General features: G+C 45.1%; 1 protein-coding gene across 1 annotated transcript; it reads left to right on the forward strand.

Moving 5' to 3' along the window:
- Positions 1-14,090: 14,090 nt before the first annotated feature.
- OCEL1 (occludin/ELL domain containing 1) lies at positions 14,091-120,045 on the forward strand. The gene is made up of 6 exons (XM_069648810.1): positions 14,091-14,246; positions 18,172-19,430; positions 24,084-24,268; positions 34,107-34,278; positions 99,930-99,980; positions 104,743-120,045. The coding sequence occupies exons 2-6, from the start codon at positions 18,396-18,398 to the stop codon at positions 104,860-104,862; spliced, it is 1,563 nt and encodes a 520-aa protein (XP_069504911.1). The 5' UTR covers positions 14,091-14,246; positions 18,172-18,395; the 3' UTR covers positions 104,863-120,045.
- The last annotated feature ends 24,134 nt before the right edge of the window (positions 120,046-144,179 follow it).

Consider the following 144,179-nt stretch of genomic DNA (forward strand, 5'->3'; position numbering starts at 1 on the left):
TTGCTCCAAATCAACCAACCGGCTTGAATCACAACTCGTCGCAAAGAGAAGACCTGCAAACAATACTTCTTTTGTCATGCACTCACCCTCTAGCACAGGATCTCAGTGTCGGCTCGGAATACCAGACACATTTCTCCAATTTCGCAAATCTCTCAAAACATGGCTCTTTCAACAACACCTAACCATGGACTGACTCTAATGGACGCTCATACCGACACACAGCACTCACAGTACTGAGCTACTGTTAATGGATGACAGCCCAAATGCTGGCTATCGGCACTCTGAGCAATGCGCCGCTGCTCTCGAGCTAGGTCTGCACTTAAAACAATAAAAGAAAAAAAAACAGAATAGTCTGCTCTAAATCTGGATCAGTGACAACTCAAGTGCTGTGTTAATTCTCCAAGTCCAGACTCTTTTCACTCTCATAAAGTCTAGAAGCCAGTGCAGGGAAATCATGATAGACTTAAGCCTTCCCATGGACCCTAGTCTCCAAGATGCTGCTGTGGTGGTGGGATGGATTGTTACCAGTAAGCAATCTAGGCAGTACTTCCAGAGTTCCCTTCCTTGACCCAGTCCTCACTTTTGAAGCATAGCAAAGAAGAACTGACCAATGGCTCAGAGAATGTAAATGAACACCATTGAAACAATAAAATGTAATGCACGAAAATGAAAGTGTTATTAGCTCTCTGATGTAAAGGACACCAAATAATCACTTGGATACAAAGAAAAAACTCAAAACCTGTAGGTTTCTGAGTCAGTACACGGCAGGCAATGGGACAAATTGATTAATGGGGGTTATACTAGCAAACTTTATATCTTATATTTGATTTTTAATTTTATTAGGGCCTTTAATGCCAACACCACAGCTCAAATTAGGACTAACCAGGATGGATCTCTTAGTGAGCAGATTGATACAGATCATAAGCTGTAGCAGGGTTGCACGTTGGCCCCGATTTGTGACATCTATGTAGCTGATTTGGACAAGGTTTTAAAGACTTGTAATAATGATGCTCTCAGCGTACGACAACAGCCTGTAGCATGGTTGTCCTATGTGGATGATACTGTGATACTTGGCCAAATTACAATTGGGCTACAACACAGCCTTAATGCTTTGGAACAATACGCTGCAAAACTTGGTTTGATCATAAATTTTAATAAAAACAAAAGTCATGATCATCAAACCTACAAGGAAGAAAATGAGTACATCTATTAACTAATTATGTCCCTATTCATGTGGTGTCTAGTTATGTTTATCTTGAGGTCACTATTTGTAATACCCTTAATTCTCTGGCACTGTCAAATGTTCTTATCACAAAATCTCAATTTAAATGTAATGCAGACAGATCTTTTATATAGCAAAAAAAACAGTGGTTTTTCCATCATAGGACTTTTACAAATATACAAAACACGTATTGTACTGAGCATTATATATGGACTTGAGTATTTACTAGCAAAGAAACGTCCTGGTTAAGAACCTTGGAAGGGATGTTATGGTGAAGGCTCTGGGCGGCCCAAATCGGTACCTGTTGATGAATTAGATCTCATTACTGTACTACCCAAGAAATTATTTTTGCTTGTATAATGTGTTTAAAAGTATTAGAGGACCGAAATAATTGTAGTTCTATGCATTCCTATTTTGCAAATATGTTTCAGTGTCCCTCATTTGACCCTAAATTCAAGGGTGGATAAAATATATACATTCTTCAAAGATATAGGATACACAGTACATCTCTCTGAAAATGTTGGTTTGAAGTGTAGAGAGATTAAAGAAAAGGCTGCTATTTGGGACTGAAACAATCAAATGACTATGGTATCTGGGAAGTAAGTTATTCACAATATATAATGTAAAGCATTCCGATTGACGGCCCCTGCAGCTATATTAACAAATTGCAAAATACAAAGGTGAGCCGCTTTATCATGTTGCTCAGACTTGGCCAACTCCCTACCATCTTTGGAATGGGTGCTTGGACAAATATTCTGCCTGTTGAACGGTTATGTCGATTGTGCAATGTAGAAGTAGAAAAATCCACAGCATTTACTGACGGATTGTAGCATTCTCATAGATACATAAGAACAGGGTTATTAGAAGCTCTAGTACGACTTGCGATATTCGCACACTCATCAATTTTGAGGACGTATTTCTGCTGGTGAAAATTTGGTTATGAACTTGACTTTTTATCATATTTGACGAAAGATTTTTAAACGCAGCGAGCAAAATATATAATTGTATGTTAATGATCTGCTATTCAATGATGCTGATATTTTTACATATGATGGTGATTTTACATACCGATGTTTGCTTGTAGTAACCCTCATCTGTTACCCCCCTGACCCTTTTCTACATACCTGAGGCCTCCCTCTTTCTTTTTGTTTTTGCCTCTACAGTTGCTGTACTTCTGCACAGCAATTTAGAGCATTGGCCCAGGCTCTCTCTCCATTCGGCTGAACCGAGTTACAGTGCAAGAATCCTAATATACTGGGAAAGTAGCCCCACGGATTCCCCCCTGTCCCTAATGTGTCTGAACGGTGAGTGATCTGTGTATTTGTGACAGCAGTCCACTAATTTAGGTATTCCTTAGAAATTGTCCAACAGAGTACTACTTGTATAAAACATGTCCCATTTCTCTCTTCCCCCTTTAGGGTGAAACTACTACACTATACTATTCCTACCCTGAGGAAGGCCCTTACTGTTGATGCACGTTTGGCACGCCGAAACGTGTTATCCATGTGTTTTGTTCCCCTTTTGATTGAAAGTACTACGAGAACAAGTCTATGATTTCTCCTACGCGTTGGCAGATAACCACACAAACTTAGTCAATTGAATAATTTCTCTTTTTACCTATCAGGGTAATTTTTAACACAGCCTGGTAGTACCTATGTTGTACAAATAATTTGCATCCTGCTAGAATAATTTCAGGAATCCAAGTCATTTAAATTATCCAAATTGCTCTTTGATGAATATATTGTACTTTGTGAAAATATGTATATATAATGAATGTTATGTTTTATGTTATTTCTTCTTTCCAATACTTTCATTTAACTTTTGTGAAAATTTTGAATAACCAAAAAAATGTGTTCCGAATAATAAATCTATTTTCTGTACTCGTTTGACTTATTTCTTTGGTTTACCCTTTGTGACTTTCTCTGAAAGCATATTCTTTGCATTATTATGGAGATTTAACCTAAATAATTGACAGAAATCTGGACTGTCAACAGCGTGGGTACCTCTTTTGGTTCCGTTTAAGAGGTGATTTTACATACTGCAGTGCAATATTTTGTCTTATGAGAACAATTGTATTTTAATTGTATTGTTTGTTGGTGTTAAAAATTTATATTTAACCAATAAAATACATTATAAAAAATAAAAATATGGCAGGCGATTTGGTACAACAAAGTATACAGAGCTGACGATGTGGGTGCCATGTAAATGAGCATCAAATGTATTCTTCGAGACCCTACCCAGGAACCTGCCACCACTTTTAAGAACCTGCCCTGAATCCTCCCTCATGTATCCCTGGATCCTACAGGGAAAAAGTAGGATGGAGGCCAAAGCACTAGTGGTCCTGATTCCTTTGCTTAGGCACAGTGCAAAGGACTTCCTGTACTTCAGGGCCAGGCCACAAGTCATGAAAAGACTCTGAGGTCTGTGGAAAGTAGCACTTTTCCAAATAGAAAATACATGTGAAAGGCTATCCTGACATTTACAAAATTGCATGTGTCCTTCGAAGGGGAAGCAGGCAATAGGGAAAAAAGAAGGAAGCATAATGTTCAGTGAACTATGAAAGATCAAAGGAACTTTTCTTTAAAAGCTGGCTCAGATCGCGAAACCAGCCGTTTAGGATGAGCCATCAGGAAGGGATCTGTACATTGAAGCGTGACACGGTCATCGATCTTACCAGCTAAAGTGATTGCTGCCAAGAAAGCAGAAAAAAGAAAACAAGTTCATCTTGACAGTCACTTCAGGTTTAATTGGATGGTTTTGAAGGGCCTAAAGGGACTATAGATGCTCCAAAACTGGTAACACTTTTCTAAAGGAGGAGGGAGTAAGGTGGACAGTTTTAGGTAATCTGTCCGCCAAAAGCTCTCCCTCCTTAACTCCTTATAATGGTTCTCAAGAATCCCTCATAGCAACCTATTTAATGCTTAGAAAAGAAACAGCAAGACCTGAGGCAAAAGTAGGCTGAAAATTCTGGAGTATGTTCGGAATCCCATAACAAAAAGGATGGGTATCCCTAACATTACCCCAATGCTGATATTTTTTCCAGGGTCTTGCAAACCTTTTCAGGTAAGAAGCGTTTGGGAGTTCTGAACAGCTACAACTATTTATCTTAAGAGAATCTGCCTCTGAAGGCCCTCCCTCTCAACCTCCGGATTGACCGTTTCTAGCTGGAGACTGGCTGATCCCCAGCAGATCAAGAATCCGCAATGGGGGAAGAGGCAGCTTCAAAACTGCAGCAACTGCCATCCGCATTGATAGTATACACCAGTCAATCAATTACCGGGACGGGACCACCAAATTCCTACTACCACACTGCCGCGCGATCTTGACAAGAACCTTCAGAGAAGGAGGAAAAACAGGGAGTATCCCCCACCTATACTAATCCCAAATCTTGCTGCCTAGGGCGCAAGAACCTCATGAAAGGTTTCAGGAGGGACTTCTCCAAAAATTCAAAGATGTGAGGTTCCACTTTCTCTGGCATATCTGTGGAATTACTAGGCTGGAAAGAGATTCATTGAGATGACGGGCATAGAGTTATAGCTTAGTGCCTGCATGTGTGTGTGGGTATGGTGGGGTGAGTGGAACACTGGGTGCTTGCAGGGTTTTAGAGTGTATAGGGTGTTCTGGTATGAGTCGGTTCGGGACTGTGTCTGAAGAGGAAGGTATCCGTGGGGGCTTTATATCTCCAGCTTGTCTTTATATCAATAAACAGTTGGAGAGCCTTACCAGTGTGGTGTGGATCATGTTTACGTATTAATCACATGTTCTTCTTTACGGGGCTCGTGAACACTGCACATTCCTCAGATATGGACTGCTGACCATGGCTGCAGCTGTTCATCACTCGGGAGCTCTAATGAATATAAAAACCAAGCGACAGCCTGGATCTGGTGCCAGCTTGGCGTTTGTTATATGGCACTGCTGTATTGTTGCACAGGCTTTTGATCTACAGAGTACCCTTGAAATAACGCTCAGGGGGCTTTCTAAGCTATACACACACTCAACAGCTCCTTCTAACAGGACGAACTGTTTTGCTTTCCTTTTCTCCAGACCATTTTCCCTGCACTGTCTTGGAGTCAATTGAAGCTCCCTTGACTCATGCTGCTTGTATTAGTCCACTGTTGAAGGTTTTCAGGACTGATCATCAATACCAGCCCTACCTTGTAGAATCCTGAACCGGAAGGGACTTGTTAAAATCCTGTGGTTCTGCATCTCCATATGGCATGCAATTGACATAACTGGCAATCATTGCCTGATCACTCATTCTTTGTACCTGAACAAATCTGTATGGAGTCTGAAACAATGTCCCAATGATTTTGAGGTCTTGTATCGGGAGAGGATCTAATTTCATCATATTTGGTACAAACCTGTGCACACACCTGCTACTGCCTCTCGGCCAACTACTGGATTGAAGATTGCAGCAGTCAGTCATCTAGATTAGGAAAGTGAGCCATCCGTTGACTGTGGAGAACAGCCACCACTGGAGTCAGAACATTGGTGAAGATCATTGGGGTTGCCTTCAGGCCAAAAGGGGCGATGACAAATTGGAAAGACAATACCTGACAGGTGATTCTAACATGTTCCGGTTTGATCCATACTTGCCTGTTTAAAGCTGGTCTGTTAAATAAGCAGGAGCACTCATCCTATAGCGCAGAATGTTGGGTTTTGTTCTATGGCGAGGGCAGAGCCTGGTGTTGTAGTTTAGTGGTCTAAAAAGAGTTAACACACACAGCTCATTTGGTGGAGAATGTATTTCAGGGACATCATCGTAGCCACATGCGACTGACTCATTTGCATTATATATGTGTTTGATGATGCATATTGCATGACTCCACATTCAGGGATGATGCAAAATCCCCCTGTGATAGAAGAGAATGATTTGCTGCTCAAACTCCATTTTGAAATGGATTGTTCTGACAAATGGATTGGTCTTCTTTAAATCGAGCACCAGTTGATAGGGCTCCTTATATCTGATGAACCACAAAGATGCGTAAGAGGGCCCTTCTGCGAATGGTTACATGGGACCAGATCATGGCTTTCTTGTTATCAAGATCGTAGTTCACTTGCAACATGTTTGAACTCCTCGCTGGTGCAGGTTCCTTGGGGATTTAGGGAAATTAGAAATGTAACCTGTCTGGGGGATCTTTCAATGGCCATTGGTCAGAAATGGAGTACCTTCTAGTTGGCTGCTCAGAAGCTGCTCTCATTCCTCTGGGCTTTAAATGCCAGCCATTGGTCATTGGGTATTGAATTCTGATTCGATGTAAAAACGGGAGCCTGCTTGCAGGAATCCCTGCTGACTTGGTCTTCCTTTTAGGATCTACGCAGACCATACACTCAATCCTACAGTTGATCATCATACAGCTTGGCGCCCTGAAAAGTGATCTTCAGTCCTACTTTTACTTTTTACTGTGTCTGATGATTGATCTCTAACAACCATGTGGTGGCTAACCGTGAAGCCCCCATGGTCACGGCAGAGGATATAACTCCGTCAACAGCGGGATCTGAAATCAGTTGTACCTGTTTGTGAATCACTTCCAACCGGGCCGTACAGTCCATTGCCCCATCTATGGCCCTGTAAATATTCTGAAAGTCTTTCAAGAGTGCCTGTGTGGTGAAGAACGCGTTCATGCCAGTTGTCCGAGAAAGGTCATCCCTGGCATAACTCAATGGTGCGGCTTCTGCCTTTTTATCCACTTTATCTCTAAGAATGGATTCATCTCCCAGTGCGGATAGTCTCCTTGTCAGGGTTGCTAGGGGAGAATGCATTCAGATATTCTGTGGAGGGGACTCAGTTTCTACCACCTGGGTATAAAGCTTAGACTGATGAAGGAAATCTAGTGAAACCAAGGTTGCACGAGCCGATGATACAGCCTCATGCGTGACTCAAGCGATTGACCCAGCTATTGAGACAACAAGGTTTTGCCAAAGGTTCTTTATCCCAGTAATATTTCCAGCGTGGCTCCTTGGCTGACTCGTCCCCTTTTGCATGAGAAGACGCTCCTGCATCCCTGGAGAATGAAGAAGATGAAGTATCTTTTCCTTCTTCAATATGGCCCCCAGGCATCCCTTGTAGCCTCCTTAAAAATCTCCCTGATTCTATCTCCCTAAAAACAGGCAAAAAATCCCAACTAAAAATAGGAAGTAAATATATTCCCAGTTAAACATAGTAAACAATGGATGCATCAGATTTGGCTGCTTGATTTCACTCACATATCCATCGATATGCTCTGATCAATGGTATCAGCAGAGCAGTGTCACAGGAAGGGGCTCTAACATTATTATTGCCTGATCTGAACAGATCAGGCAATAGTAATGTTAGAGCCCCTTCCTGTGTACAATATATATTGTAATTGCCTCTGGAACATGATACCAATGTAGAGCAGACTGGACCACTCAGGAAAGGAAATCCCGCCAGTTGCTGATGGTTCTGCTGAACTCTGCTTCTGTTTTGTCGCCACAGGCATACTGTTGCCTCTAAACATCCCAGCTCTTCTTCTAGACCATCTCCCTGTAATCCCCTGGCTAGGCCCCTTATGTAAATCACTCCTCTGTTGTTGTCTAGCTAGGCTCGCACCTCATAAATCCAATACATACAACTAGTGCAACAAAATAAGGATACAAAAAGATAGCTGTTTTAGAGTTTAAATATTAATTTTTGCTCACTGAAAAAAGCCATTAGTAATCAGAATTGCCTTTTTAATCCCTGTTAGGGAAGATTTCACTTTATGCAACTTTCCCGCCATATTCTATGGACCCCCAAACTTTTTGCTTTTATTTTTGAATCTGTCCTGCCTTCAGTTTCACTTTTCTGGCCCTTTGCTCATTTGTTATGGGGAAACTAATAAAGGTTCCCTTTTGTCTTTTACTTTTTACCTGTTTGGGTACATTTTTAAACAGAGAACCCCACATTGACAATGCAGTGCAGTGAGGATAATTGTGTATCACCCTAGTCTTTTACACTGGGGATTTTTGGTTACTTTTATATCTGCCTAAAAACAAGCTGGTGGCAGAAGTTAAATTGTTGCAATACTTTTAGTGTGTTCATTCGCGATTACCGCTTCTGAATACTAAACGTGGCTAGTGTCCTAAAATGTCTGTGCTATGAGCATTTTTGGTTGCTCTTTGGCCATATTCTTTTTTGACCTTTATCCTGCCATCTCAGGTCAGAAAATCCCTAATATGATTTTTGGTTACGTTTGTATGTGCCTAAAAACAAGCTGGTGGCAGAAGTTACATTTTTGCAATACTTTTAGTGTGTTAATTCGCGGTTACCGCTTCTGAATACTAAACGTGGCTAGTGCCCTAAAATGTCTGTGCTATGAGCATTTTTGGTTGCTCTTTGGCCATATTCTTTTTTTACCTTCTTCCTGCCTTCTCAGGTCAGAAAATCCCTAATATGAACATGCATTTGCCAGGGGAAGCTGCTGTGTTCATGGGCTAGTCCATGCCATTTGTGTGAAGACCCAGGAAGTGGGTGGGACTATCTGGTCCCACTCCACATCTGTGGTTCCAGAAGGTCTGGCGTGCATGCATGAGTGAAACACATAGTGGTCTTTGATTGGACCACTGCTGGCTGTGAATTGTGTAGATACTTACCATTGGTGGGCTTGGACTTGCCTCCAGCCAGGATTTGGGATAGGAAGAGGACTCCTGCAGCCATTTCTGCAGATCAGCATTAGAGCCAAGTATCCACTTGGAGGCCTCCTAGCCACTGACAACACCCACATCCACCAATATGTTGAGGGCACATAGCTATACCTCAAGATCAACTCCATAAAAGACATCCACAGGCTCAAAACCTGCCTCTCGCTGATCCAGTCTTGGATGTCCAGTGCATACTTGAAGCTCAATCCCTCCAAGAACGAATTTCTACTCCTCACCAAGAACACCGAGCACCTAGACATACAGAACTGGCTATCAACCATAAGCCCTGTAGGCTTCACACCCAAACTCACCTCCTGTGCCAAGTGTCTCTGGTTCCACATCGCCAAACAACTCTCCTTCAAGACACACATAGCTAAGAAAACTTTGACAGCTTGGCATCATCTCTCTATACCTACGGAAAGTCAAGCCCTTCCTCCCTCCAGACAGCTTTAAATCCACTGTTCAAACACTGGTCCTATCCCACCTGGAAGGGTGCAATGGCCTCCTCGAAGGCCTCCCGTTGTCTTCCCTTGTGCCCCTGAGAAGTGTCCTACACACGGCTGCATGCCTCATCAAGGGTCTATGCAGATATGACCCCATCATCCCGGCCCTCATTGACCTTCACTGGCTGCCAATGCATGCATGAATCACCTTCAAGTCTTGCTGCATCATCTATAGGGCAGTTACGTCACCCAGCTGCCTTGCGAAGAAACTGCATCTCCAGCAGGCAGCACACCACCAGAAGCCAGGACACGTGCAGACTTAAAACCACTGGTGCGAAAAGGTAAGGATCAGAAAACAAGCCTTCTTTTCCTATGCCACAAGACAATGGAACCTCCTCCCCATCATCATCAGACTTGCACTCGCTCTCCTACAATTCAGAAAAGAACTCCAGATCCACCTCTTCAAGGAGTCTCTCCTGCTCAACACCTAGGTCAGCACATCCTCCCCCTGCGCCACCTGACTCACTGGATACCATCCGCCCCTCCCCTCCCTGCCACCCTGTAGAGATCTACCCCTCCTCTGTACCCCTGTGTATCCTACCCGCCGCTGTATTTCTGTTCTGTTGGTATCTCTGAAATGCGTTCCGTTATGCATCTGTACTGATGTATACATCTGTAAAGTGATCCATTGCTTCTCGAAACTAGGTCCATGCTCAATAAATACCATAATAATAATGACAATAATAATAATACCCTGTGCAGAAGAGCAGACGACCGAAGATCTGTGGATAACTCTTCAAGAGGCGTGGTGACTCTTCTGGCATTTGGCTCGCTGAAGCCCTGCTGGACTAACTGATCTGAGAAGACCCTCTGTGGTGCTTCAACCCTTGGGCTGGTGGGACCAATCAGTCTTGATGCGTTCTCAAGATCCAGCTATCGGGAGCCCTTGGAATCATCCCTGGGCCACCCAGCAGACCGACCAGCTCCCATTTGGGCTCCCTCGCCAGAAGCATTGCCGTTGCACCTTTTCGTCCAGAACTTCAGTGGTCACCAGCTCATGCTACAAGTCACCTTTCTGACAAGTTCCAGCTTCCCAGCATCAAGAAATCCTGCCCTGGAAGGTCTATCATTCGATCGGGACCGGAGAGACGCCAGGTGTCACCCATGTGCTCTGCCTGTTGCTGGAACCTGCTTTCCTCCGTCTGGTAGAGTGTCCTGAATAGGCCTGCATTGGTGCCTGCTTCATTTCTTCATCAAAAAGGATTGCATTCAGCTCTTGTACCTGTCCGGAATCACCTCTGCACCTCCTGGGTATCTTCTACTGGATCCAATGGTGGGAAGCCTACCTGTAGCGACTCCCAGTTGACCTGCTTAGTCACTTGGGAAAATCACAGTCAGGGTGGTAAGCATCCACAATACAAACAACCGCCCCTGTCTCCTCTATAGTAAACCTTAGAATAAACTTTGGTTTATTGCATTCCATCTCTTTTTGTTCATTTGTTCTAAAAACTGATGTAAAGAATCATAGAATAGTCTTACTTACTTGTAACATTAAATAACAAGATACAGGTTCTTTATAGATAAATCTCCCTATGCTAATTATAGTCTGATGATCTCTTTTTCAAATGTTTTCTAGTCAAACTCAAAATAGGCTGAAAGAGTGTATTGTGGCCTGACCTGTTGGGACAAATGCAAAAATTACAACTATGGCAATCACACCCCTATTGCACCACCTGATAAACGCCTCAAACAGAATACATAATCTTTTATACATAATAATAATACCACTGCCAAAACATGTTGAAATCAGTTTGTGATTGACAAACGTCTTTGTGCGATGGTTTGCAAGTGTTTTAAAATATAGAGTGACCGTGCCCACCGGCCAGTGGGCACGGCCATACCATGACCGAATGCCATGGATAGTGGTCTGGTAGTGTTCTAAGAATCTATGCAATATTAAAACCCTTACTTGAAATTCAATGAAAAAACACTAGTTGCAGGGATGTTAGGTGAGATCTCAAAGCAACAAAACCCCTGAAATTCACATAAAGACACCTTAACTTTGCGTTCCCTGTTGCGCAGCCTATGACCCCGATGATGACATCACAGATGATATCCCTGATGACATCAGTGGTGACCTCACTAATGACATGATCTATGACAGCACTGATAGCATCACGGATAGCATCACCAATGACATCACTGGTGACATTGTTAATAGCATCATGACATCAATGATTATTTAACTAATTGCATCAGACATAAGATCACTCTACGTACTGCCCCTGGGTGGTAGCAGTGCACGGTATAAATCAACATAACATATTTAGACCACCCTTATGTTTCTACAAATGTGATATTAGCATTTTAGAATAGTTCATAACAATGAGTACATTGTTTCAAACAGTAAACAGCTACACGTGCATCATATCACTACTACTTGTGAAGCTCCTTTGTAGTACGCTGGTAAAAGATATCTGAATTATAAATTGCACACTGCTTAGAATGTTCCTGTGTGCGCAAAATATATCTAAGACTTGTTCACTATAATATACTCTGCATATACATTTACAAAAAATTTGTATAAATGAATAGAAAGCGACACGTTGAACCATAATTATTTACGTTTTAAAACAAACATAAATAAATACTCAATTGTTTTATTGTGAGACAAACATGTCCACATATCATTTTATAAATTAGATGGGAAGTGCCTTAAAACAAGGAACAACTCTGTATCAGGATATATTTGAAGAATGTTCATACATGGGTATTGAAAAAAGGGATTATTACCCTAATTCTTTATATGTACAGAAAATAAATGAGTTTTAAAATTCAACATTTGCTTGAAAACATGTGCATAGATGTATATTTCTTTCTGTGCATCTTTGCTAAGTAATTAACATCTTTAAATTGGAATAAAACACGTACTGTACAATGTTAAAATAATCTAAATAGTATCCAATTTTTTAATGCATTGACTTGTTGTATGTCATTAGTGATGTCACCAGTGATGTTATCAGTGATTTCAACCATCCTGTCATCATTGTGGTCATAAGCTGCGCAACAGGGTGTGCAAATTTAAGGTGGTTTTACTGAATTTCAGGGGTTTTGTTGCGTTAAGTTCTCACCTTAACGTCCCCGCAACAAAAGTTTTTTCCACAGATTTCCCTTGCCTCCCTCCCCCTAACCCTCACGTACATGCTTTATTTATCCTTCTCGGGAGCAGACGCGCTGGGCTAGCTTCTGTCCGACACATCATGGAAAGGGAGAAGGGATGAAGTGTATTCCCTTCTCCTGTTCCATGGCGCCCATTTTGTTTGTTTACTTTTTTTTAAAACTAGTTTCAATGGATGCCATGGAAAGGGAGAACAAATTTTGTTTTCCCTTCCTTGGAGGCCATTTTTTAAATGGTTTAAATGTTTCCATTTGCAAAACGCTGGAGCATCTAGCAACTGGAGAAAGTTGCTTTTAGTACCCCGGATGCTTTTAGTACCCCGCTTTAGCTGGCGGCTGTAACTGTAAGCCCTGGGGCATTACCTAAGGTTGGTAATGCCACCCACCCCCCTGGCTCAGGGCTTATTGCTTATATAAAAGTCACAGTGGGTACTGTCCTGCTTACATTCTACATGCTATGTGTTGTCCTGCGTAGATTAAGAGCCAGAGGCAAAAGGGTACTCCTAAAGGCCCTGAAATTACCGCTTGCCAGCAGTAAGTTAAAAGCAAATAGCGCACCTTGTTCAAAGACACACAACTATCCCACTGTGTAAATGTGGTCCTGCAAACAGTGCAAGACATGTAAACCTACAAATGAATGGAGGGTGCATGTCATCAACTTGGATAGTATCATTCATTCCAGTTGTTGTAACATCAGCCAGCTGACAACTAAATTATGGGGTGTCACCACCCAGACGAAAGATCCCCCTTATTTATATAAAGCCATTGCGAACTCAAAACATCATGACACTGTTGGCTTAAATTAAAAGTGTGATTCAGCAGAAGACTGTAGAGCCAGCAGCAACCAGGCAGACACGGAGTGACATTGGAATATATGATCTATTCCTGGGGTTATGCTTGATGTGACCCACCAGTTGTTTTGGACTTCAACTCCCATGATCCTTAGGCAGCATATTCAGTGATGGAGGTGCATGGGAGTTGCAGTCCAAAACATCTGGAGGGCCACATAATGAGTAACCATGCGAGGCCCAAGAGAACATGAAAACCGTAACACCGAGCTACAAACCCACGATGAAGTGGTTTCGAAACAGCTCGGGCTCTAACCTAGACCTACCGTATGTGGGAATTACTATCGCTCTTCATCTGTCCAGAAATTAATAATGGCAATCAAGTCTATAGGGGTCCCAAGCAAACATAAAGAAAAAGTTCGAACTAGTACAACATTATGCCTTCGGTGAAAGAAGAGAAGAAAAAAGAAAGACAATGGGATGCTAGAAATAGAACGGGCAAACAGAAGAAATAAGAGAAGGGAAGAAAGAGAGAAAGAGAGAAAGAAAGAAAGAAAGAAAGAAAGAAAGAAAGAAAGAAAGAAAGAAAGAAAGAAAGAAAGAAAGAAAGAAAGAAAGAAAGAAAGAAAGAAAGAAAGAAAGAAAGAAAGAAAGAAATTATTCGTTTACTCTCCCCCGAAACGACACTGCCTATCACCGTCGGTACCCGCTTGTTAATGCACGGTTAATATTTAACGCACGTTATATATTAGCACAAGATAGTCGCCTCAGAAGCAGGCGCGAGTGGGCGGGCAGAGGCCGCTGCACACCGTTCCCGGAGAGTCGGCCGTCGGCATTGGTCATTCCACTACGGGTCGCCTGAAGGTTCACCTGCACCCACTGGGATGCCAGAGCCGACGGGGCCAGATAAACCAAATCGTTCGCATTAGTTCTTAGGTCTGTCCAAGAGGAACCTCACACAACGGCACTGTCGAGGTAACGTTAAGAGAGAGCGTGTGTGTGTGTGTGAGAGAGAGAGAAAAAGTGAGAGTGCGAGAGAGAATTGGTCAGTGTGTGTTTATGTGCCTGCAAAAATGCAATATTAGGGAATGCTAACTGCTTCACCAACAATAGGACACCAGAGGGCGTAATAAAGGCTCGAAAAACAGAAAAGCTAGGTCCAGAGCCAGGAAAGTGCGCGCGAAGGCACCAAAGTGGCATTTTGTGCGAGGTGGTATCTGTGCTGGCAGCCATCCTGAGATTGCAAGGACCCTGGGTTTTCCTTGGACTTAGACCGTGAACTACTAATCATTAATATATTTTCTGAACATCCACACATGAAGATTTCTACTGGCAATTGAAATTTCCACTTTTAACATATGTGTTTAAAATAGGGCGGTCTAAGGGCGCCTCCATTTCAGACATAAGAGAAATGAAGCAAAGTGAGATTAACTGATTGGCCCAGGATCTCACAGTTTATCCAACTGGGGAAGCCAGGATTAGACGACAGATCTTTCTTCCATTCTCGATGGGCACATCGTTTCTAGGCACCCCCCCCCCATACAAATATGTTGAAACCCTCCTCACCCCCCACCCCCAGGTGCGTGAGAGGGCTGTGTGCAAAGTTCTGCAAATTAACTGCAAACTGGGGCGCAATCCACGTTCTCTCTCGGGTAAAGCAGCAGAAAGACAAAGGAGCTCATTTTATTAAAATCGGAAATTGCACTGGAGGGGATCCTGGACACCTGCACTTAAGTGCAAAAGGCCCCTTGGTGCAAATGTGTACAATTCCAAAATGGAGTGGGATTCTAAAGAGTAAAACACAGACAAATCTGCCTTTGCGCTCCGCTTGTTCTCTTCTTCTTGGGAAACGTGTACATTCCTCTCACAATTGTGGTAGGCATGTTTAATTGATCATTAGTTGTGTTTCCCTATGTGTTATGGTCTATTCTTGTTAGAAAGTTTTGTGGAAGGTTTTTATATTTAAACCAAACTACAAATTAAACAAAATAAAGTTTCATTGATCTCTAGGCTAACCGCCTGCTTTGACCAGGTGGTAAATTCAGGTGGATTCATAGCAATTCATTGCATTACTGCGGTAATGCTGTCGGATGTATGAGATGGGGTGTCAAAGCTAGCAGCGATGCTAAGTCCGGTCCGCCTTACCAATACGCCTACCAGCTCCATTGAAATCTCCCAAGTCGGTAAAAGTGGTGAGAAAAGCGGAGGTAACCATTACTGACACTATTACTGGCACTCGTTACCAATCCAGGGGGGGTTGGAAAATGGCCCCTAACACATTTTTAAACAACCCTTCCTTACCCAAGCCCCAAATGCCGACTCATTCAGATCACATTGTTACCGATTCCAACATAAAAATGAAGCCGTTTTACTCCAGTGCCATTGCTGTTGCATAACGCTTTTTTGGTTTTATCTGGTTGGGAGAATAGCTCGTGGGGCAACGTGTTTGTATTGGCTGCAAGACAGCGCAGAGCAACACAGGTTCAAATCCCGGTCACGCGCTTCGAAACTTGTCTCTGGTATTAAATGCGGTGTAAAATATGATTTATTTAAATTTATAGAGCGCACTACAGCCCGCAGGCATCGAGGCGCTATATCAAAGCTTAAGAAGGCTTGATTAAGGGTTACAAAGAAGCCGCCCATGAGTACTTGTTTACAGTTCAGTGTAAATGTTTCCACAGTATCACAGAGTACATGTTGATGCTGTCAGACAAAGAGGTTAGTTTTGATGGCTTTGCGAAAGGCTGAGTGAGATTCAATGATCCTGATGTGAGGAGGTAGGGAGTTCCAGAGTAGGGGGGCAACGGTGGGGAAGCTAGAGCCACCCGCCCGGGCTTTATAAGTTCTGGAAAACAGGAGGTTGGAGTAGGGAGATCTGGACGGTCTGCGTGATTTGTCATTTCAGAAAGCTCACTACACATTTAAGGGTGTACATCAACGCACTTTACATGTATAACTTACAGATGAATGAAATACACCCGATTCACAAAAGGAAACCGACGTGGCAGCGCCTTGATGCCCCCGGTCTGTGTGAGCGCTTTCAAAATGCAAATAAATAAAGAAAGTACACATTACTCAAATGTTTGTGACTCTGCCCTGCCAGTGTATGAAGGCGTGAACAAAGTGGGACACAGGACGGAGACAAAATAAAGCCAACCATATAAGAACTAGGTGACTTCATTAACCTCGAGGGGCAAGTGCTTCAAACTAAAGAGGAATGCTGTACACAATGACACAATGACATTGTTCCATTGTTGTGCAGCATTGCACAGAGTGGTAGGGGGAGGAGGTCAGGTAGGGAGGACGAAGGGGCGAGAAGAACTTCCTTTTAAGCCAGTAGCTGAGGCTCAAGCCGAGCTTTGAAGAGCTCTGCAGTGAGACTGGCTTTGATTGTGATTGGCAGTGGGCTTCAATGGAGCAGAGCGAGTCGGGAGAAAGAGCAGGAACGAGAGGGGCACAGGGAGGGCATGTGGCAGTGAGGTTGAGAGGAGAGGGTGAGTGGGCAGAGATGTACTTATCCATGCACTGATGAGAAAGACCATTGATAGCGTTCTTACGGTTCGCTTTTTTCCTTTATTCACTTTTGCATAAAAATGTCCTTTGAAAGTATTGCGGGCAAACATAAACTGATGCCCATAGAGTTAAAGGGCATACTCAACCAGTTCACTGTTTTATTAACAGGTTTCAATGTATTTTTGATGTTCTTTCAATGTTAGCTGTTTTTTTAAAACATTTCTTTTTCACGATGAGGTGTGTATTGACATATTTTAATCAACACCCTTTAAAAAAATGTTCATCCAGGGCTCTCACGTTGCACCATTTCATGTTTGACGCTCATCCACCTCTACTCTTTGCATTCTGGTACTTGTAGTCCAGCATTTACAATGGAAAATAAACCTAGAATGCAAAGAAAAGAAAGAATGATACTAGATGAGTTACTCCTAGCCGTTCGGGCTGGACTGCCATTTTTGGAGTGGGCCCAACTCTGAATTGCATATCGTCTTTGCCCTTTTGTAGTAGCATGGCAGGCTAAAAATCGATGGTCTGGAGGGTTGGCCAAAGAAATGCGAGATATTAAAAGTAATTTAAAACCTTCCAGCTATCAGGCTCCCGTTTTGATCCTGATGGTAGCTGCGATTGACATCCTAAAGGAAAAAGGCCTCCCATTCAGAGACATCAAGGTAAGCGATGCAATTACTGGAGTGACATTAAAAAGTGAGATGTCTCTTAAGGTGTCACATGGCGATAGTAGCTGCCTTTACTGCGGTGAGATTTCTATGGGAGTGCCATCACAGAGGCCACCATTGATTGCATGGGAGAGAGAAAGAAAGAAACAAATAGTATTTATTTATTTTTGAAGCGCTCACACAGCCTGCGGGCATCAACGCACTGTTACAGGAATTGTTTGTTTTTTAGTTGCATAATTGTTTTTTGTCTTGGTTGCGTATTTAAAACGCGCTTAAATACCCAGAGGTGTCTAAGCGCGGACCCGAGGATCGTACCTGTGTTGCTTCATGTGGTTTTGTTTCCAAGGCGAGCACGTGGCCGCTGAGCTATCCTCCCGAGGACTATTGAGAAAGCAAATGGATTATATAAAACAAACAGTCATGGAAAACAAAGATAATGCGGCAACAAAATAAGCAATAGTGCTGTAAAAATCCACCAAACTAGCTAGGTGACAAAATGATCCTCAAACAAGGAGCTCTGCTTTCTGGTAAGAACTTTGTTAATTCTGATGTATTTTTTTTTCAGCCAAACATTTTATTAGAGATATTCATAGCAAAACACATTGACATCAGCATAGCATAAAGCACCTAGAGATTCACATTGGAGCATGAATTCAATGCATTGGTGAAATGAAATAATCTCCAGGCCATCACTCCTTTGTGTTTTCTCCTAGATCCCTGGCTCCGGCTTCCATCTTCTCAACGTTCGTGGCGTATGTTCAGATCAATTACGATTCTCACCCGTGGCCCGGGCAGGCTGAAATATGGCTGTGTGATTTGGCAGAACATGCAAAGCGGGTTTGGATGCTGTCATGACCTCCATCGAAACACGGAACGACCCCACATCTGATGGTTCAACCAGTGAGTAACCAAGGGGGCATATCCAGCACCCACAGCAATGTGGCCATCACAAATCTGGCGTAAGGCCTTCGGCCGGCAGGGCAACTCCAGTGCTTCCTTTGACTACCATGAGACATCTGCCAATGAACCTGTACGGAAAACTCCCAGAGACGCACCCCCACACCTTAAACCCATCCATCGTTTCATCCCCTCATCCTGGAAGAGCTTTTTCCATAGACACAAAGAGGAGCCAGAAGAATTAATGTGGTCCAGATATTCTACCAAAGGTGCACAATGTTCCCCACCAGCCAGCCCCTTACTTGGACCAGGGAAAGCCAACTCAGAGATTCAGAGCACTTCAGACAGTGAGTGCAAAGATCCTTCATGGACGGCTGGTTCAGATTCTGACGAGAAAGCGGAAACCTGCCTGTCCAGCTCTGCCTGTGACTCTCGCGAGAGGAGAAGTCGGATGTCCTTGAGTTATGGAGAGAAGGTGGAAGCCTACACTGCAAAATACTCCTACATGAAATCTTGGCCCGGCTTGCTGAGAATTTTGGCTGGGGCCCAGCTTCTGCTCGGTGGCTTGGTCTTCGCTTGTGTCTGTGCCTACATCCAAAAGGACTACCAGTGGTACAATCTGTTTGGCACCCAGATTCAGACTAGCTATTTTGGAATGGGTGGCGGGTACAAGTACTATGGACCTATGACCCCTTTTGTGATGGTGGTCGCAGGGCTTGCATGGATCGTCACAGTCATCCTGCTGGGCTTGGGCGTGACAATGTACTACAGGACTATTCTCCTGGACTCTGATTGGTGGCCGCTCACTGAGTTTATCTTCAACATCATCATGTTCCTTCTCTACATGGCGGCTGGCATCACATATGTCAACGATATCAATCGTGGGGGGATGTGTTACTCTATTTTTTCGAACAATCCTCTCATTGTTGCCTTCTGCCGAGTGGAAGGTGGCCAGATAGCGGCCATTGCCTTCCTATTCCTCAACATGGTTCTGTACCTCGTCAGCTCCATGGTGTGCTTACAAATGTGGAGGCATGAGAGGGCACGGAAGCAAAGGGAGGCGTTAGAAAGCCAGGTAAGTCTGCTCTTGGAACACAGTAGAAATTGTACAGAATGAACCACCCATTTTGGTTAATGGGCTCAGGAGAAGGCCAAACAGAGACTGAAACCTGTAAACCCTACTCAGAGGCGCCCCAATAAGGATAACACTATGATACACCTGTGCCAACATTTTGAGTGCCCCTCTACTGAGAATGAACAAGACCAAATAATCTGTTCAATGGGATGGTCCGCATTCTGGAGGGATTACAATAATCTTTTAGCTCTCCCGGCCTTACCAGAAGAGAAATATAAAGGTTCATATCAGTCTGGTCCATCCCATGAATAGAGTCCAACACAGACATGCTAGGCTTCTGTATTTGACTAGTTCGGCTTCATCATTGAGATGTGGTAGTGGGGCTATGCCTCTCCAGGTGCAGAGACTAAGGGGCCGTGTCTGGATCACTCTTACTAACTTAAGGTGAATCCCCAAATGTTCCAACATTTGGAAAAACTGTGAGAGTCCCTATCCTGAGAGCAAACAATAACAAAATCCCTTCTCTATGGGTTGGTGCCAACTCAGAAGGTTGTAAAATAACATTTTAGCTCACCTATTTTCCCATGTTATTTCTTAGTGGAGTGGTTCTCACATTTTTGGCAAACATCTGGAACACCTACCCTATACTCAGTGCTAGTACAGGCAGGACAACTTGCTAGATTACCTGCACACATCCAGCATTTGAACAGGCAAGGGCGAGTTCTGAGGGTTTATGGTCTTTCCATCGAGATGTTTCCATCGAAACCCTTCCCAACGAAAATTTTCCGTCGATTATTTTTTTTTGTTGCATCAAATGCATTTTTTTCCTTTTTTTGCATTTTTTGGGGGGTCCGCCCCCAAGCCCCTGTTTTGTACCCTTAGAACCCTACCCCAACAAAAAATAACCCTTTACCCCATCCATATATGCATTCGATGCAAAAAATGTGCATTTGATGCAAAAAAAATTGATGCAAATTTTTCATTGGAAAGGGTTTCGATGGAAACCCTTTCGATGGAAAGACCAGAAACCGTGCTGAGTTGAGGGGTGGGCCATCTAAGCAGGCCACAGTACAAACACACATATCCCTGAGTAAAATAACCATTACAGAGCGTGGACACATTTTTCCTGGACATAGGGATTCATTAGAAAGGGTAGAGAGCTGGTATACATTCTCCAGACCTATTTGTGGGATTCCATAGCCAGGGCAGAGAGCTGGTGTAAATTCTCTAGACCTATTTGCGGGATTCCATAGGCAGGGCAGAGAGCGGGTATACATTCTCTAAACCTATTTGTGATATGGCAGACTCACTGCCGAAGAACCTATTCTGGGCACAGAGACAAATAGGCAGGACACATCGCTAGAACATGGGCTCGTGGGTACATTAGGCTGGGCACATTTCAGGGCTGAAGAGGCAGCGCTGGGTGCTAAAACACCTACCTTGTGCTCATGGATGGGACATACAGTTCAGAGAGCTGGAACACCAGCCAGGCACTCAATTGGAAGTGACAGCACAGAGCACTGGAACCATACACTGGGCACAGCCCAGGAACATATATGTTGAGGCACTGAGCGCAGCATCACATACCATGGGCTCAAACAGCTACACTAGGCTCAAAAGTGAAACTGACAGGGCAGAGTACTGAGACACTTACCTATGACACAGAAGTGAGTGGAAGAAATGAACACTTACCATGCCCTCAGTAGTGTACATCCTAGTAAGGCGACATGCTGAGACACACAACCTTTGTTAAAACACATTGGGCCTCATTACGACCCAGGCGGTAAGGGGTTTACGGCAGCGTAAACAGCGCCGACCCTTACCGCCTGAGTACGAGGTCCCTTAGCGCCATGGCGGATTTAACACCTGCAGCAGGTGTTAAAATCCATGGCGCTAAGGGACCATGTTGTTAATTACGCCACCGTAATTTACGGTGGCGTAATTAACGCCTTCCCCACTCCCATTATGCCCTATGGGGGCAAAAATGGGAATGGGGAAGGGTAAATGGGGATTGGGGACTTACCGCCCCGCCAAGGTCGGAATGGGGCGGTAAGTCCGCCATCCACCATGGCGGAGTTGGGAACTTAGCGGCATGGACCATGGTGCTAATAGCGCCATGGTCCTCCGCCAAGGTCGTAATGAGGCCCATACTCCCAGCTTAAAAGTGGAACATCTGGGTATTTTCGACTGCTCTATTGGTTTTGCACATGAGCATCTCTAAGCTGATCGATTCATTAATTGTAACACACTCAATACCAGAGACCAGTTTCTAAGCAGAAGACCGGGATTCGAGTTTTGCTCTGTGTTGTCTTGCTTCCATGACAAACGCGTTACTCCCGAGCTATCCTCCCAGGCTGGATGCATCTCTCTTTCTAGTGCCGCGCACTTGTGAAGTGCCATCATCCTGGCTCATCTTCCCCTCCCCCTGTTCTCCTAACTCCAGTTCTTGGCAGAAACATTTACACAATAATTTTCTCAGAGACAATAATAACACTGCCACTCGGCCTCGGTTAAGTAACACTGCAACACATTTTTTTAGTAAACAGGGACAAATGAGTGAGAAAAGCTATTTGTCCTGTCAACAAGTCCATGGCGACCATATTGATGACCAATTGCCTCCAAGCAATGGGGTGCAGGGATCAAAATGATATTGAAATTGATCAGTTGATAAGCAAGAGCGAACACTTGCTCCTGTCTATAGGATATCGCCCAGTGAGCAGGAGCTACCTCTGCAGGACATTATGGACCTCATTATGGGCATGGTGGGAACAGTAAAAGCAAGTGGTATTTTAAAAGCCTCCTATTTTTTTAAACTACCACCTACTTATGAGATGGGATTGCAGAGGATAAGCACAGCAAGGGGTAAACATGTATTGTTTTTACCATTGCAGTACTAAGTTCCCACATGCAGTAAATATCCCACAAAATCCCAACTTGAAATTAGCTAATATTTTAAAAATAGAGGGCATTTAAAATAAGGGAACCTTCCTAACCCAGTCCATAAAACGTATGCCGTTAAAAAACAAATGAAGGTATATTTGCTCAGGATCATACCTAGGATCAAAACCTGATTTGGGAGTATTGTTAATCCCCAAAAAGCACCCATGGCGACTTGATGATCATGCTGCATAATGTTGCACACTTTCAGAAATATGATTAAGACGCACAAGTATGGGCATCCCAAATGCCAACAAAGGTTTATTGTCGACAGGCTCCCGTGAAGCCCAGATATCGGCCGGCAGTCTGTAACTCTGGCTTTGTAAAACTTGAGGTGTTTCAAACCTTCTCCCTTCGGACTGCCGTGCTGGAGTGGTTACTTCACCTGTCCTGCTGGCTTTCCTGGATTACTGCTATGGGATCTATCTGGGACAATGACTTTATCGGATACAGCTACTGCAGGTGCTTCAGAATTCAGCATCTAGGTTGGCTTTAAATGCCCCTTGACTTACTCCTTCTGCACTTGCTGCTTGTAAAGTCAAGAGTGGAGTTTAAGACTGTATCACTCATCGGGCCCTTCACAACACTATCAGAGAGCTCGGCATGGCGGCCGTTCTTTTTCGGTTCTTGCCCCGACTCAGTGGAACAAGCTGCCGGCCTCACTGCGTGATATTCGAGACTATTACCAATTCCCCAAAGTCTTGAAAACCCATAATTTCTAACACACTTGTGCTGTGGTTCTACTCCTGACTGTTTGCCCCTTTTTGCGCCTAGATGCTTTTGTGCCTTAATTGGCGCTCTATAAATGTACTACAATGCAATATGGCACCATGTGTTTTGGATTCAAAAGTAGCTCCGGGTGGTAATCTGCGGTACGTGAACCAGCGTCTTATAAGCTTCAGGTAGGAGGATCCTGGCTATCGGTTCCCGGAGTTGGCGTACCAGCGACATGGGCCCTTGATTGGCAATACTGACTCAGCCCAAATCCCCCATGCATGGAAGGGCGAACTTGCAGAACCTTCCCGCTCACCCCGCATAGCACGGCACCCCCTGGTTTGCCCGGGGAGAGAATTCAAGGCTCCACACTCAGCGGGGTAAAGTTAATGTCATGGGCTGACAGTGCACCACTAATTCATATCTATGATTAGCAACATCTTCGCCAGCCAATGACATCTAAAGTATCTGCCCTACCATCCTGGAACAACTCCCACCGCCACGTCCCCCTCCCACCGGCGCTGGATGGCAGCAACTTAGAAGGGATGGGTGCAATCCTTTTGAACAGATTCACATTGGCCTCACTTATTCCTGCAGTGCTCAGGGCATCTGCATGGAGCCCCAACTGCACATGTTCCTTGATAATGCCCAAAGACCTTTATAGCAGATAATGGCAAAGAGTGCGCACAACTGAACAGAAGAACAGTCATTTCATTTACATTGATAGAAAAGTCCCTTTCCGGAAACCACTCCTCAGTGGAAGTCATTTGCTTTCTTTAGTTGTGTGTGCCAAGACTGTTCCTATTTTATTTCCATGAAGGGAATGTAATTAGAAGCCAAGTCCTACACTAGAAGTACAAGAACCATTTCTCAAACACTTTCCCCATATCCACGCAGCTGTCTAGACACCTAGCAGAGGTAGAGCAATTTTGATGTTCTGATGCGCAAGGTTCAATGTGGTATTTTTTTACTCTAACATCTCCTACTTTTCTCCCCATACAGGAGCCTATTCTAATGCAAGATAAGCCGAAACACATCGCCTTCAAGGATGAAGTGGCTGCATCAGGAGGCTTTCAGGGTAAAGTCACCAAAAGCATACACTTTTCAGAGGCTGCCCAGGGAGTGCTAAATCAACCTGTGCCCACCGGACACATTCCGAAGCCCCATGTCATGCCAGACTATGTCTTGTAAGTGTTTCTCCTTTCCAAAGAGTTCCATAGGGTGAAGGGGCTTGTAGGAGGTGGTGGGTTCCCTCCATGAATAATTCATGCTTGGCCCTTGTGCCTTCGTTGCCAAGTCCGATCATTACAAAATGTCTTGCTATGTCAGGAGTTCCGGAAGACTTTGCCCTTTCACATATTTTGTGGTTCTGGTGAAAAGAAATGAGCCTGACATGAACTATAGAACCTTAAACCTTACTTTGTATGCAGGTCACCACACTTTGTGTGGCCAAACATTTTTGCGTGTAGACGTTTTGACTGAATTAATATCCCCAAAATGAATTTACATTTCTTAAAACTTCCACGTGGTTTTCGACATTGCGAATATGAACCCCTTTCTGCGATTTCCCGACTTAGACACAATTTCCTGCTTCCAACCAGCTCTCCACTTCTCCTACCTGATTTCCCTGTCGCACCTACTGCCCACCCCCTCTTTGTGGTGCGTAAGCACACCCACCTCCACTCCACTGGCTAAGTCCTTTGTCTATTTGTATTTGTATTTATTGTGTTTATATAGCACTTTACGCCAAAGCACTTTACAATTTAACAACAAGAATACATAGAAAATGATAACAGTAGAAGCAAATTACAAAACATGAATCAAACCAGAAAAAACAGTATATGGAACAATTTGCCTTAGAGGATAAACAAGAAATGGGGGGGGGTGAAGAAAGGGAAGGAAGAGGGAGAAGGAAGGGGGAATAGAGTGAGGAAGCAAGAGGAGGGGAGGAAACGTAAAGGGGAAAGGGGCAGGTAAAGAGAAGTATGTGAGGTAAACTAGAGGGGAGAGAAAGAAAGGTGAAAGGCGGATAAGAGTGTCAGGGTGGGCAATGGAGAAGGAGTGATTTCAAGGAAGCACGGAAGGCGGAGTAGGTGGGGATGGGGCAGATAGAAGGAGGTAGGGAGTTCCAGTGTAGGGGGGCAAGGAGCTGAAAGGAGCGAAATGAGAAGAGGCACATGGGGGTGGGGGTACCGAAAGTAGGAAGAGATCGGCAAATCAGAGGGAGCGGGAGGGAGTGTAGAATGAAAGAAGAGAGGAGAGATATGGGGGAGCAAGGTCATGGAGAGATTTAAAGACAAGACAGAGGAAGTGAAATTTAAGTTGGGACTGAAAGGGAACCCAGCCAAGGTAAGAGAGCGAGTTGGAGATGGAGCTGTGAGGAGAGAGAAGACTGAGGGTACGGATAGCAGAGTGGTAGAGGGATTTGAGGGGGGCGAGGTGGGAAGCAGGGAAACAGAAGAGGAGAGAAGAGCAATAGAAAAGATGAGGGAGGAGATGAAAAGCCTGGTAGCATGGAAAGTGAGAGAAGAGCAGACTTTACGAATATTGAAAAGGCGGTAGCGACATGCATGAGAGGTAAGAGAAATATGGTGGGTAACAGAGAGGGAGGAGTCAAAGTGTATGCCTAGATTACGAGCATGGGTAGAGATGGGAAGATTAGAGGGGGGAAAATTAATAGAAGGAGGGGGGAGAGAGGAGGAAGCGTGTTGGAGGGAAATAATAATACTTCAGTCTTATCAGTATTGAGAGAGAGATAGTGGGATGACATCCAGTTTTAATGGCAGTAAGACAGGAAGAGAGATTAAGGTGGAGGTCAGGAGTGAAGGAAGAGAAGGAAAGGAAAAGCTGGGTGTCATCGGCGTAGAAATGGTGAGAAATTCCAAAGGAAGAGATGATAGGGGCGAGAAGGGAGGTGTAAAGAGAGAATAAAAAAGGTCAGAGAACAGAGCCTTGGGGAACAACGTAGTCCAAGGGGAGAGTAGGGGAGGTACGACCACCCCAGGAGACAGCAAAAGAGTGGTGAGAGAGGTAAGAGGAGAGCCAGTTGAGAACGGAGCCTTTGAAACCAATGGAGGAAAGAGTATTGAGAAGTAAGGGGTGATCGACGGTATCAAAGGCAGTAGAGAGGTCATGGAGGATGAGGACTGAGTTTTGCTTTGAGTAGTGAACGGAGAGGAGTGAGTTAAGAACGTAAGTGAGAGCGGTCAAAGAGGAGTGTTTGGGGCGGAAGCCAGATTGAGAGGGGGGAAGGAGAGAAAGGTTAGTGACGAAAGCATATAGCTGAGAATAGACTAGGCGTTCAAGTATTTTAGAGAGAAAAGGAAGAAGTGACATTGGGCGGAAGTTGGATGCAAGAAGGGGATTGGCAGAATGTTTCTATTTCTTTTCAGGCAGGGCTGCATCCCAGAAGGGATAGATGCAGTATTATGCTTCTTAAAGGTTTCAGGCAAGCCTCTCTTTGACTATCCCCTAACCCTGGACAAGCGGTGCACCAGCGCACGTGAGGGTAAGGTATTCCGGGAGGGATAGTAAGTGGATGTCGGAGGGAAAGAATAGCTAGGTTTTTAGCTTGTAACTGTACAAGTAAGTTTTACAGACCTGGACTGTTCTGTGTGTTTATACTGAGGGTCTTTGGTTCAGGTTCTGAAGCCCCTTTTGGTCCTATTATGTATTTATGAGTTTCATCAGGACGGGAAAGTGGGGAGGCAGAGGAAGGGGAAGTGTGAATTAGAGAGGATTCATCTGGAAGAAACCCAGCAGTAAAATAAAATGTTTAATCAAAGAAACAAAAATATTACTAATTTAAACACATAGGGGGTCAGTTGCACTAGATCAGATGAATTGAACTCCACTATATGTGTCACAGAGAAAGAGAAATTATTGACCCTAACTTTGCCGCAAAACTCACTGATGCCATAGCTAACCTTTCCACAAATCAAAATAACATAATTATTCTGGGAGGCTTCAACACCTTGCTCGAAAGAGAAATAAAACCACAACAAACTCCCTCAGTTCCCGTCTGGAAACTCTTCATCTCAAACAAATAGTGAACAGACCCACTACAGATCGGGACACGCACTAGAAGCAATTTTCTGCAGGGATGCACTTTTGCCCGCCATCAATCATATGGAGCAACCATAATATGAACCTTTTCCTGTCAAAATCCTGAGCTGCATGATGCCAACAAACACAAAACTCCTGGCGACAAACAAAAGAAACTGGAAAACACTTGACCATGAAACCTTAATACAACTATTAGAAACTAAACGAAATGACACCAGACACATTTGAAGAGAACCTTGGCACCTATATTACATACGCGTTAGACCAACTAACACCCTTAAAACTCTTCAAACCCAAACTGAGAAAAGTCATTACAAGATGATTCACAGAGGAACTGAGCGATTTCAACAACAAAAAACCTGTGAACTAAAAAAGCAATGGATGAAGCACTACAACCAGATGAATAAAATCAACTAACAGCATAAATTAGGCTATACAAATCGACAGTCCTGATAGCCAAGAAAGCAAAATATACTGCGAGAATCAGATTGGCAACAAATCCACAAAAAGAAAGGTTAAGATTCATCAAGGACTTGAAAAAACAACTTCATGCAACAATAGGCTCATACGCTTGCAAACCTTAAGCAACTGCGCAATGGCGCACCTAAGAGCACAAATATAAGCAATACAACAGGCCGTTGATGCATCCTGCAGCACCACACACTTTCCTGGAAACCAGCATCCCAACAATCAACACAACACTCAAATGATTTGAACCAATAAGCAAGGAAATCTATGACAAACTTAAAGATACCAACATGTCCCAGGGACCGATGCCCACCAGATATCTACAAAAAGCAACTCACCCACAAAACACCAGCCCTATACATCTGACTGCTAATAAATCTATCCCTAAATACAGACATAGTACCACAATAATCATACATCAAACCTATCCTAAAATATGAGATGGGAAATAGAGATGAACCTACTAACTACAGACCCATATCAAACCGACCATTCCCATCGAAATCTTGGAGAACCATGTGTACAAAGAACTACTCAATCATTTAGAAAGAAATTTAATACTTGACCAATCCCAGGTTAGCTTCAGATCCATGGGAGGAACAGAATCAGAGCTCCTCTCTATAAGGGACCACCTAAAAATTAACACGGACAACAACACCCAACTAGCCCTCATACTACTAAACATATCAGCTGCCTTCGATAAGATCAAACACGCAAATCTAATGAATAGATTGAAGGAATACAGTATTCATAGCTCTGCACTGCAATGTCTAAAATCCTTCCTCACCGACCGAACTGAAATAACCTATATTTCACCATTTACATCAAACACCAAAAAATATCACCTGCCACCTACCACCAGGATCAAGCCAGTCCCACTCCTTTTCAACATTTATATGACCCCCCTAATAAAGCTCATGCAAACCCATGGATTGGCAGTCTACAACTACGCAGTAAAATACATAAACACATCTCTAAATACTGGCCCCTGACCCGATTATGTCTTCAGGATGAGCCAGTCCCCAGATTTGCTTACAGACGTGGCAAGAATTTAAGGGATTATCTTGTCCACTCCAGATTGGTTAAGGCAGCCCCCAGACTTGGGCTTTGGAACCTGAGGAGTACAGTGGGTCATTTTGCATGTGGGAATTGCACAGCCTGCAAATTCACGAGAAAAACCAAAGACTTTGTGGTAAATGGAAGGCCATGGACTCTTCGCAATCTAACCAACTGCAAGAGTAAGCAAGTTGTGTATGTCATAGAGTGCCGTTGTGGCCTCAGATATGTGGGCCAGACAATGCGTGCCGCTCACATCAGAATCTACGAACACCGTTCCAGAATTCGGCGCAAAATCTTGACCGCACCTCTGGTAAGCCACTATGTCGAATTCCACCACTCAGCTGATGACATCACTTGGTGGATTGTGGACATAGTGGGGAATTCCTCAAATGCTCTCATGAGCCTGCTATCCAAAGAAGCCCGTTGGATCCACCGTCTTGACTCTTTCTACAATGGCCTAAATGAGGAATTTGTACCTCCGATATGATCCCTCCCTTTACGTACCGTGCACATGGGGATACCACCAAGCCATGCCCTCAGCCCTTAGTGTGCTCCTAGGTACCACTTCTTGGCCCCACTTGGTTGGCCCACATTGATGATGACAATGGGCTCTACCAAGTCCGGTATGTATTTGGGTTTACTTTACTCTATTTTTACACCACTTGCTGTGCACCTTCGCATACTCTGCTGTGACCTACCTCCTCCGGCAGATGCCCGTGCTAGCCATCGTTCCCTTCTCCCCTTCTGCAGCCCCGACCGGCATCCCCCCTTTGTTTGGATTGACTCATCACTGCCGTTGTTGGGCGTGCACGCAGCATTTTGCAGCTCGGACACTTTGACTATTTTTCACTTTGTGGAGTTCCCTCTTGCCGTTGGAATGCAGATATGTTGCCTTCTGCTGCTTGGGCTGGCCTCCCCCTCCTTTATTCATTCCTACGACTCCTCTTCACTTGTACCATTAGCCATCCACACTTCATAAACCTTTCTTACTCTGGCTAACATGTTGCTCCGGAACAGCTACCTTACGCTGCTCCCCTTACGAGCATTTTGTTACGAGCATTTCATTGTAAGCACACGTTGCTCCCCTTATGAGTACTCTGTTACGAGCTTTTTGTTGTAACTCCCATTAGTCTGGTTCCTATCCATGGAAGGCGACCTACCTTCTTTTTCATTGGTTACCAGCCCCGGTAGCTGCTCCAATGAGTGCTTTGTGTCTGATCTGGACACCAGTTACACCCCCGCTCCCTCTTTGCCTGGAGCTAGGTTGCCACGGCAACCCCCCCATGACCTAACAGCCAGCATAATCACTTGCAGCTGCACGCTCCCCGTAGCCTCTCGTGGAACGTCTTTTCCAGCATGACGCAGCAGATTTTCTCCCGCTGCCCGCTCATTTCTTCCAGGCATTTACCCAAGACGAGCAGCCGCCGTCTTGAGCTTCCGTAGGTAAGCTTTTTTGCACACGCGCTTATTCTCCCCTCTTACAATTCAGAGTCCCTGCACTCTAGGTGTGGCCAGCCATCGTGCATTAACATCTTTCTTTTTACATAAGCAAATGGCGAATTTCCGTACTATTTTTTTGCATTCTTGCTATGTATTCCCTACAGGACAATGTATGCTGCTGTTTATTTGGCTCAAGTAAATTAGATCCATCTCAGACAGCCCCACATCTAGTGAAGTTACATTTCCATAACTTCATCCAGGTATGATGTTCCATTTTTCACTTCACTTTTTGCAGGAGTGTGCACTTTGGTCCAATTTCCATGTCATTCACAACCGCCACCTCCACTTCTGGTTTTGTGTGATGGCCTCCCTAGGCCTGTTTAACATCTGTAATTATGTTCGCCGTTTCCTCGCTTTAATATGATTTAAATATGATTTATTCATTTTGAAAGGGGCCACTCTCTTCTTTTAATCTGGCACACCCACTCTTAGCCAGCACTCATTAGCATACTCTAACCTAATATGTTGATGTCATTATGCAGGAATTTCCTTGCTGCCCTTCCTTTTGACCCACTACCTGGTCCTCTTCCCTTGCTTCCTCAGCTGCTGTACTCTCTGAACAGCAAGGCAGAGCACCGACACTGGTCATTTGTTTGGCCTCAGAATTGTTTTTGAGACCATCGCTAGCCACTGCTAGAACCCTAATAATTCGGGAAGACAGCACCATGGATCCCCCCTGTCCCCAATGTATACACATGGTGAGTGATCTGTGTTTTTTTTACTTAAACCAGCAGTTCTTTTACTAAGCTATACTTTAGAACCTGTCCAATAGAATATTTTTGGCATAAACTATGTTCCACCCTTCTGTGCCCTCTTTAGGGAGAAACTAATCCTACTACACCACTCCTGCCCTGAGGAAGGCTTCAACAACCGATGCCCATTTAGCATGCCGAAACTTGTTATCTATGTGTGTTGTTCCCTACCTGTCTTGGAACCTTTTTGGGAACGTATTTACGATCTCCCCCTACCCGTTGGCAGATAACTATAAAAATTACTTGATTGACTAATATCTTTCTGTACTTATCAGGGTAATTTTTGAAACACCCTGGTATTCTTGACTCTGTCAATTAAGTTGTTGAAATTTACCCTAACTGCTTTTAATGAATACATTTCGTTTTGTGAATTTATGTATATATTGCGAATGCTTTGTTGAATACTGTTCTCCCCTCTTTTCAATTCTTTTCAGTTCTGTTCAATATTTGTATGCAAATTTTGTTAAAAGTGATTTGATTCTAAAATGCGTTTAGTTTATTAAATTTCTGTATTCTAAAATGCGTTTAGTTTATTACATTTCTGTACTCTATGACTTCTTCTTTGTTTTTTTTATGTGACTTTTGTTAGCACATTCCTTTTGCATTACTCTGGAGATATAATTGAAATAATTGACAGAAATCAGGACTGTCCTTAGCGTGGGTGCCTTGGTTGGTTCTGCTTTATAAATACAACTACACAGTTGACACCCAGCTCATCTTCAAGATAACTAATGACAGCGACCCCGACAACACCCTCAATAAATGCCTCACCAACAAACACTTGGATGGTAAACAACAATCTCAAACTAAACCCTCCCATAACAGAAATAATGATCTGCCCCCGATAAAACAGTCTAACACAGACATCCCTCACCTGGCCCCAAGCATGGGAACCCAACCAGAGACGTCAACAGTAATAACAAATCTGGGAATCCTCATGGACAACGGTCTCCCTTTGGAACCACAAGTCATCACAATAGCAGAAAAAGGTGTCTACCTCCTGCAATAAATGAAGAGGGATCCTCCCCTACCTCAATTTCGCACACAGAACCCTTGCAATCATCTCCCTGGTATTATCTAGGATAGACCTTGTAAATAGCCTCTACCTAGGAATGTCCGAATGCCACAACAAAAAACTACAGCGCAACCAAAATACTGCAGCAAGACTATACCTGAGACTAAATAGTAGAGACCATATCACACTGCCCCTAAGAAGTATACACTAAGTAAAGAAACAACTTCAAAGCCCTATGCATTGCAGATAAATCATTACAAAGACAAGGAAACACATTTCTCCACTCAAAAATCTGCTGATACCAACCGAGAGGAGACTTAATATCTAGCGCAAACCTTCAAATAGAAACAAGACACTACGAGAGAAGAACATTCAGAGGAACATTCTCTTATCTGAAAGCCAAACTATAGAACTTGATCCTGAAGGAAATAAGAACAACGGAAGACGACCTAACTATCATAAAATTACTAAAAACCTGGCTATTCAACTTGCTGAGATAAACATATACCAACTATACAACAACCAACCTCGTGAACGAACCACCTAACCCATATAATGCCGCTGCTACAAACCATAAGCCGGAAACAAGGGATGAATACAGAATGAAAAACAATAACAGAGCTACAAATACCCAGAGAATATCCAAAATCTACTAACCACTTCTTTCTTCCACACAACCCACACATCCCACCTACAACACAAATCCAGAGGTCTAGTGAATCAACTCACCAATGCACACAAACCGCGCATCACTCTCTAACCAAGCTACAAACCCAATAACCTCTGGAAAGAAACAACTCAAACACTGGACACGGTCCTTCCGGATACAACAAACCCCAGTGCACAAAACAAAATACACCCAGAAACCTAACACACACAGATGCCCGTTCATTTTGGTTCTACACGCATCGATAGATTGGCACAACATCAACTGCATTCCTCACTAGCTAACTCAACCCACTTTTCTTTACAGAGCCACATGCGTGTCTGGAGACCAATAAAATGGCAGCGCTAGGCGTTATAAATCAATTTAACATATTTTCTAACCTGAGCCATATAGTAAAGACAAACCCACCCTGGTTTTTTCCCTCTGATGCTGGTTGGTGTGGTAATGAGTCACCAGAATACCAGCGGATCCCAGGTTCCCACGCTTTCCACTGCCTCTGCGGGTAGGAATGATAATGGCAGCCACCATGTACGTGCATGGTGGCCATCATTAAAATGACTCCTTATGCATGCTACTTGCTTTTTCTGTTTTATTAAGCAGCTGTTAAACCATAGGCCTTTACTTCTGGCAACCATATTAAAATAAAATACGGACAGACAAGTGGTCTTTTTCCCCGCACGATTATAGAAACGCACAGTGCATAGTTTCTGCTCCGTACTCCACTCCTTCAGGGCAATTCTGATCGAAATGGTAGAGATGGGGGAAAAAAACACAGATGAGCTAATTTTTCGAAGTCCCCGGAGCATAAATGAAGGATCTAATGACAGGCGTAACAGAGATAGGCGGTAAAACAGCCTGTTTTACCGCCTCCATTCACAGTCTGGACGATTTTAATTGTTTTTGTAGGCAGAGGGTGGGGGCATAATGAGAGTTATGTTTCTGCCTCCCATACTCCCTCCGCCTTCAAAAAGAACGAGGTTTTCTCCCCAGCATGGGATGTTCATGCTGGCGTGAAACCAAACATTACCATGAAACTGCCTGCTTTTTGCATCAGCAAAAACCAGGCAGTTTCTGCAGGAAATTATTGTAAATGCTTCTTAACATGCATGCATGGCAGGCGGTGTTTACTCTATTCGCACCGAATATAGAAGTGTAAAGGGGCTCCTGCCGTCTCTTTACACTTCTCATTTGCAAATGATGACAACTGCCCAGAGGGGACCTGTTTGCGGGTAAGTTCAAACATAAACGGTCCCCTCCGGGCAATTTATGTTTTAAACAAAATGAGCTCCAGAGAGAGCCGGCCATTAATTTTAAAGGCCCATCGGCCTTTGCCCTTCAGCTTTTGCACTTGAACTCCCTAGTCCACGGATCTAGTCACATTTCCACAAACCGAAACAAATCTGTAGCCTGTTTATGGCCACAGAGTCAATCTGCAAACCTTTGGTGGCACATAGATGCCTTGAATGCTTAAATAATGTGCGTTTTTGTATTTCCGGTAGAAAATATCCCAAGATCTCCTGCATGGAGGAAAGAGAGAGGTACAAGGCAGTATTTAATGACCAGCACTCTGAGTATAAGGAACTGTATGCTGAGGTACGGGCCACTCTACAGAAGTTTAAAGAACTGGGCAGTATGATGGAGAAACTACCCCAACAGACAGGCAATGCTAAGGTCAGTACCCACACAGCCTACACGTACATCATGAGTTACGCTTAGATTGTAAATTGTGTCTGCATGCCATTCTGCAATTAATGTGCTGAGGTAGAGGTGTGAGGAGGTAATATCTTGATAACGTATTGATAAGCACTATTACTCCAAGTGCTGCTATTCCTCCACCGAGTACACCTCATTATTAAGCACTGGGCTGAGGAAGAGGGAGGAAAGCGGGGATGATGGATTTTTGGAGTCTGCGGCATCCTCCATTCTAATGCAGCCCCCTCCATCCCAATAACTCCTCAGAGTCTGCATTGCAAGGCACTCAGGTCCTTCACATGCCTCAGCCATTTCAGTAAACCATGGTCGACTGGGGCCAGTCATTTCAATGAGGCGGGCCCTTTGAGTAGCCTGTAAAGCTGTTCGAAATGTGAGGCTATTAAGGGCATGTGCCTCAGCAACCAAACAGAGCAGGATACATCAAAGCATGGACGATAGCGCTACTTCTTCAAGAACCAGGAGACCTGCGCTACGAATGCCAGCGCCCTGACATCCCAGCTCTGGGCGCTCAGTGCACCCCTTCCTGTCCATGCAGAGCTAATATCAAAAGAGAGAGGGTTCTCTCGGTCAATTTCTTACTTCTACCAACATTTCACTGTTATGCCATTTCTTGCTCTCTGTACTCCCTTCATTAATGTTGTCCTGTCATCACTCCTTCCCCATCTCTGTCATTTCCCCCCGCCCCCACTCACCATTTGGCCACTCAATCGTTTCTTTGCCTGCTCTCACCCCTAAAATATGCTGATTTCCTTTTTTAATCTCTCTGTGAAGCTTCTCATGTCTTTCCTTCTCCACCCGCTATACCAGGACACCATGTTCTGCTCTCCACCTCCCCGCAGGTTTTCACAGTCTGTTATTCCCTCCTCGCCCATCTTTTCAGCTTCCCATCTTTTCCCTGCTACACTGACACACAACATCCTGTTGGTCCCAGGCGTGCCAAACTCCAGGCCTCGAAGGCCACAAACATGTTCTGTTTGCACGATATGCCACAAAAAATGTTCATGACCTAAGTAAAAGTGCGTGTACATTTATCTCAGAAATATTAATGGGGAATAGACAGAAAATCCAACATGTTTACGGCCCTCGGGGCCTGAAGGTCCATACCCACGCATGCCATGGCCACCACTGTGCAAGCCCTGTCCCTAGGATATCATGAAACATGACGATCAACTTAGTCCCGACACGCCTTCCTCGAACAGAGGTCCAACATGTCTGCCAACATGTCTGCCAATTTATGTTCTTCAATCAGGGGTCCCAGGCAGCTTCCCTCATTCTCCGGTGAAGGGAAGGCCTTGTCACCTGTCTCTTCCATTGTGACAAATCGAACCTGCTTCTTTATATCGTCAATATCCTAGAGTTTCAGGGATCAATCATTAAAGTCTTATACCAGTTATGGGGAAATATCCACCTCTTGGTGCAATAAACCATACCGCCTTGATGCAAAAAACATCCATTCTCCTGCACTTGAAGAAGGCTACTGTGTGAGAGTGAGTAAGTGCAGATTCTATGTGTGGGTAGATCTGGTTCCTACTGCTGGCTCACAGTTAGCTTATGGGATAGCCTTTCATGTCCTACATTGATGGGGGGTGAGGTATGAGCGGGTAATGCATGTAGTCCTGTAATCTTGAATGAGGACCAGAGCTCGTGATTTTATTGTTGCAAGAGTTGTGATCTTGCCATATCACATGGAAAGTCGGCGGGTGAATTTTCTAACTCGGGGGGGGGGGTCTATATCTCGGAGGAAGAGGGGGGGGGAAGGGGTGTAAATATTTCCAAGTAATGAGTGCAAGCCACCAAGTGTAGTGGGGTAACCCAAGTAAGTCAAAGAGTGCTTGAAAGGGTTCTCATCCAACATGAGAATATGTTTACAGTAATGAATGAAAATGGTGCGTTTAACAGTATAAACACACAAGTAGGGAAAACCAAGACTAATCAATGCGCTAGCAGGCTTGATGTATAAATAGCTCAACGTTGCATGAAACTTAAATGGGGTATCGGGCTCTTCCCTAGCCTAGCTCCCCACGTCTGAAAATTGAAAAAAATTCCTTTACGTTTCAAATGCGCTCAATCCAACATATGGCGTGGTGCGGTCCAATTTATAATGAAAACAGTAATCTAAACCATAGACATATAGGTAATTTATCTTTATTCTAATGTTATCAACCTATTAAACATTAACCTAATAAAATCGAATGAACCTTGAGAGGACACGTGTTTCGAATAGTAATTCTCTTCTTCAGGGCTCTATTCACTTTCTATGGTCAACAATAAAAATCTGCAAACGCTAGTCTCATTGTGATGTTAGTATACATTGTGAGCGATAATCATATTCTAGACACAAAATGTTCATGATAGTGTCACTTCTTAAGCGAATACTGCCACACACCTTATTTGATATTTTTTAATTTTTTTATTTATTGATTTAGTTAAAATATAGCAACCTTTCAATATAAAATGTACCCACATTAAAATTCACATTTCTTATACATTTGAGATATCGACAAACAAGTTTATGTGTTGAGAAGATCAGCAGTCCATAATATTACTGATGAAATCAAAATTTTTGGAAGTATTAATGGAAAAAATACAAAAGGTAAATAATATGTTGAAGTAATGAGAGGACGACACATACACAAAAGAAAAAAACAACAGGAAAAAAATGATTACAGTACTCATGGTTATATTAACAATATTCCTTGACAAAAATACTTGAAGTGACATGCTGCCCAATAAATAAAATAGGTGACATGTTGTTCAGCACCCGGACCTAGGCGTCAATCAAGGGCACGGTGCAACTAATGAGCACGATTGCCGAGATAGATCCGTTTATGGTCAAAAGTAAAAGCAGTTGATCAACTTCCAGGTGTCCCCGATTTATTCGTTCTGCCTGTTGAGTCTGGGCAATGTTGCCCCTAGGAGAACACAACGCACCGAGTTTTAGGTACTAGTACCCTAGGCTCTGAGTAAAAGGGGCGCATGTACACTGTACCCTTAGTTCTTTAGCAAAAGGGGCAGAAAGCTCACTTTGCGCCTTAGAGATCATTCCAGTGTTTTCGTTTCAGACTGTACATTAAAAATGAGAGCGGGTGCAGTGGCAATGGTGCTGTAGCTGATTGGCCTTTAAATCATGTATATACACTGCGCTGTGGGCAATACAGACATTTTGTGCAGTATTAAGGATCCACATCCCAAGTGCCGTGAACGGTTAGTGACCAGTCCTACAGTAGAGAGCTGCAAAGGAAGCTCAGTAGGTTGAGTGACTGTTGCCAGTGGCACAACGGCCATTGAGCAGACCGGGCTTTAGCGCTCCCCGTACCCCATACATTTTGGGTGATGTTGAATTGACCTAGCTAACTACAGAACCGTGGCAGGACAGCACCAGACACAGACAATAAACAGTGCTTGTAGCTGCACTTTTAACAAATGACCGGTAGTTTTTAATGTAAAGCGTCTCATTGTTAGCACCCGCATTTGGATGCCTACATTTTTAGGCAATTGAAATCGTGATGGGGTGTTAGTGCTTGCATGTCAGGTAAGTGACTAGCAGGGCCCCGGGGCAAGCAATAGCTCATTCTCACAGCAGTTCTTAAGTGTGTGTTTCAGCATTGGAGAGTATTAACAGTTTGTAACATTTAAGCTGCACTAGAATAGTCTCATTAGAATATGTAAAGAAGTTTGATGCACCTGCGCAAGTAAGTGCGTCCTTCCGCCGCAGTCTCTAAAATAGCCCCTCTCACAACATTTGAAGGGTTAGCCTCCCCCAGCCCCCGAAATGTTTGCCTAGTTGCACACCTGACTGTAATATATTCACAGTAGCCTGCATATCCTTGGGGGAGGGGGTGTTCCAGTTTTGTCTGTAGAAGTGTGATTTGAAATGTACAATTTGGCCCACAGGCAGGGTCAAACTCAGTTGCCTCTTCGGGACCACAGGCAGGGTCAAACTCAGTTGCCTCTTCGGGACCACAGGCAGGGTCAAACTCAGTTGCCTCTTCAAATTCAATAGAGGGCATTTCTGTCCCCGTAGGGATAATCAAAAATGACTTCCCGCGGCTGGTACTACTACATATGAAAAAAATACGTTTAGTATGAGAGGGCCTAGGTTTAATATCCAAGAAAACAGCGCTCACAGAAATCTTTGAAGTCCATTCAAAGGAAACACTGGCAGGAAGACAATTGAATGGACTATTCCTGGAACTTATCCAGCGCCACTTCCTGCTTGTGGAGCCCGAGAGGGAGTGAACGCTTCCGAGTTCAGCAAAGTGACTTCTGAGTCTGTGGCACTCAGGAGAAGGTAGATGGCCTGACCCCGAGGAAAGGGGCCCTGTGTGGTGAGGTCCCTTTAAGCCGCCTCGCATGTGTGACGTCAGGGTGTAGGTCGAATAAATGGGGCATCACACCACGTACAGCTCAGTGCAAGACGTGTCTCTGGTTTTCTGTTGCCTCACGTTCCCTGAGGCCTTCCTTCCTCACAATATTGGCAGTAGAGGTGGTCGATGGGAGGAGAGAAGTATCTCTGTTCATTGTCGGACAAAGCGGTGTGTCCCCGACATGCTGTTTGTGTTGGCGCCCACGTGGTGTGCTGCTCGCTCCGGCAAGTGCTGCAGTGCACCATGCTGCGAACTACGCAGTGAGTAGAGCTCTGGCTTCATTGGGCACACGTTGGACTGCCCTCCTGCTTCCCTGAGGTTGCGGCTCCATCCAGGAGTGCTTGTGCTGGCAGTGTGCAAATCAACTGCATGGAAGAACTGTAATACAAAAAGAAAGAGAAATGTGAGCAAAGAGCCTCAAGAGCCTCTGCACGGCTGATGATGCAGGAGTGCCCCCAGTACCTGCCCAACCTCCAAAAGAGCATGGCTCTCCGGCCCCTTTGGTAGAGTTTGATGTGTCTGGTGTCCCATCCAGCCTGGGTCCATTATGGAATTTATGGTTAGAGAGATTAGAAATGCACTTTGATACTTTAGGTGAAATCACTGAGCATGCCATGAGGTCGACACTGCTTTACTCTGCTGGTTCTGCAGTGCACAACATTTTTAAAACATTGTGTCCTGCGGCTAACTCATATGGTGCTGCCAAGACTCAGCTAAGTGAATATTTTACCCCATGGTGAATCTCGATTATGAACGATCTGTGATGTGTTCAGCAAAACAAAAGGAGGATGAATCGTTAGATGCGTTTCATGGCAGACTGAGACACTTGGCCTTTTCATGTGCAAGGAACAATGAAGACGCGGCTGTTTGTCAACAGCTGGTACAGGGCTTTTCGTCTAGCAAGATGAGAAGACGCGTTTTGAGAGAGCCTAGCATCACATTGGCCCACTTCCTCGAGTTGGGCCAGTCCCATGAGTTGGCAGAGGTACTGCCATCTAAAAAGCACGCGGCCATGGAAACTATTGAACTAGAGGGGGCGTGTGCCATTGGCAGACCACAATTGTGGAGGCCCGTCAAGAAAACCACGTGGCCTTAAAAAGCAAAAGGGCCTGAAGTACCGCCATCAGGGGTGTTGCTAGGTCTTGAAAAGATCAGGGGCTACGCTAATGGAGGGAAGGTTGGGACTCGGGGCTAGCAAATCTTTTGGTTGTACCCCCTGAGATTCTATCCGGGGCTACAATCAAAAGACCCAGGGCTATAGCCCCCTAGGCCCCCCCTAGCAACGCCTCTGACCGCCATCATACCTGCAGTGCGGATATGACTTGCTGCATTCCGTTGAATGCCCAGTGAAGGGATACATATCCGGTAGGTGTGGTATTGTCAATAATTTCACAAGGGTATGCCGAGCTCCTGTGCCAGCCACACCATCTCGAGGGCCAGCTAGACTGCATCCGCCTGCCGCAAGGCAAAACCCCAAAGTAGCGCAAGTCGAAACTGCTGCAGACCAAACAGAGTATCTGCCTGAAGACGATGATGAGGAAGAGGTGTTCTTCATATCGAGTGTGCGGGAAATCAACAAGAAGAGGAAAGGCCAGCCCAGATGCATTGTGAGTCTCAATGGGACCGAAGTCCCTGTTCTAATTGGCACGGGAACATTGGTCAATGTAATGGCCCAGTCACACTATGTCACCCTAGATGGGCCCCCAACCCTGGGCAATTCCATTCTGCAAATATTCACATTCGGTGGCAAGTCGCGCCTGCTTCTAGAAGGGATGTTCAGATCGTAAGTGAGGCATGAGGGGAAGAATATAAAGGCAAGGTTTCTTGTCACGAAGGTCAGTGGGGACACGCATTTGAGCTGTGCAGCAGCAGAAGCCCTAGAGATAGTGAATTTCGCTTTTGGTGTGTATCAGGAGGACTCTGAGACGCTGGTAGAGAAGTTTGCAGATGTATTTTCAAGGATTAGAAAACTAAAAGATGAACCCATCCGTCTAAACATAGATGAGTCGGTGCAACCAGTTGCTTTGAAACACCGGAGGTTCCCATTCCACCTAAGGAAACTAGTGGAGAGAGAACTTGACAACCTTGTTCATTTGGACATGATATCGCCAGTGGACAGTCCCACACCCTGGTTTTCCCCCATTGTGGTGGCTGGGGTGCATCAGTTAGTCCTGCATACGCAGTGTCGGTCTATCATGACCTTTGCCACACATCAGGGTCTGTACTGCTATAAGAGGCTCAGTTGTGGGGTCTCCCATGTGGCTGAGGTCTTTCAAAACGCAGTGAGAGGTGCACTGACTGGTATCCCTGGTACTCTAAACATTAGTGACGACATTTTGGTTTTTGCAAGGACCGAGGGGGAGCATCTGCAAAGGTTGGAGAAGGTGAAAGAGCGCATTCGCTCCCTTGAACTTACACTTCACAAGGAAAAATGAGATTTATTTTAAAAAAGGCTTGAGTTTTTGGGGTTTATGTTCCAGAAAGAGGCCTCTCAGCCGTCCCAGCCAAAGTCGCAGACATTCAAGAAAATAAACCCCTGGAAAATGTCTCGGAGGTCCGACGCATTTTAGGAATGGTAACCTATTATGGGCAATTTATTAGAGATCTTGCCACGCCTGCTGAGCCGTTGTGGAGCCTAACGAAAAAGGACACCCTGTGGAAATGGACCCCGCTTGAGCAGTCTGCGTTTAAAGGAATTAATACTGCACTCACAGCTGACAGTACAATGGTGTACTTCGACCCGGATAAATCCTCAGAAGTGGTTGTGGATGCGAGCCCGTTTGGACTGGAGGCTGTGCACACTCAGTCGGACAAAAACACTAATGTGAGGCCAGTGGCATTTGCTAACAGAGCATAGTCTGCAGCTGAACAGCATCACTCGCAGATTGAGTGAAAGGCAATGGTAGTGCTTTGAGGTTTCAGGCACTTACATTTATATATCTATGGGTGGCCTGAAATGGTAATCACTAACCATACGCCGTTAGTTCCGATCGTGGCTGGATCCTCGTCCAAACCACTGAGGAGGATCGCGAAATGGATGTTGGTGCTACTGGAACCCAATATAAGCCTGATTTATTGCCCAGGGAATGACAATGCTGCAGACTATTTGTCAAGGCACTCCTCCCGAGTTGACCCCAGACCAGGATGAGGTTGAGATGGAGGATTTCATATGTCTGCTCACTGAGGCTGTAATGCCAAACTATATGTCAGTGGAGGAACTAAAAGAGGTCTCTGAGAGGGATGATTGTTTATGAATTCTATGGGATGCTGTCACCAACGGTGACTGGAGATGGGGTTTGGCGAGCTTAGACAAGTGAACGAACGCTGCCCACAAGGCACTAGGACAGCTTTGGAGGGTCCATAGTCAACCCACGTTTACTGATGATGGACTGGTATTGAGGGCATCACAGATGCTCATCCCTTCCAATCTCATCTCCCGAGTGGTTGAGTTGGCCCTCCAAGGACACAAGGGGTCAGCTAAAACTAAGCCTCAGTTATGCATGAAAGTGTGATTCCTGGGGCTGGAAGAGAGTGTAGCTGATTTTGTTAAAAGTTTCATCTGGTGCCATGTGTCTGGCTCCGCACAGAGAGAACAAGGATTGATTCTGTGCCATAGAGCTGTAAGCTGTGGGAAATAGTGCATGTGGATTTCATGCCCACCGGTAGAGACACACACTTTCTGGTAGCGATTGACCAATGGTAAAGATATCCTGAGGTCAAGTTCATCCTCTCTATGCCCTTGTCAGATGTGCTCCTGGCATTGGAGAAGATATGTGCTTCACATGGCCTGTTGAAGGAGGTGTGTTTCGACAATGGGTCTCCATTCTCCATTCTAAAGCTAAGGTTTTGCTGCATTCCTGCAGGAATGGGGAATTTGGCATAGGAAGATAATGCCAGTGTGGCCAAGAGCGAACACCGAGGCCGAGCAGTTTATGAGAACAGTGAATAAAGACTTCAGAATTACCCACGTCCAGGGATCATGCCTCAGAAGGGCATTGTACCAATTTCTGTGAGAATTTCGCACCACACTGCATTGCTCTACCAGAGTTGCCAAAGTAGAGGCTTTGTTTAACAGATGTCCCGAGGGTTAATACCAGACTAGAACCAAGGATTCCAGGAGAGATTGACAATCAGGAAGCAGCCGAAGACCGGAGAGAGAGAACTGAGTATAAGAATGCCAGGAGAGGCCGCCGGGACTATGATCTAGCATTGGGTGACACGTTGCTGTTCAGATGCCATCATCCAGAAAGCAAGTTGTCCCTGACATATGATCCTTGACCACTTGAGTTCGTAGATGTCAAACGGTGAATGGTCATGGCATCCAGTGGTCGTAACACTGTTAGTAGCAAAAAGATGGGAACGGAGGTCCCCATGCAAGTAATGCATGACTCACACTCCTCTGAGGTTGAAAGGATGGAGGAGGAGGATCCTGAGTTTCCTGGCAGTGAAGATGAGTGGTTTCCTGAAGAATCAAGGACTCCAGAACCAACCGTAAACCTGAGTCCAGACCTAACTGAATGGAGAAGATATCCTCAGAGAGAGTCGAGAAGGCAGCCGGCACGGTTCCAGGACTATGTAGTAAATGTGTGTTCTCTTTATGTGCCAAAGTGTTGTGGCCAATGTCAGTTGAGTTCAAAGTAAACATTATTGGTTTTAACTATATGGAAAAGCAGTAGTGTGGTGAGGTCCCTTTATGTGGCCTGGCGTGTGTGACATCAGGCCGTAGTTTGAATAAATGGGGCACATGCCACACACAGTTCAGTGCACAAGCGGAGCCCGAAGCTGCTTTACAATACCCTGTGAAATTCTGTTTATCTCATGGCCAGCATTAACCTGGACAACATTAGTTCACAGACAAGTCGACTTCCAGTCCCACTTGCATGCTCCTACTTTGAGCCACGCCTGTTTCTCCTCAGTCCACGGCTATAGCCCTAAATCAGAGAACGTGTCAACCTCTTTCAGCCTTAGAGAGTTCTCCGGGAAATAAATAATACTGTGTTTCTCTAGTCCCGCAGAACACGTGACTTGCAAATTAAAGGGGATTATTTGGAAAGCAATTAAAACCCTCTTTTGCTAGAAGCAATCATCCGGAAACCCGTGCCTATTATGACCGGAAGCACTGAAGTGCTGGTGCTCGAAGGTGGCACAGCACGCCTGAGGAAAAAAACAGCAAAATGTGTCCCCACAGATAATGTTATGTTATGTTATGTTACTTTGCATTTATATAGCGCCTTATGTACCATTGGTATGGTCTGAAGGCGCTGGTAGGTTGAACGCCCTTACGAACCAAAGTTCAAGTCAGTAGAGAGAGTAGAGAGAGTCAAAGGTGCGTGTGAGCACCGGATATGTGTGCATCTGGTGTGACATTCGTGTAATAGCTGCTTCTTAGCGGTAGGTGTGGTGGTTGAGAGGTCAAGAGTATGTGTTCGTTCTGGCAGGATTCATCCAGACCGATTGTGGCTGCGTTAGGCCTGAGGAGAAAGCCTGGCTGGAGGGGGGGTGTAACCAGCAGTGTTTAGTTAGAGTGATAGGGAGTATGAGGCAGATGTTGGAATGAGAACAGCTATACCGAATTGTGTCATATTATCGCTGTGTTCTATTTAAGTGGTGGTGTAAAGAAGAGAGTAAGTGTGGAGATGTGAATATGGTGGTTTACTTTAAGTGCTTGAGACCGCGCCCACTCACTCGTTCCATCCATATGCTTCACCCGTTCCATCCACACACTTCACCCGTTCCATCCACACACTTCACCCGTTTCATCCATACACTACACCCGTTCCATCCACACACTTCACCCGTTCCATCCAGATACTTCACGCATTTCATCTACATACTACACTCTTTCCGTCCACATACTTCACCCATTCACCCGTTCCATACACGTTCCTCACCCGTTCCATCCACATACTTCACCCGTTACGTCCAAATGGCACAGTGACATTATTAGGGACGCTGTCAAATTCTGCTATGCCAGAGTGGTGTTGTTATATACACTTCTAGAATCAACTTTGTACCGAGAGGATATTAGGCACACTTCTAAAATCAGCCAAGGCACGCTAATAGGCACACTTCTAAGTACAACCAGGGCATGCTATCAGGCACACTTTTAAATTCAACCAAGGCATGCTATTAGGCACACTTCTAACTTCAACTTTGCACAGAGAGGATATTAGGCGGACTTCTAAATTCAACCAAGGCACGCTAATAGGCACACTTCTAAAGTCAACCAGGCCATGTTGATAGGCACACTTCTAAAATCCACTTTGCACAGAGAGGGTATTAGGCACAATTCTAAATTCAACTTTACACAGAGAGGCTATTAGGCACAATTCTAAATTCAATCAGGGCACGCTATTAGGCACACTCCTATATGCAATTAGACTACAGATGGAAGGGATTACAACGGTTTAGCTTTCGGCGGATGAGTGGTAGGGTAGTATGGCGTGAAGTAATTGCTTCAGTCCCCGCCCTTGTCACACTTACTTATTGTTGGCTTCTTGCTTCTCCTGCGGATACCTGAAGATACGGTCTGGAGCCGTCTCATTGGAGCCGTCCTTTGCCTTGAGGTCCTTAGCCGCTGGGGCTGCACGGGCAGAGGGCTGACCTGGGAGGGTCAGTAATGGCTTGGGTGAAATGGTCGTTGGTCCAATCCGGGCAAGGAAGGTGGGTCGGAAGGTGGGAGGGAGTGTGCCAGGAAGTGGAGAGAGGCGAGGGTTGGGGGCGGGAAACCAGGGAGATCAGGGGATGCAGGATGGGTTCATGCAAGTAAAACACACAGTTTAGAGTGCACTGGAGGGCTAACTAAATGGAGGCGGGGGTGGGGGGTGGGAGGGAACCAGGAAGGGATCTGAGCGGGCATGGGGACTTCACAGGCCACTGGAGGCCAAATTTCACTAAAAATGGGGTCGGATGGCAGGGATTTCGTGGGCACTCACCTTAATTCCCCAGGAGGAAAGAGGGGACCGAGGCCTGCACGAGTCATGACTCGAGGGCTAGAGGAGAGGCAGCCAATCATGGTGCAGTGTGCGTGGTGGGAGGCTGGAGGGAGGGGGGACCAGGAAGGGGATCTGAGCGGGCACGGGGGGCTTCACAGGCCACTGGAAGCCAAATTTCACTAAAAATGGGGTTGGATGGCAAGGATTGCTTGGGCACTCACCTTAATTCCCCAGGAGGAAAGAGGGGACCGAGGCCTGCACGAGTCAGTAGACTCCAGGGCTAAAGGAGAGGCAGCCAATCACAGTGCGGTGGGCAGGGTGGGAGGCGGGATGGAGAGAGAACCAGGAAGGGGATCTGAGCGGGCACCGGGGGCTTCACAGGCCACTGGAGGCCAAATTTCACTAAAAATGGGGTCGGATGGCAGGGATTGCGTGGGCACTCACCTTAATTCCCCAGGAGGAAAGAGGAGACCGAGGCCTGCACGAGTCACTAAACTCGAGGGCTAAAGGAGAGGCAGCCAATCACGGTGCAGTGGGCGGGGTGGGAGGCGGGAGGGAGAGGGAACCAGGAAGGGGATCTGAGCGGGCACGGGGGGCTTCACAGGCCAATGGAGGCCAAACTTTACTAAAAATTGGGTCAGATGGCAGGGATTGCATGGGCACTCACCTTAATTCCCCAGGAGGAAAGAGGGGACCGAGGCCTGCACGAGTCACTAGACTCCAGGGCTAAATGAGAGGCAGCCAATCATGGTGCGGTGGGCGGGGTGGGAGGGAACCAGGAAGGGGATCTGAACGGGCACGGGGGGCTTCACAGGTCACTGCATGCCACATTTCACTAAAAATGGGGTCGGATGGCAGGGACTTCGTGGGCACTCACCTTAATTCCCCAGGAACAAAGAGGGGACCGAGGCCTGCACGAGTCACTAGACTCCAGGCCTAAAGGAGAGGCAGCCAATCACGGTGCAGTGGGCGGGGTGGGAGGCGGGAGGGAGAGGGAACCAGGAAGGGGATCTGAGCAGGCACGGGGGGCTTCACAGGCCACTGGAGGCCAAATTTCACTAAAAATGGGGTCGGATGGCTGGGATTGCGTGGGCAATCACCTTAATTCCCCAGGAGGAAAGAGGGGACCGAGGCCTGCATGAGTCACTAGACTCGAGGACTAAAGGAGAGGCAGCCAATCAAGGTGCAGTGGGCGGGGTGAGAGGCTGGAGGGAGGGGGAACCAGGAAGGGGATCTGAGCAGGCACGGGGGGCTTCACAGGCCACTGGAGGCCAAATTTTACTAAAAATGGGGTTGGATGGCAAGGATTGCGTGGGCACTCACCTTAATTCCCCAGGAGGAAAGAGGAGACCGAGGCCTGCACGAGTCACTAGACTCCAGGGCTAAAGGAGAGGCAGCCAATCACGGTGCAGTGGGCGGGGTGGGAGGGGGGAGGGAGAGGGAACCAGGAAGGGGATCTGAACGGGCACGGGGGGCTTCACAGGCCACTGGAGGCCAAATTTCACTAAAAATGGGGTCGGATGGCAGGGATTGCGTGGGCACTCACCTTAATTCCCCAGGAGGAAAGGGGGGACCGAGGCCTGCATGAGTCACTAGACTCGAGGTCTAAAGGAGAGGCAGCCAATCACGGTGCAGTGGGCGCGGTGGGAGGCGGGAGGGAGAGGGAACCAGGAAGGGGATCTGAGCGGGCACGGGGGGCTTCACAGGCCACTGGAGGCCAAATTTCACTAAAAATGGGGTCGGATGGCAGGGATTGCGTGGGCACTCACCTTAATTCCCCAGGAGGAAAGAGGGGACCGAGGCCTGCACGAGTCACTAGACTCCAGGGCTAAAGGAGAGGCAGGCAATCACGGTGCAGTGGGCGGGGTGGGAGGCGGGAGGGAGAGGGAATCAGGAAGGGGACCTGAGCGGGCACGGGGGGCTTCACAGGCCACTGGAGGCCAAATTTCACAAAAAATGGGGTCAGATGGCAGGGATTGTGTGGGCACTCACCTTAATTTCCCAGGAGGAAAGAGGGGACCGAGGCCTGCACGAGTCACTAGACTCGAGGGCTAAAGGAGAGGCAGCCAATCGACTCGAGGGCTAAAGGAGAGGCAGCCAATCACGGTGCAGTGGGCGGGCTGGGATGCGGGAGGGAGAGGGAACCAGGAAGGGGATCTGAGCGGGCACGGGGGGCTTCACAAGCCACTGGAGGCCAAATTTCACTAAAAATGGGGTCGGATGGCAGGGATTACGTGGGCATCCACCTTAATTCCCCAGGAGGAAAGAGGGGACCGAGGCCTGCACGAGTCACTAGACTCCAGGGCTAAAGGAGAGGCAGCCAATCACCCCGGTGGGCGGGGTGGGAGGCGGGAGGGAGAGGGAACCAGGAAGGGGATCTGAGCGGGCACGGGGGGCTTCACAGGCCACTGGAGGCCAAATTTCATTAAAAATTGGGTCAGATGGCAGGGATTGCGTGGGCACTCACCTTAATTCCCCAGGAGGAAAGAGGGGACCGAGGCCTGCACGAGTCACTAGACTCCAGGGCTAAAGGAGAGGCAGCCAATCACGGTGCGGTGGGCGGGGTGGGAGGGAACCAGGAAGGGGATCTGAGCGGGCACGGGGAGCTTCACAGGTCACTGAATGCCAAATTTCACTAAAAATGGGGTCGGATGGCAGGGATTGCGTGGGCACTCACCTTAATTCCCCAGGAGGAAAGAGGGGACCGAGGCCTGCACGAGTCACTAGACTCCAGGGCTAAAGGAGAGGCAGACAATCACGGTGCGGTGGGCAGGGTAGGAGGTGGGAGGGAGAGGGAACTAGAAGGGGATCTGAGCGGGCACGGGGGGCTTCGCAGGCCACTGGAGGCCAAATTTCACTAAAAATGGGGTCGGATGGTAGGTATTGCGTGGGCACTCACCTTAATTCCCCAGGAGGTAATGGTCTAAAGGTAATGCAGTAACCACCTAGTGCCAAAGCACAGGGCCGCTGCAGGGTTTGGTGAGTCCCCCTGGCTATTCTTTGCACTGCACCAGCGGCTCTGCAACTAGGAGACATGAAAACTCTCCCTTTAGTGTACCTGTGGAGATCATAGATATGTTGATGAGGCCCTCTGGACTGGGCTAAGCTAAAATCTTGGTGTTGGTCCCTTGCACTTACCATCAAAAAGATTTGTAGAGTAAATCTGGAGACTGAACACACTGAAAATCTCACAAAGATCATGTACTAATAAGTGGTAACCCCTCAGAGCCAATGCAATACTAAATGCTGTGGCACATTTGAAAAGATTTATCTGGTAACATAGCTCAAAGGTTTAAATGGTCACTGCTTCGATCTACGTGTGATCGTCAGGTCACGAGTTTAAATCCTAGCAAGATCTACACAACCTTTTTGCCTTGTGAGGTAGACAAATGACTGTTCATTTCAGCTGATAATAATATGAGTGTTTTATACAAAGTACTTTAGTGAAAGCGCAATATAGGCAATGGATTATTATACAATGCTAAATATTAGCATCAGGCTCAGAATAATGTCATAGGGCCTCATTACACGGCAGGCGGTAAGGGTTTACCGGTACGAGTATTTTACCGGTACCGGTAAACCCTTACCGCCTTACTACGAGGTCCCTTTGCGGGTTGGAGAATTTAACGCCTGCTTTTTGCAGGCGTTAAAAACCAACCCGCAAAGGGACCAGGGAGCTAATTACGGTACCGCAATTTGCGGTGCCGTAATTAGCACCTTCCCCATTCCCATTATGCCCTATGGGGCAAAAATGGGAATGGGGAAGGGCAATGGGGGAAGGGGGAATTACCGCCCCACCAACCTTGGAATAGGGCGGTAATTCCCCTTTCCACCAAGGCGGTGCCGGTATTTTACCGGCATGGACCAAGGTGCCAGTAGCACCTTGGTCCACCGCCGTCTGTGTAATGAGGCCCATAGTCTTAAATTAGTGTCTCTTTAAGTGTGATTTCTGTGAAAACTCATATTCAACTTCAGACATGTGTGTATTAAAAATAATATCCAAGTGTTTCTTTGTTTTCTTGAGATATGTGTGAATCTTATTTTATATGGGCATGTCAGAAGCTGAATGGGACTGGGTTATATATGCATTGGCAGTGAGAGCCTTCACACAGCTTAATGGGAACAAAAGATCATAGAGATTTTAATCTCTACATTGATTGTATTACAGGGCTTGCGGTAGTGGCCCTGTAGTTATGGATAAGTTGCTTAACCCATCGGAAATGCACCTTTTGGGCGGCTTATAACTTAGCCCACCCTGGACGAATCCTTACAAAACATTGCCAAACAAGTACATGGTCCCGTCAAGGGGAGGCAAAGTTGTAGGGGGGTCGCTAAATTACAGTTTTTTCCATAGATGCAATGGAAAAAAAATGTGATCATGTCTACAGCCCAACCCACTGGACGAATGTTCACCAAATTTGCGGCAGGAGCAGTGTTTTAGTCCTGAAAGCATGCTTTTGTAAATTTGCTTTAAATCAGTCCAATAGTTCTTTTTAAAAGGGCCCAAAAGTAGATTACAAAAATGTAGTGATATCTGTGTTCGGTCCGCAGACTCACTTCCCTGTATGGTCTGCGGACGGGCTTCCGATTGGCCTAGAGGGCAACGTGATGTCAGCGGACATTGGACACGCACACTGATTGGATGGTGAAAAGCATGAAGTGCGTCTGATTTTTGGAAACGCCCACCATGTTGGATTCGCGGACAGCCACCGGTGTCCGCGAACGTCACAGTAAAAACATTAAAAAAACACAACATTACACTTGTCAAACTTATCAAACAATCTCTGGCGAGGTGAGGGGTGATGAGGATGCGATGGTATATGGCTGTAAAAAGCCCAAAAACTGGTGTATTTTATCCCCGAAGTCTGCAAACAGTCCGGATGTTCGGGGCAGTCCTGTGATGTTCGAGAACACTTCAGATGTTCGGGGACATCTATGCCTATTTCTGTATTACAGGGTTGGTGAAAAACAGGTTTTGGATGGCTTATAACTTTAGCGCCGCTCAATGAAACTGCATGACATTTTGGAAGTTTATTTTAGCCCTGATTCTGAATGGTTTTAGAAAGTATGGCGCTGGCTTGTCAAGGGGGAACAAAATTAGAGGGGGGCTCCAAAATATTGTAAAGGCTTATAAATGTGGTGCCATTTGACGAATCTGCACAAAATTCAGCAAAACGATTTTGAATCGAGATATAAATGTTTTTACAAAGATTGGTGGGATTCTGTCAAGAGGGGACAAAATTAGAGGGGGTCCCAAAATATTGTAAAGGCTTATAAATGTGGTGCCATTTGACGAATCTACACAAAAGTTTGCAAAAAGATTTTAGATCTCGATATACATGCTTTTGTAAAGTTTGGTGGGATTTTGTCAAGAGGGGGCTAAATTAGAGGGGGCTCTCAACATTTTTAGATGGCTTATAACTTTGTTGCCATTTGACGAATGTGGACAAAGGTTTTCAGAAAAAAAATGTCAGTGAATTTTATAGGTTTTTATTAGTGCAACTTAGCCATAACGTCCCTTTAACAAAGTTTTTTTTAGTGAAAATATATATATATCTACTTACACTGAAAAATCCTTTGTTACGGTACAGTTAGGTTGTGCAGATTTAACGCAACAAAACCCTTGAAATTCAGCGGGTGTGGGATGTCATGACCAGTTTAACTCTGCACACTCCCATTGATGCGCCCCATAATGCCATGTTCCCAATAATGCCATTTTGTATGTCATTGTGAATCCCTTCTCTTATAATATGTATGTGCTAATGAGTTAAGCGCTTGTCATGCCTTGCCACATCTGCTGAATTTCAACGGTTTTGCTGTGTTAAATCTGCACAACTTAACTTCACCTTAACTAAGGTTTTTTCAGTGAATTTCAAGGGTTTTGTTTTACCATCGTTTTTTTACACTCCACTAGCCATGGCCTCTGGCTTTCACCCGTGTCCACTGTACATGTTCTCCCAGTATGTTTCTTTTGGATGCACTATGTGGCCACAGCTTCGGACCTGGCCAGTGGGCATGCGGCCATGCCCATGGTATCTTTTAAAACACAACCTTTCTTTCTCGCTCAATAGCAATGGCCTTCGCCCATGACCATTGGCCCTGGCCTTCGGCCGTGGTCCCTTTATATGTTGCACCAATAGTTTTCTTCAAGTCCCATTAGCCATGTCCTTTCATCATGGCCACTTTACATATTGCTCCAATAGGTTTCCTAAACAGGCCCACTAGTCATGGCCTTCGGCTGTGGCCACATCACTAGGTTTCTTTAAAAAACGACACTAGCCATGGCCAGTGGCTACAGCCTTCCATGTGGTCACTTGACATGTTGCCCCAATTTGTTGGGACCCACTAGCCATGGCCTTTGGCCATGTCCACTTTTCATATTGCACCATTTGGTTCCTTAAAGTAACCGAGTAGCCATAACCTTCAGCCACAACCATTACCCCCACCTCACTGTAAATGTAACATACCACTTTTTATGGTTTTTAATCTCATTTTTGTAAGTCTCTCTTTAAAAAAAACACCTTTTCCTATAACTGCGGTTAGTATAGCCTCGATAATAGTAATCTATTACAAATAATCCCGGTTAACTGTAAAATAACCCTGATTATCCATAACATAACCCTGGTCATTTGTGTGACAAGATTTCATTCCATATCATGTTTTCTACTATAACCCTGGTTATTCCCACTATAACCGTGGTTATGCGAAAACGTCAGACCTCTGAACTTGGTTCCCAGCTCCCCAACCGCAAACCTCCAATGTCATATGGTGTCCTCCTTCCCCCTTCTCACCTTTAGCCTGATGCCATTTCTTCCTTTTTCCTCCTCCAAATGGCATGTTTTCCACTTTTCCTTTTCGGCTAACCCCGGTTATCTCATGCACCAAAAAGCAAATGGCGGCTTTTTAATTTCTGCTGCCAATCTGCTGCAAAACTCCATGGGAGATACAGCTATAATTTTGGAAGAAGGGGGGCACCCCCGTCTCCATCACATATCGTAACAACTACTGGACAGAGTTAACCCAGACCCCTCACGGAACTTGAGCCGTGTTTTGGGCCCAAGTTGATTCGTACATGGTCCAATTATGTCCAGCGGATTTTGCTGTGCGCTGCGCATACATTTTGACTTTTTCTCTATGGGGAAATGAGAAGCAGACCAAAAACAGATTTTTTTTTGCTTTCTTATAACTTTTTTATTTTTTAATGAATCTTTCGTAACATTTCCAGTCTGGGGGGCCCATGACTAGCTTTTTGTTTACAAAATATCAGCCAAATCCATCATGCAAGTCAAACGTTATTAACAATTATATTTTTGAGTTTCCTATGGAACTTGACACTCAACTTAGCTATAGTGCAGCGACCGTCGCACTATAATACACCTACAGGTGGTGTCTCAGACAGGAATAAGGAGAGAGATCATGAAGAACGTAGGCTGTCAAGGTCGCTCAAGAAAGCTGCAGAGAGTCCAGGTGGCTGGGAGGAGATCTCTGTGTGCACTGCACAGCTGAGAAAGGGGCACAATTGGAGCTGCAGCCACGCTTCTTTTGAAGCCAGCCTACACCCTGCTATCGTGCTGCTGGAGGGTGTTATGAGGTGTTTATGGGGAAGAAAGTGGGCACCAGTCCGATGGCACTAGCAAGTTGGCACCTAGCTTTGAATGTTTCCGTGCTAAAGCGCAGCTACATTGAGAGGTTGATGGACATTGCAGGCAAGGGATTGACAATAGGGCCCCATATGAGGCCCCTGCCTGCGTGAGGCCTGCAGCGCTTTGTGTCCCCTGCCCCTCCATGACCCCGTGAAGACCCTGCCGACGTAGGGTGACAAAACGTCAGGCAAGATGACACCCTGAGGCAAGAAGCAGTGTTGGCAGACACAAGTCACACTGACTCATACACCCAGCTCGCAAGAGTCAAACTGTGCCATTATAACAACGTTTGTGTATTCTAACTCTGTCGGTTGAAACCTGTCACAAATATTTTCATGTATAGGTGGGGAGGCCAGCAGGGACAATTAAGAGTTTCATCTTCCCAAGGTCCATGTATGATAAAATGAACAACCCTGCGTTTGGTATTAGCAATTCCTGTTATTAAGCACCTAAAGGCCATTCAGCATGTGCTATGTTACCTACATTACCTGTCCAATAAAATGTTATTTGTGATGATAGAATCTCAGCCCACATGGTGAGAATGTCCGCTAATACCATCCCCTCCTCAACCACTGATGAGTGACTGATCCTCAGAGCAAGAGGATGCTATTAGTACAAGAACAAAGGTGCACCAACATTCTAGATGAGTGTGTACAGTGGAAAAGTGCAGAAAAATACTTTCTGGCACTTCTTGACAAGGGTGCAGTGGATTTGACATGTGGTGCATATACCCAGCATGAAAACTGCAAACCGCGACACCATGACACTTCATCAGAAATAGCTTCCCTTTAGGCCGTAGCTCCTTAAGTTAGACCACACCTCCATCCAACATGTCTTCATTAGCAGCACCTCTATCGACCAATGCCATACGCTTGCCACTAAGCCTCCTCAAACACTATCCCACTGGCTACACCTATGCCACATTGTCATCATCCCCTTATACCCCGTCTCTCGTTGATATTGAGTTCACAGATATTGTGTTCCTCCTTGTTTCCTTTCGTCACCCATACTGCTTCCTCATCTCACCTATTTCTCCTTCCACTGACACTGATCAAATACCAGATAATGTCACCAATAAGCACCTGAGGAGGAGTGAAAGTCTAATTCCTGTGCCAGTTGCTTCTCACTATTTGTTCTCTTACCTGTTTAGTCCTCCACCTCTAACTCTGGATTACTGATTCTCTGATTTACTTGCTCAATTCTTCCCTCTGTTTCCCTTCTATCTGGTTCTAGCTGGGTGTTCAGTTTTCATTTAGATGTAGGGTGGAGCTAGCTGCAAGGAGCACGAGAGTGTGCTTGGAGAGGGCATTTACAGCAGTGGGAGCGTCTCGCAAATGATGTTGGTACATGCAGTCGGGACATTACTAAACAGCACACAGTACTCTTGGTGTAGATGTTGCTCGGGCACAAATGCCTTTATGGAGGGAGTTCTGTTACCTAACTGAGGGTCCCCTCCTCTTTTTGCTTGCTTTTCTGGGTTTTTGCACTCTGCATTCCTTCTAGCCAGGCCTAAATCAAAGTGTGGCTCTCTTTTAATGACTCCCTAAGGCAGAGTGCCCCCAAAGACACCCAAGAGAAGGTACTGTTAATCATGTGGCTATGTTTGTGGTGGCCTTTTCACCTGTGTAATATAATTCCACTGGGTTGAATCCTACATTTCCAAAAATTGAGGTTGTCTTTGTTAGACTCGAAGACCTGAGGGGTCGTTTGACTTTCACTTGTCCCTCTTGTGTGTGTGAAAGGAGGTTTCCCTCTTTGGCCCTTAGCAGCCTTTAACATATGTGTCTGGGATAGTCTGGATTCACTTCCTTTGCATGTGGGCACTTTGTACAATGCATGGGTGTGTCAGGAGGGATGGACGGCCACTGGCTGACCACCCCTCTGTTTCAATGATTCCTAGTGTGTGATCTGGTGCCTTGTTCACTGACTGCCTGCCGTGGGAAATAAAAGCAGATCCCCCGTACGCACCCACCTTGTATACTGATGAATCCCTCTAACTGCATTCCTGAAAGGCTTCTGCTCGAGGGAGGACCAAGGCTCTGCACCAGCATCCTTTGACTCACCCTCTGTCATTGTGACTGGGGCCTGATCCCTTCCGAGTCACACCGGGGCCAGACACCCCCTACCAGTCCCGCCAACACTTGCCCTCTGGCTACTTTCCCGGAACTAGCCCAGCTTCTACCGCACTCATCCTCCATTCCCTCTTTCCCCCTTTTCCCCTGGCACTTGCCACCTTGTCCCACCCAGCACTTGCCTACCCCCCTTCGCTGGGGGCACCCCAATCCTGCACTTCTTTCTCTACCCTCTCCCCCCTTGCACTTACCACCTTGTCAAGCACTTGCATGGTAGGATTGTCACAAGGTTAATATAACCATTTTTGTTGTTCTACTTTTGTGATTCCCTTGTCCCTCCACCCCCATGTTGTCTTGTGGCACATGGAAACACGTGTGTATAGGCACCATACAAATGTCCAATAAATAAATTAAATAAATAACCCTGCTTTCAATTAATGGTGGCACTGCCTGCATGTTGGCACAGGAGAAGGGTTGCAGAGTATCTGGATTCCCTGCGACTCCGAAAGTTATTTTCCTGACACAGGTGTGATTCTGTTGTGTGGTCAATTAATCAGCGCCTCCACAAACACTACGGACATGGACAGTCTAGGAACTATGCAGTGACCTAAAGTCTCCCCCTCAAATAGAGAATCCTTCATTTCCATGAATAGAATAACTCGGAAGTCTGTTTAACGCTCGGCTGTAACTATGAAATCACTTATCAGGCTTGATCGTATCTCCAGTGCTGACCTCTGCAGCAGAACTAGTATCACTTTAACTTATTTATAGTTTCTTGTTTCTCATTTATCTCTCCTTCCAGAGGTCTGCAGCCTGTGGATTGCCAGATGTTTTGGACTATGACTCCCATGATCTCGCACCATTAACTGTGCTGGCTAAGGCTGATGGGAGTTGCAGTGAAAACATCTGGAAAGCCATATGTTGCAGATCCCTTTGGTATCTAATTTGGGAGATCTGCAATTGCCAGCTATTCACAGCTACAAGAATTGGGGAAAGGTTTGTGTGGTATGGTATTTCCATAGCAAAGGTAACACCCAGCTAAGTGACATCAAGAAATGGAAACAAAGGGAAAAAAGAGGGATTTAAATGACAGGGCCTGGGCCCAGCAATGTCTCTTTTTTCTATAAGATTAGGTCTAGTTCTCTATCTTGGTCGGTCTGAAGTCTTCTGTTTTCACCGAGAGCCAGACTCCTGCCAGGCACTCTCTCAGTGCTATCCTCCTGAAGTCTCTGTTTTGGGTGGCTTCACAGGCTTTAACAAAGCCATGCATTCTGACATCAGGTCTAGCATGGTGTGGGGACCCTTTCTTCATTAGCAAGGAGGGGATCCTCAGCTTCTTTTAAATAGGGATCCCTCTAGCCAACAATGTGAAAGGTTGCCCTTACCTTATCAGTCTGGTTCACAGGCCACCTTTCCAGAGGGAGGGAACTTATATTTGTTCAATCATGTGTCATGACTCTCCCAGTACTCTCAGCCACACCCAGCTGCTAGAACAGACTTCAGCGGCACTATCACCTACTGCAGGACCATGCGCACCACAGACTATGGGGTGTTGCTAGGGGAGTGCTGACACTGTCATGATTCTGAGTTAAGCCAGCAGAGGGAAACGCTGTTTGTCTTGAGCTATCAGGCAACCTCTACCTTCCCTTTCTTGAACAGACTCGCTTTGGCCATAGACCATATAGAAATTCACATATGACACAAGTAATTACTCAGCGACCCACAGAGGGTATTTACAAAAGTCGAGAATATTTCAATATGTCGTCTAATGCCCAGAGTTACACATAGGGTTGAAAGTTCAAAATAGTTTGTGAACAATGTTGTGACGAAAAGGTTGACAAAAACTTTTAAAATTGTAGAACGTCGTCGTAGAGAAACAGTTTAAGGGGAGTGGTCAAGGAGCTTACACAAGAGTTCCATGATAAGAAAAGAGCTGCTAGCCACAGGGCTTACTCGAGTGACTAGTGAAAGATTGTGGGTAAAGTGAAACCCAAGATTGAGAACAAGGGAAATGACAGTTGGGAAGTGCCCAAGGCTGGTATATGTTGAATACTGCGCTGCAGAAAAAACTGAGGATGAAAACTTCGAATGCAAACTATGTGGCTTTTACCCAATTTTTCCATGGAGGAGTTTCCTTTAAATGCTGTAAAATGCACCATTTAAACCCAAATCCCCCATGTTTGGTTCGGGCTTTCTTTCTATGCTCGGTTACTCACGCATATTAGGCGCATACATTTAGGCCCCTACAGTTCAAGAATTCACCAACCGCCACTGAAAAAGAGACACGATGAAAAAGAACAAACAGTGAAAAAATGAAGAAACAGAGATGAAGGAAGCCAGTGGAGAAGAGAGGAAGAAAACATGAAAACATAAAAAAGAGACAATGAAAACTGGAGCACTAGCGATAAATGGAACAGAAAGAAAGAAATGATGGAAACAGAATGGGGAGAGATAAAGGGGAAAGAACATGTGGATCAGGAAACGAAAACAGATGAAGGAAAGATAGAGAGAAGACATTTAAAAAAGATTCAGGAAAAAAGAAAAGACATGACGGAATTTGGAAGAGAAGACATAAAGTAAACAGAAATAGATAAAATAAAGAAAACGAAAAGAGGAGGGATGAATAACAAAAGGCAAGAAATCAAGGATACCAAAAGAGACGAAATGAAGAAATAAAAAAGAAAAGGTATGAGGGAAACAAAAAAAGAAGAGGTGAACGAAAGAGAAAAAGAAGAAATAAAAGAAACAGAAGGGAGGGGTTAAAAAGAGGGAGGAAATAAGGAAGCGATGAGGAAACAAAAAGAGATAAAGGGATCAGTAGAATGATAGATAAAGGGATAGATGAGATGTAGTGAAGAGAAGAGGGGGAAATTAAAGGGTAGGAATCAAAGAAAAAAGGAACAGAGAAGAAACAAACAGGAGGAAAGGAGGGAAGCGGAAAGAGAAGAGGGAAAAGAAACAAAAGGAAGAGAAGGAATAGAAAACTAGCAAAGGACAAAAAAATGAAAGCAGTGAAAGTATATGAAAAAAAAGAGTTGAAAGGGAGAGAATGAGACGAGCTGAAGGAAAGAGACAGAGAGTTGGGGGAAAGAATAGGCACAGAAAGTAAAGAATAAACAGAAAACAGAAAGAAAAGATGGAGCAAATAAAATGAGGAAAATTAAGTACTCTAAAAAGGGAGGAAATTAAGGATAGAGAAATAGATGAGATGAAGGAAAGAAAATACAGGAGATAAAGACAAGTGAAAAGATGAAGGAAACATTAACATAAATTATGAATGAAACAAAAGCAGGACAGATGAAGTAAAGAGACGAGAGGAAGGTAACAGAAAAAGAAGAGAGGATGGAAGCCGAAAGGGGAAGGATTCGGGTTTTAGGATAGCTTGGCAGGTGTATTCCCCACCGGCTGCCTTCGGCACACTCATCTCATTACATGGGTAAAGGCCCTCTGAGCCGCGCAACGAGTGTTGCGTTATTAGTACATGAGACCTGTGGCTAAATATTGGTACTGCTACACAAAATATGTGCCAACCCTGTTGAGAAGTGTAGGTGCCATCCCTGTACATGGATGACGCCCCAGCTTCCACCGTCACATATGTGTTGCAGGCCTGTTCAGATAAATGAGCATTGTTTCGCTCTGGCACGCCTTGGGAAAAGTAGAAATCGCTTGCACTCGGTCCCATTTAAAGCGTCCAGTGCCCGTCGACGATATGTGCTTTTTTGTTTTCTAAGATAGAGGTGGGTACGCAGCGCTACGCACAAAGCTACAGTGGGACACCTGCGACCACGCAGACACAAAATGGCTGACAAGCAGGTGCCCCATTAGGACCTTTTCTGCTCAAGTTCTCGTGAACGAACAGAAAATGTGCTCTCTCGCGCGCGCGCTCTCTATTTCTCTCGGCTCTCACACGCCCATTTCTTTGCTGTGTGCAGAGTTACAGCATGTGTTTCCTTCTTGTAATCTGGCACAGATAAACTGCGTGGAAATGCAAATAACTGCTCGCAGCAGCCAATTAGCAAGGATATTGGCAGCAGACAAGAGCCGCGGACTCGTCTAATTAGCTCTCCTTCCGGCCTGCTGCAAGAACGTAGCTAGTACTTACGGAACGGAACAGTGAATTTGAACAGAATCCTTTGTCAGTTGCAGATCTTTGGAAAGGCCCGGAAGTCCAGCGGACCTGGTACAGTCAGTGACGCATCAGAGAGCCTGGAATGCGCACAGTTCTGCCCCAACGCACAGGCCAGGCCCAATGTCCCCAGGAAGGTCAACACTGGGGGGTAAAGCCCTCTTTTTGGTCAGCCAATTATTATTATTATTATTGTGTTTATTGAACGCGAACATAGCTTGAGTCAATGGTCGATAAAGTCAAAGAACCAGTGCTGCCTTTCGAAAGGGGTGACTGCGTCGACGCTTCAAAAGATGATCTCACCTTCCGATAAGCGACGGCAGATCCCCCAATGGCGTCTAGGGGTGCCTGACAGCAAGGGCATCAGCAGCATTATCTGCCAGGATTCCAGCTTTCCACAGAGTCAGCTGTGTACCGTCCTGTCTCCTTGCCCGATTGCATCGATTCTAATTACCCTTATCTCCATTGAGCGTGTCCATCATTTTAATTCAGAAGAGCGCGTAGGGCTCAGCAGAATGGCGCCGGGCTGGCCGAGCCGCTGGGGTTGACGCAAATCCAGCATGGCTGGGAGTACTAATGAACCGACTCGCCATATTATAAAGCTCCTTCTACCCAAGACCCACTGCCTCCCTACTATTCCATAATTCCTCTATAGTATTCCAACCAAGTTCTTTCAAGTGACCTTCGAATGCCATGAAAAGGTCCAAAAGCACCCACCTGAATAAACACAGCCACTGATTCCCTTAACTTACTTCTATCTTCCCTCATTATTTATTTATTTATTTATGAATTTATGTATTTGAATTTATATAGTGATTTCTATATAAGGGCTGCATGTAAAATACTTACCGTAACCATCTCGTTAGTAATGAAAATATAAGCAAAAAGCAGGGCGCATCATTCGCAATCGGGGGTAGCAAGAAGATGGGCTTTAAAAGAAGGAAAAGAATGAAGCGTAAACTGTTGGGGAAATGGAAAAAAATTGGTGGGGGATCCCACAAGGCCTGGGGTGGGGGCGGAGTTTAGGGGGCGGTGCTCGAGGAGGCAGGGTTAAGGGGGGCGGGGCTGGCAGTTGACCTCCGATCAAAGGAAATGTCCAAAATAATAGTTTAAAACGTCTTTCATGCTGCTTCTTTTCCAAACTATGGGCCTCATTACACGGATGGCGGTAAGGATACCGTAAAATACCGGTACCGGTAAATCCTTACTGCCTTACTACGAGGTCCCTTTGCGGGTTGGGGGATTTAACGCCTGCTTTTTGCAGGCATTAAAAACCAACCCGCAAAGGGACCCAGGGAGCTAATTACGGTACCGCAATTTGCGGTACCGTAATTAGCGCCTTTCCCATTGAGCCCTATGGGCCAAAAATGCGAATGGGGAAGGGCAAAGGTGGAAGGGGGAATTACCGCCCCGCCAACCTTGGAATGGGGCGGTAATTCCCCTTTCCGCCAAGGCGGTGCCGGTATTTTAAAAAAATGAACCATGGCGCTAATAGCGCCATGGTTCTCCGCCATCCGTGTAATGAGGCCCTATGTATCAATTCCACTTTAAACCACTTCAATGACACTGGTGATGAGTTACTTCACAATACGGATAATGGTTTGGACCAGTGTTGCTAAGTAAATATTATTTAAAATGCACAATTTGCATTCCATTTTATTAAAAAAAAAAATCTACTTGGGTACTATTCAAACAGGGTGATTTCTGTTCGACACAAGCACCGTTTCCTTTGATTGAACCCCACCCTACAGCGCTCCTGCAGCTCCCCTCTGAAAGCAGTTGGGTGTCTGCATCCTGTCGGATAGTGCCAATATTAATGGGGGTATTTATTTATTCATGCAGGGTTTGTTGGATACCTGGATATTTATTTACTTATGCAATGTTTGTCGGATATAAGTATCCCACAAACATTGCATGAATAAATAAATAATCCGGGCCCATGTATCCGACAAACATTGCATAAATAAATAAAGTTGGTCGTGGCTGAGGACTGTAACTTCCTCTTGTGACCTCTTGCCTGGGGTCACCAGAGGAAGTTACAGTTTGCTCACATGTGCTTTTTTTTCTTCTTCTCCCCAGCGCAGAGCTGGGGTTTGGGGGGGCTGACTCTGGCCGTTTCCTTCTCTTTCTTGGGCACGATAACCAAGGGGGAGACTATGCAACTGGGAATGGGGGGAATGGGCCTGCCACCCTGCCAAGCTCCACTTCTTTGTCTATCTTCTGTCTTACAACCTGATGCTGATGGAGGGCAGAAGGGAGGTTCCTGGCCATCTGAACTGTCAGTGACTCCTTATAGGGGATCTTGAACCCCTCGCTAAAGTCCTCCCAAAATAAATCTCTATCCTTCCACCTCGGGTAATTCTGTAGGAATTCCAGCAACGCTACCTTATCCACTGGAAATGGGCCTTTCGTCCATACCCCACCACTGGCCCCCCTTGTGCTGGGCTCTGCCCTTAGAGCCCCCTTCAGTTTGAAAACAAGTTGTAATCGGGTGGCTCCCCCCACACTTGGAGCATTGATGGGGGAATGTACACATGGGCCTGCATGTACATGACCCTTTGTTAAATGATCTACATGCCTTACCTGCCAGGGTGCCCGTTTGTGCTCTGTCATTCCCCCTCTGTCCTGAGGGGGCCGACTGAAAGGGCTGCCCATCACTCTTTTGGTTCTGCTCATTCTTACCATACCATGGTTTCTTTGCACCTCTGTACACCTCACCATTTGGCCTACTGACCCTATCCTTACCTCCCATGAATGACACCCAAGCTTCCATATCTTTTTGATCCCCTGTCATCTCAGGTACCATGGCCATTTTAGCCCTAAACTCCCTGTCGTAATCAATCCATCCCATGGAGCCATACTTTTTATGTTCGCTTTTGAATACCCCGCTATATTTCCACAAAACCAGACCAGACTGCTGCCAGCAGATCGAACGCTAACTCCCAATTATGATTGTTCTCCTCAGGCTTGATCCTTCTGTGCCTCTTCTTGTCCTTCTCCTTGCTAATATTAATGCCAGGCCTGCTGTTTCTGTCTCTAACAGTGAGAATTTATCAAAATACTCCCTCGTCCAGATCCGTTCTTTTTATGCATCGGGAAATGCCATTCTATGGTGGATCTGCCAGATAGAAAGGGTGCTATTGTTACTGGCAACCTTCCCTCCCAGTGCTAACCATGGTAGTTAACCCCACTACTCCCCCAGACAGTTGAGTGGGCTGCAATGCAGGTGCCACTGCTACGATGGTGGTTGTTCCTGCTACTGGCCCAGACTGCTGGGCAGGCTGATGCACTGAAAGCTCAGTCTCTGGTTGCCCCCCTTTCTCAGACAGGAATTGCACCCCTGTTCTCCCAAAAACTGTCTGGTTCTGCAGCGGTAAAGAACTTGGTGGAGCCGCCCCCCATACTGTACCTGAAACCCCTGCGATGGCGGCGGCTCTGGGGGGCTTCCCATACAGCTCTAATGGCTGTGCTGGGTGCACCAGGTGGCGCCAGCACAGATCCTCGCAATCATTTCAATATCTCACAACGCATGTCATTCAATTTCTCACTCATCCCTGCGACTACTGCTGGCAGTGAACTCAACAAAATACTAATGGATTTTTCATCAGTAGGTAAAATAGCCTCATTTACTGTACTCCCAAAAAGGACTGAAGCAGGCCTCTGTCTGCCTATGGGAGCATCCACCCCACCTGCGGGGGATTGTGGCGGGACCACCTCTAGTGGCAGGACAACTGTTTCCTTAACCTTTGTCTTTTGTGCCACCCGCTTCTTTGGTGTTGGTGTCCCAAAGTCGGCCACCCCAAGTGGTAACAAACCCCCAACAGACAATACAGACACAGTCTTGCCCTTACTGCCCTTTTCTTTTTGGGTGTCACTACAGCAGGTATCTCGGTAGCCGGTGGGGTGTCAGGAACTGGGACTGCACACACCTGCGCCTTCACAAATTACTAATGAGGGAGCAGTTCTTGCTCATCCTCCAACATTTGCACTGCCCAGTCCTTCCCCCTTTTGTGCATCTTTTCCTGAAAACGTGCCAACATCATGGCCTCCTCGTCAAATTCATCCCTGCAAGAACTGTTCAAAACAATATCTCTTCCGGAAAACATGTCTGGTGACCCAAGTTGAGACATGTTGCGCGACCTGGAGTTGGGCAAAACTATCTATTAGTTTTGTGTTTTTTCAATGCCCACCACACTTCTCCCAAGTAATATATTCCTGTACTTGCTAAACTAGTTCCCCATTTATCCTGGGGCAAAACTATGTTTTTCTGTTCAGGCAACCTTACCGATCAGTCTGTTCTCTTCGACCGTACCTTGATCCAATGCACAAGTAATGCACATAATTATCACTTCATAAGACCAGTGCAATCCTTGCAACTAAACGCTGTTTGCACTATTGTCCCTTATCCATTGAAAGTGGCTTGCAGCTCTTTTAACCCTAGAGACCTAACATCGCAACCCTTTGAGTGTCCCACACATGGTATTACGTAACCCGGGATCCACCAATCGTGGGTTAAAAGACAATGCGTTGTTCTGTGTCATCCTGCTACCAACATCAGCGCCAGTGCCTGGTTTCAATGAATATGCATCCCGTGACTGTGATCACCCAGCTAGCCGGATGAAGCCTCCGGCCGGCCTGGCCCTACTTTGCAAAATGGTCCTAGCCACTGTGGTGTGAGAGCATGCAAAACAGCAGAAAGCACCCCGACACGATTCTATACCGTGAAAGAACAGTAAACAACAAGTCATCCGGGCAGGCCACCTGCCTCCGAAAACTGCATAGCATGTGATCGAACAAATAACCAGCTGGCGGACTGGACTGGGCATCCATAAATCTCAAAGCGTAAGGCAACTGCTTTAGTTTAAAAACTCTTGGCACATTTGTCCTGGCAGCACACCAGTTAGCAAATGGTGGCATTGCTAAGCGTTGAGGCAGCCAATGCAAACAAAACGCAGTCATGCATCAACGAAGCCCATGCGGCACGGCGGCCGACCCTGAGCGCATTCATGACTTAACAGTATCAAGCATGTAATTATTAATTTCCTATAACGCTGAACCTCACAAACAGCCCATGCGGCATGGCAGCCAACTCTATGGCATAATTTACTATAACATTGATTCCTCCTGCGCAAGAGGGACACCAGCCGGCACATAGGACTTGGGTTTTCCCGAACAGCACTTTAAGATGGAATAGCAGCACCCGTGAGATGGATGGGGAAGCAGATTCGTACTCAAGCATCAAATCAATAATGACAACCCAATGGTTTGGCAAAGGGAGTCTGTTAAATGACAAATACAAAAAACAGGGAGTTACGAATATCAGCAGTGGTGCGATCTTCCTTCTCGATTCAACTCCAACGAACTTTACAGAAACCTCATCCTTTATACAAAAAATGTGTCATCGCTGACGTAAAAAACGCTGAAAATGTTGCATGCGATTCTATTGGTTATAGGAAGGTAACTTTGCTATAGGTACTATATCTGTAAACAGTAAGGGGGACAGGGGATTGGATAATTAGCATTAGGTGGGGCATCTAAGCCCTTCCTTCAGAATGACTACTGTAAACGTCACAAAAAGTACAACGTCTCATTGGTTCTATGGACTATAGGATCCTAGATTACTTGGTGCATTGTGATTGGGTTGATACTACGTCACCTTGTACTTTTCCACTTGTTCTAGCAGCATGCAGAATGGTCGGCCAGGTGCAGGGTGCACGTCAGTTCCCCTAGCCTCCCATCAACCAGTACCACCATCCATCACTGACCCACTGGCCATGTGTCAATTAGTTTGTAATTTGTAGGCCTCAATGCTGCCTTTCTGTCTGGGAGAACTCAGATATCTGTGCATGGCTCAAGGCTGCGCGTGGGTGTGAAGGCTCCAACTCTTCTTGCTTGGCAGGTCATGTGTCTTAGGCACCGTGAAATTGTCTCTGTCTCCATGTAATTTGTGTATTTGATTTTAGCTTTCTGTCCACCAAATGCCTTCTGCTGCTTATCTCAACTCCTTTGAACAGGATACTCCGCTCTTGGTGTCATAAATTGTATTAGCATGTGTCAACTTAAGATGACCTTGGTTTCTTTGCACAGGCCTCATGCCTCTGATTTTCGTTTATGTCCTTGGATTTCGATTCCCGTGTTTGAGGTCCTTCGCTCCTGGGGCCTCTGGTAACTTGCAGTTGGTTCTGCCCTTTTGCAAAGTGGACATGTGTGCTATATAAAGCGCTCCTTTTGAGGTAGATATACATATGTGGCGCTTGCCGCATTTAATTTCCTACTAAGCATAGCAAGCTGGACGATTTCCTCAGCCTTCTTGCGTTTCCAAGCATATGAACACGTGTAAACTGGTTGCATATCTGCATCACTCATATGGCATAAGCTTCTTATACTTGACATCTTCCTTTTATGTCAACTCAGAATGTCGCTTATCCATGGTGTTTCATCTCTTTTGTTATTCACAGGTCGTTTTCCTTATCTGCGTGTCAGCCCGAGTTCTTGTGACGTCACCATTCGTCTTCTTTTAGGACTTTCTTGGCCTCTTCAGGGACTGTACTCAGACGATCTTCATTCCATTTGATTTGTTGATATGGTTTCCTCAATTGGTACTTTACTATCCATGTTTTCTTTGGTGTTGGTACTTCAATGGGTGCTGTCGGTCTGATAGGTACCGGGCAGAGCCCTACTGCGGCTCTCTGCTGGTTTATTTGCTCATCGTACATCACGTATCTCGGCGTGAACGCTCCGGGTACTTCAAAAATGGGCGCTTTGAGTGCGGGTCGTGCTTGGGACCTTCCCTACACTCCGCATGGCACGGTGGCTAAGTGGAAAAACTGGATAAAGCAAACCTTTCCCCAAGCCCCGGCAGCTCCCCCGCATATCGATCAACTGCGCCAGCCCCTTTAAATTTAGAATCAGAGCCACCCAAGCAGCACAGAGGTCATCCTTGAGCACATCAGTGCACCCATAGTAAAAAAAAAAAAACAACCCCCTGTGACACAGCGGCCCCACACCCTGATTAGGATAAACCGTATTGTAATAATTGACACCTGCAACATTTTCCTCCCGGGTAGACCTGCCAAATTCATTCGCCACCCACTGGTTAATTAGACCCCCAAGCCCTGACTTTGTTGTGGAAGGCCATGAGACACCATACGCTGTGCCCCTCCGTCTCTGAGGACGGCAAATAATGGAGTCAGGGTGACCCAGAGGCAGTGTCCAAATCAGAGCTGCATCAAAAGTTGTTGCCACACTTACCTAGGACAAAGACTTGACTCCTCTGCAACCCACAAATTCCAGTGACGACTTCAGGTGGGGGGCACTGGAAAGAGACTGATCTACCAGTCCCCCCACTTCATATTCCATCCTGCAGTGGCACGCACCGAATGTGCTTGCCCCTGGGGATGCCAACTTCCTCCCGGATGGGGCCAGGTGGTAGTACCCTGCAAGGGGGGGACAAGAGGGGTGGCCCTCTATCCAGGCTGCCCCTCTAGCGCCCCCTTCGGGGGCTGGACATTCCCTGAGATATGGGATGCAGAGGGTGAAAACAAACTGGCCTACAAGAAGAGACAGATGGTAGTCAAGTCATGAAAAAGTAAGGTGAGAAAAAGAGTAGTTTTGGCCAAAAAAGTGAGAACTGGTCAGGTTTTATGCTCGTTTCGAAGTTGCAAATAAGAGGGAGGACAAGAGCAGAAATGTGATTAGAGAAAGAGAGCGTGGAGTCAGAAATGACGCCTAGATTATGAGCAGATGATGATAGGGAAAGAGTCAGGCCAGAAAAAGATAGAAGGAAGAGGAGGTCCATTGTAGGTGGAAAGATCACGCAATAAGACTCTCTCAGTTTTAAAAATGTAGCCCCTGGTTTTATGGCCCCGGCCCGGGTGCGCCCACTTTAAACTTCCCCGGGCCAGCAATCAGCCACACTGGAACCACCCCACCCTCCCAGTACAGCTGGTGAGGTGCTGAGCAACCTGCAATTAAAATGTCAGCATGTGAGAATGGCCACCAACCTGGTTTTCCTGATATCCAATATCCAATCCTGGTATCCAATAAGGCACAGTACCTCGGAGAGGAGTCATTAAACCTTACGGGTTATTATATTATAAAACCCATATACTTTAGCATTCTTCACATCGCTTATGACTCCCTTCAATTTCTCCAATCACTGTAATATTTTACACTTTTCGTTTCATATTTTAATAACCTTGTCATCTACACCCTGCCCTTAAATGTCACTCCACTTTTGTATGGCGCCTATACACAAGTGTTTCCAGGTGCCACAAGACAGGATGGTGGGGGAGGGACATGGGAATCACAACAAAAAAGTTATATTGGCCTTGTAACAATCCTACCGTGCAAGTGTTTGACAAGGTTTTAAGTGCAGTGGGAGGGGGGTAGAGGGAAAATTGCAGGAGTGGGGTGCCGCCAGGTAAGGGGGGGCGCGCAAGTGATGACCCGGCCAAGGTGGCAATTGCCAGGGCAAAAAGGGGGGAGGATGACTCCAGTGGTCAGGGAGGACCAAGTTGGACTAGTCCAGGAAAGGGAGCCCGTTGGCAAGTGCTGGTAAGGATGCTGGGGGGACTGGTTGGGGGTGGTCTGGTCCCTGTATGACTCTGAAGGGACCAGGCTCCAGTCGCAGCCGGAGAGTTAGCACAGAAGGGGGAGAGGGAAGGAAGAAGAGATTTGGAAAGTCTTGAGAAGGTTCCAGAATTTAAGAACATTCGGCTCAAGTCTGAGGGGGAAGGGAGGCCGTTCCAGAGAGAGGAGCCAGCAGAGGGCAGGGATCTACCACCCACTCTCTGTCTCGGTACAGTACCTTCAGTGTGTTTATTTTTTCCTTTAGCCTAGAAACCCCTGCTCTGCCACGGGTGCCTGCCATCGACTTGCCCTTCACAAGCTTTCTTTTCATTGCAAGTATCCCTTTAAATATTTCCTCCGTGGCAGTGCACATGTAAATATGGCACTTTGAAACACAATTCTGATCTATAAGTAACTAACGCTCAATAAAATAAAAATAAAATATTTCTCCAATGGCGGTGCACATGTAAATATTTCCTCCGTGGCAGTACACATGTAAACATTGCCTCTGTGGTGGTGCACATGTAAATATGTCTCCCATGGCTGTGCTATTAATAGCCATTCCACCGTGGCAATGCATTTAGCTTTAAGGGCTCTCCGTTGGAGCTCCGCCCAGGCCCTGCTTACCAGGGCAGAAATGTTCTCCTCCATGACGGTGCCCAAGTGGGTACGATCTTTGTTGGGCTCCACACATGTCCCGGAAACCTGGGCTGAGCCTGTGAAGAACCACTGCACGCATCCGCACTAGGGTTAAGAGGAAGGGAGTGGATAAGCTGATAGACTGAAAAAGAAAAAGTGAATCTGATCTGAAAAGAGAAAAAGATCTGAGACTCCTCCAGAAAATGATAGTGAAAATCAACTGAATAAATAATATTTGTGAGAGAAATGGTAAACAGAGGGAAAGATAAGTGGGCAGGCACTCAGAGACATTTTTATGGGAGGGCAAAGGGGCACTTGCCCAATGCCCCCACCTTGAGGGGGCCCCGCAAGGCTGCCTCATCTAAAGAAGTACGACACCTTTGTTCACCAGACTTACATAGCACACATCAGGATATCTGATGTTTTGGCAAGTACATTCTGCCTCGATCAATTCATCATGTAATGTTTTCTGTGTTCACTGTGGTATGTCTAGTTTGTGTGTTCCTTACTGCACAACTCCTGTAGCATTCTTTCCATCCTGTGGGAATTATGTTGATCATGTGCAATAGCCACATTTGAAATGCATATTGGTAAATTGAGTGCCACAATGGTTCAGAGGTTAGCTCAGTGTGTTAAGCACTCATTGCCGAGATATGTGTTCCTATGCAAGATTAGAATAGCACATTCCTGTAAGGCTGGCTGAGCCTTTCCTATGTCTGACGTTTATAACCTGCCTGCATGTGTACTTGTTCTAGCAGCACAACAGGTGCTATTATTATCAATGTACCTGCACCAGATAGGGTTGCAATAAAACGAACATGTAATCCTTATGGTGAAGGTCTAGAAATTGGTTTGTTCAGATGGAGTGTTGTAAAACCTAGGCAATCGCCTCCAATGATGAGCATAAACTGTTAATCCAAGAGATGAATAAGTATCCAAAGCTTTGCCAGTTATCCGAGTCAAATCATCTAAAATCTTGTACATTACTGTAATGTCTTCTGTGAAGTTTGCGTTCTCACATGCTGGTGGCATCGTGTAGACCATTACTTGATATTCTGTTCGTATGTAGGCCATTTAAGTGGAAGGGGTGGTAGAAGGGAGCGAACCAGATGGTGCAGGACTCGGGCGAGCATGTTTTAAAGTCTGCTAGTTTGACAAAAAAAGCTTTGCATTTTTGTAGAAGTCAAAGGTTTTTCTGCACGTTTATGAATGACAATTTCACAAGCCAGTGTTTTGGAAGTATGTAAAGCTTTAAAATACAAAAGATAAACCCAGATTAAATCTGTTAAATCACACTGATTTCTATGCCAGTACTTATATACTTCTCTTGATGATGGATAGAATGAATCTAGAATCATTCTGTATTACACCCTTCTGGAATATTTTGTTTTTAAAAATTGTCATGTTTGGTAATGTGATTGGTTTACTTTCCAAGTCAGTTTTATTAAATTAGATTATTTTAGTTCATGGTAAGAAATGGTAATGAAAGTGTTCAAATGCATACATTGCAAAGTTGGCACAAATCCCAGATTCACCCCTTAACCAGTGTGTGTAATGCTGGGCATCTAATTTAATCTTGTATTGCCTAGCCTCTCGAAATTGCCAGTGCCTAAAACTTTCAAAATTGTCAGCCCTTCAGAGTGATTTCCTTCTGAGAGTATGATCTTCAAAACGGTATTACCCAAAAGTGCCTGAATGCCCCCGGGCTATATGAGTGCTAAATAAATACAAAAATAAAATAAATAAATCACCAAAAAAAGACCTACATTGGAATTGTGGAGGCAGTGAAACGTGTTTAGGGGCCCGTACGCTGATAAGGTTGGCTCAGGTGATGAACTAACAGCACCATTATTTTTGGTTCTTGTGTTTAAATATTCTGCTGGTTAAGGAATACACTGGTGCATGGGAGAACATTCCCTGTGAAAGAAGAACATGCCGTACGTGTGCTAACTCCATTGAAACTAGTAGGGACTTTTTGACTGCGAGTGAAGAGTGCACTGATTTTTATCACAGGGGATACATCACCAAACAGCATTGCAACGGACCAGTTTTGGGCCACGATTGTGAGGGCAGAATCCCTTGTGATAATTGCCGCAGCAATGCATGTTTGGGACAGTAAACAATCCACACTACTAATTATGCAATATGCCCCGAGCGGGGGGGCATTACCGACTCAGGTAATGCCCGGGGCATTACCTGCGTCGGTAATGCACACGCCGTGAGGGTCATATTACTATTAGTACCCCGGCCCGCATTATGTGCGTGACCAGAGCACTAAAAGCATTTTTTTCTGTCCAGAAACGCTGCATCGTTTTGGGACAGGAAAAAAACCAAAGAAACGACCAAGAAAATGGCCGCCGCCATGGAAAGGGAAAACGGAGTCCCTTTTTACTTTCCATGGTGGCCATCGCTCCGAGTCTCCACACGGCTGGAGGCTTCCCTCGTCCCCCGCCGGGGACGCATGAACAAGAAGGTAAGTTGGGGGGGCGGGTGGGAGGGAGGGAAGGGAATAAAAAAAAGACTTACCCGAGTCCCCGGCGGGGGGCGAAGGCAGCCTCTCAGCCGCAGGGATGCTCAGAGCGGGGATGGCCCCGCTTCGAGCCTCCTCATTGGCTGAGAGGCTGCGTGCCCTCCGCCAGGGACAAAGGACGTGGAATCCAGACAGAGGGATTACCGGCCTGGTACTGACTCGACGAGGGCCAATCAGAATGGCTCTTTCATTCTGATTGCGCCCTCACTGGGTACTAATACGAGATATTGAATTGACTTGAACCTTCTATGGGGTGGCACAGTTAATTGTGAATAGAATAGGTACGGAGAAAGATTATTGTTATAAATGGGTATAGTGATATGAATTTGAACGTGAGTTTTTATTAATCTTAATGAGTTGTTTGATGATTTTATATCCTGATGATTTTATATGTAAAGTGTAGTTTGATGTTTTCTTTCATATTGTATTGTGATGTATATGCAAAAGGCTTAATTGTGTTAGCCAAAAGCCTTAATACATTTAAGAACAAAAAAAATAGTGTAGGTCCATTGGTGGAGTTTTAGCACCACCTGGTGAGGCAACATAGTGGATCTTTAATGCCACTGTACATTTTAGTTTATGGCTGGCGCTTTATAGTCAAATCGATGGAGGAACATTTATTTGTCTAGATATGTGTAATGCGGAATGCCATGGACTGCACACCAGAACTAGGGAGGTGGGTATGGTGTTGGAGTGGCAGAGCACAGCACTTTTAAGGAGGTGCTCCGACGGGTATGCAAGCCGCCTCCCTGGACTTGCTGCCAGGGACCTAGGCTAGGGTGACCAGATGTCCCGTTTTTGCCAGGACTGTCCTGTTATTTTCTCCTCTGTATCAGTGTCTTGACACTTTTTAAAATGTAATTATAAACTGCATCCGGGTATTTTGGCGTTGGGGGATACCGTCCCAGTTCATTGCCAGAACGATTGAAAAATCCTGACATCTGGCCGGCTACCGCTCTCACCGCTCACTTTGAACCCCCATACCTTCACTCTTCCTCCAGTTCCTCACTCCTCCAGCCAGCGCTCTGTGCCTCCAACTTTTTCTGGAACAGACCACTGATGTAGAAGTAGAACTAAAGTTTGACCAGCGCCAGTAAGCACAAAAGAAGGACTGAAATACAAACGGGCGCTAATTACATTTTAGTCCTACTTCAATGTCAGTGTCTGTCCCGGTTTTTTATTTCGAAAATCTGATCACCCTAACCTAGACTGCAGCCTGAATTGCTGAAAGGGTTCCCTGGAGCAAAATCATAACTGATGGATTTGCCAATCCATTGCTCCCTTTTAGGCTTTTGAGGTAGCGACGTTGTAATTACAGTGATAGACAAGAAAGTAATAGGACATGCTATTATATTGCCTCTTTCCCCCTTGAACTTTTTCTGGCCTTTTCTCTTTGTTCTGCCCTCCGAGCTTGGCTTCTCCTGTTCTCTTTTGCTCTCACTCAGCACTTTCGAGCGGGCTAAGGACAGCGCAAGCCCAAAACAAGCTGCTGGGATCACATAACATCATCATCTTTTGTATGGCTTCTTCCTACCTTCAATGCCCTCATTCCTTCTCCTCAGTTCTTTCTCTCCCTCAGCTGCCCACTCCTTCTTTCGTCTAGGAACCCGTAGCGCTTTGAAGCAGCATGAGGGCAGTGATGTGAGCAGCCAACATGTCATCCTAACGCAGCCAAAGTGAATCACCATGGGTGGGCTTGTCATGGTTCGTCCAATGAGCTGAAAGTCTTGTGCACTTTCGAATGGGCGGGTATTCCGTTCACAAGCACTATCTTCACAGGTACCTTCAGTTAGGCTTGAGACCTCATGGGCATGGAATGTCGCAAAACGTTCACAGTACAGACGTGGGCCTTGTACATCTGCGCTAAGGCACATTAGTGGGCATTGAAGGAGAGTGCCCACATTCAAAGCTTGTGCTTGCTGCACCTGCTGTTTATGAACAATAAAAGCGTGCCCTTCCACTGGCTGTGCAGTTCTATACTGGGTGGGGTAGCATGCCCTTTCAGTGCCCATTCTGGCTGTTCTCTATATGTGAGTGAAGTTTACACTGCTGCAGCCCAGGCTCTACCTGTTTGGTTTATGCTGGAAAATATTGGGAAGGGGACATGCTCTCCCCGCACCCCCGGGTGCTTCAGGATAAGGAAAAGGCCGCCACAGGCACTGCAAGAGACCAGGGGCCGGAGGAGCCCTTAAGGTTTATGTACAATTACATTATTGCATGTTTTGTAGGCACAACACATATGCGAGAATAGCAACCATCTTAGATATTAGTGGCCATATGGTGGCACAATGCTTAAGCGTAGCGTGACAGTCAGCACACCAGGCCTAGGCCACAGCAAGGGAATAGGTTGCATCTCACACACCGATGAGAAAGGCCAGAGCTGCACAGCCCAATAAAACCCTTCATTGTCCTAAAATGTTGCCAACTTTCCCGCCCTGGGAAATATGTGCCCTGCAAGGCCATGGGAGGAGGGCTGAGTGTCTGTGAACGATGCGATCGCATGAGAAAGAGGGCATGCGCCTCCAACCCCACCAGTCCCAATCTTAAATTGTAGCACCCCAATGCCTTGGCTTTAAGACCCCTGAATTCCAACGTATCTGATAACACCAGACCACTGACTATAAACCTGTTGGATCCCTATCTATCAAAAAGGTCAGAAAGCAGGGCTTTCCTGCCTTCAGTTCTAAGTCATGTGATTTGTGGTGCTAGGTGCAGGGAGTGCTGCAATTGTAGCCCACAATGAGGGTGGGAGATCTTGGAGAGGTGCCAGCCTGCCTGGGAGCGAGTGAAGTGTGCGTGTTAGTGTGACCTCAGCTATCCCCGTGGGCCCCTGTCTGTTCATACCAGGTGCTTCATTACATAGATTAAGATGTATTGTTTAGTTTGTAAATATGTGCCAATAACTCAGCTTTGCCCTTATGACAGATGAAACATCGCCCACGTGAAGGAAGATGGACAGAATGGGCTGGGACCAATGGCCTGGGTGCAGGCCGCCCTTGTATAGGGTCCTACCAACCAGGCATGCAGGTTTTTACTGTATGTGATGACATCACTGATGACGACATTTACCCTCATAAGGTTATGCATTCGGCGGCAGCAGAGTTCTTTGTTGGTGCATCTATTTTTGTGAAAATAAACCTTGTTATCCTTGCAAAAGGTGTAGTAGGCCTTTTTCCATAGCGGGTTCTATTTGTTTCTGGTGCAAGGGATAACAATGAGGGGTATGGTGTGAGGGAGTGTTGTGTGTGTGTATGAGTGGAGGAGGTGTGTGTTACGGCCATGTGCTGAGGTTTTTGTTATTATTACTATTATTTTTTGGTAAGGCAGGAGGAAAACCAGGAGTGTAGGGAACCTTTCAGAGTGAGGGAAGATGATGGAGCCATGCATTTTGTGACAAGGAGATAAAGGAAAAAATTAAGAGCTCCATATAATTAGAAGGCTCTAAGGAAGTAGCAGGTGTTATTTTGGATTGTTATTTTAGTTTGTTGTTTTAGAATATTGCAATTTTTGTATAAGAGATGCAGGCCAAAGGTGGGCCAGTGTTGCTAACTTGTTTTTAGAAGCGTGGCGTATGGTAGTGTGTGTCACGTGTTGAAAGGGGGTAGGAGGACGTGTAAACAGTGGTTGACAGGAAGGTGGTGAGGGTATACTGGTAGTGACGGGGTGGCAAAAAGTGTGCATAGCGCGTAATTATAAAGGTTGGGATTTTTTGCACGCACAATTTAAAGATGTGAGGGAGGACGCCTTTGGAATATATGTTTAGTGCATTACCACTGTACAGGGACAGGATCGAAAAATATCTCAAACAGTGGGTGATAGAGACAAAAGGGGGATGCCCCGCTCCTGGCCAGAGCAGTCACCCACAATAGAGGGATACTATTAGATCACTTGTGTACTTTCCTATCTGCTAAATATAAGGGTAAACGACTGCAAAAAAGGAAAGAGATATTGGATCTATGGAAGATGATAGAGGATGTGGAAGATCCTGATAGGCTCAGGGGGCAAAATATCGAAGGGGCTGTCCTAGATTACTGCAATTCACTGCTACTTGGGGCTAGTATTTGCAGCCCAAAAGATGCCAGTAGATCCAAAATGATGTCGTAAGCATCATTAAAAGGGTCCCTTGGAAGGAGCATAAATCTAAACACCGGAAAAACCTACATTGGCTCTCCATAGCGAACCGCATCAGGTTAAAAACTTGCACCATTGTCCACTGCTGCCTCTATGGCAAAGCCCCTGCTTACCTGACAACAGGAATAACTCTCTATGCCCCAGGCAGATGTTTACGCTCAATGGACAAGGCCCTGGCCTCCCGTCCCATTTTTAAATGGACAAGAGGCATGGGTAGATCATTCCCAGTCCATGAAGCTCAGTTGTGGAACTCCCTTCCGGGGAAGCTGAGACAGGAAAATGATCTCCTAAATTTCAGGAAAATCTTAAAGACTGCACTATTTAGCTAATTGCCTCACGCACCTTTTTGAGAAGTTTTTTGTTTTTGCCCTCTCCTGTCCTGCCCTCCTTGTTGTCCTTTGTGTTCATGTGTGCCCTGATGCCTGTGGGCTGTTTGGTGTGTTACAAATAAATAAATAAATAGATACAGTGGTGATGGCGGTACAGGGGAGTGGATGGGACCCACAGACAGGGATTTATCCACACACCACTTGCCCAGCTACGGGGTACACAAAAATGACATATGTGCCCACCCCCGGCAACTGCCCCACCACCCTATAAACTGACACCAAGTGCTGTAACCCCCCCAGGAAGTAAGGTTCGAAAGGAGCTAGAAGAAGCGTTTAAAGCAATTAGGGTAGAACTGGCTCGGCATGGCCATAAAAGATATGCACATTGAGAAAGAGGGAGGTGGTGAGGGGCAAGGAGAAAGTACAGGGTAGGGGACAGTAAGGTCCGAGAGAGGTACAGACAGGGAACTGCGGGATGAGGGTTGGGAAACAGTTGACAAGGTTGAGGATGATGAATGGGACGAGCAGACACCAGAGGTCACGTCACAATTAGATAATTTGTGGGGTCCACGATTAAGGAATAGGTATGGCCTGAGTGGAATTAGAAAGGAAGAAAGGAAGTGCATGACGAAAGCTAGGGAAGAGTATGGGTATCCAAATGCATCTATTTCACAGAGGACTAGGAAGAACACATTACGTTCCTTGGGTGCAAGAGTATAAGAATAATTTGATTAAGCTGCTCCCGCCCCTTCTGTGGCCGGAAAATAGATTTACGCATTCGAAAAGCAGGTGGTAGGTACTCAATTGGCAGTGGGGGGTATGAAGAGCTTGCTAGTTGCAAATGTGGGGGATCAAGCAGGAGAAGTGTGGGTAAAAGCAGGGTACCCAGGAGTGAAATTGGATGGTGTGCCCTTCAATAATATCAGGGCTCAGGTGTGGGATGCATTGCAGCGCACGTATCCCGACACACCAGATCTGCAGTCTATCATGCTGTTTACTATGTGCAATACATTATTAAGATTCAGTAGATGTAGCGGGAGGAGAGCAGTTGGACAGATCAGTTCCGCTTTTTTATTTAGTTATTAAGAGGGGTTTACCAAAGCAGGTGCAGAAGGCACTCGAAACGATTGTGGGCATTGAAGCAAAGGAGTGGGATGAGATTCAAAATAATAATAATATGCAATTGCGAGAGAGCAAGAAGGAAACAGTACAAAGGCTGCAGACTGAGGAAGCACAACTAGTATGGAAAAAGTTAGCAAAAATAGCAGTGGAAGTAGCAGAATTCTCAAACACGCCAGGGGGAGAACAAGGACATTTGGGAGGTGGGCCTCAGTACCTCTACCCGAAGTGGCAGTAGGAAGGTCAGCAGCGTGGGAGGGGAGGGTTCCAAGCGGAAGGGGGGATTTGGACATCCTGGGGTGCAGCCATGGGTCCCTCACAGTGCTGGAGCTGTGGAAAGTGGGGACATTTGCAAGGGAATGCAGGAGCAGGCATGGGGCGAGATACAATGAATATAGTAACAACTACCACCCACTGTGCAAACCACAAGCACCAACACAGAGGGCATCCTCCATTTCCTATGAAATACATCAGGCATACACTCAACTGCCACCTCGACTCCCAGGCGCACAAGTGCATAACCTACAGGTGCTGCAGCTGCAAATGTCCCAAAAGAATGCTGCGTATGGGAGTAACATGCCAAGGCGCTGCCGAATGGCACCGTCGTACCTTATGGAGGAGTGAGCATGAGGGGGACTAACCCTTTCATGTTCCCAGGTACTAACACATGCCCTGATTAGGACAGCCCACAGAGAACTCTTGCGTGCCCTGTCCTGTCCATGACAGTCCACCCTGATAAGGAACCCTTGGTGGGCGTTGAGATAGGTAACAAGCAATTCATCTTCATGGTTGGCACAGGCCCCACTCAATAATGCACCAGTGAGGGAGGATTCCTACTATCAGGTGACACTCTTTAAACACAGGGCTTCTCTAGGGTTGTCGCCCCAGTTCCCTATACAAAAGAATGTGACATTAAAATAGGAGGAAAACCGGTGTGTGCACCTTTGTTGTATTTTGAGAGCTCTCCCATGAATCTGCTTGGGCGAGACCTGCTAAGCAAGTTGAACATGACCATCTCTTTCACAGACAGTGGGGTATTGTGTGCCAACCCAAGAGCTATGATTATTATAAATGCATGGGGGAGAGGCTGGAGTTTGCGGTAGTCACGTGGATCCAGATATGTTTGTGTACGGCATAACAGTGCTTCTTGAGGCAGTGCCACAAATTGGTAAGGCTTGCTGGTGAGTGCCATCAGACTTCATTTTTCAGCCTGTGGTAACCCCTGAATTGGTGGAAGGAACAATACTGTCTATAGATCTGCTGGGCTTTTGTAGTGTCAGTAAAGAGAATTGTTGTCAAAGGGACTGATTCAGAAGGGTGCAAATGGTGCCCAGTGTTATGCATTGACCCAACAGTGCCTCTTAAAGAAGTAACTGATGCACATTTGTTTGAGGACAGACCAGAAGATGGCACAATTGTGCTGGCAATTTCCATCCCTTGTGAGATTATGGTGCAATATAGAAAAGTGCAATGCCCCTTAAAGGCCCTTGTGGCAACACCCCCTTTCACTGGCACAGACTTAAAGCAAGTCCCTGAAAGACTATGGACGACAAATGCACATGAAGTAGGGCTCCTGCAAGTAGAGAACCCCGGTACAGATATCACTGAAGCCAGGCGCTGTGCTGCCCTGAGTGAAACAATACCCTTTATCAAGAGAGGCTGAGGAGGGCATACGAGACACTATAGTTGCCCTGCTAAACCAAGGGATAATTGTACCCTCCGCCACCCCATGCAACACAGCGATCTAGCCGATAAAGAAAGCAAAAGACGGGAGTTGGAGGATGATTCAGGATTTGAGCCCTCTTAATGATATGGTACAGGCAGAACTTCCAGTAGTTCCAAACCCTGCAGCAATGCTTTGTAACATCCCTAAAGAGGTGACCCATTTTACGGTGGTTGGATCTCATGAAGGCCTACTCATCTGTTCCCCTGCACCCCAACTCACAATATCTCACTGCATTTACACATGGGGAGATGCACTTTGAACACACAAGACTGCCTCAAGAGTATTGTGAGAGCCCCAGCATTTTCAACAGGATCCTACACGCTTACTTAGGTAACAATCAGGTTCCTAGTACCATTATCCAATACGTAATGATTTGCTAGTGTGCAGCATCAGTGAGCAAACAGAGCAGACACGATTTGATTACACTCTTACAGCTTTTGGCCCATAAGGGATACAAAGCTGATAAATCAATACTACAGTACTGCCTCCACTACCTGTCTCAATTGATCTCTGTGAAAAGCAAGAGAATTATCCTTGAACCCACAGCCAAAGACAGTGAAGGTAAGGCAGACATTTCTGGGTCTCTGCAACTATTGCAGTGCATGGATACTTAATTATGCAGGTCCTCCAGGCCCTCAAGGAAGCACAGAACGGGTACAACAAAATAGTGTGGACAGAGAAAATGCTTATGAATTGTAACGGCCTCAAGGAAGTTATATCAATGGCCCCAGTACTAGCAATCCCAGATTAGATGCAGGAATTGTACTTATTCTCTCACTCCAATGGGCAACTAATTACTGCAGTTCTGACACAAAAGAGCACCATAGGCCACAAACCACTGGCCTACTACAGCGGTATGGCAAAATCTGTGATGCAAGGCCCATTTTCCTGTGAGCAGGTGCTCGCTGCTGCTGCTCTGCAACTCTGTATATCCAGCATGCAGTCTTTGCAAACCTAGAGTGATCAACATTCACCCTGGCCACACAGCGAGCATCTGCCTTCAAAGTCATTCTTTCGAGTGCAAACATTCATATTGTTAGCTGTAAAACAGTAAACCCAGCAACGGTTCTGACAGAAATATTCTCTGATGAGGACTTGGCCAACCATGACTGTGTAACATTTGAGGGAGATTAGGATGACATTCCAAAAGCCCATGACAGACCACTTTAGGGGGGACGTCTTCTTCGTTGATCGGTTAGCTACAATTGATCTGGACACAGGATTGAGACACACTGGTGCGGCGGTGGTCCACTTGGTGGATGGGGAATATGAAACACTGGTGCAGAAAAGATGACTGATGCACCTTTTGGTACAAGCTGCAGAGCTTATTTAGCTTATTGAAGCATTACAAGCATCCCAGGGGTGTCATGTGTCAATCTACTCTGATTCAGTGTATGTCACCACAACAGTGCATGAATGTTTAGTGCGTTGGAAGAGGAGGGGGTTCAGGAGGGTGGACAGTTCTCCCTTGCAACATGCTGCTTTATTAGACAAATTGATTCATGCACTAACTGAACCAACGGTAGTGGGGGTTGTCAAATGCACCGCCCACACAACCAACACAGACAAAGTGTCACTCAGTAATGCTCCCGCAGATGTGGCAGCGAAAACAGCCGCGTATCTCCCGTTGCTCCAAATATCAGAATATCCTCTGCTGGCACCCAGCACTCAGCAGCTACCATTACTTTACAGTCCTCTAACCCTTGCACAAATTATTGAGTTACAGGGTCATGCACAACCAGAGGCAAGAAATTTCAGGAAAAAGAAGTAATGCCACATGAGTTACTACTGGTCGCATTCGACCAGTTCCATCATCCATCTCACGTTTCTAAACAGTGTTTCTAAACAGCGGACATACAGGAGGACTGGTTTGTCCCCAACCTCCAGGAAAACTTGACTAACATGGTCATACACTGCACCACATGCCAAAGTTACAGTACAGGACTCACATTAACAACTATCAGAGGTGCCTTGCCCTGGCCCATTGCGATGTTCCCTGATTTACACATCGATTATGCGGTCATCGGGTAAAGGTGTAACGTGTCCCGTTACCTCATTGTGGTAGTGTGCCCCTTTCCCAGATGGGTGGAAGCAGGACTGTGTGCATACCCAGATGCTAAGTGCACTGCAAACATTTTGGTGCAAGAGGTTTTCCCTCGATGGGGTGTATGCAATGTATTAAGATCTGAAAATGGCACGCACTTCTTTAATGAACTCTTTAAGGACATTTGGCATTATTGGGAATCAAGCACTGGATGTTCACCATTTACCACCCCCAGGCCAAAGGCATTGTGTAATGCATAATGTAAATTGTCAAAACTTTGCACCACTTTAAAAAAGAACTGGGTGCTTTGCCTGCCACTGGTACTGTTCATTTTGCATATGCAGTCCTGCCAATTCCACCATGTATTACGCAATTATGTGGTAACGGGCTGCTGCATGCATACACCACTCTCCCTTGTTAGGAGTGCATCAGATGCTCACAGGGCAGCTTCTATTCTGGGGGAGGAATTCAAAAGTTATATATCCTCCCTAACCAAGGCCATAAAATGTGGTTTCCAACAGATTAAACCACCCCGGACAGAGGAAACAACCAGTGCAGCAACAGACACACCAGCAGAGTCTGCAATTGGTCCCTTGACAATGGACATATATTAAAAATGGTGTCCGCCGCTGGTCATAACCCAGATATAACGGGCGACATCAGGTTACCTATGCCATTCACCTCGCAGTAAAGATAAGGAACTACATTACTGGGTGCACCTTTCGGATGTACACAAAGGCCTCCAGCCTGAGCAGGACATACAAGTTTAATTTGCCCACCTCCATCCTTGGAGGCCCTGACGATCACCTATAAATACCTTCTAACTCATTAAAAGAGCATCTACCCCGTCCACATGTGAAACATTCCCAAATGCTGCTACTCATTACATTTGCACAGGGAGTGCACTCTCACACTCCCCCATGCCTTTCTCTCTCTCTCACTCTCTCTCTCTCCCTCTCCCTCTCTCTCTCCCTCTCTCTCTCTCTCTCCCTCTCTCTCTCTCTGTCTCTCTCTTTGTCTCTCTCTCTTTTTCTCTCTCTGTCCCTCTCTCTCTCTCGCTCTTTTCCTTTCTCTCTCTCTCTCTCTCTCACTCTCTTTTTTCATTCTTTACGTCACTTCTTGTTGTGTGATGATTTTCTTTTACAGGTGAATTTTTATGATGTACCTTACTGGATCGAACAACTCTGTGTATATTAGAAAGAGTACTGTGTACGATGCAGCGTGAAGATTTTCCCATTCAAATATATGTTCAGTGCATTATATTGCTGCCGTGTTTTTTGTGTCTGTGTTTGGGCTAGGAATATATTGAATATATTGGGCTAGGAATATATTGGAGTTGTGTTTTCATATGGAGTGAACATATAAAAGGGTCGGGGGCAAAGTAATGTTAGATTTAGTAATGCCAGTTTTGTTACTATCACATCAACATACATTAATATGGTTAACATGTCTTCATCACTAGAGCAATTTGGGAATAACAATACCACTATTATTAGTTCAAACTATAATGCCACCGTTTTCAGCATGAATGCCACCCAAGATAAAATGAAAAGGCGTACCAATAGAGATATTTCCCTATTCTTTTCTAAGAGGTTTTCTAACATGATTAGGAATTCAAGCTTTTTTGCTCCACACAATATCGTAGTACCACGTTGCAAAAGGCAAGTTAAAAGGGCAAAGTATGATGCCTATAGAGGCCTAGTACTGGACATAATAGAAGATGTGCACCATCCAGAACTTTCAAATAGCTGGTACGCCGACATGACCTCAGTAGGGAGAAAAAGAGTGAATGGAAGTATGCCTGTTCATTGATAGTTCACACAACAGGGGCCCCCAAGGAATTGCTACCACAAGAATTACCAATCATAGATGCTCAATACCTAGTTCATCTGGCACTGTGGAGGATGCGAGGCACTTTTAAGGCGCAGAATGTGCAACTATAAATTATAAAACCAGACCAGTTATTGTGCACTCATAATCCTAAAAGCATTCAGTGCCAGTGGAGGTCATACCTGAAAGTGCAAGCAGGAAAATACGTGGCGAACAAGTGGCAAGAAAAGATGATGAGCTGCATGGCAAGAGTGCTACTCGGGTTCGGAGAATAAGTGCTGGCACGAGTAAATACCTAATGTGCATAATTCTGTAATGAACATATCACAAAGCTTACATGGATCGACGCAATGGAGAAGCCAGTAAAGGTGCAAAAGGAATAGAGTTACAAACTTTGTAGGGGCCCATCAAAAGTGCAATAAACCATTGTTCATCCCAGATCTCAAAAAAAGGCACTGCTGCAGTAATGGGCTAATATTGGGTGTGTGCACGGCTGTCATACTTCCCCAATGGAAATTGTGGCATTCATGGAGACGCCATTGATGGGTCGTTACGTTCTTGCAACGTTCCGCAGTGCGCGGTCTAGTGCTTTTTCAAGATGGCCGCCCACTCCTTATACTGGAGACGGTGCTGGCGTTCTTCGCGTTGCACCTTCGGTTCTTTCTCCGTGCTGCCAACGCTAGTGTATTTTCATTCTGTGAGCTAACGCTCCGCGTTATTTGCTTCTGACTTTCTCTCCCGCGACCGTCCCTTCGGTTGCTGCTCTGTCTTCATTACTTTCAACTACCTTGTTCTTACCTGTTTTTCTCCTGTTCCGCTCTCCTTCGTCCGTACACCCCGTGTATCGGAACTTCCTCTTCAGCTCCAGCTTCCTCGCTTCTTACCTTCTTGCCTCCCCTGACTATTCCGTTGGTTATATCCCCCGGCTGCTACCTCGTTGTCGGCAAAGGAGTGCGTCTGATTCCTCGAGGCTTCTCGTCCGGAACCCAGGCACTACACAAAGAGGGAAGTAGGTCTCCTTCCAAATCCCGCAATCCAGCAATCCCGCAAACCAGCAAGCCAGCAATCCCGCAAACCAGCAAGCCAGCAATCCCGCAAACCAGCAAGCCGGCAATCCAGAAATCCAGCAATTCAGCACAGGGTTTTTGCCGGGAGGCTTTTTTCCCTGTTGGAGGACGGTCTCCCTGCGGAGCCTCGCTCTCTGGGGGATTCTCTCCCCAACAGCGTGGCTTCCAGTGGAGACCGACCTTATTTACACGAGAAAAAGAAAACTAAAGAGCCTAAGGAAACACGCAGGAGAAGAAGGGCTACTCTACAGGAAGACGCCCACGAAGGCAAAGGTGAGGAGGAAGGGAGGAAGGATTTGGGTAGTTTTGACAGCGTGCAACGCCTGGAAGTATCAATGGCTTCGCTTGAACAATATCAAGAGCTAGTAGGGGCTATACAAAGTTTGACTGCAGAAGTACAGACTCTTAAGAACGAAAACCAGATCTTACGTCAGCAAGTTAATACTCGTGATGATCATAGGAGAGATCTGCCTCCTCTCCCTCTACCTTTTGGTAATTACGATGGAAATCCAAGATCCCTAAGGGAATTTCTAGACTCTTGCATGATCTATTTTGCCTTCCGCCCAAGAGCTTTGACTCCGACAGAGCAAAAGTGGGATTTCTTGTTTCAAATCTAGCTGGGAATGCCTTAGCTTGGGCAACCCCTCTTATAACCCAGTCTGACCCTGCTATTAATGACTACGCAGCATTTACACAATTGTTCAAGACACGATTTGAACGACCTGAGGTTCAGTTCTCATCCTATGAACAAATAATAGATCTCAAACAGGGTAGTCTGGATGTGCAAACATACGTCTCGTCCTTTACGAGACTCGCCGTAAACTCTGATTGGCCTGATTCTGCCAAACAAACCTTGTTTCGCCGAGGTTTAAATGACGAGATCAAGGACGAAATAGCCAGAACCGGAAGACCACCTTCTTTTCAGGATCTAGTGACTCTGGCTCTCCAAATCGAATTCCGGATAGGCGAAAGGAGGCAAGAACGCAGAAGAAATCCAGCAACACGGATGCCTATATTCCATCCACCTTCCCAGGATAGACATGCAGGTTCCCCTCAGGGAGAGGAACCTATGCAAATAGGGACCACACGAGGTCCGTTAACCTCGGATGAAAGAAGGAGGAGAAGAGACCTAGGTCTCTGTATGTATTGCGGTTCTCAAAGACATCTCTTACGCAACTGTCCAGAAGTACCTCCTCGACGACAGGGAAACGCTCCCCCCCGAACCTGAACAGGGGAAGGTCCGGGGAAAGAAGATCGACTCCCTGCGTAAATCACTTACCGGCGCCTTCCAATGACGATACTCGTCTGATGGTTTTTCCCGTTCAACTCACAAGCAGACATTCAGAACCATGGGAAGTAATTGCAATGTTGGATTGCGGTGCCGCTGGAAATTTTGTTGATATTCAATGGGCAGAGAAGAACGGGCTACCCCTTCGCAAAAAATTACAGCCAGTACCCGTGGAAGGTGTAGATGGCCTTCCCTTATCCTCCGGACCCATCCAGTTTGAAACAGAGCCAGTCAGCATCAAGATATTTCAACACCAGGAGATGATGGTGTTTGACCTCATTCGTGCAGCTCATTTCCCCATCATTCTGGGGATCCCTTGGTTACGCCGCCATAATCCTACCATCAACTGGACAGCCAATACCATTCATTTCAAGTCCTCTTTCTGTGCCGAGAGCTGTTTTCAAGGACTTATTTCTCCGCCTCGATTAGATTCTGCACAGTCCTTGTCAGCAGCCTCTATTCACCCGATTCCGTCTCATTACTTGGAGTTCAGGGAAGTGTTTCTAGATCATCAGCCACATCTCCTTCCTCCTCACAGAAATGGAGATTGTGCCATTGAGACTGTACCAGGAGCACAAATCCCTTTTGGGCGGATGTTTCCTCTATCTTTGCCGGAACGTCAGGCTCTCAAAGAATACTTAGACAGTAACCTTCATAATGGACTCATTCAGGAATCGAAATCCCCAGCTGGAGCTTCATTGTTTTTCATCTCCAAAAAAGGAACCTCCGAACTTAGACCGTGCATTGACTATCGTGGTCTTAACCACGTAACAATCAAAGACCGGTATCCGATGCCTCTTATTAAGGAGGTCTTACAGGCAGTACAAGGAGCCACCATTTTTACAAAGCTGGACCTGAGGGGAGCGTACCATTTACTCAGGATCCGGGCTGGTGACGAGTGGAAGACCGCTTTTCGGACACCCTTAGGTCATTTCGAGTATAAGGTAATGCCTTTTGGGTTAGTAAACGCTCCTGCCATTTTTCAGCGTTTTATTGACAAGTTATTTTCGGATCTTCTCTTCTCCACTGTAGTGGTGTACTTGGATGACATATTGGTGTATTCGAACTCGCCCAAAGAACATCACCATCATGTAAGGGAGGTGCTTCAAAGACTCCTGCAGAACCAATTATTTGTGAAACCAGAGAAGTGTATTTTTGACTCCTCTTCAGTGTCCTATCTTGGCTTTATCTTGACTAAGGAAGGAATACGTATGGATCCCGGGAAGATAAAAGCCATCTTACAATGGCCTACACCCAAGAACGTCAAGGACATTCAGCGGTTCTTGGGGTTAGCCAACTTTTACAGGCAATTCATTTCGAGATTTTCCAACATGGTACTTCCTATCACAGCCCTACTGAAGAAGGGAGTGGCATTCAACTGGTCTCCCGGAGCTGATCAGGCATTCTTGTCATTGAAACAAGCCTTTACGTCTGCTCCCATATTAATACAACCGAACCAAGCACATCCTTTCATAATAGAGGCTGACGCTTCTGACGGAGCGATAGGTGCAGTACTGCTACAAAGGCATACAGACGACAAAGAACATCCAGTGGCTTATCTATCACGCACTCTTACCCCCAGTGAACGGAACTACTCAGTGATAGAACGGGAACTGTTGGCTATCAAATTAGCCTGTGAAGAGTGGCGGCACCTGTTACAAGGAGCTGTTCATCAATTTACTGTTCGTACAGACCACAGAAACCTGAAGATACTCCAACAAATGGAATGCAGAAATGCTAGGCATGCCAGATGGGCATATTTTTTCTCCCAATTCGATTTCACTATTTCTTACATCCCGGGAAAAGAAAACGTTCTGGCTGATGCTTTATCCCGAAGCCAAGGTATGGAGGTTGAATCAACGAGGAGATCTGAAAGAATACTGTCGAACAAATCTTTTCGGATCATTGCCAATACCTTTCTCAATGCTACCAGAGACAGTCTCACCCACAATAAACCTTCCCAGGCATTAGGAGCGCAGTTACAAGAAAGATCTGGATTATACTTCAGAAAACAAGCTTTATATCTTCCCGACAAGGAACTGCAGACTCTTGTTTTGTCCTGGTGTCATGACACTCCATTGGCAGGGCACAAGGGCCAGAAAGCTACCCAGGATCTGGTTTCGCGATATTTCTGGTGGCCCAATTGCAATAGCGATGTCAAGACGTATGTCGCTACTTGCCCTATTTGCGCCATCAGTAAACACCAAACGTCTCGCCCGCTTGGTCTACTTCAACAAGAACCAATACCATCTCAACCGTGGACTCATATATCGATCGATTTTGTGGTCGATCTTCCGTCCTCCCAAGGGAAGACTGCCATCATGGTTACGGTGGATTCTCTCAGCAAATTGGCTCATTTCACATCCTTAAAAGGAATACCTTCGGCCCCGGAAACAGCCAGAGTCTTTTTTAGAGACATTGTAAAACTTCATGGCCTTCCTCAGACAGTGGTGTCCGACAGGGGCTCCCAGTTTACCTCGCTTTTCTGGACCTCGTTATGTAAACAGTTGGGTATTCAGAGGGCCCTTTCATCCGGCTTTCACCCCCAGAGCAATGGACAGACTGAGCGATTGAATCAAACTATGGAACAGTACCTACGTTGTTTCTGTAGCCAGCGACAGGATGATTGGAATCTCTATCTCCCATCTGCAGAATTTGCATACAATAATACCCGCCACACGGCCATCAGAATGAGTCCGTTTTTTTGTACATATGGATATCACCCTCGCCATATGTCGGTAGGACTACCTGAACCTTCAAGATTGCCCTCTATTGAATTTTTAGTTCAATCACTTAAGGAAACCCATCAGCTCGCCGGTAATACATTATCGGCTAGCCGCAAGGAGTACAAGAGATGGGCTGACAAGAAAAGACTTCCTAATCCACCCTGGAGAGAAGGGTCCAAGGTATGGTTGGCTACAAAGTTTCTACCCCGGTGGGTTCACTCTGGGAAATTCGCGCCAAAATATATCGGACCCTACAAGATCAAGAAAAGGATCAACCCAGTGGCTTTCCAGTTAGAACTTCCCACTCAACTACGTCGAGTTCATCCGGTGTTCCATTCCTCATTGCTCAAGGAATACCGTCCAGATCCTTACCGAAGAAGAACCACCCGACTCACATATAACAAGCCCAGTGAACCTGAGGAGTATGAGGTCTCTTATCTAGTGGATTCCCGTTACTTCAAGGGAGAGCTCCAATACTTGGTCCATTGGAAGGGTTACTCTATTGAAGAACGCACTTGGGAACCCCACCATCATATACATGCTCCCTTGCTAGTTCGGAAGTTTCATCGTCTCCACCCAGGGAAACCGGGAGGCCCCCCGGTGAGAAGGAGGCATACTGTCATACTTCCCCAATGGAAATTGTGGCATTCATGGAGACGCCATTGAATGGGTCGTTACGTTCTTGCAACGTTCCGCAGTGCGCGGTCTAGTGCTTTTTCAAGATGGCCGCCCACTCCTTATACTGGAGACGGTGCTGGCGTTCTTCGCGTTGCACCTTCGGTTCTTTCTCCGTGCTGCCAACGCTAGTGTATTTTCATTCTGTGAGCTAACGCTCCGCGTTATTTGCTTCTGACTTTCTCTCCCGCGACCGTCCCTTCGGTTGCTGCTCTGTCTTCATTACTTTCAACTACCTTGTTCTTACCTGTTTTTCTCCTGTTCCGCTCTCCTTCGTCCGTACACCCCGTGTATCGGAACTTCCTCTTCAGCTCCAGCTTCCTCGCTTCTTACCTTCTTGCCTCCCCTGACTATTCCGTTGGTTATATCCCCCGGCTGCTACCTCGTTGTCGGCAAAGGAGTGCGTCTGATTCCTCGAGGCTTCTCGTCCGGAACCCAGGCACTACACAAAGAGGGAAGTAGGTCTCCTTCCAAATCCCGCAATCCAGCAATCCCGCAAACCAGCAAGCCAGCAATCCCGCAAACCAGCAAGCCAGCAATCCCGCAAACCAGCAAGCCGGCAATCCAGAAATCCAGCAATTCAGCACAGGGTTTTTGCCGGGAGGCTTTTTTCCCTGTTGGAGGACGGTCTCCCTGCGGAGCCTCGCTCTCTGGGGGATTCTCTCCCCAACAGCGTGGCTTCCAGTGGAGACCGACCTTATTTACACGAGAAAAAGAAAACTAAAGAGCCTAAGGAAACACGCAGGAGAAGAAGGGCTACTCTACAGGAAGACGCCCACGAAGGCAAAGGTGAGGAGGAAGGGAGGAAGGATTTGGGTAGTTTTGACAACGGCAGGTGTAGAGGAGGAGCCAAGTACCCCTACCTCAACCGTCCAACCCCTTTTACCTGTATGCTAGAATCCAGAATATGTGACGTACAGTTGAACCAACAAAGTGCAGAGTATGGACTCTGTGAGGTAACAGTGAAAATACTGAATGCAAAGAGGCTCCCGGAGGCAAGGTTCCCATTAAGAAAACCATACCTTCATACAAGAAAATATGATGGTCATTTGAATAAAATCCCTCAAGAAGCAGAGCCAATAAACGGCAAGGAGGAATGGTAACGTCATTAACCATCACCAGTATATGTCACGCAGAACTCAGATGATGTACCTAGAAGAGATGCAGAGACCAGAGAATGCAGATATTCTATAAGGCATCAAGTAAGTATCAAGGATAAGTGACATCTTGGGATCAAGGTGAAGAAGCTTATGCCACAGAAACAGATGATGCTATCAAGTCATTTTACACATGTACAGATGCAAAAGAAACACAAACAGACAAAGTAATCTTAAGGCTGGCTTTGTAGTGAATAGATTGTAGTAAGTGCCAATATATACACATGCATATGCATAAGTAAAGGATGGATGTTTCCACTACGCATTATAGCAGATGCAAAAGAAACACAAGCAGACAAAGTAATCTTACACCCGCCCAGCACTATCACTACATGCCCACCTGACCCTGAGCACTGATTTAGCAGGAGATGGGGGCTGTATGGCAGTGGCTATGTAGTTATGGTTAATTTGATAAACCCATAGGAAGAGCACCTTTTGGGTGGCTTATAACTTAGCTCCCCCTGGCCAAATCCTCACCAAACTTTGCAAAAAAAGTATATGGCCCACTCTGAATGATTTTACAAAGTGTAGTGAGGTTTGGTTAAGGGGGGGCAAAGTTATAGGGGGCCCCAAAATGTATTTTTTGCCCACAGACATAATGGGAAAAAACTTTGCTCACGCCTACAGCCCAAACCGCTGGACAGATTTTCACCAAATGTGTGGCAGGAGCGGTGGCTTGGCCACGAAAGCATGGTTTTGTTAATTTGTTGTAAATCCGTCTAATAGTTATTTTTTAAACGTCCAAAACGTAAGGCAAAAAAAGTGTAATATCTAAGTCTGCTCCGCGGACACACTTCCCTGTACGCTCCGTGGACAGGACACTAATTGGCTAATAGAATTGTGTCATGTCCGCGGACACACAACGTGTTCACTGATTGGTTGGACTGAAGTGTGAGGTGCATCAGATTTTTGGAAACTCCAGCCTTCTTGGATTCGCGGACAGCGGCCAGTGTCCGCAGACATTGCGGTAAAAACATATTAAAAAACACAACATTGCATTTGTCAAACTTATCAAATAATCTCTGGGAAAGTGAGTGGTGATGAGGATGGGATGGAATATGGCTGCAAGAAGCAAAGAAACAGGCGTTTTTTGCTGTGAGAGTCCGCAAACAGTTTGGATGTTCGCCAAGAGTCCTGTGAAGTTCGCGGACACCTCTGCATTACAGGGTTGGTGAAAAGTTGTTCTTGGATGGCTTATAACTTTGGCACCACTTAATTAAACTGCAGTTATATTCCTGACCTGATCCCGAATGAGTTTGCAAAGTTTGGAGGGATTCTCTCAAGAGGGGGCAGAATTAGAGAGAGGGTCCCAAAATAATGTAAAGGCATATAAATGAGGTGCCATTGGACGAATATACACTTAATTTGGAACTGATAATATATATAGATATAAATGTTCTTTTGAAGTTTGGTGGGATTTTGTCAAGAGGGGGCAAAACTAGAGGGGGGTCCCAAAATAATGTAAAGGCTTATAAATGTGGTGCCATTTGACAAATCTACACAAGGGTTTGCAAAAAGATTATTGATCTAGATATAACTGTTTTCGTAAAGTCTGAATGGATTCTGTCAAGTGGGGGCTAGATTGTATGACGATTCTATGTGCATACATTTGACACTTTTCAAAAAATAAAACATGAGTGGATTTCCAGCAAACTTGTGCAAGGAGTATTGAGAAGGACCTGAAAGCATGGTTTTGCAAATGTGCCTGTGTTTTATTTTTTGACAAGTGTCATAACGTAGGTACAAAAAATAGTGATATACCTTTGATGACTGAGGTGTAGCCTGTGGCCATGTGCAGTGGCCAGCTTGTCCGGGTCATGCAATAAGGTCATGATCCGGACAATCTGGCTACTGGCCATGACCACGAGGGACAAAACATAGGGTTAAAGTGGCCATGTCCACCTGGGACTGGCTTTGTGGTAACGTTAGTCGAAATTGGGATAGATTTGGAAGAAAAATGTGCGTGTGGTAATATGGTCATAGAGTTCTCTTTTTGCCTTCTGCAGGCTGCCAAGGAAAGCGAAGAGAAGCTCTGTATGGAACCCAGCCTTCCCTTTCCATGGTGGCCATCTTGGAAAAGGATGTTTCTTTGTCCCGGTGTAGGAAGAAAAATCCTTTTTTTAGCACCTGGGTTCCCGGTTTGGGACCCTAGGGTGCTAATGGCCTCATCCCCCATTAGTGGGGCTGGAAAGGGGGGATAATGGTCTGGAGACCTTGTTATCCACCCTCGCTTTGCTTGGGCTGATAACGTGGGCTGCCAGGCTAGTATCCACTGTTTTAGTTCCTGCAAAGGGGGATGAACGCCACAATATTTCCATTAGCATAACCCAAAATGCAAATGGAAATGTTGGAAAATCTTATTGAGTCTATGTACTTTACTGAAAATATATAAAGTAGATGGAGTCTATACTTTTTTTTTAAATGTGAAAGGTGGTTCCTAAAGGAACATTTCTTTTGTTGTTTTTGGATGTATTTATTTGTTTTGGCAGGAAAGCTAAGAACCAAAGGTGGGGAGGGAAATGAGGAAAGAGGCACCAAACACTAATATGGAGGGGCAGATGGACAGGGGAAAGTGTTGCACATGTGTTATTTCTAAGGTAGGGGGCAGTGTTTCTCATGCTCCTTGATTACAGCAGTGGTGGTGGCTCTTAGGGAGGAGGGATGGCATTAGCTGATGCCATTTTAAGATGAATATCAGTTTTGCTAAAAGTTTGTACTGTGTACTAGATTGTTAATAGATAATGAGTAGGAGTAGGTGTTGGAGCTGTGCAAGGGAAATTTTGAAGTTGAAAGTTCCTAGATCAGTAGAAAATGCAGTTCTGAACTGTCTGCGAAGCACAGATCTTATCGTGAAGTGCGGACAGGTTCTCGGACACGTCATCATGCCACGCGCCAGCGTATGGTCATGTGGAACTGTCCGGAAGGTCCACAATGAAGTCAGATGTTCATAGATGTCTACGGATGCAAAACTAGTTGAAATAGTTGCAAAAAGTGTATAGAAGTGTTAAAAGTGATTATAGAAGGTGGGAAATGGCAGAGTTTTAAGGTGACACTTTGTAAATTGGACACAAATATTGTTATTTTGGGTAAGTATGATATTAGTAAGGTGTAGGAATATAGCATGCACTGGTAAAAACCTATAAAATTCAATGAAAAAACATTGTTAAAGGGACGTTATGGTTAAGTTGCACTAATAAAAACCTATGAAATTCAATGAAAACATTTTGTTAAAGGGACGTTATGGTTAAGTTGCACTAATAAAAACCTATGAAATTCAATGAAAAAACTTTGTTAAAGAGACTTTATGGTTAAGTTGCTCTAATAAAAACCTATGAAATTCAATGAAAAAACTTTGTTAAAGGGACGTTATGATTACAAGTAAAACCGAAAACCCCCAGAAATTCCCCAGTTATGGTAAGCTAAGCAATCATAACTCACAATACCACCGTGCACTGCTAAGACTAACATCCAGGACATCAAAGATGACATCACAAATGTCATTGATGACATCACTGATGACATCACATGTGAAATACATTTTGATGAAAAGTCCCTACAGGGAGTTGTATTTATAATGTTGGTAACAAGATGTCAAGGATGATCGGGAGATCTATCATGAACTACTTAATCTATTAAAGAATGTACTAATCTAAAATCATTGTATTGGAGTGCTGTTGTTAAAATAGAAACCTAATCATATATAAACATAGGCAATGACTGCAGCATGCACCATAGAAGTACATTATTTATAATGTTGTAATTTTGGATAGTACAATAATGAATGATACCTAATCAGAGTTTTGAGTAATGTTAAACATGTAATAACTAGCTAACAATTCAAGACTTACAACACTTGTTCTGGTACAAACAATACATGTGAAGAACCACAATGCATACAAATCAAAGGTACATACAGGGAAACTAAAGTAAGGAAGAAATAATCAGCATCATCAGAACATGTTAATAATATTACATTTTATCTTCATGTATACAAATGAATTGTGTGTGCACCATGAGCTGAGACCAAACCCTAAGGAAAGTACTTAAAGAAAGTACTTAAAGAACATATGACAAGGTTAACGTCTAGATATATAGCACCTTTTCAATTTTAATATTCTGACTGTCAGTGAACAAAACCACCTGGCCTATATATGTCAGTGAACAAAAACAAGTGGCCCAGATATGTGATGTCATCAGTTATGTCGTCAATGACATTTGTGATGTCATCTTTGATGTCCTGGTTGTTAGTCTTAGCACTGCACGGTGGTGGAGCAAGTTATGGATGCTTAGCTTACCATAACTGGCAAATTTCTGGGGGTTTCGGTTTTACTTGTAACCATAACGTCCCTTTAACAAAGTTTTTTCATTGAATTTCACAGGTTGTTATCAGTGCAACTTAACCATAACGTCCCCTTAACAAAGTTTTTTCATTGAATATATTTGTATATGATTTGCCCACTTGAGGTGTATGCCCAATCTGGCCAGAGTTTATGCCACGTATGCAGGGCATGGGTACCTAGGGAGGGAACGCCACCATACTTAAAGGCTGATAGTTTGGAAAATGAACAAAGAGCGGAGTAGGATGTGGAACGGGTGGGTGGGAATTTCTTAATGTAGAATTAACAAAAGGGGGGAATGTTGGTAAGGGTACACGCTCTCCTCACACCTCCAGGTGCTTTAGGATAAGGCAAAGGCTGCCACAGGCACTGTAAGAGACCAGGGGGACATGCCCTTACGGTTTCTGTACAGTTACATTATTGCATGCTTTGTAGGCACAACACATATGCAAGAATATCAGCCATGTAGATATTAGTAGCCACATTGTGGCACAACACATAAAGATAGTGCGGCAATCAGCACACCAGGCTTAGGCCGTGAACATAAGCAAGGGAATAGGTCGTATCTCACACAGTGATGAGAAAGGCCAGGGTTGCACAGCTCCATAAAACCCTTCATTGTCCTAAAATGTTGCCAACCTTCGCACCCTGGGAAGATTGTGCCCTGCAAGGCCACATGAGGAGGGTCGAGTGTCTGTGAACCGTGAAATCACATGCGAAGGAGGGCATGTGCCTCCAACCCCCACCAGTCCCAATCCTAAATTATAGCATCCCAATGCCCTGACTTTAGGGCCCCTGAATTCCAACATACCAGAAAACACCAGACCACTGACTATACACCTGTTGGATACCCGATCAATCAAAAAGGTCAGAAAGCAGGGCTTTCGTGCCTTCACTTCTAGGTCACGTGATTTGGGCTGTGAGGTGCACTGAGGGATGAAATTATAGCTCAAAACAAGGGTGGAAGACCTTGGAGAAGTGCCAGCCTGTCTGCAGGCATGTGAAGGATGTGAGTTAGTCTGATCTCAGCTTTCCCACTGGGTCCCTGTCTGCTCTTACCTGGTGCTTCGTTACATAGGTAAAGATGTATTGTTTAGTTTGCAAATATTTGCCAATTACTCAGCTTCAACCTGATGACAGATGAAACATTGCCCTTGTAAAAGGAGGATGGATGGACAGGGCTAGAACAAATGGCCTGGCATCCCCTATAAAGCAAGCTGCCCATGTATAGGGTCCTAACAACCCGCCATGCAGGTTTTTACTATATGTCATGACATCACTGATGAGGACTAATACCCCAATAAGCTTCTGCTCATGCAGATGTTGGCAGAACGTTCCGTGGCAGCTGAGTTCTTTGTTGGCACATCAATGTTTGTGAAATAAACCTTGTTATCCTTGCAAGAGGTGTATTGGGCCTTTTTCTCTAACGGGCACCCATGATGTGCTGTTCTGTGAGTGAAGCTTGCACTGCTTCAGCCCAGGATCTACTCATTTGGTTTGTGTTGGAAGCCTACAGCGCTGCGGCGCATCTGGTACATATTTTCTTAGAGGGATGCAAGGCTTGCACCACTGTCGGTTGTTCTGTAACTCTTCTGAATGAGGGGCATATGAACTGCTGCTGCCCATGCTGTGCTGTTCTCTATATGTGAGTGAAACATGCACTGTTGCAGCCCATGATCTACCTGTTTGGTTTATGTGGGAAGCTCACACTGCTGCTGCCTTCATTGTATTTGTTCTTGGTTTATGAGGGAAGATAACACTGCTGCTGCCTTCATTGTATCTGTACTTGGTTATGAGGGAAGCTTACACTGCTGCTGCCTTCATTGTATATGTTCTTATTTAATGGGGGAAGCTTCCACCACTGCGGCCTTCATTGTATCTGTTCTTGGTTTATGAGGGAAGCTTAAACCGCTGCTGCCTTCATTGTATCTGTTCATAGTTTATGAGGGAAGCTTACACCGCTGCTGCCTTCCTTGTATCTGTTCATATTTTATGAGGGAAGCTTACACCGCTGCTGCCTTCATTGTATCTGTTCTTGGTTTATGAGGGAAGCTTACACTGCTGCTGCCTTCACTGTATCTGTTCTTGGTTTATAAGGGACGCTTACACCTCTGCTGCCTTCATTGTATCTGTTCTTGGTTTATGAGGGAAGCTTACACCGCTGCTGCCTTCACTGTATCTGGACTTGTTTTATGAGGGAAGCGTACACGGCTACTGCCTTCATTGTATCTGTTATTGGTTTATGAGGGAAGCTTACACCGCTGCTCTCTTCATTGCATCTGTTCTTGGTTTATGAGGGAAGCTTACACTGCTGCTGCCTTCATTGTATCTGTTCTTGGTTTATGAAGGAAGCTTACATCGCTGTTGCCTTCATTGTATCTGTTCTTGGTTTATGAGGGAAGATTAAACCGCTGCTGCCTTCATTGTATCTGTTCTTGGTTTATAAGGGAAGCTTACACTGTTGCTGCCTTTATTGTATCTGTTCTTGGTTTACGAGGGAAGCTTACATTGCTACTGCCTTCATTGTATCTGTTCTTGGTTTATGAGGGAAGCTTACACCACTGCTGCCTTCATTGTATCTGTTCTTGGTTTATGAGGGAAGCTTACACCGCTGCTCTCTTCATTGTAGCTGTTCTTGGTTTATGAGGGAAGCTTACACCGCTGCTGCCTTCATTGTATCCGTTCTTGGTTTATAAGGGAGGCTTACACTGCTGCTGCCTTTATTGTATCTGTTCTTGGTTTATGAGGGAAGCTTACACCGCTGCTCTCTTCATTGTAGCTGTTCTTGGTTTATGAGGGAAGCTTACACCGCTGCTGCCTTCATTGTATCCGTTCTTGGTTTATAAGGGAAGATTACATTGCTACTGCCTTCATTGTATCTGTTCTTAGTTTATGAGGGAAGCTTACACTGCTGCTGCCTTCATTGTATCTGTTCATGGTTTATGAGGGAAGCTTACACCGCTGCTGCCTTCCTTGTATCTGTTCTTGGTTTATGAGGAAAGCTTACACTTCTGCTGCCTTCATTGTATCTGTTCTTGGTTTATGAAGGAACCTTACACCGCTGCTGCCTTCTTTGTATCTATTTCTATTTTATGAGGGAAGCTTACACCATGCTGCCTTCCTTGTATCTATTCTTATTTTATGAGGGAAGCGTACATCGCGGCTGCCTTCCTTGTATCTATTCTTATTTTATGAGGGAAGCGTACATCGCTGCTGCCTTCATTGTATCTATTCTTATTTTATGAGGGAAGCGTACATCGCTGCTGCCTTCATTGTATCTATTCTTATTTTCTGAGGGAAGCTTACACGCTGCTGCCTTGTATCTATTCTTATTTTATGAGGTAAGTGTACATCACTACTCCCTATGGTCCAGATGTTCTTTTTGTATGAGAGACGCTTACCCTGAAGCCAACTTCTAAATGGCTGGTGGCTGTGCTGTACCTATTCTTGGTTTATGAGGGAAGCTTAAACTGCTGCTGCCTGTGTTCTTTGATTGTTCCTTATGCACGAGAGAAGCTTATCCCACTGCAGCATGTGCTGTTCCTCATGTGTGTCTGAGGAATGCGTGCACTGCCTCTGCCTGTGATGGCAGTTCGGTGTGAGTGAGGAACGCATTCACTGCTGCTGTCCTCCTATACCTGTTCTTTGTTGGGAAGGATGCTTGCTCTGCTGCTGCTTGTGCCAAAGCTATTTTATGTACATGGGAAGCTTGAACTGCTGCTACTTGTACTGTATCTTTTTTTTGTAAATGAGGGAAGATGATGGTGTTTCTCGTGCTGTGCATGTTCTTTGTGTGAGGGAGGCTTGCATTGCGGCTGTCTGTACTGTACCTGGTCTTTATGTCGGGTGAGCTAGAACCTCTGCTGCCTATGCTTCACCTTTTCATAGTGGATGGGGCTCTTGCAATAAGGCTGCTTGTGCTGCTTCTGACCTCCGAGCCAGGGGACAGCACTTCCCAGATGAAGGCCTTGAAGGCCCCCCACCTAGTGGGGATGCCCGCAGGGGGTGCAAGACCCTGAACCGAAAAGGAAGGGCGGAAGGGGACAAGTGGTATCAGGGTGAGTAATGGGGAGAGGGCCTGGGAAGCCACCCGGTGTAGGGGGCAATCCTTGGAAGATGAGTGAGTGGGGTCAAGAACCACATAAATTAGAGGGAGCAGGGGGAGGTGCCCTTTTTGATCAATGTGCTTTGATCACGAGAGGACACTCCCGCGAGCCCACACATCGAGCGAAGGATGGGATAGGTGATACTGTGCACATTACATAGAACGTCTAATACATTTTGATGCTTATCTTTCGGAGGCACCTCAGTTGAGTTACCTGGTGTATCCAAAGAGAAAAAGTGGTGTAAGGGCCAAAAGGGCCCAGAATTCTAAGGGTGAGGGGATGGCAGGAGCCGGACGCCACCCCAGGGTACACAACATTGGGGGGCATTGTGCGTAAGTGGCCAGTGGGGAATGTGCCAAGCAGTGGAGAGGACTTGCCGTGGCAAGCAGGTTAAAGGAAAGCTACTTATCGTAAGGATTATTACCGGGGAGGCTTGGCATGCAGACAGGAATTTGCCACCACAGCAACTACGGGGAAGATGCTGTCGCAATGAGGGCACAGGTAAGCAAAATGGAAAGAGGTAGCGGAAGCCCACTGGGGCTGAGCACTGGGGATGACTGAGCTGGATGCTTCCAGAAAGATGATCAGGACATGAAAAGAAGGGGGTGGGAAGGACTTCTACCTGGATGGCACAGTGCGCCAATGTACATCAGCTCAACGTAGTTCCTGGGGCTGGCACCACCAATACGTATCGCCTTTAAGTTAACTCTCGCCAATAAAGCAGCTGCAAAACCTGATCATCCACTCAAAATGTGTGGCTGTGGAATTGGTGGTGCGATGCTGGGGTGGTGGGTGGAGGGGGGATGTGCAAGTGTAAAAAGCAAGGTGGACAGGTAGAGGTAACTGAAAGGGAGGGGTTGGCGGCCAAGTGTGGGATGTCGCCATTATGTGAGAGAAGCTTGCACTGCTAACACCTGTCCTGTATGCTTTGGCCCAGTGGTCTCCAACCAGAAGATCGTGAGCTACTGGTAGCTCACCTGGGGCTTTCCAGTAGCTCTTTGATCAGACCCCAAAATGAGCACAGCTTGTTTATTTTGGTGTCTGAAGACCCTGGGAATTTCCCCCCACCCCGTCTCACCCCTCTTCCTGTAAAGTGAACAGTCAAAAGCTATGTGCACAGTGAGCAGAGGGGCTGCATCTGGGCTAGAAGGGCTTGGGCAGCATCCCAACATAGGGTTAACTATCAATAACAAAAGTAAATGGCAAATGTGTGTTATGGCTATTGTCACCAAGAGTTGCATATTATGGCAGATTAGAAAGGGCCTGGGTGGATAAATCTGCATGCTGTGTAAAACAAAACTGGGGATGTGATTGTTTCAGTCTCACTGTGTTTCTTTAGATTTATTTCAGCTAGCATTACTTTGCATGCTGGTAATTGTAGGCTTTCAATTAGAATGGGGGAAATAAAGATACAGCTGTAATAGTTTTCTGAGCGCACGTGTGTGTACATAGAAAAATAATCTGTGTGATACCCAGCTTGCAAGAAAAAAGGTACATCCTGCTTTGCGTGTTTATGGTAAAACTGTGAATAATTTTTTATATTTTCAGATATTGAGTTCCCGGTTTTAAAGCTCTAGTACCCAAACTGTATTAAACCTTAGGATGGAATATGGCATGATATGGAGGAGCCCACCTCTATGGATGTCCCAAAACAGGAATTCAAGTGTTAACTGCAATTTTACATTTAAGTAAACATGGAAAACTACTAGCTGCACTGCATTCTGGGGCTTGGCCACTTACATTTATAAAACTAAACAAGAATGTAAAGTGACATGTCTATCACTATCACAGTAAATACATACAGTATTCCTTTTTATAAGAAGAGCAAATAAACTGCCCAAAAACGGCTTAGTCGAAATTCTCATACTCTTGGATATCACCACCATAGTAGCGCCCGCCTGTTGGCCATTAACTACAAGTAGCTCTTGCCAACGAAAAGGTTGGAGACCCCTGCTTTGGCTTGTGTCCTTAACGTTCTGTGTGTGCAGGAGCCGGCACCACTGCTGCCTCTGCAATGCCTGTCCTTGGTGTGTGTCCAACACTTTCACTGTTGCTTAATGTTCTGTACATTTTCTGTGATTTAATGGTAAGTAATTTTACCGGAATGTCATCAGCTGATTATTAAAATTCAGGAAATGCCCCGCCATGAGTAGAATTGTCACGTGACTCGGCTTCCCTTTAAATTCTGCAGGAAAACACCAGGATCAACCAGGTCTTATTGGACTACGAGAAGAAGAAGAATGTAAGTACATTCCTGGGAGTTGTGGGGGTTCTGGGGGGCGAGAGGGGGCGGGTACATGTGCACGAGCAGGGATGGGGAGGCGCACACGGGGGATGTGAGATAATGGATACCGGCACTGTACCCCTAAAATTATGGAGCCTCCCAGTGGCGGCTGTTCAATTTATGAAATGGTGAGGCATACATACATTCCCAGGATTGGTGCCAGCGAGCATTGCGACCAACGCCAAACCCATCCAGGGGTGATCTCCCCACAAAACTGTTGTTGCACAAATTGGTCTAAACGGCACATTTTATACTGAGAAATGAGAAATGACAGTACCAAAAAGCCATTGGATTGAAAGGCTCGAGGAAAGCACAGCATTTCGTGACACCAAATTCTAGAAATGGCAATTTTCAAATTGTGTGCCCCACAGGCACACTGGTGGCATGGCAGACGCATGTACATTTTGGCCAAGTCACTGAAACAGGGCCTGATGCTATGCGCCTCTACCACACGAGGACACTGCCAATCATCAGTCACCAGAACTTACACCACTTTGAAATATTGTCCCCTGAGAGGTATCAGTTAATGGACATCATTCTTTCTGTGCTGGTGTCACAACATAAAGCAGCCGTGTGAGGTATAAATTCCAGTAACATAACATAAAATACAGCTGGAATTAGTCGCCGTAGGAACCGGATGCATGTCCTCCAATGTCTCCAGGGGACGAGCATGAATGGGACACATGGGCGTGGGAGGGGCAATGACGGAAATGGACAGTCCCACACAGATAAAGGAAGAGCAGCTCTACATGCACTCTGGATAATATTGAAAATAGTGCAATAGTTAATACAGAGCTTGTTGTGCACATACCTTCAGCACCAGTGTATCTTTCTAGTTGACATGCAAAAGAACACAACTACGCGGGGACAAAGAAGCAAACCCGACCATTCCTTCCTGATCACTTAACAAGTTAAAATAAAACATCAAAAACACGAAAAATGATATCATAAAACCACCTAAAATCTTTCCCTACCCTCGCCGTCTACTTTCCTAGTGTTTTCCATGTAGGCAAAGGGAATCCCCTTTCTTAATAGTCTCATCCTGAAGTCACCACTCTTTCAAGCCAAGTCTCATGTACCCCAGCCATTTTGTTCTTGACGTCTTTGATTCCATCCCTATTTGGGGACGCTGTTGGCTTTAAACGAAATTCTGACCCATATCAGGAATGGTTTTACCCTACTTCTTTCTCCTGTAGAACATGGATATACCCTTTGGGACCCGAAAAAAAGTATTCTCCTCTCTGATTGTCTAAAGGGAAAGTTTCTTGTTATCCACACCTCTGCTCCATATAGGCTATTGCACACAAACTTGCCATTGTACCTTTCTTAAATTCCTGTCAACACTGGGCCCCCAACCTTCTCACGAACCTGAGAACCCAAAGAATTCCACTCAAAAGCGACACATCTAGGTGAACAGTGGAAGGAGGGAGGATAAAAGCAATATCAGTGGCACCAGATGAACAGAGTCCAATGCCTATTGCAATATCAGTGGCATTTCTTGACCTCCCTGGGAAGGGCTCTGCAAGTCACTCACAGTCACAGGGGTTTGTAAGTGCTCTCATACGCTTCTTTAACATTGTACAGCTGTACGTATTGGATTAACAAAGCACAAACCCAGCAGGGAAGCACCTGAGCGCTGCATGTTGGTGATGCATCCTGGGACACTTGGCCTTTGTCTTTAGAATGAGGCGACTGCTTCACAATTGTTATGGGACCAAGCACTATATTAAACCATTCTTGTTTTGGGGGTTGGTTCCTGCTGTGGATAGAAATTCTCCTCTCCTACCTTTGTCCTTGGAGGTAGTTCCTCCAACCCACTCCCCGGCTCGGATTTTAATGTCCTGCAAGATTTCTATATTTAGCTGGTGATCTCCAAATTCCATTATAGTCGGGGCTAGAGCCTAGAATTGGCTTCACTCTGAGCACTTTCCTCAATGCCTTTCCCCCGCTAATCTTTTGGCCCAGTTTCTCAGTACGACTCTTAGCCTAGCCTAGCCTATCCTTTCAACCTAGCGTTTTCCAAACTCTGGCTGAACTGGCCAAGATACCTACCGTCTTTGTCTCCCTGTCACTAATGAGCCTCCTTGGCTTGGCCAAAACAGATACATTTGATTAACTTTAAGATATTTATTGAGCGTGGACATATCAACGAGCGCCTTACATGTCATAGGGGGAAGTACACAGCGTGGGTAGCAGATCACAAGATGTCAATACAAGGGAGCAGAGCTATAGCAGGGCAATGTGGGACCAAGGGATCTACAAGTAACCAGGGGAGGAAACGGGGGAGCAGGTCACCCAGTCTCAGGTTACATTATAACCTTCATTGACTCCTTGTCCCTATGGATTACTAAGACTGCTTATAAGTGCTAGAAACTACTGTCCATGATGACGTCAGAAAGTACATATTGTATATGGACTCACACATCTCAAAGAGTAAATGCAGTTTACAACATCACAAAGAGCATATAACATCTAAGAAGTCACTGACACTAAAGTCTTTTTTCACATCACAAAGAGTAAAAAAAAGAAAGCAATGTATAAAACCACACAAGCAGTGAATACTGCTCATGACTTAATTAACAGTAAATCTGTGATGATATCACAAAAGCAAAGTACTGTTGAGGTTTCAAAAACTCTAACTACCCTCCAAGAGGTCATAAACAGTAGACACAGTGTTGGGAGGCAGATAAATACGTCATCCATTGATGTTCACCCTCCCCAGCACCAATGCCGCAAAGGTGAAAGACGTTACTCACTGAAACAGCCGTTCCGCTCTTATCCCCCACAGGTACAGCAGGGCTTGGGGACAATGTAAGCTGAAGATGGCAAACGCATTGAGACTAAGGTTGTAACAGTAGAAAAGCATGCATTAGACACAAAGCAAACATGCACTCGACATGAAGAATACATAAAACAGGTAAATATGCATTTAGACATGAAGGAAATGAACATAGCATCCACAGGCATAAAGAATGCTTACATACCAATGTATAAGATAAATGCAACATGAACGACATGCAAATATATCTCGTTAACAAAGAAGCAAGAGTGTAGTTGGGCAGGCATCTAATTAAAAATGGAGCCCACAGAACGTCTGTGAATGAGCCTCACAGCTCCGGGAAAACTCAAAAGGCTGAATCCACAGAAATACATATCCATACAGAACTCAGACAGTGGCTGCCAACTAGTGCCAAGGTTAAAGTGCAACAAGGGAGGATTGGTACGGGACGAGATAGCAATTCCCAAAACGCAAGCAGTATACTCTCAGATTAATTAAAGTTTTATGAGAGCACAACTAGCCTTTGTTAACCAAGTTCAACAAAATAGTAAGCCAAAAGATTCTATGAAACATAACTGCAGGACACACACATTAATATTAGCTCAAATCCTAATAAATAGAAGGTAAATCTGTTCCAAACACGGTGCCATCACATTTGGCCCATAATTGGAGAACACGTGCCATTCGTTAGAAGCAAGAACAGATAGGACACGTGCTGTATTACCTAAATGCGCACATAGAGAAGAGGTGCCACACAAGGCCAAGTACAAAGGGATTGCCCGATCTTATGGCCTGAGAATGAGGGATGGTAACTTTTAGATGAAGGAAGAAAGTTCCATGGGCCTCTCTCTCCCTACTCTGTAAGGCTCATATCTTCATGATCTGTCAACAGTCCAAGATTGGTAAGCCATGCGCCAGCCTATCAAAATCCTTACAGATGTGCTGCTCATCAGATAGTATTCCAACCAACACCATGCCATGAAGATGATGTAGTTTAACCTTTTATCAATATAGGGGTGGTTCCTGGTGGAGCCGTCAGATACTTGTAACCCATTGCACTGTGTAACCTGTTTGGAATCTATATGTAGCCAAAGCCACTAACCTATCCCCGTTCCCCATAGGTTTTATACGCTAGGATTATGGTATGACATCAGTGATGACGGGTTTGTAATACTTAAGCAATTGTTTTGGCTAAGCATGTTGAGAGCAACGAGATTTCAATGCTTGTATGGTGTCCCGACCTTTGTTTCAATGTGAATAAAGTTGGGTTGTGCCGTGCACTTTGTCTACGCCGTCATTGAGTCTGGTTTTGATTGACACCAATTACTATGTGTCTCTCTGGGACCTTGGGGCCACCTGAACAACAGCCTACCACATAAAAAAGAGTAAGCCCTGTTTATGGCACCACAACCTGTAACTACTTGCTGAGGGGATACTTTTAACAACATCAGCATCAGTGAAGACTGGTTAGGGCACTGTGAGGAGTAGAAGCACCAACCATACAATCTCACAAGCAGGAAATATTTCATACCACTTCACAAAGAGTCAATGCTGTCTTGGAGGCCTCGAGTAAATACTACCATAGACATATATGCTAGATTTGAAACATCCTCCTATGCCTGTTTCAATGCAATCCTCTCTCCTTATCCCATCTCCACCATCTACCTCTATGGCAAATAGCATGTGCAGCGCAAATAAACAAGCTGTCCTGTTTGGGAGAGCATGTCAGACATCTCATGATAATGCTTTAATAAAGAATTGAATGGTCCCATTGCTGCTTTTGGTCTTTCTTGTATAGTTTGGAGGAAAGATCTCCTTTACGATCATTCTTTAAATTCTTTAAATGATGCGACCATTAGATTTTCAAATCATTGTATTCCTCATCTTCAACAATTTACCCCTCGAAATGGGTGCTGATGTGTCTGGCTCTTTTGTCTACAGGATCCTGCCTTCCTGGAAAAGAAAGACCGCTGCGATTACCTGAAAAAGAAACTCTCGCACATCAAGACACAGATACAGGACTATGACCAGGCGGCAAACGAGGGATCTGTGTACCTCTAAGAACTATGACCAGGCTGCGAATAAGAAATCAGTACACTTCTGATCCAACCTTTCCAGGATAATAGGCAGGTGGCAAACTAGCAGTCTTTGTGCTTTTGAGCAAGTGCCTTCAGAACTATGACTTTACAGCAGGTTAGAAGTCTGTGTACTTCTAGTTTTCTGCTCTGGAACTATGTCTATGCACTAAATGAGAGGATCTTGCACTTCTGAGCTAGCTACTATAGCACTATGACTGGGATTCAAAGGGGGGCTTGTATTCATGTATGCTAGATGATCCAGAACTACAACAGATCATTCAAGAATATACCATACTAGGAGTCCTACAAATAAGGGATTTGGGTTCTTCTGAAACTGGCCACTCCAGAACTACACCTAATTGTAAAATGGGACATGTACACTGTAAACCAGCTGCTTCAGAAGTTCAACTAGGGGTCGAATAAGGAATCTGTGTGGTTCTGGATATTCAGCTGTAAGAAAGCGAGCCAATGGGCCCAATGCTTTGCCATGACCAGGCCCATTTCATCTGGGAAAATGCATGGACATCATCATAATCATGCCACCAGAGATCACTCACCGAGAGGTAAACAGGATCGAGGACTCCTCCCGTTTATTTAAACCAGCAGAACTGGGCCTTTCCATATAAGCATTTCACCCATTCCATTTATCCACAGCATTACAAATATTCCAGTAATAATAATTCACTGGCAACAGCAGACTGATGCAAGCAAAACATATTCACCAGGCACTTAAACACTTGCAGGTAGAAATCCTTTAGCAGCACCACCTGACTCCATTCCAGCATGATGCTCCACCGGGTCCAATCGCGTGACAGCAACGATTGTTCTCTGGCACCAGTAGACCCAACCTAGCAGACATCACTTGCTGGAATCACTAGATCGATGTCATCGGAGATCGTTCAATGATCCAGAGATCTATCACTGGCAACACCATACCAAAGATCACTATGCCATCCCTAACTACCAGACCTATGCCAGGAGAGTTTGTTCACCATAGTCAGCGAACATGCCAGCCTCTTATTCGTCAGAAAACAGCAAAAACATGCAGACGGTCTTTATTCACCTGCAACACCAGACACATACCAGCAGCGAGTATTCACTGCCACCATAAGACGAAATGACACAGACAACGTTCACTGGCACGATCCACACTTACGTCAGCGGAGACCCCGGAGATCATATACGGATACCACCAGACACATGCCAGCAGAGAGAGCATCTGCCGATACGTCCAGTTCCATGTCAACAAAGATCGCCACTGATACCACTAAACCAATGTGCCAGTGAAGATTCACTGGCACCACCAGAGCCATGCTACATCTGATGCTCTGAACCCTCCAGGCCCATGCCAGCTAAGATTGTTCACCAAAACTATAAGGCCAATCCCAGCAGAGCTCTTCCCGACGATGAAGACACATGCCAGTAGAGATCACGCACTGGCACCACCAGACTGATGCCAGCAGTAGCTACTCAATAGGCATCAGAGATCATTTACCGATACCACTAATGGCAGTAGAGCGCGATCACTCACCAGCACCACCAAACCAATGGCAGCACATTTCTTTAATCAAAATCAGCAGATAGTATTATTCTCTGGCAACACCATACACATGCCAGCGTGCACTGGTGCTACCAGTGCAATGCCATTACAGGCTGTGCACGCACACTCCCAAGCCCATACAAGAAGGTATCAGCAGATGACACTAGAAATATGCCAGCAAAGACCATTTGCTAAGTACAAAGAGGACAATCATGGGGTTGCCATCATTAATCAGTAACCAATGATAGATTGTATTGAGGGGTAACGAGTGTAGGGTGACTTCTCGCAGTGGCCCTAAGCCCTTGCTGTGTCTGCTTGTGCATACCCCGTGTAGAGCTTTAGGGAAGGAAAGTAATGCAAGAGGCAGAGATTTGGCACTGAAATGCCCTTCTTTGCCAGGTTCTGTATGTTTAAATATATTGCTTCTGCCTAATTGCATTGATGCCTCACAGGCCAATCTCAGCACTCTTATAACGATTGCTACATTATTACCTGTCAGGGTTCCTAGTCACTGGAGTAAGGCACTGTAGTGGCTGAGAATGCAGGCTGGTAGTGCACGACCCTGAGCTGCTGATTCAAAAAACAGCAAATAAGAGCAAAGTGCGTCCCTTTTCAAATTCGAATTGGGTTGTTTTGTTCCGAACCTAAAGGATCTAACTTGTTCTGTTTTTTAACCACATGTTAAACTAGTTTGCAATGTTAAGTGCAGCTAGAAAGAATCATAAGCTGAGTTCTTAATGTTACCTGCCAGTGGTGACGTATTTGGGGATTGTCTGGGCTAGGCACCAAAATGAGGAACGTTTTCATTTCTATTGATTTACTTGTCTCTATCCACTTGAGAAACACTAAGCCAGACAGCAATATTCTGTTAAAGGGGAATACCAAACGGAGGATACTGGTGCAGTTAATGGGCCCAAGACCAGACATGGCTTCTAATCGTACCAAGGAAAGCCCTTGAACAACCTTTCAGAGTTGGTGTATTCTTGAGGCCATCTGTGACATAAGTTATGTTAATACGCTTTTATGCTGAGCCATCGCCACCATAATGGTTTTGCAGCACCAAGGCCTGCCCCGATAATGGCGTGTTATGCCCCTTTCTGGAGTGAACCAGGCCATGGTCTGTTGGGGAAAAGAAAAGGGGAAAAGGGGAGAGGATAATTGGAGGGGGAGTAAGATATGAAGAGACAAACACATGGAAAGGTTCCTGGGGCTTTATGATTGCAGGGAAATGCTAGGACTTCTTATAGGACAAGTCATAACAGTGTCTGTGAAATAGACATGACTTGCTAAACTAAAGACAATAGGTTTAGGTTACACAGTATTGGGTAACATAAAGACAATACTCACAAGGACCACCTAGAATGCCAGAAATCCCACAAACGCTGTCAATCACCCCGGACCATAAAAGGCAGTAACAATAAAGGGTGAAAACCTTAGTACACAATGTGCCTCATTACAAGTTTGCCGTTCTGGTAACAACGGTACCGGTAAGCTGCCGGTACCGTTGTTACCTGACAGGCAAACGACGAGTTCTGCTTGCGGGAGCCTTTCAGCACGCCAGGTCTAACCTGGCAGGCGGCACGGCACCCACAAGCAGAACTTGACGGATGCGCCGGCACCATTCATGAATGGTGCCGGCGCATCCGACCTCCCCATTCCCATTGAGCCCTATGGAGCTCAAATGGGAATGGGGAGTAATTATTGCCGGCACCTGGCAAAGGGGTATTACCAGGTCCGCCGGGGCTGTAATGCCCCAGTAGATCCCCAATGCCGGGTGCCGGTAATTTTGTGACTCCGGCGGCAGCCATGCCGGTAATTACCGACACGGCTACCGCAGTAGTCGTACTGAGGCCCAATGACACTAAACAATGAGCAAGCAGAGGTAGTGTATGTAAGGGCAAAGGGGATCATCTATATTGCAGTACTTCCTACAGCTGCTGGGAAGCAGAAACAACAGCAGGTCCTGCTTGTGATGAAAAGTCTATTTCTCTGCAAGCACACAAGGATGCATGGTGGCAGAACCACCTACTCTGCTCCACACCACCACTAAACCATTAGTGATCCCAATCATAATGGTAAAACTGGTATACCTTCTTTACCTCCTTGGGTAATGCAAGTCGTGGGCAGGCTATATTTCCTGGAGTGATGTGAGCTGATACAGTTGCATCACAAACAACAATAGTAGGGTGCTACCAAAATAAAAGAATGTCCAATCAAGGTTCTAGAAGAACAGGAACTCTAATAAAAAAGGACTCAAATATAATTAAAACACTAAAGACTTACCCCTGTAAAGGAAGCACAGAGAATGCAGACTTTGAACATAATGGGGCACTTTGAGTGAAGACAAGGTGGCAGGCAAATGATTTGAGCAGCACATGTCAATTGTTAAGGATATGTCCATTAGAAGGCAACAAGGGAGATTTAAAAGTCACTACGGTCTTTTAAGGCAGACTAGGGTTACATAATCTCTTCAAATACCTTCAGTTCTTGTTCTGCTGCATCAACGGTATTGAGCTAGGCTTCCAGAAACTTCCCTAGGTGGCGATTCAACTTTGGGTTGGTTAGCTGGTCGAATGGCACCAATATGTGGTGCAGTCCAAGCAGCAACACACATGGCATAAAGAAGTTTGGGACAGATAGGCAATGTCTAGGTCAGTGTAGTCAAAGCAGGTTGAGGTGGGAACTAAGGCCCAGGGCAGTTCCTGGGTTGCTGGGAGGCCCATTCCATGGGTTCTACGTGATTTCGCCGAATGAAATGTCATCGTGGGACATTTCATCGCCGAAATCTCATCCCCAGACCACCCCCCCAGGCCGCCCCCCTACTTTAATAATCATACCCCAATCCGCACAAAACACCCCCCAAAAAATATTTTTTTTAAAAAAGGGTTTCTGGCGATGAGAATTCCTGCGATGAAATGTCCCACGATGACATTTCATTCGGCGAAATGCGTGTATACAATTCCATGGTCTCCAGGGGTAAGGTAAGTCATTTATTTTGCCCTTTCGAAAGAAGGTGGTTTGCGAAGAGAACTTGCAGGGGTTCTGTCACCACCAGTGGCAGGTGAGGGTGATGGGTACCAGTGTTTCAGTTGCAGTAGGCCTTGTCCACACAGCAGTTTAACCCAAAATGTGCCAATTGGATGGAAGAAGAAGGATTTTCTGGAACTCTGTTTGAAATAAACTGTATTCCCAACAGAGTTCCTGAAAAATCTTTCTTCTGAGAATCAAAAGATGAATCAACTAGGAGAAGGGTTTCCATCTTTCATAAAGGTAAAGTAGTACATAGTACATAGCATTGGTCCAAAGCAAAACTGTTGTTCAGGGTTCAAGCCAGGCTGCTGTAACAAGTGTCCTGGGACTTCTGACATACCCAAAGCACTTTGTCTGCAGAAAGTTGGGAAGGGCAGGAGGTGTGGGGAGCCCTAGCAGAAACTAAGATGTTGAAACCCCTCTCATGGCATGCCCTCTTCCGTGGGCTATTAACTTCACCCCCTTCCCATGTCTGCTCACTTAAAAAGGACTCCAGTGATCAACATCCAGATGTAAGAGTGGATTTGTTATGTCAGGACTGCATTTGAACTGCCAGTTCATAGGGCACCTCCTGGGGTGTATTCCTGTGCCCTGGGAGGAAGGCGTCAAACTTCCACAGGGTGGTGTAGAGGAGCAGCCGAATGCTTCTGCAGGAAGTCCCATCCCCTACCTCCTGTTGGAAGCCTGAAACTGCACCATGCTCGATCAGTAGATTTGTCCATTCCGCAACGAGTGTTCGAGAAAAGGTATCCATTAAGAAATCCATACCAGATGTATACCGAAACAGATGACAACCTCTTGGAAGAGGTCCACGAAGGAATATGGAAACAAGATAAAAAGAAGCTGGTGATGTCACAAGACGTGAGAGTGATGCACTGAAAAGATGAGAAGAAGGAGACGTATGGACCTTATAGAAACTGATGACAAATGAAAGAATCAAGTAAACTTTCATATGCGAAGTAAAGATTGCACGTGTGAAGAAGCCCTGCAGAAAATGCAAGTCGTTTAATAACTGTACAGACACAGCAATGCAAGTAGATTAAGTATTCATAGAAGCTACATATACGTAGTCATAGACTGCAGGTGAAGCGGCCATTGTATAGTGTCTCAACATCGGTTTCATAAATTTTAGTAAGTTCAAACCCACGGAGAAAGAAGGATCGAGCATTGTGTGTCGCAGCAAAGAATTAGCTGGAGATATCGGACTTGAAGTGTGAAGCTGTTTGGCCTGGTATCATAGCTGGAGCAAGCCAAGTCTGGTTATCTATCCTTGAACAACAGAAACCGTGAGACGCGGAATCATCCCTTGTGAGAGTGCAAAGAAAGAACAACATGAGTGCCAAGTTTATTAATTCAAGTCAATTAATTGCTGAAAAATGGTCCGAATTGTGGTATCATGTCATGTGTACTAAGGATTTAAATAGTAGTTGGGCATCCAGACTGGAACTGTGATAAGCATGCGCCCGTACTCCCTTATATACCCAGAGACAAGAATACATTACAAGGCCAAGTTCAAAGACAAATCCTCATGGCAGAAGGCATGGGCGATAAGAGATGCAGTGCTAATTGGGTTCGGAAAGCAAAGTCAAGTCCACCTCCCGGCACCTGGGTGTGAGCATACGTGCTATTAAGGAGCCGAATGTTCCAGACATGGCACGAGCATGCCATCCAGTTATAGAGGGCCGTATAATGAAGGGCATTATAGTTTAAGAGCCAACAGTATTCTGTGTACTTAATAAGTGTTGAGGATGGCTTGCCCTAGAGGCAGACTTAAGTTGTCCACCTGACAGTAGATGTCCTATCACAACCTGACCCCGTATAAAAAGTATACTTAGAAGTTCCCCTTGAACCATCCACAATCCCTCGTAGGTTTTTCTTATTTGCCACGTAGCATGACGTTACTTATGTTGAAATTTGAGTACATAAGTGTGTTTTTAGGTAAATGTATTAAGAGCTTAGCCAATGTCCGTTGTAACTCCCTGTTTTAGACAGTTGATACTGAAACAGTCGACTGGGACTTTGCCAACTTCCTGAGTTGGTGTGATTATTTGGTGTAAGATTTACTATGCATATCATCCTTTGCATGACATGTTACTGATTAAGGACCATATGTTCAGTGGAGGGGTGGGGTCAACAAAGCAGCTTCTTGGGGAAATGTCTGACATGTCTGTTGTGGAGACACCCAGGTTTTATAACTAACACCTATCAGCCTTGTCAGAGCTGAAGCAATGCTTACCAAGCTGACACAAATATGACAGCCAAATGCTGTGGCTGTATATGTCATGAATCGGCGATATCGACCCTTTTGGTCTGCCTGGTCCCTCAGTCAATAACCACTACTCCGTTCACCTTCAACATGGCCAACGCCATGTCTCTGGCACGGTCTAGTCCTCTGAGTGGATCACATGCTCCCTTGAAAACAGACACGCCCCTGCGCGTCTCAACGCTTTGCTTGCCTGCGCCTCACCCGGCAAGTTGTGTTCTAATACCTAGCCCCCTTTTCTTCGCGAATCCTGGTAACCATCCATCCTTCCTTCCTGGTTCCCCCTTCCTATTCCTTTCATGTGCTCTATTCGGAACCTAGTTACCCTGTCTTCCCTATCCTGGTTCTGTCCCGGACCCTTCCTGGAACAGTGAACGTATCCCAAGCCCCGGCGCTGCCGCGACCAGGAGTCACTGACCTGAGCGCTCACCGAACACCAGCAGACTGGATTTAGAAGACTCTAGAGCTTACCTTTATAAGGCATGCTCGTCCAGGAAAAAGAAACCTGCGAACTCCAAGACGAAATCCACAAGAAGCAAACAGGTGAGTCACGAATCCGAGGACTCGTATTCTGACAGTTTGAGACGCCAACAGACTACAACTGTTTACGCCATGGAGGCAGCCGTTCAAGACCTAATGAGAGGTATGCAGGAACTCACTACTGAATTGCAGAATCTTAAGGCTGAAAATGCTGCCTTTAAACAGCTTGTTTTATCCAGAGACACAGCATATCAGGAAAGTTCATCGGTTGGAGGCATTGTGGACAAGTATGATGGGAATCTGAAAACCTTGCGCTCCTTCCTGGACTATTGCTTGGTTCATTTAACCTTTAAACCATACTACTTCTCTTCCCCCAGAGCCAAGGTGGGGTTCATGATCTCTCATCTATCCGGCAACGCACTGGCCTAGGCTATTCCTTTAGTTTCCGCTGGGGATTCGATACTTGACAATTATGATGAATTTGTTTCTGCCCTCAAGGTCATGTTCGACCACCCCGAACAGGTGTATTCCACCCAGGAAAGATTGTTAGAATTCCGGCAGGGAAATCAAGATATGTTGACATATGTTACCCGTTTCAAACAGTTGGCTAAGGATGCTAACTGGACCCCAGAAGCCTATTTTACCTTGTTCAGATGCGGATTAAGCGAAGAAGTCAAGGATGAATTAGCCAGAGTAGCCCGCACAGCCTCCTATCAGGCCCTCTTGGATCTGTCCTTGCAGATAGATTTCAGAATACAAGAGAGAAAGCCAGAGAAGAAGACGCAGAACCTGCCACCCAAACCTCTGCCTGAATATAACAGTCCCGGGGAACAGGAAACCTCAATCGAAGGTCAATCTGAACCTGAACCCATGCAGCTTGGGTCCTTGAGAGGCCCCATCTCTACCCAGGAAAGAACACGAAGGATCTTGCGGTCTTTGCATGTACTGTGCATCGGATAAACATTTAGTGCGTAATTGCCCGATTGCCCCTCCATGATGCTCGGGAAACGCCAGCTCCCGATCCTGAAGGGAGCCCAGTTTCAGGAAAAGGAATCTTGCTCCGACATTTCACCTTCACAAGACTGTCCTTTAAGCAGTACCTTGGTGCTACTCCAAGTGAACCTTTCAACACACAACAAAGAAATACATTCTATACTAGCCCTGATGGATTGTAGTGCCATGGGTCACTTTTTGGATGCGAATGGGCACAGAGACATCATATTCCCAGAGAAGCCAAGGAAGTCTTCCAGGCAGTGGAAGGAATCACCGGGAAACTTTTATCCTCCGGTCCCATAATGCAACAAACTTCTGAGCGTATGCTCTCTATTCACAATCACCAAGAAATATTGTGTTTTGACATAATCAGAGCAGCTCACTATCCCATAGTGCTTGGCATGCCATGGTTGCAGAAACATAATCTGTATATCAACTGGGCAGCTGGATCCTTGTTCTTGGGTTCCGAGTTCTGTCTCACTCATTGTCTATCTGGGGAACCCAAACAGTCTGCCGGAGTGAAGCTTCCTCAACCACAACACCTCACGGTCTCTGCATTCACCCAGGTACCCAAGGTGTACCATCAATTTGCAGATGTATTTTCTTCTGCCATTGTTCAATCACTCCCTCCTCATCATCCTGAAGATTGTGCAATTGACACAGAAGAGAATGCAATTATTCCATTTGGAAGAATGTTTATTCTATCAGAACCTGAGAAAGTTGCCTTGCGAGAGTATCTAGACACCAACCTCTCCAACGGAACCATTCGTCCATCCAAGTCCCCATCCGGAGCATCTTTATTTTTTGTACCGAAAAAGGATACTAAGGAACTCCATCATTCCTGGACTACCGGGGTTTGAATAAATGTACCTTGAAAGACAGATACCCCTTGCCTTTCATTTCGGACATCCTGGAGGCCCTACATGGAGCCGTGATCTTCACTAAGCTAAATTTAAGAGGGGCTTACCATCTGATTCCCATAAAGGAAGGCGACGAATGGAAGACGGCCTTTCGGACCCCCTTTGGTCACTGTGAATATCTGGTGATGCCATTCGGCTTAGCAAATGCTCCTGCCAAATTCCAGGGCTTCATGGATCGGGTTTTTTCTGACATGTTGTTTCTTTTCGTTATCGTCTACTTAGATGATATCTTGATTCATTCACAAGACCTGGCCTTGCATCAGAAACACGTCTCTATGGTCCTACAACGATTGTGCGAACACCATCTGTTGGCCAAACCCGAGAAGTGTATTTTCCACGTATCCACAGTCAAGTACTTAGGGTTTGTATTAAGTCCTCAAGGGGTAGCCATGGATCCATCTAAAGTGGAAGCAATCCTTTCTTGGCCGGCCCCAACCACGGTGAAACAGGTGCAGTCACTCCTAGGGCTTGCTAATTTCTACAGGAAATTCATCCCTTCGTTCTCAACTATTGTTCAACCCACTTGGAAAAAGATCCACCCTGTTTTTCATACGTCACTGCTGAAACCCTTCCACCAGTCAACCAAGCCAAGTCCTCAACCTCCTCCACTTCTTGTTGATAGCCAAATCGAGTTTGAAGTGTCCCGGATCTGTGATTCCAGATACAGAAGAGGTTGTCCAATATTTGGTGGAATGAAAGGGCTATCCACCTAGCGAACGACCAGTCTCCAATATGAATGCACCACGCCTATTGCAACCCTTTCATTCAGGCAAGCTGGGTGGATTGGAGTTTAGGAGGAGGCATGCTGTCATGAATCAGCAATATTGACCCTTTTTGTCTACCTGGTCCCTCAGTCAATAACCACTACTCCGTTCACCTTCAACATGGTCGACGCCATGTCTCCGGAGTGGTCTAGTCCTCTGTGTGGATCACATGCTCCCTTGAAAACAGACACGCCCCCGCGCCTCCACGCGTCTCAACGCTTTGCTTGCCTGCACCTCGCCCGGCAAGTTGGGTTCTAATACCTAGCCCCCTTTTCTTCGCGAAACCTGGTAACCATCCATTCTTCCTTCCTGGTTCCCCCTTCCTATTCCTTTCACGTGCTCTATTCGGAACCTAGTTAACCTGTCTTCCCTATACTGGTTCCGTCCCGGACCCTTCCTGGAACATTGAACGTATCCCGAGCCCTGGCGCCACGACGACCGGGAGTCACTGGCCTGCGCGCTCACCGAAGCCCAGCAGACTGGATTCAGAAGACTCCAGAGCTTACCTTTATAAGGCACGCTCGTCTAGGAAAAAGAAACCCGCGAACTCCAAGAAGAAATCCACAAGAAGCAAACAGGTCAGTCACGAATCCGAGGACTCGGATTCTGACAGTATAATCGTGTGATCCTAGTAGTCACCATGTCATAACCAGAAATTGATTATTTATAGAGTTTAACATGCCTCCAGGCTGTCTAGAGTACACAATTATGATGTTTTGAGTCAAAAGTGAAGACGATTAAAAACCTACCTCTGCCCATTTGAACTTTGTGTTCCAGCAACTGTCAGGAAAGCACATGTGACCTTTGAACCTGCACTGCTGTAACTGCAGGACTTTTACTGGATATGTAAGGAGACTTTCTTAACAAAGTTACATGAGTACACTATGATGTTGGCATGGAGCATTATGATCTAATTAAAAGTCAGAATTATCAGAATCTTTTTATTAATAAAAAGTATAAGTAGGTAAAGCTTTTACACCATCACAGATGGGATTCTGCCACAATGCTCATTAATGAAGAGGGGAGTATGGGAACACGGCTGAAAAAAGCAACTAACATAGCCTAGGATGGGATGGAAAAATTGGAAGCAGGAACAATAAAATCAAACTCTACAAATTTCACCCTACTCATATAAGGAAAGGAAACAAAGGGGGACTAGAAGTAGAAATAGGGGCCACCTCCAAGCACCGCAAGGTCATGAAAAGGGTTGACTGCAGTACAATGCTAGCTAGCATTGTGGGGCTTGGGACAATGTTTCCTGACTGCCTCAAAAAGAGTCCACCTGGGAAACACTTCTCACAGAAGCATACAATGGAAAAGGAGAGCCGCAGAGAGCAGAGCATGCCCAGAAGACAGAAGTCTAAGCGCCAGATTACATAGGTTTTTCGCGAAGTACGGGGTTCTGGGGAAAATGGAAGGGAGTACATAGCATAGAGGGTAGAGACAAGGCTGGGGACGAGAAACACAAGGCATAGCAAGGTGTGTTTGGCGAAACACCCAATCAATTCCTATTCCTGGCCCATTCCAGGTCACTCAGAGGCAGTCAAAGAAGGCAGCCTTTTATAAAGTGCGGCCTTAAATGGGCGGGCAGTAGAGAAGCTACGCCAGAGCACCATAGCACTCAGCAAAACGGTGCTGCTAAGGAATGGGGGTGCAATGAACGTGTGCACTTTCAGGAACCTATTTCAAACATGAAACAGGAAGGATTCTAAAAAGAAGAAGCCAAGTACACAGAAAAATACTGAAAACTATAGCAACATCAAAATTCAGGAACCAGGAAGATAGTATTAGTAACCAGGAACAGGATAGCCAGCACAATGTGGACACTGCATCAATGAAGACTGAAGAGAGCCGACTAATGATCACCAGCCCCGCTTGTGTTCAAACTAAGGCTATCACCCATCAGCCAAAGGTATTCTGTGCCATCCAAATTTCCCGGGCCTGCAAGGCTGGAGACAAAGAAGTGCATCGCCACTCTGGGAAATGTAGTTTTTAGACTAGAAAGCATACTGGCTGACAGTATCCTGAAATTGATTTGAATGGGAGTGGGATTGTCAAATGCAACGCTATATTTTACAGACCATTACAGTCATACGTCAGAGGGGTTGGAAGGGGCGTCCTATAGGGGGAATGCTGCAAAGCTCTCCCCTAATAGTAGGAATGAAGTCGCAGAAAGCCAACATTGCTATTTGCCCGCGTACCCTTGGTCTCTGAACTAAAAACAATGGATTGGATGTTTGATTCTTCAGAGCGATACTGATGGCTGTAATAAATGGCTTACTCAATAGCTAGAGAGCCCATCACTGCCATTGTCGAATGGTCGAGTTAAATTCAAATGTATCCGACGTACTGCACAGTTTTGCACTTGCCAAATTTAAAATATAAAAGAAAACTAACACCTAGCAAACTCCTAATGTGGAGCACGCGGGGTACCTGCACATGGGAAATGGTGATACACAGCGTGCCTTGCACTGCCAATCTATCAGCAACCTCTCATGTATTACCTCTCTGCTCTCCCTAAATCTATCACAGCCTCACCCTCCGCGTCAAGAGGCACCTGGAATGGCAAAGGTCGCACAGTGGCAGGCCTGGTGACATGAAATAACGCACATTGGTTTCGGACAATTTTTGTATTATTTGCACGCATTCCCTGCTCCGTAAACTGGACATTTGTTTCGCATGATGTATAATTTTGCCCAAAAGGAAGCACTAAACTTTATGTCAAATTTAAACAGCTAAAAACTCAAACACTGTAGATTTAAACAGCACTTGTAATTGACTTTACAGGCATTCAGCTCGCATCTTAGTGCTGAAAAATTCGGAAGATAACAGAACTGATGGATATGAAGACGTTTTAACAGATGACAAAGTGTGTCAATTGCTAGAGCTGAAAACACAATCTGAGCATAAACACTATTGACAGAGGAAGTATAGCTCAGTGGCAACGCGCTCGTCTTACAGAACAACCCAGGTTCGAATCCCGGGTCCGCACTTAGAAACCTCTTTAGTATTACGCGCTTTTATACAAAAAAAACCGTGTGTTAATAGGGTGCCAGTGCCCAGAACCAGACTAATATGGATGCAACATATAGAACACAGGCTATTAATACACACAGTGGGTGCACCACATGGAGGATAATGAAGGTTCCAGCTAAAATCATCGCTGATTCTATTAATTGTAGTTAGTTTATTTCTTCCACTTTTCTGGTGCTATTTAGCACGTTTCTATGTGCTCTGAATTTTGATAGATAAAGAAATTCGAATGCAGTGAATTTCCCTTCTGGATGATATCTCTTAAAGGGTGAGAGTGTTGTGGACACTGCAGTGAGTTATGGCCAGTTGAACACGTCAGAGTACATGCCGGTCTCTACCCGCTAGGGTTACAGGTCTTAAAGGAATCTTTATGGACCTTTGTGAACTATTATTATTATTGCAAATCCTAAAGCTGTCTTAATGAAGGCCTTAATTATAGAGTGAGCCCCGGGAACCAGGAACGTGCCTGCTTGTTGGATGGCCTCTTTCTGGTGATGTTGGGCCAAGGTCACCAACAGTCCCAGTCCATGTATCGAGCTTAGCCTTAACCCTAGAACGCTCCCCTTCCCTCTATCTGTTTTTCTTATGTTACATAACTGGCAACTTTTTAGAGTGGGCTCGAGGGTCACGTGTGCTTTTTGAAGGGCGGGTCTAATTTCACACACCCGCCCTCCCTAAATTGTTATATTTGCATAACCACACCCACCACCCTCAAAAAGGGTACAAAGCACTAGGAACCCCCCACATTGAGGTCATATGGTATTAGAAAAAGGAACAGCCAAGGTTCACTTTGGTTTACCCTTTGTAATGGTTTTAAATAGTGTAGATATGTGTATTTTCCCCAATAGAGATGGCCGCTCCTTAGTTGGCTGTGTTTTGTCATTGTGTGACAGGTGAGCACTTCCTTTTAGTTGCATCACTCAGTGAAGGTGTGTATTACGTTGTACTTTTGAGTTACTGTTTAATTAGTGTTGGGGAGTGGTGGGATTACACTGGTGTAACTTGTTATCTTGGGCAAAACTTTGCTGAGCTCTTGTGTTCCTTATCAATTACTTTTATGATACATTGAAACATCATTAAAATATGTAACAACGCAGCAAATACAATTGTATGGACTTACAATTTGCTAAATTGGAAACAATTGTATAGCTGGATCCCCAGTGCATGGTTGTTTTTTAATTTCAGAAATGTGTTTTTTTGTGTATCTGTGCCTACCAATAACTTGTTGAAGTGACCCCATGACACTTAACATTTTTCTGGACTAACCATTTTGGCAGAAAAATTACAGTAATAGAAAGTGATTTGCCTAAGATCACACCTTTAAGTGGAGAAGTTTGCATTTGAGCCAAGTTTGCAATTTAGGCTGCTGACTGACCATATTTCTTCTGAGGTCTAGTTGGTAGTTAGAAAGGCATCACGAAAAAGTAGTATTATTGAAAATGTGGTTTCCCCATTCAGAATAGAACTATACAAGTAATGAACAGCAAAGCAATGTACGGCTAGCCATTCTCCTCTTTCTTCTGCAACTTAATGTAAAGTTTAAGGGAACCAAGCTTTCAGGTTGTAATTATGCACCGTTCAAAGGAAAACCTGTAAAAAGAAAACCAGTTTTGTCCATGGTATCATGGAAATAAATTGGGCAGTTTCAAAGGGCAGATTGTGACTCCATTTAAGTTTCTTGAGGGAAAATGTAGATTTCCATAGCCAACTGTTTCATCTGCATAGGGGGCTTTAAGATGCAAAAGCCCCCATCACCTCCTACCACCCTAAGGTTACTTCTAAATTAGAGCACTTTCTTAAGCAATAACACCTGATCCTGAAGGCCGCATCGGCTGGTAACAGCTCAAGTTACAAGCCCGTGTACAGCGAGGGCGTTAACAATAGACCTCGGCGCCATTTCCAGCGCGCTATTAGCACTCAGGGTTTCCAAACAGGAAACCCGGGGTGCTGACAGCATGTATTTTGTATGAATGAATGGGACACTCCAATTCATTCATACAAGAAACGTTATCTAAGATGGTCACTGTGGAGCTGGAAGACAGGGCTCCTGGTAGAGACCCTCTTTCATTTCCATGGTGCCCATGAGGCTGGAGCGGCAGTGGCAAACCACCACTGCCAAAAGAATAAGGTGAGTGGGGTAGGAGCTTGGGGAGGGAATGGAACAGTGACCGAAGGGAAGGGGAGGCTGGGGGAAGATGGTGGGGCAGGGGAGCAGCCATCAGATTGCTTGCAATGTGGGCATGGACCATGGGATTCATACTTTGATCCAAGCAACATGATTGGCTGGCTCACCTCCATGGGTGCTAATGGCATTGAAATGCACGGATAAGTTAAATTAGAGACAGAGTAGCCTCCTATTCACGGTTTTTGGAGGGGGGAAAGGGGTGGCCCCAAGGACTCCACGGGTGAGAGGCCTTTCCCATGCCAAAGTCTGCAAATCTGAGGTAAGTGTTTACAGCAGCAGACCACAGCCGCTGTACACAGATAAAAGGCCCGCTTTGCATCTGAAAGGTTCGTCACTTTGGTAAGTGACAACCTGGTTTCTCAGCTTGCCCTTCTCGTGGTTTTTCTAACACCTTTGCACAGTGCTTAAGTGGGACTGAGCCAGGGCCCTGCCGGGGCACCCGTCCTACAGCAACATTGGCGGGAATCGTGGGATGCATTATCCCGTCGTGGCTGCAGCCGCGACGGGAGATGCGCCTGCAATGAAGTCAGGCAAGCTGACAGAAGTGGCAGCCAGCCACTGCGACGCTGTGACTGGCTGCCACTTCCGTCAGTCATAGTAACTGCATCTGGTGACCCCTCGCGCGAGAGGTCACCAGAGGCAGTTACTGTCCCTTTGTTTCCCTAGGTCGCCGAGGCGTCTTTAACCCTCGGCAAACCTGGGGATTCCTCGACATATTTCGAGGTTTATAAAAGATGCCTTTGAAAGTACACATTTCAAGCCATCTTTTATAAAGCTTTTCCAACGGACAATTTTGTCCGTAGTCAAAGCTTTATAAAAGATGGCTTGAATTGTGTACTTTCAAAGCCATCTTTTATAAACCCGAAATGTTTAAAAAAGATGGCCTGAAAACTAGGCAAACCGTAGGGTATGCACACAAATATATAAAAATGTTGTATATTTGTGTGCGTACCTTACTATGGTTTGTGTACTTTGCAAGCTATCGTTTATAAACATAGAAATATGTTAAATTCCTCCCTTCTATCTTTCTTCGGGTCTTCCACTGTCTATCTGGTACTTCTGGCAAGAGTCAATAATGTTCCACGGCTTCAAATGGGGATGACTCTTCCCTAGCGTTTCCCCTATCATACAATGTTTTATTTCACAGTTTCAACAGGGACGACACCTCTTTTTAGTCTCCCTTAAACATACAGTTCTTTTGAATGTTTCAATCTGTCACTGTTCCACAATTTCAAGGCGGGGTTTTGACACCTAAGCTTTCTCAATCATTTTCCTACCCCTAGTGTATTCTCCTGCTAAGGTATTTGCAGCTTTATTACGTATCTCGCTCTCAATTATATTTCAAAGAGGTATGGTTCTTCCCTTTTTGTATTGATGACCACTGTTTCACAATTTCAAGGAGGGGGCTTGACCGCTGGGATTTCTCAATCCTTTTTCTACCACTGGTGTACTGCCAGGGTTCTCCTAACTTTGTTACTGATCCTTAAAAGGGGTATGATTTTTCCCTTTCATATTAGTTATCACTATTCCACAATTTCAGGATGGGAGTTTTACCCCTGGGTTTTCTCACTTCTCTTCTTTCCCATGGTATACTCTCCTGCCAGAGTATCGCACTTGTGTGCGTCTCCCCGACGCACATACTTTCTGGTTCACTTTCCTGACAAGCTTTTTATGTCCTTTCATGGGGTGAGTGCCAGACTCACTATTTGCCTGGTTCACTATCCTTCCAGTGTTTTTCGTTCTCCATTCACTCTCTCTTGCATACAGGAAATAATGCTTTTCAAGTACTTAGTGACCTTTTCGTAACAATGTTCTCATTCGTATGAACTATTCCAGTTCCTTTAATTAGGCTTGCTCGTGCTCTCAACAGTATGCAGCATTCACCCTGAAGCGCCCCAGTGTCCCATTCACCACACTTGGCTTACCGGTCTTCACTGGCGGCGTCGGCGTTCATCGCGTCTCACTGTCTTCTTTTCTCTCGGCCCTGTGACTGGGAGTGCGTCACGTAAACCGCTTGGTTCCTGCTTTTCCTTCCTCTGCTATTGGTGGCTCCAGCTGCCCATGGCAATAATGCGTCAAACTTCACTCTGCTTGATTTCTTTGCATGCTGTTCTTGTCAGCCTCGGTGCTCCGTCCTGTAGTCTGCTCGCCTCTGGTGTCCCAACCAGCGTCAGAAAAAGTTGGATTAAGCAGCAGTCTTCGTCTCTCGCTCCTGTTGTGTTCAGCTGTGTCCATTTTAAATGTCCTGGCATTGGTTAGCTTTTTCCAAAGACTAGAACGCACTGCTTCTGGTCATCCTCATTACTCCAACCCTCTTCCTCGTCTCAGTACTATGCAATGGGGATCCGGGGTAAATAATGTTTGTGGCCATGAAAACCCATGAATGTTCTATTTACATAGCAATAAGCCATACAGTATGTTTCAAAGGCACATGAGTGTCATTGTCATTAAGAATTACAGCTGGATTCAGATTTAGTATTATTCTGTCTCCCTGGAGTTTGGCATCCCCTACATGGACCTCCTGCAGATAGTCACCCCCAAGATCAGAGTCAGGTAGCTTCTGCCTTTTCCTGGCCATGCAATGGAAACTTCCCTCCAGAGGACCGACGACGATATTGCTAGATTCGTCACAGTACCCAAAAAGGAAATACCAGAGGGGATTTGTATGGTTGCAGGAAGCTGCCAACAGTTCAGGAGAAACACATAGAAAAATAGTGTAGAGGTCAAAATCCAATGAGGTAAGTGAGTACCAGGCATCAATCCAAAGGGTATGAAAACCAGTTCACAATCCAATGCAAGAGTTCAGTTCCAGAAGACGGACAAATCCAAGCAACAATTCAAAGGGTACCCAGGCCAGTCCAAAATCCAGAAACCAGATGGAATCGAAGGAACCAGTTGTCAAGAATAATTTCCTGGTTGCTGCTCTGTTTTGTGCCTTGGTACGTACCGCCTTATGCTTTGCTGTGTGCAGTGTGGAGTGCCTGGTAATGAAGTCCCAGTTCCCGATGCTCCATTAGGCACCACCGCTACCTCCAGTACCACACATTCATGTGGTGATGAGCCAGGCGCAGGTGGGCTACGACAGGTACTGGCCCACATTGGTGGGACCAGACTGGACATGTTTTTTTACTGTAGCATGGCATTCTTTAATAGGTATTTAAGATGAAGGCAGCATAATGGGAGTTCCCACATGGCACTGGCCCACATTGGCAGGTTCAGTCTGCCCATGTTTCGTTTCTGTAGCATAGCATTTTGTACTGGGCATCAAGGGTGTAGTTAACATAATGAGTGTTCCTATGTGGTACTGGCCCACATTGGAGGGTCCAGTCTGGACACATTTCTTAACTGTGGCATGGCATTGTATTTACTGATTATCAAAGGTGATAGCAGCATGATGGTGTACCGGCCCACATTGGTGGGTTGAGTATAGGCATATTTCTTTACTGTGGAAGGTCATATTTTACTGGACATCAATGGTGAAAGAAGTATTATGATTATTACTACGTCTTACTGGCCCAGATTGGTGGACAAAGCATCGCTGTGGCATGGCAATTTTTACTGGGCATCAACTGGGCTTTCCTACTGGACACATTTCTTTACTGATGTAGGGCATTTCTTACTGGACATCAGTGTGAAGTCATCATGATGAGTGTTATTACTTGTTACTGGCTCACGTTAGGGGGTGAAATCTGGACGAATCAGCACTGTGGCATGGCAGTTTTTAATGGGCATCAAGGGTGAAGACAGCATAAAGCGTGTTCACACGTGGCACTGGCCCATATCGGTAAGTCCAGTGTGGACATATTTATTTACTGTGGCATGGCATTCTTTTACTGGTTATCAAGGGTGAAGGCAGCATGGTGAGTGTTCATACTTGCTACTGATCCACATTGGTGGGTCCAGTCTTCACATGCTTCTTTAATGAGTCATGGCATTTATTACTGGGCATCAAGGTTGAAGTCAGCATAATGTGAATTCCTACGTTTTACTGGTCCGCATTGGTGGGTCCAGTCTTCACATGTTTCTTTAATGAGTCATGGCATTTATTACTGGGCATCAAGGTTGAAGTCAGCATAATGTGAATTCCTACGTGGTACTGGTCCGCATTGGTGGGTTGAGTATAGGCATATTTCTTTACCGTGCAAGGTCATATTTTACTTTTTATCAATGGTGAAAGAAGTATTATGATTATTACTACGTCTTACTGGCCCAGATGGTGGACAAAGCATCACTGTGGCATGGCAATTTTTACTGGGAATCAACTGGGCGTTCCTACTGGACACATTTCTTTCCGGATGTAGGGCATTTTTTTACTGGACATCAGCGTGAAGTCATCATGATGACTGTTATTACTTGGTACTGGCTGAAATTGGTAGGTGAAATCTGGACAAATCATCACTGTGGCATGGCAGTTTTTAATGGGCATCAAGGAGGAAGGCAGAATAATGTGTGTTCACATGTGGCACTGGCCCATATTGGTAGGTGAAGTGTGGATATATTTATTTAGTGTGGCATGGCATTCTTTTACTGGTCATCAGGGTTGAAGGCAGCATGAGTGTTGCTACATGGTAGGTACTGGCCCATATTGGTGGGACAAGTCTGGACATGTGTCATTTGGTTTCTGGGCATCAAGGGTGAAGGCATGGCAATATGTCTTCCTATGAGGTACTGGCTCACATTAGTGTGTCCAATCTTGGCAAATCGTCACCATTGCATGGCATTTTGTATTGGGCAACAAGGATGAAGGCAACATAATGAATGTTCATATGTGGTATTGGCCCACATTAGTGGGTCCAGTCTGGACATGTTTCTTTCCTGTGGTATGGCATTTTTACTGGGCATCAAGGGTGGAGGCAGCATGATGAGTCTTCCTACATGGCACTGGATCTCATCGGTGGGTGCAATCTAGATATATTTCTTTTACTGTGGAATGGCATTTGGTACTGGTAAAACTAACAGGAGCATGTTCTGATATGGTAACTCTGGCTTGCAGCCTCCATGGACATGTATGTGCACAGACAACATGAACATGTTTTTTGTCCTCGCATATTTCGTGTACAAAAGCATTGTAAAAATGCGCTGAAAAATGCTCCTGTGCAATGTTGATGATTTGCCTCCATTACCCTACAAAACCTACTGCAGACTGTTGCTTTTTACCGCATTTCCAGAGAAAGTGTGCTGAAAATACAGTGTTAACTCAACTTTTTAAAAACAGCAGAACCACAACAAAGTCACCTTGCTTGGTTCAAGCTCCTCCAATTAAAAAATGCACCTCTCGCCAGAGGTCCTAAGTCCCATCCTCTGTCACTCCTTGCCTCTGCAAATGCACCAGGAACTGAAAGCTGGCTGCTTCCACCATGCTGTCAAAGCTCGTCTGTTTTCTACTGTTTCCTAATCTCTCCATGCCCACCCCTCAATGCCCACTCAGCCGGCGTGCTTCTCTTCCTTGGTCCTCTCCCTTCTTACATTGCTCTGAAGTGACACAAAGCACACTACAAACAGTGATTAAATAAATCGATAATTCATAGCAAAATCTGGAAAACGATGGCAGTACTTGGGCCTGTGATAGCAATGCCTAGCAATTGCTCTGATTTTGAGGACATATGGAGATGGTCTACTGTAAAATCCTGGAGCACAAAGACCTTTTTGGGTGCAAAGATGGCATTTGTGAATGTAGTAAAATGATTTTGCCCTTTATGAGTTTTTGGGAATCTATCTTATCGTGGCCATCTCTTTTGTTTTGCTTAAGTCACCACGAGTGGGACGGGTATGCCCAGACGTGGGCCACGAGCCTGCTGGGCCTAGAAGCCCACGCTATTTCTCACTGCTTACGCTCCCACCCTCCACATGAGGCCGAAACATGTCTGGGGATGCTTGTGGTCTCGTGCAGAAGAGATGTGACCTAGCAGTTTGGGCTGGACTGCCCCTTTTGGGGTGGGACCAAGCCTGATTTCCATATGGTCTTTCCCTTTCTGTAATGGTATGGCAGGAGAAGAACAATGGTCTGGAGGGTTGCATAGAGCAATGCCAGAGGTAAGGATTAATTCAAAACCTTCCTGCCATCACCTCTGTGTTCCGTCAGAACCTGGCCACACGGGAAACATATCCACTATGCAAAAGCCAGAGCTATTGTCTTTGTCTATGCTTGTCTCATGAGTGAATACTTGCAACTTCTCTTATGTAAAGAAAATAAACAATTGGGAAATCTTTTTTTCAGTTATGATTGCTTTTATTTGTGTAATTATGCAGTCTGTCTGTTTGAAAATAAACTAAGTTTACAATTCAAATTTGCTCAGTTGTTTAAATGGTCTAGTAAAACCCTAACAACTGTATTTTGTATTGTTTTATTGTATCAATAAAGTAGTGCCAGTATCAGTGCTGCCAGAGACAACAAAAGAATTTGCTTGAAACTGTCCTTGACTATCTGAGTGGTGAGATGGGAGAAAGGACTTTGGGCCTCATGACGAGTCAAGCGGTATAGTAAAGGATGGTGATAAAGCTGAGGTAGGGGATTTGCCGACATATTAACACCGCTTTACCTCTACACCAAATTCCGAGTTTGGAGATAACATAGATGAAAATTCTGCCATTTTAACACCAAAAACCGGGATGATGTACTTTGGAAATCATTATTGCCTGCAGTGAATGAACCAAATTCTGTGAATAGTAACTAACACTGCCTTTCCACCACTCGTTTTCTGTCCGATTTGCCCCCAGAATGATTGCAGGTAACGGTAAACGTGGTTTGTGGTATTTACCCTGAAAATACCGCCAAACTCATAGTGAGGTCCTTTGTCATGAGCAGACCCAATCGACCATTGAGCACTCATTGGAAGGAAAAAAGATGATCCGCATTCTTATCGATTTACCCATCATGCACACATGGAGCCAAAGAACCTTTTATCCAGAGTCTTAGTGCAGGGGCTGCACATCAGTCTGGTCCCACCACAAGGACAGACCTAAAATGCTAGGTAACTCTCCACTGCACAAGAGTGCCACCCACATACCCCAGGCATGTGTTCCTGCCTTGTTGGTTGAAGTCAGTGAGGTGTGGCTGTGGTTTTGTGTCTCTCTATGCAGAGGGAGAATAGGGTCCACTTCTAGATAACCCTTCCTGGCTTAAAATGAAATCTCAAGTATTTCAAAATGTGCAAAAATGTGGAAGCCCCAGTACTGAGAATGAACACAGGGATATGGCCTGTTCTATTGGGGTTTTCCCACTCAGGAGGGTCGGCAATCATGCTTTAGTTCACTGTACCTTATCAGAAGTGAAATAACCTCTCACATTTTTGGAAAATGTACATACCCACTGGCACCCTTGTTAGTAATCTCTCCAAGGACGAGATATTGGCTGATGACTTGAAACAATTTAAAGCTTCCCCACTTGTCTCATTTTGAGTAAACAAGGAATTACGGTTGACTGAGACCACATTCCAAAAGCTTCCAACTGGTTGAGCCTAGAGCACACCTGATTTTGGAATTTATGTTAATGTCTTAAAAAATAATTAGTGGGGTGCCGGGGAGAAAACCAACCCTGACACTGGGTTGTATCAATTAATGTAGAAACAGCAGATGTCCAGAAACCTGTGGACCTATCCCGTCCCCTGCACACCCTATTGTTATTGTTAATACAAACAATTATTTCAATGTATTTAGATCATGTTGAATAAAGCAATACCGGTCATTTTTGTATAGAAAAAACAATTTTACTGCAAATTGATACATTTTTCATATATTTTCCAAAAACTTCTCCATAAACTTATAACCAATGGTATAATGATCTGATTCTCTAAACAAATAAATACAACATTATAGTTCATCTTCTTGTAGTTTTTCAGGGAAACATTCAAATTCCAAGATCACCCTCTATTTGCACATATCATAAAGTTCACAATTGGGTACACATATGTATTCGGGTTATTTCTTATGTAAATCAACTTGACGCGTTTCGGGGTTAAAACATCTCCTTCTTCTGAAGCTGTTTACAAACTCGTTTGAGTGTATGTATATCTACAATGTATAATTAATAGATATGTTTTAGTATTTGTATTTTAGTATTACATTGTTCAATAATTCTCTGTCATGATTTAATGACTATACATTCATAATCACCTGGATGTGCTGTCTGTTAATTATTCAATTTTCTTATTCTAAATTCAATTCTTAATGAGTGTTTGGTGCTCCAATGTAGCAGGTCCTAAAAAAATCAATCAAAAACTGTGTACAACTCCCATTCTGAGATGAAAAACCTTTTCTACCTCCTGATAAAACTGCTTCATCACAATATCTAAGCGAGAGTATTTAAAATGTTACATGTGTTCGATGTGTTGAAGGTAACTGTTAGGGCTAAGCCAGTAAATGTAAACATCATTCCTGAAAATCGTCCATGAATGCCATAGATCAACTTTTGTACGATTAGTCAACTCGTTAAGTCTGTGAATACAAAAGGATCAGCTATATTTTCTCCCTGGTCCATACTTAATTATATATTAAGTTGTATGTCATATGGTCCTTACCACATGGAGGAAGCGGGTGTTGACATGGAGATCCTCTAATTTAGTGTTTTTAGACGTGGTCTCAATACCTATTCAGCTTTGCACCTAGAAGTATGATATAGTATATAGCTATAATCTATTAAGCTCCTTGTATGCAGTTAATAAAGGTACCCAGTTCGAAAAGGTACCTTAAGATTTGAAATCGCTCACCTGAACAGTTGGGTCTTGAGATTTTACTCTGTCTGGCCGCCGTAACTGATTGGCTAAAAACAAGATGGCCGGTATAGGTAGTATCACGTCATAACGTAATAGCATCATGACGTCACCGTGTTTACCTACATCACGGCGTTGTGACGTCAATCTGAAGTTTTTCATGTAAGCGTGTGGTATCATCCAATCTAAATGTTTTTCTTAAAGGTTCTATGTGTGTCATGGGTCATGGAGTTCTCCTTATAATTAGTTAATTCATGACAAATCCTGTATAGCCTTAATCTAATACTTTTCACATCTCACTAATGTGGCGTAAAGAATGTGGTGGCATCATGTAGTATAACTACATCTGGATGCCATCAATTAATTATGTAGTTTTATAGTTCTCATGTGTCACAATCAGAATAATTTTGTCTATCCTATGCTAAATGTTATGAGAGAATAATGCACTTTGTTAAAAATAATTGAAAGCAGGGTCTTTGCATCGTGAAATAATGATTTTGTTGCATCTACTCTCATAAATAACGACATGAATAGCCAGAATTGGTATTCTATTTGCATGGTTGTAGGGATCAAATGTTTTGGTGAGACAAATTAGGGTTCTGAAAAACATTAGTCTCCGTAAGATTTAGATGCATATTAAACAAAAAATGGGGTTATATTAATCACCCTAGATTCCTCATTCGTGGTGAAACCAAGTCTTTGTTAGATGGACTATTGTAGTTACAATCAGTGATGTTCTGTTAGCCCTCTAATCTATATAATCTAAATGAATCTAAAGGTAATCTGCTGTGTCAGGACATCCAGTAATGATGACCGTCATAATTGTGCTCACAATGTACTACATCATCAACTTTAAATTATATTAAGATTGTATTTTTAATCTTCGCACATATTCTTGACTCAATTGCACATATTACAATTAGATTCCAGAAATGATGTTTCCAGTTTTATAAACCTCATGGCTAACATCCAATTTTCGTAATTGGGAAGAACATTACATTTTAAATTTTACATTCTTAATTGAATTTTCAAATTTTCATAAGAAAGAACTGAAGTTGTACTCTTCATTCATTCCATTAGGTGACATAGGGCCTCATTACACGGTAGGCGGTAACCATGGCACTATTAACGCCATGGTTGCTGCCGGTATTTTACTGTGTCCGCCTTGGTGGATGGCGGAATTACCGCCCTACTCCAAGGTGAGCGGGGGCAGTAATTCCCCATTCACCAAGGCACTTCCCCATTCCCATTTTTGCCCCCATAGGGCTCAATGGGAATGGGGAAGGAGGTAATTATGGTACAGCAAATTGCGGTACCGTAATTAGCACCAAGGTCCCTTTTCGGACCCGTTCCTTAACAACTGGTAAAACTGGCCTGATCTCTGGCCTGTTTTTTGGACTTCGCTTTGCCTGACCCTGAACTGCTATGAGTTACCTTTGTTTATTCCGCTACTTTGATTTTCCTGAACCTTGCTTTGCTCATTTGATCTTGCTGTATTCCTGCTTCTTCCTGAATCTTTCCTGACTTCCTGTTGCTGAACCCGGAATTCTTCCACTGACTCCCTCGTCTCTCGTTTTTGGATTGGATTTGCTTATCTTGTTGCCGACTCGGACTGCCTAACAGACTACCAGTAGTTGGTTCCTTACCTGTTATTTACGCTGCCCAGTAAGTCCGGAAGCCCCTCTCTCGTTTCATTCCCAGTACGGACTAGAGACTTCCTTGTTACCCGGAGGGTCAAATGAGAGCATCCTCGTGCCGTCGGGTTCTACATGGAACTTCTTGGCCTCTAGGTGTTCTTGTGCCATCGGGAATAGTCCTGTCATGTTGTGGAGGCTCCCGGATCTTACCTAAGCAGTGTATTCTCCCTTCCTGCTGTTATCCAGTCGCTGGATCTTCTCAAACCCACGGCAAGGAACCATTCCTCTTCTTATCTCACTATCCTGATTCTCCTACAATTTCTCATCCTGTATATATCTTTCTTGTCGCTCTGCAGATACCTCAGACCTCCTTGCAATCCTGTTCACTATCCTGTATTGCCAGACAGTACGATGTTCTTCATTGCCTAGAATAGTACAATTGAGGTTGGTGCTTATTTGGATGTACTATTATTTTTGCATACAGAAAGACAAAGGCTGTTGTTAATGTGCCTTTTCCTTTACGGCTCGAGGAGGTCTGCTGCTCGTGTTTGGGTCCATTCTTCCAAGTAATAGATCCCTTGGTATTGGTTTTTATATCCATACACAGGGTTACATTATAAGGTAGAAATCTTCGGCTACACAGGGTTACATTATTAGGTAGAAATCTTCGGCTACACGACGTGATTGACATAATCAGAAGCCTTAAAACATGGACCCAAACGAGCCCTTAGCCCAAATCTTGCAAATGGTTACAGAGTTACGTGCGGATAAGACTGCTGCTCATGCTTCTGCCCAGCAGCGTATCGACGAATTGCAAGCTGGTATGCAATCGACTGGACCCCAGGCTCCTGAGTTGGCACAACCCTCGGGCCCTGGTTTAGCCCCCTCTAGGCTGGATTCTGGATCAGTGTATATGATGACTCAGTTTCCTCTGGCCCAACCAGAAAGGTTCAGTGGGGATCCCAGGTCTTACCGCACCTTTTTGAATCAGTGTCGCTTCCATTTTCTCTGTAGACCATCCTCTTTTCCTGATTCTGCAACTAAGGCTGCCTTTCTACTGTCACATTTAGGGGGGGAACGGAAGCATCATGGGCTAATCCGTTATTGGAACAAGGGAGTCCATTGCTGTTCGACTGCGATGCCTTTATTGAAGCCATGAGTCAAGTATTTGACACTCAGTATAAAACTCAAGCAACGGATCTTGAACTTTTAGGGTTACATCAAGGTGACTCACCTTTATTAGCATATTTGGCAAAATTCAATGAACTCATAGCTGAAACAGGTTGGCCGGAAGATAGGAAAGCTTCCATGTTCTATAAGGGTTTGTCTGAATACTTAAAGGCACTTTGGCAATGGTGCCCATCGTACCTACCACATTCCCTGAACTCTTGGATATGGTGCTTCAAATCGATGCTAGGAGAGCAGAGAGGAAAGGGGAAAAGAGACTATTAGTACCTTTGGCCATGACTCCTCCAGCTCCTGTTTCTGGAGGTCCAGAACCCATGCAGATTGGTGCGGTTTGTGGTCCTTTGACCGCTGAGGAAAGGGAGGAAAGAAAAAGAAACAATTTGTGTTTCTACTGTGGTTCCTCAGAACACCTATTCAAGGCATGTAATAAGAAGCCAAAGCTGCAGGGAAATGACAAAGCTCGACAGTAGACGGGGTCGAACTGTCGAGCTCAGCACTTCTTGACTCCCTGACTTCAAAACCATTTGTTATTTCAACCGCTGTTCTTGCCCTCCTAATCATGTATGGTTTATAGATTCAGTGCTCGATTCAGGAGCTATTGGCAACTATATTGATGATGGTTTTGCTCGGGAAATCAGGCATTCCTGTGGTGTCCAAGTCTCACCCGGAACTAGTCTATGCCGTGTATGGTACTACATTACTGTCCGGTTTAGTTACGGAACAAACCGTTGGTTTAAATATGGTTACTAACAGTGGCCATACTGAATACTTGTGTTTTGATCTCATTGCTGCCCCACAATAGCGGCTGATCTTGGGATTACCATGGTTGAGACGTCACAATCCAGTAGTGGATTGGAGATCAGGAGAAGTGGAATTTGTGTCTTCTCACTGTGAAGCTCTTTGTTTCTCTGCTGTTACGGGACCAAAATCCCTGTGTCAGTCATTGATGAAGTTTCCATCCTCTGTACGAGCCATCATAGCCACTATATTGCCAAAAGAATGCACAAGCTATCTGGATGTATTTGATGCTAAAAGTGCTGAGTCTCTTCCACCACACAGGCCATACGACTGCCCCATTCATTTAGTGTCTGGAGCTAAGATTTTGGCAGGTTGTATATATTCCCTCACACAAAAGGAGGATGTTATTCTTAAAGAATATATTGACAAATCATTACATTCTGGTTTCATCCATCACTCTCGCTCTCCAGCAGCATCTCACTGTTTTTTGTATCCAAAAAGGAAGGAGATTTACGGCCTTGCATAGACTATCCTGCCTTGAATGCCATTACCATCCGTAAACAGCACCCCATTCCCCTAATCTCTGTACTTCTCGATCAACTAGGTTCATCAAACATTTTCAACAAACTGGATCTAGGAGGAACTTATAACCTGGTAAGGATTGGAGAGGGGGATGAGTGGAAAACTGTGTTCAAAACTAAATACGGCCTCATTGAATATTGTGTTATGCCGTTCGGCTTATCTAATGCTCCTGCAACGTTTCAACATTTCGTTAATGATATTTTCAGTGACATGATGGATAGGTTTCTCATAATTTGTTTAGATGATATCTTGATCTATTCCGATTCATATGAACATCACGTGCAACATGTATGTTTGGTGTTACAACGTCTCTGGGAAAATGCTTTATACGCAAAGATGGAGAAGTGTATATTCCATGTTGCATCTGTGGAGTTTCTTGGTTATGAGATTACTGACCATGGAATACGAATGAGCAATGCCAAGGTTAGTGTGGTTCTTGATTGGCCAGTCCCAAAAGATTTGAAAGCCTTATAATCGTTTCTTGGTTTCGCCAATTTTTATAGGCGTTTTGTGAGGTCGTTTTTGGAAATTGCTGTACCTCTTACTGCTCTTATTAGTAGCAAAAAGAAGTTTGTGTGGAATACCACTGCTGAGACAGCTTTCAATACTCTAAAACTTGCTTTCACAACAGCTCTGGTGTTTCAACACCCTGATTCATCACAACCGTTTGTGGTTGAGGCTGATGCATCAAATATTGACCTGGGTGCCGTATTATCATAACACTGCCCAGATACGCAGGAACTTCATCCTGTAGCTTATCACTGAAGAAAACTCAATCTCCATGAACAAAACTATACTTTCACTGAGAGAGAGCTTTTGGCTGTTCGGGACTCCTTTGTTGCTTGGCGACACCACTTACTTGGTACTTCATTTCCAGTCCAGGTATATACGGATCACCGTAACTTAGTTGCCTTACAGTCCATGAAATGCACGACTGCCAGACTAGCACGTTGGCACGAATTCTGTTCTGAATTCAATTTCATGATTACTTATCATCCTGGGGCTAGACACACTAAAGCTGATGTGTTGTCTCATATGCCAGGGGATCCTACTCCGCGTGCTAGTCAGGATTCTCTCTTCCTTCCCCATCAAGTGGTATGTGGTTGTACGGTGAATTCGTCCCCTAGGTCTCTTCTACTTACTTGGGTAGAGCAAAACCCACAGGCCATCAAGAAAGATGATATCCAGGTTATTCTTTCCTTGCCATATGTTCAAGAGAGGGTTTATCTGCCCACTGAGGCGACCCGTAAATTGGCCTTGCAATGGTGTCATGACTCCAAGTTCTCGGCACACCCAGGTACTCGAATACCTTAGAAATGCTACACAGATGGTGTTGGTGGCCGAATATGTTGGCTGATATTGCTCAATACATAGTTTCTTGTGCAGTATGTGCCCAGGGTAAAGTCTCACATGCCAAACCCATGGGATTGCTTCACCCTTTACCAGTTCCAAAGATCCCGTGGTCCATGATATCCATGGATTTCATTGTAGAACTGCCTCCTATTTGTGGTTTTGATACTTTCTGGGTTCTGGTGGATTATTTGACGAAGTCAGCCTTGTTCGTTCCTTGTCGGGGTTTACCATCAGCCCTCGTGCTAGCTGAATTGTTCGTCAACCAAGTCTTCAGGCGTTTTGGGCTGCCAAGTATCATTATCACCTATCTTTGTTTGCAATTTACGTCCCGTTTCTGGCGGGCAGTAACTTTTTCATTGGGCATTGAGGACAGGTATTCGAGTGCTTATCACCCACAAACCAATTGGCAGACGGAGTGGGTGAATGCTACTTTGGAACAATATTTGAGATGTCTCCTGCTCCTACATCAGGGGTCTTGGTTGTCGTTGTTACCTATGGCAGAGTTTGCTTACAATAATTCTTTACATACGGCCACAGGTGCTACACCATTCTTTGCTTTGTATGGCCATCATCCTTGCACCTTACCTCTGCCTCTTGTAATGGCTTCAAGTAACCCTACTGCTCAGTCGTGTGTCCAGTCCCTTGCTAAACTACAAGCTGGCATTAGATTACACCTTTTGAATGCCCAACGTTGCACAAAGAATTTTGCTGATGCTCATCGGTTGCGGTCACCCTTGTATGAGAGGGGTATGAAGGTTTGGTTGTCAACCAAATATCTACGTTTGCCGGGTAGGAAGTCATTGTTGCCTCATTTTATGGGTCCTTTTGTTATCTCTGATGTCATCAATCCGGTGGCCATTCGTTTGAAATTCCTGGATTCGTGGAACATACATCCTGCTTTCCACATTTCCTGCTTAAACCTGTGCAGGGGGATACTAGGTTCATAGCCCTGAATCATCCATTGCCTGTATTAGGTTCAGTTGAGTATGAAGTGCAACAGATCCTCAATACCAAAGTGTAACAGGGTGTACGGCTGTTTCTTTTAGACTGGAAGGGTTATGGTCCGGAGGATCGGACCTGGGAACCTCTTGCTAATATTCATGCCCCTGCCTTGTTGCAAGATTTTTGGTCTTTGCGTCGGGGGAGGCGTTCTTTGAGGAAGGGTACTGTCAGGATTCACTGTGGTTCATCAGCTCTTCCGTCACGTTATTTCACAAGGAAACCTTGTCATGCCTCTACTATGTTCACGAAAGCATGATTGTTGCCTTTTTCTAATCCGAAGAAATACACTGCTTCAAGATACAGTGCACGTCTCTTGACATACACGGCAATCATGAAGTATGCGCCCTTTAACACACAATGGCGGTTGCCGTTGAGACTAGGGCACAAATATTGAGGCTACGTTGTTGCACGCACTTTCCATCACTTGACTTCAAGGTCTTTTTAAACTCCTCCTTGCCGCTTTGTCAGTGCTTCTGATTTTGGCTGAAGTGTGCTACATTCTGTATTTGATTCTTGGATTTCCTGATCTTTGGCCTGTTTTTTGGAATTCGTTTTGTCTGACCGTAAACTGCTCTGAGTTACCTTTGTTTATTCCGCTACTTTGAGTTTCCTGAACCTTGCTTTGCTCTATTGATCTTGCTGTATTCCTGGTTCTTCCTGAATCTTACCTGACTTCCTGTTGCTGAACCCGGAACTCTTCAACGGACTCCCTCGTCTTTCGTTTTTGGATTGGATTTGCTTATCTTGTTGCCGACTTGGACTGCCTGTAGTTGGATCCTTACCTGTTATTTACGCTGCCCAGTAAGTCCGGAAGCCCCTCTCTCATTTAATTCCTGGTACGAACTAGAGACTTCCTGGTACCCGGAGGGGTGAATGAGAGTGTCCTTGTGCCGTCGGGTTCTACATTGAACTTCCCAGCCTCTAGGCGTTCGCATGGCGTCGGGAATAGTCCTATCACGTTGTGGAGGCTCCCGGATCTTACCTAAGCAGCGTATTCTCCCTTCATGCTGTTATCCAGTCGCTGGATCTTCTCAAACCCACGGTAAGGAACCATTCCTCTTCTTATCTTACTATCCTGATTCTCCTACCATTTCTCATCCTGCATATATCTTTCTTGTCGCTCTGCAGATACCTCAGACCTCTTTGCAATCCTGTTGACTATCCTGTATTCACAGACAGTGTGATGTTCTTCATTGCCTAGAATAGTACAATTGAGGTTGGTGCTTATTTGGATGTACTATTATTTTTGCATACAGAAAGACAGACAAAGGCTGTTGTTAACGTGCCTTTTCCTTTCCTGCTCTAGGAGGTCTGCTGCTCGTGTTTGGGTCCATTCTTCCAAGTAATAGATCCCTTGGTATTGGTTTTTATATCCATACACAGGGTTACATTATTAGGTAGAAATCTTCGGCTACATGACGTGGGCAAGTTACAAGGCATTCTTAACAATCATTAAGCTTTATCTTATTGCCATCATTAGGATGTCTAACTTATCCCCCTTTCATGACGTTGTTGCAATTGCAACAATTCAGACGTGGGAATGTTCCTGTTTTCTTCTTCTTCAATGTGTGTTGTTTATTCATTAGTGGACACTCTGCTTTCACAAGGTAGTCCATGAAGTTACGGCCCCTCTTATATGCAATGATTGGAGGTTTTGGAAATAATCTGTCCAATTGTGTGTTCATTATGATGATTCTCCAATTTTCCTTTATTATCCTGCTTATATGGTGGCTCTGTGCCGATTATCTCAATGCATATAAAAAGGGAATATCTTTTGACTTGGTTTTAGCGACCAAGAGGTCCCTCCTGTTGAGTTTGTCTGCGTTGTCCTTTGCTTTTTCTATGATGTCCTCTTGATGTCCTCTCATTCTGTATTTTTCTGTGGCATTTCTGTATCTGATATTAATCTTTTCAACCCTAGAAATTCACTATATGGAAGATTGCTTCTCAAATGATCAGGATGATGACTTAAATAATGTAAAGAATTGTTAACGTCCGTTGGTTTGTGGTAAATGTTGGTAATAATTCTACCTTGTTGCCCAATCTATTGTTCAACATCGTGAAAATGTAGTTTTGGGATTTCTACGTCCATCGTGAATTTAATCTGGTCATGTAGACTGTTAATATAGTTTAAAAAATCATCCAGATCTGATCTAGTGCCTCTCCAGACAACAAAGACATTGGGGGTCATTACGAGTGCGGCGGTAAGGGGTTAACGGCCCCAGTAAGGATGCTGGTGCCGTTAATCCCTTACCGCCGCATTCAGAGGTCCCTTAGCGGGACCCACTAAGGCCGGCCTCCAAGGTTGAATGACCCCGTAAGTCCCCATTCAGAGAACCCGGACACAACTTTGGAGGCAACTTTGGAGGCAGCCATGGTGCTAATAGCACCATGGCTGCCTCCAAACTCGTAATGACCGCCATTGTTTATAAATCTCTTGCATGTTATTAGATGTTTTTGCCATTTGGGTTCCGTGAGAATTCTGTTGTTCTCTAGATAAAACATAAAGCGATTAGCATAGGCCCGGGCCATTGATGAGCCTATAAATGTCCCTGCAGCTTGTAGAAAAAACAGTGGGCCTCATTACACGGAAGGCGGTGAGCCATGGCGCTATTAGCGGTAAAATACCGGCACCGCCTTGGCGGAAAGGGGATTTACCGCCCCATTCCAAGGTTGGAGGGGCGGTAAATCCCCCTTCCGCCATTGCCCTTCCCCATTCCCATTTCTGCCCCATAGGGCTCTATGGGAATGAGGAAGGCACTAATTACGGCACCGCAATTTTGCGGTGCCGTAATTAGCTCCGAGGTCCCTTAGCGGGTTGGTTTTTAATGCCTGCAAAAAGCAGGCGTTAAAGCACCAACCCGCAAAGGGACCTCGTAGTACGGCGGTAAGGGTTAACGGTCACCGTTGCCATTAACGGAGACCGTTAACCCTTACCGCCGTCCGTGTAATGAGGCCCAGTGTCTTGTTCCAGAAGTAGTTATTAACCAATATGATCTTGCTTAATTCCAAAATGAGCATCTTGTTCGCCTCACAATTATTCCTCAGTAGTGACCACTCTAATGCTTCCAATCCATCTTCATGGGGAATTTAAGTGTACACACTCAGCACATCAAATGAAACCAAAATGTTGTTCACCCTAATAGTTGTAATGCTTTGTCCACATAAATCGCCAAAGGATTAAAGATGCTGTTTGTTGCCGCAACTATATGTCTTAATGCGGGTGTCTTTGAGTTTTTATGGATTTTGGGTAAACCATAAAAAATCGGTGTGATCGAGTGTTCATTCGTCAGAAACCGTCTTATTTTTTCAGAAATCCATTCATTTTCCATAGCATTATCTAGTGTGTTCTTTATGATCTCTGCGATCTGTTTAACAAGATCTTGATCAATTTTGACATAAGTGTTACCGTCTTCAAGTAATTCATTAATCTTGGAGTCATAGTACGTGGTGTCCATAATAACAATGGCATCCCTTTATCCGCTGATTTCAGAGTTCAACTTCGATCCTCCGCTAAGGCTTTAATAATTTCATTTTGCTTCCTCCTGATTTTGTAGTTTTACATTTTTGTAAAGTTGACTCTCTTCAAATCCTTCATCATTTGCTCCTCAAACATCTTGATAGTTATATTATTTACTTGGGGATCAAATTGACTCTTGGGTTTAATTTCCAAGTATCGGTGTTCCTCCCTCCTCTGGAGTTCCATTTCCATTTGTGTATCGAAAAAAAACTTTCAACCTCAATTTTCATGCTAATCTGTGGAGGTTCATTTTTTCTTCAAGTAGGTTGGAATTTTGGGTGGGTATAAATGACAATCCTAAATTCAGTCTGTCCATTTGATCACTTGTCAGATGCTTCGATGAGATATTCACCACTAACTGTTTAGCTTGTTTCGTGATCTTAGGCTTCTTGATACCTCGTCTCTTTGGCTTTTTTCTAAAAAATGTGGAATCGGTTGTTCACTAGATGTCTAGGCTTCTTGTGAAGTATGTAATGTTGGTGGTCTGGGTTGATTGTTCCTTGCGTTGGTTGATTCTTCTCCACTGGTTGGTGCTTCGGTGCTTGGATTACTTGAATCTTGTCCAGGGTTTTTAGGATTGTATGATGGTCATTTGTTCTGTCCCAGTCTGTTTTGGGTGTAATGTTCTTGCCAGGTATATACTATGTCTTGTAGATAATATGTCATGTGTGAATTTGGGAACTTTACGCTCCTCAATATCCCTTTTGTAGTTCTCTAAAGTTTTGTTGACCTCCTCAGTAATAACCATTAGTTCTTCCTTGGTCTTAAATGTAGACATTTGTTCTGTTAATTCATCTATTTCCTTGTCCAATTTATTCACTGATTTAGCCAGTTCTTCTATAGTGAGAAGAATTAAATCTAATGAACACTTATTAAGAATGTGTTCCCACCACTTCACAAAGTCGGGATTGTCTTTATGCAGTGTCGTTCTTAGGTACACCCTTAGGCCCCTCGGGATTCGTTGTGCACGATAATATTGTGCCAATGTAGTCACGTGCAATTTTTGCAATATTTCACATCTGATTACTCTCTCTAATTGTGATATTAGTTTTTCAAGACTAGTAGTTGCTGGTGTACTGCTTTCTATCTCCTTAATCAGTCCCAATATACGATTGGCTTCATCTTCATCAAATGCAAGTGTGGGTGCATGTTTTTCCGTTATTGAGTTCATTTTTTAAAAGGACATCTCTGACAATATAGTCAGTGGATGCTACTAAGACGTTTGCGTCACACCCTGCGCATAGAGTATATATACAAAAGCTTCCACCTGGTTGAGCCTAGAGCACACCTGATTTTGGAATTTATGTTAATGTGTTAAAAAATAATTAGTGAGGTGCCAGTTAAAAAACCAACCCTGACACTGGGTTGTATCAATTAATGTAGAAACAGCAGATGTCCACAAATCCGTGGAGCTATCCCGCCCCCTGCACACCCTATTGTTATTTTTTAATACAATCAATTATTTCAATTTATTCAGATCATGTTGAATAAAGCAATATCCGGTCATTTTTGTAGAGAAACAACAATTTTACTGCAAATTGAAAAATGTTCATATATTTCCCAAAAACGTCTCCATAAACATATAACCAATGGTATAATGATCTGATTCTCTAAACAAATAAATTACAAATTATAGTTCATCTTCTTGAGACCAGAATCCAATCAGCAACTCGCAGACTATGGGGCATTTCATTCTTAGCCTTCGCTTTCTTGATCACCTGTATCAATGGTCGTTCCTCTTAGACTCTCCTATTAGGTAACTTATCTTTTACCTTTAGGGGCAACATGAGGGACTGCACAGTTAGTTAGACCTCAGCATGCTTCCCCGTCTGAGGCTGTGCGAGTGGTTGCCATTCTTACTCTGATCTCTCTGGCTTTGTTTCAGCCACTGAAGTTGCACCTTCTCCACCAACCTGGGACAAGCTATCTGCAAGGTTTGGGACAGGCTGGACTGTCTCTGCCTTCATTCCCAGGTGTATTCCTTCTCTCCCCTTTTGGAGGCCTTCTCCCTGCTACTGGTATTCTGCTCCCTCTTTCACCCTTTCTCCCCATCTCCTCATTCATTATTTTCCCTCTATTTTTCTGTTTTTCCTTTAAATGATCTCCATCTCCTTCCCTGTCACTTTTCTGAGATGTTCCACCTCCTCCTCTCCTCTCTGTCTCAATGTCTCTCTCTCTCTTTCTCTCTCTCTCACACACACACACACAGTATCTCTCCCTTTCTCTCTCCCTCTCTATCTTTCCCTCTCTCTGCTTCACGTTAGCCTCCCTTTCCATTCTCTTCTGATGTGCTCCTCTCCCTCCTCCATCAGCACCCTTTCCTCTCTTTTCGCATGTTCCTCTTCTCCTCTTTTCTTCCTCCTCCACACTCTCTCCTTACCCCCGCCACTTCTTCCTTTCCAGTCTATCTCCCTTTGGTGTCCACCTAATCTGCTGTTTCTCTTCTTTGCCTCTCCACTTTCTCTCTCTTGTCCTCTCCGATTCCTCTCCTCATCCTTCCCCTCTCCTCCTCTCCTCTTCCTCCTTGCGCCTGAAAGAGTGGTTTAGGTAAGACCAGACTGTGATCCTCCATAGTTCAAATGTTCCAATGCTAGGTCATATTGTGTGTTACTATCCTTGTGGTAGGCAGAGGAAGGCCGATGGATGCATTGGAAGATGATATAGAGAAATTTAATCTACATATTCTACTCCACTGGAAGCCAATGGTAAAGTGAAGGTATGCTCTAACTTCAAAAGGTACAGTTGCAGAATGGGGAAAATGGCTGTAAAATGGAGTGGAACTGTTAACAGTAAAAAGTAAAAGCTGTAAAAGTTGCTCCTGACAGGTCCTGCTCACTTTGACCTCTGGAGATTTGTAATAAAGCAGTTCCAGGATTGAAGAGCACCTACATATGTTGCACAGATCTATTCCAAGTGGACCTAACATCCTTAGTCGAATGGACAATTACACAAGCAACAAAATCCAAAGGTTGTCGGACCCTTAATGGGTCGTTGAAATAACTCGTCATCTCAATGGGTTTGCCTACCGACTTGATTTTGCATCTGCTGGTTGCTGCCGTCTGGCAACATGGGTCAAGCCCAATAGAGGTGATCCCCATGTGCTTTTTCTTGCACTTGGCGTATGATGCATTACCCTTTGCATGTTCCACAATGCAATTAAACTCTTATGGTTCCTCTTCTGTAACCTGAAGCACTTACTGTAACCGTATTCTTAAGTTAAAAGCGCCTAGATACCTCAGGGTTTTGTGCGCTATATAAGTGGCAAATAAAATAAATGCATTAAATAAATAAATAAAGATCCCTAGCTTGCCTCTTTCATCAATGTAGTAATTGGCTTCAGCAGAAGTGTTGCTGTCCTGGACTCTATAGGTGTAACAGAAGCACGCTCCCACTGGGGCAAGACCTCAAACCTTTGGCATATTGCCCTGAGTCCTCTAACAAAGGGCTATTCAAACCCTCTATTAGCTCTTCTCCATGTTCACAAGATATATAGAACCTACCAGGGCTCAGCTTAAGCAGGATAACCATGAGTCAATCTCCCACCCTCTGTATCCAACTCGGATGGTCTCGATATTCCCAACCGGCTACGGGCAGTTGCACCCTAATAGGCAAACAAATCTGCTCTCTCTTAATAAATCCTAACTCCTATGTTTATAGCCCTTGCTCCTCTCTATCTAACATCTCTCCAAGTCTTCACTATTTGACTCAATCACATCCTGTTGTCTTCTGCTAAAGTGCTTGTCCACAACACACCAAGTCTCTAGAACAATGTCCTAACTCTCACACTACTGGCTTCCTTCTGCCTTCTTTCATACTGGGGCCTAGGATCCAATTGTCTCAATAATGGCAGGGATTATCTATGGTTCTTCCACCCTTGGTTTTGCATCATGTAATTGGATTTCACTCTCTGATCCCACCTCCCTTTCGTGAAGGGGTGAGTTCTCTAATACTTTGACTTGTTACGTCCATGAGGACAGAGGCTTTAATAGAGTGGCCCACCATATCTAATTAAGGAATACCCAATATGATGGACTGGCAGCCCTGCGCGACCTCATGTGACTGTATTCTACTTTCACTCTCTTTACCGTGATGTGCACATTCACTCATCTCAGCTACCAGTATGCATGAGCACTCGCCTTCGCCTGGACTTCCCTATGTAATCCACTCCATACTCCACTCCGGGACACTGCAGCTCCTGCATGCAGTTCACCCACTCAGCAGCAGGATTTACAGAGTGAGCTCAAAGGCATTGAGATGCTAGCCCTGGATTTCATGTCTCATAAGGTTTTTCTTGCTCATTTATGCTATGCTCTTCCGTTCCCTGGAATTACATACCCACCTGGTACTCTCTGGCAGAGGATGTTTCCGGAACACCTATATAGCACCTTTTCTCATCTGTAAGAGCTGAAACCCTTCAAGAGGAGGAGAAAGACAGTGCTGACCGAGAAGGTGACAATGAAAGAGCTGACCTTGCCCTTTCCGTCCAAGGCCCGTGGAACCTCCGCAGAGGGAATGATAAGTTGGTGAACAATAGCCAATGTGTATTGCAACAGATGTCAACTGTTCACAAGACCCTCCTCCGCTGATTACCAAGCCTGGAGAGAGACGTGTGTCTCTGTTTTACCAACCTTGACTCCAATGAGAAAGAAAGCCACACGGTTCATTACAGCCGGTGAATCAAGGGGAGTGTCGATAAGAAACCGAACTGTGTTGAATGAAAAGTAGTCGAAGGCTAAATTGAACTTTGAGAAGTTAAAGATATTATTAACGAAGGATCAAAAAACCAGCAACAGAAGCGTCCGGCACCATGCAGGTGCTCACGCAGGAGACTCTGGGCGATTACCCAACGGTAAAGACTACTGTAAACAGAAGGCATTGGGAAGAGGCGAAGAAAGGTCAAAGTGGTTGTACAGGGGTCTTGTAAAATTCTCTGTACCATTGAATACTTTTACCGGCAGATGTTTTTGAAAGCTAAGGGGGAGACCTTTACCACATGGTAAAGACTATTACATGAACATTGTGTTACGAAATTCGTCGAGAGTGAACCCGGCAGAGGTAAGCTGACAACCAGGGGCAAAGCCAGAGTAACTGTTAAAAAAGACATTAAGATTTAGGAAAGTGAGAAGTATTACAAGACAATGGGAAGGGAAGTTTCCCACTTGTCATCTGGGGTCCGAGTCCAACCAAGGGAGATCCAGGGGTGGAAAGTTATCATCAAAAGTTCACTGAGAAAGGAACTGTCTTGTTAATTTGTTGAATACAACTTCTGAGGGTTCTGCCCCGTGAAGAGGGGCACCCGGGGTGAAGCCATCTCCCAAAGTGTTCATAGAACAGAACTTTGTATTTGTTTTGAAATGATGAAGG

This window comes from Ambystoma mexicanum, chromosome 1p (assembly GCF_040938575.1).
Source record: "Ambystoma mexicanum isolate Mex_15411 chromosome 1p, UKY_AmexF1_1, whole genome shotgun sequence".
Classification (NCBI taxonomy): Eukaryota; Metazoa; Chordata; class Amphibia; order Caudata; family Ambystomatidae; genus Ambystoma; species Ambystoma mexicanum.

What these genes read in the sequence shown, in the direction of transcription:
- OCEL1 (XM_069648810.1), top strand. Translation starts at nt 18,396, where the DNA reads ATGTGGCCATCACAAATCTGGCGTAAGGCCTTCGGCCGGCAGGGCAAC. An exon ending in GTCATGCCAGACTATGTCTT is followed by an intron (nt 24,269 to 34,106) that starts GTAAGTGTTTCT and finishes TATTTCCGGTAG; the next exon opens with AAAATATCCCAAGATCTCCT. An exon ending in ACTACGAGAAGAAGAAGAAT is followed by an intron (nt 99,981 to 104,742) that starts GTAAGTACATTC and finishes TTTTGTCTACAG; the next exon opens with GATCCTGCCTTCCTGGAAAA.